Below are 130,567 nucleotides of genomic sequence, written 5' to 3'. Positions count from 1 at the left end.
CGGGCCCGGAGCCTGGACCCCGCGGCTATAGGGGCTGGTGCGGGGGCTCCCCGGCTCCAGGCTGAGTCTGGGAAGGTGGGGGGCTGGGCAGGTCCTGGGAGGTGGGGGAGGAGGGGCGGGGAGAGGTGCCGGGAGGGATGATAAGCTGACCTAACGGCGCCCCCACCGCCCCTCTTGTTCACCCTGCAGGGGGTGAAATACTGGGGTCCTGCCAGCCCAACCCACAAGCTGACCGCAGGCTTTGCCGGGAACAAAGGCGGTGAGGGATGGGGCCGACAGACCCTACGGGCGGGGGTGGGGGGGCCCAGAGCCAGCGCGGGAGGCGGTGGGGAGGGGAGCCCCGGGTACGCGCGGGGCAGGCCTGAGCCGTGGCGCCCCGCAGAGCTGATGCATCACATGGACGAGGTCAACGACGAGCTCATCAAGAAGATCAGCCACATCAAGGCGCAGCCGACGCGGCACTTCCGCGTGGAGCGCAGCCAGCCGGTGCACCTGCCGCTCACCTACGAGTCCGGCCCCCTCGAGGTCCGCGCCTGGCTGGAAGCCAAGGCCTTCAGCGCCCGGTGAGCCGAGGGGCGCACGGGGCGGGCAGGGGGCGGGCGCGGCGGCCGCCACGCCCACGGTCAGGGCCCCGCCCTCACGCCCCCCTCCCGGCCCCCTGCCCCCCGCCCCCAGGATCGTGGAGAACCTGGGCATCCTGACTGGGCCCCAGCTCTTCTCGCTCAACAAGGACGAGCTGCGGAAGGTGTGCGGGGAGGAGGGCGCCCGCGTGTACAGCCAGCTCACCGTGCAGAAGGCCGTCCTGGAGGTGAGCCGCCCCGCCCTTCGCTCCCCGCGCGCCCCGGGAAGGGGGGCTGGCGGGACACTGACCTGCGGGTCCCCCGGCTCCCCCAGAAGCAGCAAGGCGGGTCGGAGCTGGAGGAGCTCATGAGCAAGTTCCACTCCAAGAACCAGAGGCGGGCGGAGGAAGACAGCTAAGGCCCGCGGCAGGGCACACGGCCCGCGGCGGGGCCCGCCTCCGCGGCTGGAGTATTATTTTTGTACGTGTACGTATTTCGGACCGTGGACTCGGACGGAGAGTCGTGCCGGCTGGGGGGGACCGGCTCGCCCGCCTCGTGGCACATGGGGCCTGTCCTCCAGCTCAGCGGTGCCCCGGCCCACACTCCCCACCTGCCCCGATGCCCACCGTAGCCAAACTTGCCACCAGGTGGTGCCAGCCCCTCGTCCGCCCGCCCGCTGAGGCCAGAGCTGTGCCGGTCCCAGACCCGGCCCTGCCCTTCCCCACAGCTCTCCCTGAGGCCACAGAACCCACACACGCACCCTGGGAGGGGGCAAGGGACTTTCCTCTGGCCGCCTCCGTCCACACAGGGGTTTCTCCCAGCGCAGGTGACTCAGGCCCTGCCGCCGTCCCCACGGCCCCCTGCCACCTCTGCATCCTCATACCTCCAGTTGGCCGGCTGCCGGCCACCAGGGCAGCAGACCCCAGCCACCCAGCTGCCCTTGGCTCTGAACTGGGTGGGCTGGGGGACTCCGGCCCCACGGGGGTGGGGGGCATGCCGTTCTCCCTTCACCACCTGGAGGATCAAGGATGGACTGAACACCACTCACCCGAGTTCTGGCCTTGGGCACCCCTCACCCCCACCCCAGCCCTGCCCGCTCCCCCCTCCGCAGAGCCGGAAGGGAACTTTCTCTGAGCAAGTTTCAGGCCAGCCTTGCCTGGCGTGCTGTGTGCTGGGGGGTGGATCTTGGAGCCTTGGACTCTGCGGGTCGCACCCCAGCGAGGAAAGGTGACCACGGCTCAGAATCCATATCATTAAAGCACTTAAGCCTCCCAGCAGCCCTGTGTCTGTCTGTCTGTCTCCTGGAGCCCCCCGGGATTGCGCCTTTGGAAGAGCTCCCGAGCAGAGGCAGGCTGTGGCCAGGCGGGGCTGGGCATGTTCCCAGTGAGCTGCTCACTCCTTGACCCAAGTGGGGGGCCCAGGACACCCTCCCCTCCACACCCTTGCGAGAGGGCCCAGAGGACACTCCTGGGAGCTGGGGGCTGAGAGGGGGGCCCTGCCCACTGATGTCCGTCGGAAGGCCCGAGTGGCAGTAGTGGGGAGCAGGGCTGCCAAGCCTCCAGGGAGGGAGGGGGCGTGAGTCACAGGAGCAAGACGGAAGCTAGATTTAGAGAGCTTAGCCCAAGCTGAGGGAGTTGCCCCAGAAGAGGGCGTGGGCCTGCAGGGCCGGTCAGATGGCCAGCTGGGACGGGGTCCGTGCAGGAGCGGAGGGGTCCCTGAGCACACGGTGGGCAGCTGTCCGCACCACGCAGGCTTCCGGCCACCTGGCCATGAGCGAACTTGGGCCCCACCCTTGGAGGCCTCTGGTGCTCTCTGCTGGCGGCCCTGCCCGCTGTGGTGTGTGACGGCCGGGGCGCCCTAGCACCTGGCTAGCTCAGGGGCGTCTGACCTGCATATCCCCAAAGCAGCCGGTGGACCCACCCTGGATCAGGGTGTCCAGAGGCCTCGGTTCTGGGGTCTCTACCTGATGGGCAACCACAGGAAGCTTGGACCCAGAGGCAGGTTGTACCTTTCACGGTGGGAGATGGTGGGCCGACTGTCCCTCTCTGGGCCAGGCCTCGGAAACCCCGACTCCCAACTGGGACAGGCCGTGCTGGGCCGAGTCTGTCCAGCAGAGCCCAGTCAAGGGCAACTGGGGGTGTCTGGGGCCTTCTGGGCTACACCGAGACTTGACCACCACGGCCCCCTCTCCCCGGGAAAGGAAGGTTCTCCCCACAAGCCCAGGCCACGAGAGGAGGCTCTGTCCTCCCAGGCCTGGGCAGGACTCCACAGACAAGGAGCCAAGATGAAAAGGGAGGGCTGAGGGCATCAGCCTTCCTCCAGAAACCCACAGACCCTGCTGGTCCAGAGCAGCCAGCAGTGGGGAACCCGGACCTGACAGCCTCCCCACACCCTGCCCTGCCCCCTGCTTGGCTGAGCCCCTGCCTCAGAGCGGGGAGGAGCACCTCAGTGCCCTCTCCCCCGGGGCCCCAGGCCAGACTTCACTACCCAGGAGCTGCTCTGAGATGCCCCGGCCCCGCCTCTCTGCTCAGGCCTCTGGGCTCCCAGGAGGGGCTTCCCCACCCTCCCAAGAACAAGGCACAGAGGGGCCAGGTCCCCTGCCTGGAGCCCCAGAGTGGGTCAGGGCCTGGGTTCCAATGCAGTTTGGCCTGATGCGTGTCCCTAACCACTCACGTCCCCACCTCCCACCCTGCCCTGGTCAAGCAGGGCAGAGGGAGGGTTGGATGGCACCAGCCCCAGTGGAGGCTGCGGGGGATCTGACCATGGGTGGAGTGGGGAACGTCACACTGGGGAGCTGCCCGCCCAGCACCCGCTCTGCACCCGGCTGTGCCTCCAGCAAATGTCCCCCACAACAAGGCCGTCTCTGTCTTGGGGACAAGCTCGTCTTTGTGGCCCTCCTCCCACCCGCGTGGCATGGCCCTGTGTCCCCTCCTCTCCTCCCGTACACAGGCCCGGCCAGGAGGCAAGAGCGGCTTCCCATGACATTTTGGGTGGAGCTTCTTCTTTTTCCTTTCTTTTTAACGTTTTCAAAATATTTAATTCACCAAAAGGTTACTGCACAAAATAGCCTAGGGTGTGAGATGTCTTCACACCTACATCAAGCTGCTGGGAACAGAATAGAGGTGAGGGGTACACCTGTCACCTGTGCTCGGCAGGGTCGGCTTCACAGGTGAGGACGGCACGAAAGCATGAAAAGGGTCCCGACCAATCACCCGGCCCCACCGCGATTGACATCCTGAAGTGTCAGGCTAACGCGAGAGGCAAAATTAGAGCTGAGAAGCTCTCGACCTGTTCAGTAGTTAAACCGCACGGTGCGGCGTTCCAGGTGGGGTCCACAGGTCCCTGGGGGGCCCTGGAGGCTACACAAGCTGCATAACAAGACAGTGGTATATTACGGGTTGAATTGTTTCCCCCCAGATTCATATAGGATAGGGTGATGAGGGTGGGTCCTGACCCAACATGGCTAGTATCCTTATAAATAAGGGACATTTGGACATAGACATACACACAGAGAAGTCTAACCCGAACCTGAAGATGGAAGCAGAGGTCAGGCCGCTGCTTCTACAGGATGGGGAGCATCAAAGGTTGCAGCAGGGCTTCCCTGGTGGTACAGTTGTTGAGAGTCCGCCTGCCGATGCGGGGGACACGGGTTCGTGCCCCGGTCCGGGAGGATCCCACATGCCGCGGAGCGGCTGGGCCCGTGAGCCATGGCTGCTGGGCCTGCGCGTCCAGAGCCTGTGCTCCATGGCGGGAGAGGCCACAACAGTGAGAGGTCCGCGTACCACAAAAAAAAAAAAAAAAATTGCAGCAAACCACCAAGGCTGGGGGAGGGGCCTGGACCAGATGCTCCCTCACAGCCCTAGACGAGCTAACCCCGCCAACACCTGACCTTGGACTTCCAGCCTCCAAGACTGGAAGACAGTGAATTCCTGGTGTTTAAGCCGTGCAGGTTATGATACTTTGTTACCGCAGACTCGGAAGCTAACACCAGGTGAGCTGCCGTTTTCACTGGGCTCCCGTGGCACAGATGGCACAAAAGCCCCAGTGGGTGAAGCTGTTGGCTCAGCAAGGATCCCGGGGTGGCCACGGGGCAGGGCCCCCCGTCTTCCCCACACACTCTCCCAGGGAAAGAAGCGCTTTCAGCAAACGCTCCGAATTTAACTGACCTCAGTCTGGGCCGTGGTGCCAGCGTCCCGCTGCGCTGGGCTCGGGTGACGGGCGAGGGGTGAGAACCACTGACCGACGGGCCGTCGTTGTTCACACCGGGGTTCTTGGCAGACGTTTTCTCCAAAATGAGAAAAACAGCAGACAGTCTTTGTTGCCACAGTAAACTCGAGCTCTCTAGTGGGAATGAGAATTTTGGAACGTGCCAGCATCAGCGAGACGGCTTCCCGACCTGAAGGCCTTTCTCCGAGCATGTGATGGTGTGAGTTCCACGTGGACACGGAATGGGAGGCTCTGAACCAGCGTTTTCCAAACGACCGATGCGCCATGTTACAGCATCACGGCGGCCAGAGACCCGTCCACGGAGCGAGACGGACTGAGGGTCCCCGGAGCCCCAGTGAGCGGTGCACGGGGTGGGCTCCTGGTCCAGACTGCAACCACCCCGAGAGACGCCACGTGCTGGGGTTTGGTGTCGGAGCAGAGGAGAAAGTCCGCGAGGATCCCAAAAGGCTGTTCATGTGCTCCTGCCTTTCCAGCTGCAAGTCTGGGCGAGGCCGGCTTTTCTCCGGATGCTTCGACCAAGACGACATTTCCCAACTGACCGAAGACAGACGCGGTGACGACGTCCAGCTGCCGCTGAGAAGCCTGACGTCAGGGAGGTTCGCAGAAACATGTATTCATGCCACGCTTCCTACTGAATTTTCAAAAAACTATTTCTCAGAAATCTATTCTTTATGTGTTGAATGCTGGCTCCCCAAAATGCTACCAAGGGACAGATCGAGAAAGCTACCTTGAGAGTCTTAGCAGGATCTGGGGGGCAAGGGTAAGGGGTGTGTGAGGTTTGGGGTCTGGATTAGAATTAGGCAAATTTCAAGACATAATTCGTTCAGGATTGGTGAGCACTTAGAGGGTTGGAAGTGAGTTTAGAGGATCAGCTGGGGTAAACCATGGTATAGATGGTTTCTACAAGTCTGTCATCATTATTTTAAAAGGAAGAATAAATGCAGGTCTTTAAATTTTCATAGTTTTATTTTCTAATACAGTAAATATGGATGGATAACACACATAAGTAAAAGTTCTTTGGGGGCCTTAGTAATTTTTAAGTGTTTAAAAGTGTCCTGAGGGGGCTTCCCCGGTGGTCCAGTGGATAAGACTCCACACTCCCAATGCAGGGGGCCTGGGTTCGATCCCTGGTTGGGGAACTCGATCCCACATGCATGCTGCAAAGAAGATCCCGTGTACCACAGCTAAGACCCAGTGCAACTAAAATAAATGAATAAATGAATAAATATTTTATAAATAAATAAATTTAAAATAAATAATAAAAGTGTCCTGAGGCCCAAAAGCATAAGAATCATTGATATGGAATCTACTGGGAGACTGACAACCAAGGACAGAGACAGGAACTGGGCAAAGCTGGGGAGGGTGTTCTCTGCGCCTGTCCCTGAGCAGAGACTTGAACTCGGCCCTCAGAAAAGGCACAGAAACCACTTTCACCTCTCAGATGGGCAGAGTGGATGCGGGCTGAGGCCCAGGGTACCACCAGGCCGTGCTGGGATGTCCCCAGAGGACACCCCCAGGGGTGTGGGGAGCGGGAGAGACAGAAGCTGCAGAACCCACAGGAGAGGTGCTCAGAGACAAGAAAGAGAGACCCCACTTCAGCCGCCAATCCAAGGTCACCTGTGCTTCTCACGAACTGACTACAGATCGGAAGTTCCCACGACCCCTTCCTCTGGTTGGATTCACTTGCTAGAGCGGCTCACAGAATTCAGGAAACCAGTTTACTTACTAGATTGTGGGTTTATTATAAGGGATATTAAAGGATATGAATGAACAGCCAGATGGAGAGATATGTATATAAGGCAAGGTTTGGAAGGGTTCCCAACAGAGGAGCTTCTGTCCCTGTGGAATCTGGGGCCTGGCACGTGGAAGGCCCCAACCTGGAAGCTCTCTGAACCCCCATCTTTGGGGTTTTCATGGAGGCTCCAACCCTCTAATCGTGGTTGGTTTCCCTGGCAACCATATCCCCATCCTTAGGGGATTTCCAGTAGTCACCTCTTACCATAAACCCAGTAGTGGTGCAAAGAGGCTTGTTATGAATAACACCCATTTCACTTCGTGGCTCTGAGGGATTACGGGGACTGAGGCCAGAAGACCAAATATTGTAACGAAAGATGTTCCTGTTACTCAGAGCAGGGCTCTGGGAGCTGTCCGCCAGGAAACAGGGACACAAAGTTTGTATTGATTAGAAATCACAATATCGTATACGGTTGTACCATGTGTCTTTTATCCATTCATCCGTCATCAGACACCTGGGTTGATTCCAACTTTTAGCTGTTGTGAATGATGGGTGAACATGGGTGAAGACAGAGCTCGAGGCTCTGCTTTCAAGTCCTTTGGGGATTGTGGAAGGAAAATGAAAGCGGGGTGGGGTTTGCTAAAAGCACACGTGAAAATTGAGCCGGGGAGCCATCGAGGTAGCGAGGCCTACGCACATCTCAGCCTGGATGGAATCGGACCGTTTGACCGCTCGCTGTCCTCATGCAGACATCAGAGCATCTGCCAGAAACTCACGTACTTATTGGACCCTCACCCTAGGATAACTCGTGATTCCTTAAGGACAAATATTCCCTGACTCACGCCAGAGTCAATCAGAATTCTCAGCAGACAACTTCACAACCTGGTGGCTTTTGCCTTTATAAGGCCCTGACTCTCCCTCTTCCCCAGAACACTCTTTCAGTTTTACCCGAGTCTGTATCTCCTGAACTGCAACCTTTAAGACCCACATAAACTCTCTTTTCTAATTTGCAGCTTCCTGCACTGTTTTTTGGTCGACAGGATACTCCCAGAAGTGGGATTGCCGGATCGTGTGGTAGCTCTATCTTTTGTTTTTTAAGGAAACTCCATACTGTTCTCCATAGTGGCTGAACCAGTTTACCTTCCCACCAACAGTGCAAGAGGGTTCCAATTTCTCCACGTCCTCGCCAGCACTTGTTGTTTTCTGTTATTGTGAGAATAGCCGTCCTCCTGGGTGTAGGTAATATCTCTCTGTGGTTGTAGTTTGCGTTTCCCTGGTGATTGGTGACGTCAGACATCTTTTCATGTGTTTATGGCCACCTGTGTGTCTCTGGAGAAATGTCTAGTCAAGTCCTTTGCCCATGTTTGAGTCGGGTTGTTTGGTTTTTGTTGTTGAGTTTTAGGAGTTCTCTATACATTCTGGATACCAATCCCTCATCAGATATAACGATTTGACATTTTTTTCTCCTGTACTCATGAGTTGCCTTTTCTTTTTTTTTTTTTAAACATCTTTATTGGAGTATAATTGCTTTACAATGATGTGTTAGTTTCCGCTGTATAACAAAGTGAATCAGCTATACATATACATACACCCCCATATCTCCTCCCTCTTGCGTCTCCCTCCCTCCCACCCTCCCTATCCCACCCCTCTAGGTGGACACAAAGCACCGAGCTGATCTCCCTGTGTTATGCGACTGCTTCCCACTGGCTATCTATTTTACATTTGGTAGTGTGTATATGTCCATGCCACTCTCTCTGTCTTCGTATGGGTTGCCTTTTCACCCGGTTGATTGTGTCCTTTGATGCGAAGTGTTAAATTTTTTTAAATTAATTAATTAATTTATTTTTGGCTGTATTGGGTCTTCGTTGCTGTGCACGGGCTTTCTCTAGTTGCGGCGAACGGGGGCTACTCTTTGTTGTACGGGCTTCGTTGTACGTACTCTTCGTCGTACGTTGCTGTGCACAGGCTTCCCATTGCAGTGGCTCCTCTTGTTGCGGAGCACAGGCTCTAGGCGCAAAGGCTTCAGTAGTTGTGGCGCACAGGCTTAGTTGCCCTGCGGCATGTGGGATCTTCCCGGCCCAGAGCTCGAACCCGTGTCCCCTGCATTGGCAGGCAGATTCTTTTTTTTTTGCGGTACGCGGGCCTCTCACTGCTGTGGCCTCTCCCTTTGTGAGCACAGGCTCCGGACGCGCAGGCTCAGCGGCCATGGCTCACGGGCCCAGCCGCTCCACAGCATGTGGGATCTTCCCAGGCCGGGGCACAAACCCGTGTCCCCTGCATCGGCAGGCGGACTCCCAACAACTGCGCCACCAGGGAAGCCCGGCAGGCAGATTCTTAACCACTGCGCCACCAGGAAGTCCTGAAGTGCTAAATTTTGATGAGTTCTGAGGCAGGAGGTAGACAGGCCCCCGGCTGAGCAGCTGGAGTCTGTCCCCTGTGGACAGATACTCCAAGATAAAGAGAATGGCTGGAGCGCAGAGGAGCTGAGTCCTGTCCAGATAAGAGATAAAGACCACATATTCCTCATTCTCGAGGTCCAGGAGACCTTCCTGACTCCACACGTGCAGAAAGGCTCCTCAGGGACCAAAAAGGGAGGGGGCGCCACCCCATAATAGGTGATGTCAACCTACCCACATGACTCTGCGCCAGAATCCATCTTGGCTAAGAGATGCGCACACAGGGGAGGAGCCTGAGATAAACCAAATACAGGCTCAGAGCCAGGCAAAGCAAGATGACTGACCAGAGGAAACCCGGAAGAAATGCCCCATATAAGTGATTCAAACCACCACGAGGGCATGACTCTCCCTCTCAGCCCGCCCGTGTGTCTATCCACACGCACTCTTTTTCCTCCTAATAAACACTTTTCTGTACTTTCTGTCTCTTTGTTGAAATTCATTTCTACAAAGCAGACAAGCCAGGGCCTTGTCACTGGCCATTGGCCCTCATGGTCTAGTGGTTAGGATTCCACACTCTCACCGAGATCCCGCTTCAAGCCTCTGCAGGCCGAGGCCACCTGAGATCACCTTTTTTTTTTTTTTTTTTTTTTAATTGCCTGTGCTTTTGGTGTCATATTTAAGAAATCGTGGTGCTCTTGCATTCTTGGCCCGTAGAAACTGAGAAAAAAGAAATGTTTGCTGTTTTAAGCCACTCTGCTCCAGGACAATATCTTAGGCAGCGTAGACAACTGAGCTTTGGTTCCGTCCATCACTGTTACGATTGGCTCACCTTCCACACCCGCCCTTGCTCACCTGACTCAACCCCCCCACCCGACCCCTCCCCCAGGACCTGCCCTTGTCGCCTCATCGCTGTGTCCACACGGCCCTCCTCTCCCCGAGCAGCTCCCTTTCCCCCACTGAACCCCAGAGGTTAGATCCACCTTCCGGCCCGCCCATACCTGCCCAGCAGAGCCGGGAGGCTGCACCCACCAGCCACGCCCAGGTCTGCCCCATCTCACCGGCCCACACCCCGTCCCCTCCCCCAGCGCCCCCACCGTCTTGGCTGATGGACTTGCTTCCTGCAACATCCCTGAGGGTGCAGAGTGGTCTGCAGAGCCACCCCCCACCCCCTGTGCCACAGCCGTCTGCCCACTGCCTGTCTCTGCCCAGATTACTGCCCTTCCTCCCACCACCCCTGACATCCTATCTGGTGACAAAGGCCACGCTTGCATGCATGCCCTGGATCCCAGCGCTCACTAGCCCTGCTCCCTTCACAGCAGACCCCCGAAAGCCTCGAGGGTCCACCCCATCCCTCCTTCTCCCTCCCACCCTCCACTGCAGCTGCCCTGGGCAAGGTCAGCACTGAGGTCCCAACTGGAGGCCACACCCCAGGCCCTAGAGTGCCCCTCCCCCACCCCAGGGCATCCAGTTCTCCAGAAGCTCCTCCCAGGTCCAGGCTCGACCTTGCCCTGGGCCCTGTCCTTCTCCATCTCCTCCCCACCCCACCCTGGGTGGTCCCTCTAGCCTCCAGGCTTCAGATGCCCCACTCAGCTCCCCTCAAACATGTTTCTCCAGCCCAACCCCTGCCCTGAGCTCCAGACCACTAACCCCACTGCTGCTTCGCATTCAGCACCAAGACCCCCTAAACCAGAGACCCCTGCCCCCACCTGATGCCCTCCCTCCCTGACAGCCTGCGGGACTGCGGCAGCTGGCTGTCCTGGTGTTGCAGCGAGGGGGCCCCTTCCAGGGCCCGAGAGTGGGCTCTTGTCTAACACCAGGGAATGGATTGTCTGAGGAGACACACGTGCCAACAAAGCAAGAGACTTTATTGGGAACGGGTGCCCGGGTGGAGAGCAGCGGGGGTAACGGGGTGAGGGAGCCCAGGAGGACTGCTCTGCCACGTGGCTCGCAGTCTCGGGTTTTATGGTGATGGGGTTAGTCTCCGGGTTGTCTCTGGCCAATCACTCTGACTCAGGGTCTTTCCTGGTAGTGTGCCCATCGCTCAGCCAAGACAGATTCCAGCGAGGAGGCTTCTGAGAGGCTGGTAGGACGTGTGGACTGGAGTCTTCTCTCTCCTTTTGTCCTTTCCCGAGGTCTTCCGGTTGGTGGTGGCTTCTTAGTTCTGCATTCCTTACTAGGACTTCCTGTTGTAAGATAACTTGTGCAGGTGGTTACTGTCATGCCTGGCCAGGGTGAACGGGCAGTCAGTGGCTGCCTAGAACATATCCTCTCCCCACCGTGCACCCACTCCATCATGACCAACTTCTGGTCCCTGTCCCTGCCCCCAGGGAGAGCAGTGGCCCCTCACGGCTTCCAGCTTCCACCCTTGCCCCTAAGTCTGCTCCCAACACAGCACCAGAGGGACCTTTAAAACCTGAGTCCTATCCCTCCTCGGCTCCCAGCCCCCCAGGCTCCTGACACGAGTCTTCAGGGAGGACCGGGACCCCCCCACTCCTCCAGACCTCAACCTCGTACACCTCTTATGACAGGGGGCGACTCTGGCCTAGGGCCATTGCACTGGCCGTGTCCCATCCGCAGCGCCCTGCCCGGCTCTCCCCAAGACCCTGGCATCTGCTCAAAGGCCAGCTTCTCAGGGGGGCCTTCCCTGATGCCCCCACCACTCACAGGCCCACGGCCTCTGCCCCATGTGCTCCTCGCTGGCGTCTAGGCAGCCACTTCTCTTGTCCCTGCCACCCTCTCTTTGCCTCCAGGCATCCAACTGGCTTCCCAGTGGACGGTGCCATGGCCCTGGCTGGGCCACAGGACAGTCCTGGTGCTGCTGGAACAGGAGTCCTGGAGCTCTCCCTGTACACGCCGGCCCGTATGGCCGCAGTGAGGCTGGACCTCCCCAGGGCAGCCTCCTGCCCACTGACCCAGCCTGACCCTTGGCCTGTCCCCAGGGATCATTGGGGTGGGCACCTGGGTGGGGACCCCTGGGGGGCACCAAGGCTCTTGGGAGGTTTCCTGCAGCCCATGCAAGAGCACCTTGGGGTTATCCCTACCTTCCACCGCCTGGGAAGGGGCTGAGCCAGGCACCGGGCCCCCTCTGGAGCAGTCAGAGCCGGCCAGCCGGCCCCCCGAGGCCCTTATCCCCAGCCCCCGCTCTCGCTCCACACTTCGCTCCTTCTGTGACCCTGAGGCTTTAGCTGTACCTCGTCTCCCCAAACTGACACCTGCCACTGGCCTCACGCAGCCACCGGCTGGGTTTGCGTTAGAGCGTCCATGTAGTGATACAGCACCTGTGGGTTTTCCAGGCTCCAGAGGCCCCCTTCCTGAGCCACACCAGCACCCTAAGGTCATGGGGTCGGTGGAGGGGGGCGTCAGCCATCACTCCTCACCATCTTCACAGCCACCCCCTTGCTCCTGGCCTCCTGCGGGGCACACTCTCGGTCCAGGCCTGGCACTGCCGGCCTTCCAGCGAGAGTTCGGACCCGCAGAGCAGCCCGAGCCCAACATACGTGGGAAGCGAGGCTCTCAGTGCCCCTGGGATGCATCCCGGTGACTGGCAGTGTTGGTGGTGATTTGGGGGTTTTAATGGCAAAGCCGGTAATCATGGAGGATGAGGGAAGCTGTGGATGGTGTTTCAGGTTTGCACACAGATGCATCCCACCTTCTCTGATTCAGTGCATGGTAAACACCAGCCAGGGTGCAGTTCCCTGGACATCACAGCCCTCCACATTAGTGTCAATGAAAAAATTAATCAATAGTCAATCTAAGAATGACATAGAAAAAGAAACTGTTTGAGCCAATCTGAGGATTATAACCCAGGACACAGTCTTTCAGAAAGCTCTGAGGACTGTTCCGCCCATTAGAGGTCAAAGCACAGTTAGACCTCTTGAAACTTGAAACTTGAAACTTGAAACTTTGGCTCAAGTTTTTGAAAAAAGGGTTACATGATGTGTTGACAGTTTACACAACCCAGATCTGCAAGGATAAAGCGTACGGAGCAAGTAATGGGTCATGGGTGACCCTTTACAGGGTTAAGAAGGAATGTGGTCTCCTGAGGAGGTCTGGTTAATGCAAAGGCACAATGCACCTTAAAGGGGAGGGAGGAGGCCGAGCAGGTGGAGAAGAGTTTTATCTTTAAAGTTTCTTGTCCTGCCATAAAATATAAATTGTATTTCATCACAAGGTTGGAAGGAACTTCTGGTGTTCCCTGAGTCATCACGGTGTCAGGGGCCAGGTTCCTCGGCACCTCCCTCCTGGCCCGGGTCCCGCAGTGCCTGGAAGTGACCATGGCCCCGGGAGCCCCGGCCTGGCCAGACCCCCTCCCCCTGCCTGGCCCAGCTACTCGTCTGCACCTCTGGGAAATGGGCCACCATCAACTGAGATTCAGCCCACAGAGATCTGAATTGTGCTGAGGACCTGGCTGAGGCCGAGGAGTCTCCCCTTTCCCCGCTCCCCTGGGTGGGGCCCATGTGGGAAAAAGGCAGAGAGAGGGACCCCTGGAGAGACGCCCCGCCAGGCAACTGCCCGGCAGACTCTGCCCCACATCTTTGCAACCTTCCACCCCAGGATGTCTTGTATTGGGAACCAGCAGATGCCAGGCAGGTGTTGTTTCCGAGGGTCTGTATTTTGTTGTGTTTTGTTCCTTGTCTACTCTGAGTGACCACTGCCCTTTAAATATACAGAGCTGAGGTTCTCAGACCCTGGCCTGCACCAGCATCAGCAAGGCCTTGCGGGCGGCCGGAAAACAGACTTTTCAGACAGTTCCCAGGGGGAGGTGGTGCTGGTGGCCCTGCCTCACTCCGAAACCTCGACTGGAGAACCCTCGCACCACCCCAGGAAACTCCCTGGTCCCCCTTCTGAAACCAAGCAGGACCCTGCGGGGCCCTCCCGGGTACAAAAGCCCCTCTGTGTCCCTCATTTCTTGTTTGTAGAAAAAGGCTCTAGCCTCCCAAGCCCTTCCTGAGTTCAAAGAGCAGGGATAGGCAGTTACTAATTAGGGAAGTGAGGGAGAAGCAGGTAAACAAGAAAAGTAGAGACAACAGTCAGCTCAAGATAAAACTGAACCTTAGCTCCTCCTCAAGGGATTTTCACCACCATCTGATGGAATTCTTTGAGTTGTTCTTCAGGAACTAAGACTCTCGCAACCCGGGTGGATGGTGACTTACTTGCAGACCACAAGCTTGTAGACCCCAGACTGGTTGGAACCAGAAGGTTGATGACTGAGATTTCTGAAATGTCACCCTGTTACCTCATCACCAACCAATCAGAAGAAAGTCCACGCGCTGATCTGGCCCCCGGAGAGTTGCGGTCTTTGAGCAGGAGCTGCCCGTTCCCCTTGCTAGCCCTGCAATCAACGCTGTACTTTCCTTCACCAGATGATCGGCTTTGCTGCTCAGCAGGAGGGCAGACCCAAGTTCGGCCGGATAACGCTTTTGCTCCTTCTGTTCTGGCCTCCCCTGAGTCAGCCACTGTGGGGACTGGTATTACCATGAGCAGTCAGCCCGTTCTGGAACTTTACAGAAATGGAATCTTTAGTGTCTGGCTCCTTTCACTCACCAGAACACTTGTGGGATTTTTCTGAGTTGCTGCAGGGGTCACTAGCCCATTACTTTTCATGGTCAGGTAGCTCCCCGGCATGGAGCTTCTGCTGATGGACATTTGGGTTGTTTCCAGTTTGGAGCTTTAATCAGTGAAGCTGCTGTGATTATCTGTGTGCAAATCTTTGTGCAAATGTTTTTCACTGAGGAGTGAGAGGACTGGTTCACATGCTTAACTTTTTTTTTTTTTTCCTGACCATGCCGCGAGGCTTGTGGGATCCTAGTTCCCTGACCAGGGATAAAACCCGTGCCCCCTTCAGTGGAAGCGTGGCGTCCTGACCACTGGACTGCCAGGGAATTCCCAGTACATGCTTAACTTTATGAGAAAACACCCAATTGTTCTCCGAACAGTTCTTTTTGTGCCATTTTGCATCCCCAACAGCGGCATGTTCATTCCAGTTGCGCCACATCCTCACCAGCACTTGGTATTGTCAGTTTTTTAATTTTCACTATTTGAGGGAGAGAATGGAGACATCTCATTGTGGTTTTGATTTGCATTTCTCTGATGAATAGAATTTCTCTTCTTCTGTGAATTGTATTTCCCATTTTTGCATTTTAGTGGAGAAACGAAGGTCCTTTCAACGAGTGATAAGACAAGTGGGGAAAAATGACTCTTGACATCTACCTCATAACACAGACAAAACCAATTTGAGATTCATCAAAGACCCTGACATCAAAGCCAAAACTGAAACGTCTCTAGAAGAAACCATAGGGGGACTTCCCTGGTGGCGCAGTAGTTAAGAATCCGCCTGCCAATGCAGGAGACACGGATTCGAGCCCTGGTCCGGGAATATCCCACATGCCGCAGAGCAGCTAAGCCCACGCGCCACAACTATTGAGCCTGTGCTCTAGAGCCCACGTGCCACAACTACTGAAACCTGCGCTCCTAGAGCCACTGCAATGAGAAGCCCATGCACCGCAACGAAAAGTAGCCCGTGCTCACCGCAACTAGGGAAAGCCCACAGGCAGCAACGAAGACCCAACACAGCCATAAATAAATAAATACATAAATAAATTTATTAAAAATAAAGAAACCAGGGGCTTCCCTGGTGGCACAGTGGTTGAGAGTCCGCCTGCTGATGTGGGGGACGTGGGTTCGTGCCCCGGTCCGGGAAGATCCCACATGCCGCGGAGCGGCTGGGCCCGTGAGCCATGGCCGCTGAGCCTGCGCCTCCGGAGCCTGTGCTCCGCAACGGGAGAGGCCACAACAGTGAGAGGCCCGCATACCGCAAAAAATAAATAAACCATAGAACATATTTTTGTCCCTTTGGAGTACACAAAGACTTTTTTTTTTTAAGAGAAAATACCAAAAAAAGCACTAACCATAAAATTAAAAACTGATACATTAAACTTCAGCAACATTAAAATTCATCAAAGACACTGTTAAGAAAATGAAAAGGTAAGCCACAGACTTGGAGGAACACATCTGACAAAAGACTTAATCGAGAATATACAGAGAACTCAATTCAGAGAAAGAAAGACAGCCAATCTCATAACAGCCAGCAGTTACATTTCCTATGACTGATTTTGTACTTAATTCTCTTGGGACACCTTCTGTTGATGAAAAATTAATCAGTTGATCTAAGAAAGAAATGGAAAATTTTATCTGAGCCAAATTGAGGATTATAACCTCAGGAATAGTCCCTCAGAAAGCTCCAAGAACTGTTCCACCCATTAGAAGTCCAGGCACAGTTTTACAAGTGCTTTGAGACAGAGGGCTGTATATTAAATGATGTATTATCGACAGTTTACACGATCCAGACCTAAGTGTCATTGTGGCCCCTTACAAGGTCAAGAAGAAATGTTATCTTTTAAGGAGTTGTCTTGCTGATGCTAGGAGAATGTTGTTCTTTATGGTTGAGCAGGTATTTCTTTCTTTTTTTAAAAAAAATTAAATTTTTGGCTGCGCTGGGTCTTCGTTGCTGCGCACGGGCTTTCTCTAGTTATGGTGAGCAGGGGCTACTCTTCATTTTGCAGTGCACGGGCTTCTCATTGCAGTGGCTTCTCTTGCTGTGGAGCACGGGCTCTAGGCACGTGGGCTTCAGTAGTTGTGGCGCACAGGCTCAGTAGTTGTGGCGCACAGGCTCAGTAGTTGTGGCGCACAGGCTCAGTAGTTGTGGCTCATGGGCTTAGTTGCTCCGCAGCATGTCGGTCTTCCTGGACCAGGGATCGAACCTGGTGTCCCCTGCATTGGCAGGTGGATTCTTTCTTTCTTTATTTATTTTTGGCTGTGTTGAGTCTTCGTTGCTGCACGTGGGCTTTCTCCAGTTGCGGAGAGCAGGGGCTACTCTTTGTTGTGGTGCGCGGGCTTCTCATTGCGGTGGCTTCTTTTTTTTTTTTTTTTTTTGTGGTACGCGGGCCTTTCACCGCTGTGGCCTCTCCCATTGCAGAGCACAGGCTCCGGATGCGCAGGCTCAACGGGCCCAGCCGCTCCGCGGCATGTGGGATTTTCCCTGACCGGGGCACGAACCCGTGTCCCCTGCATTGGCAGGCGGACTCTCAACCACTGCGCCACCAGGGAAGCCCGCGGTGGCTTCTCTTGTTGTGGAGCACGGACTCTAGGCACGCAGGATTCAGTAGTTGTGGCTCGCGGGCTCTAGAGCGCAGGCTCAGTAGTTGTGGTACACAGGCTTAGTTGCTCCGCGGCATGTGGGATCTTCCCAGACCAGGGCTCGAACCCATGTCCCCTGCATTGGCAGGCAGATTCTTAACCACTGCGCCACCAGGGAAGTCCCTGAGCAGGTATTTCTGCCTATGGGGGAGGATGGTCCATGCATAATGCAGATACACAATGCACACTGAGGGGAGAGAGGGGGCCAAAGGGCAGAGAAAATTTTTCTTGTTTTTTTTTTATTGTCTTGCCATAAAACGGGAATTTTATTTCACACTTCTGAAATTAGTACTACTTCTCTGGGGCAGATTCCCAGATGTGGGTTCCCAGAATCAAAGGCCCATCCTGGGGCTCTGGAAAATGAAACCACAGGCCCTGATTTCAGGCCACCTCACCTCTCCCAGCCCCTCCCCAGGCACCAGGCCCACACCCCCAGCGGCCCTCTTCATGGTCCCCGAAGGCCTCGGCCCAGATGCAGGGTCTGGGGCGTCTAGGTCTCCCTGTGACTCTGCTTAACCCTCAGCCTTAACTCCTCGCGGGGGGTGGGGGGCGAGGAGCATCCCTGGGGGTGCTTCGCTCCAGGGGGGGCACCGCTCCGGAGGGGGCGCATCACTCCGGGTATCACTGCCCCGAGGGGAGCATCACTGGAGGGGTGAATCACTGGAAGGGGGCATCACTCCGGGGTCACAGCTGCGGGGGGCCGCATCCCTCCGAGGGAAACCAACGCTCTGAGGGCACCGCCCCGGGAGCGGGGCACCGTCTCCAGGACGCTTCTCCCGGCGGGACTAGTCGCTCCGGGGGCGCCGCCCTGGGGACACATCGCCCCGGGGAGCGTATCGCTCCGGGGTCACCGCCCTAGAGGGGCATCTTCCGGGAGACCTCAGCCGCACAAGTCAGGTACAGCTCCGGGGGGCGGGGGCGCCGTCTCGGGGGCGGGGCCTCGCCCGGGCGCAGGCGCGCAGGCCCGCCCTCCGGCGCCGCGCTCGGATTGGCCGCGCCCGCGGGGAGGGCCCGCGAGGCATTGTGGGCCGTCCGCTCCCGCCACAGCTCGCCATGTCCGGGTCCCCGGTGAAGCGGCAGAGGATGGAGAGCGTGCTAGACCAGCTCAAGCAGTTCACCACCGTGGTGGCCGACACGGGCGACTTCCACGGTGAGGCTGCGCTGGCCCCGAGCTCCGAGAGAGGGGCTTCGTGCGCGCTGAGCGCCGGCCGGCCCCGGGGTGAGGGCAGGCGGGGCGAGGTGCCGGGGGCGCGAGCTTGCAAGTGAGGGGCGGGCCGGGCCACCAGGCCTCCCCGGCCGCGAAGTTGGCCCCGGTTCTCCTCGGCGCCTCTTACCCGGTCCCTCCGCTCCCTTCTCCCTCGCCTCCCGCCCTCTTCACCCCGGCTCCCTCCTTCGCCCCCACTATTCCCGGTACCCCTTCTCTTTCGCCCCCCGCCCCCCTCTTCGCTCTCCCCCCCGTTCCCGGTGCCCCGACCCCTCTTCGCTCTCCCCTCCCCGCGTTTCCCGCCCCCTTTCTCCCTCGCTCCCCGCCCTCGGCACCCGTGCCCGGCTCCCTTTCGCCTTCGGCCCGGGGCCGCCGTCCCCTCCGCGCTGCTGGTAGCTCGCGGGAGCCCGCCGTGAGCCGCCAGTGCGTCAGGGGACAGTGTCCAAATGCTTTGATTTGGGGAGAGACTCCAGGTCCGCCTTGGAGCTGCGGACCGTTTGTGGTTACACGGGGTAGTTTTGTTGCGCGAATGTTGACCGCTGAGCAGGAACATGAGTTAGTTCTGGACCCAGAAAGACCAGAAACTAAGAATGACACCACCTGCTTTTGAAACCTCGCGTTGCACACACTCTCCACCTCTACCCAGGGGACAGCTGTGCACGCTGGTGCCTGCGGCCGCGTGCGGGCCAATTAGACGTTCACCACGTTGGGCCAAGGAGCTGCGGGGATAAAACCCCATGCGCCGAGGAAAGCAAAGCTTGTCCCAGATTCAGATTTTCCTGGCTTTGAATCACGTTCCTTGGAGGCAGCTGGAGGACTTAGCTTTTCCTCCCTCTGCAGTGGAAACCCAGACTAGGTGAACCTCCATTCTGTTAGGCTGTGAACAATTAAGATTTTCAGGAAAATAATGAAATTCTCTGGGTACGAGTGTTGTGGGGCACACAGTACGGAAGGGACTTCCTCTCTTTTCTGCTTTCTCATGGTGACTTGAGAAACAGGCTTTAATTCCTCTTTGGTAAGAGTAAGTCTTTATCTAGCAGAGTCTAGGAGAGTGAGTAAGCATGTTTAGCTGCTTCAGTATAAACGCTGGAAACAGTGATGGGCTTGAGTCCAACCTGTACTTTAAACCATCTGCCAGAAGGTCCCCGCCTGGTCAGAGCTGGGGGCCCTGGAGATTCCAGCTCCTGCCCTGCTCACTGGGAGGCCACGGTCTTCTTTCTATCCCCTCCCTCCCTGATTCAGGCCTCTGGCAATGACATCACTAGGATAGAGCGTGCTGGAAAAGTGGCGGCACGTATTTCTGTACCTTCTTAGCATGGAATATTTCCCATCTTTGTGAGTTGACAAAGCCCTGGTCTATATTGTTTCCTGTCGGGTCTCACCAGGCAGCAGCCGCAGGATGGCTGGTCTTGTTACACCTGTCAGTGTAGGGCCAACAAGGCAGGAGGGACCCTGAGGAATGCTTGCTTTTTTTTTTTCCCCCTCTTTCTTTTTAGAAATATCTAAGCCCAAGTGCTGACATTTAAGATCTCTGAGCGAGGGCTTCCCTGGTGGTGCAGTGGTTAAGAATCCGCCTGCCAGTGCAGGGGACACGGGTTCGAGCCCTGGTCCGGGAAGATTCCACGTGCCTCGGAGCAACTAAGTCCCTACACCACAACTACTGAGCCTGCGCTCTAGAGCCCGTGAGCCACAACTACTGAAGCCCACGCGCCTAGAGCCCGTGCTCCACAACAAGAGAAGCCACCGCAATGAGAAGCCCACACACCGCAACAAAGACCCAACACAGCCAAAAATAAATAAATAAATAAATTTAGAAACAAAGATTTCTAAGTGAATGTAAGAACTTTATTAAAAATACATTTGTTGGTAATGTGTGTCCATAAATCTTACAAAGTTGTGAATCTGTGGTTTTTTTGTTTTATTTTTATTTTTTGGCCGTGTCGCCTGGCATATGGGATCTTAGTTCCCCGACCAGGGATCAAACGCACGGCCTCCTACATTGGAAGTACAGAGTCTTAACCACTGGACCACCAGGGAAGCTCCTGTAAATTCGGTTTGTGGTCACTTTATGAACTGAAGGTTCTTACCTTCGGGGAGTCGTGGGCCTCTTTGAAAATACAGTCAAAGCTGTGGATGCTCTTCCCAGAACGACGCCCCACACCTGGTTGTGCGTTCATTTTAAGGGTCCGTGGAGTCTGAAGTCCATCTGTTGACCCCAGATAGGTCCTGGTTTTGTTTTGTTTTGTTTTTAATAAAATTATTTATTTTTGGCTGAGTTGGGTCTTCGTTGCTGCATGTGGGCTTTCTCTAGTTGTGGCGAGCGGGGGCTACTCTCGGTTGCGGTGCGCGGGCTTCTCATCGCGGTGGCTTCTCTTATTGCAGAGCACGGGCTCTAGGCGTGCAGACTTCAGTAGTTGTGGCACATGGGCTCAGTAGTTGTGGCTCGCAGGCTCTAGAGCGCAGGCTCAGTAGTTGTGGCGCACGGGCTTAGTTGCTCCGTGGCATGTGGGATCTTCCCGGACCAGGGCTGAACCCGTGTCCCCTGCATTGGCAGGCGGATTCTTAACCACTGTGCCACCAGGGAAGCCCCCTTGGTTTTGTTTTTAATTTTGCTAAAAGCTTTATCAAGGTATAATTTTATATGATGAAAGGGACCATTTTCAGTGCATTACTCTGGGTTTTAACACATCTGTGTAAGTTCTGCTCCAGAGTACTTTTTCTTAACTTGTCATTTTGAAATAATTACAGACTTTTAGGAAGTTGCAAAATTACCCCATAGAGTCCCATCGTCCCCCAGTGGTGACATTTTGTGTGGCCGTGGTGACATCAGAACCAGGAACTTAGCACTAGCATGACACCGTGAACAGGCTTCAGGCCGGCTCCACGTCCACCGGTTTCCACCTGCATAGAGGAGGGGGCATCCCCTGTGGCGGTTTTATAGTTCAGAGGTTCTTGTAGCCACCAGGATGGGTAGGACACAGCTGTTCGCCGGCCACAGAGACCTCCCTCGGCCCTGAGAGCCGCCCCACTTCCCTGTTCCTGTTCTCCATCTCTGTAGTTTTGTCATCAGAAGATACTTTGACAATACTAACTTGCCCAATCAACTTACTGAAGCAGCTAATCCTGGAAGCTGAGTTTGGTGAACGTGAACTCTGCTACCCCGAGAGCCTGGGCCACGAGACTCCTTGGACTTCCTGGTTACCAAGAAGGTGCTCGTGTGTTAGAGGAGAATACAGACCTGGGTGCCGACGACGCTGTCCTGTCGGGCAGCCACCGCCCTTCTTGCTCTGGGCCCTCGGCACATCTGCTTCCTGGCTTTAGTCTCTGTTGCTTTCTCATCGTGCACGCAGCTGCCTCTTGGCCAGCCTTCCGTGTGAAGTGCGGCCACACCCTGGCTCAGAAGACATGCTTGACTCTGTTTACACGTTTAGGGCTTACAGGGGTTGGCTCGGGTTGCCGGCTGGAAGCGAGCACTCCACTTACTTCCCTGCTTTCCACAATTATTTCCTTATAGCCATCGATGAGTACAAGCCCCAGGATGCCACCACCAACCCGTCCCTGATCCTAGCCGCGGCGCAGATGCCCACCTACCAGGAGCTGGTGGAGGAGGCCATCGCCCACGGCCGGAGGCTGGGCGGGTGAGTGCGGGTCTGGGCAGCAGCCCTCAGCTGGTCTGGTTGCTTCCTTCCCTCCCTGAGTTTAGTTCTCAGGTGTCTTAGACTCAGGGAGGGAATGCTGTCTGCTTTCCTGGTTTTTTTGTCAGGAAAGAAATAGCCGACATGTTATTTACACGTAGCAGGCAGTACCCATTGTGCGAATACAGTTCACTGAGTTTTGTTTGCAGGAACGTGTAGACACCACCCCAGAAGTCCCTCCCCGCTTCTGCAGTCAGTCTCCCCAGCCCTGGCAACCATGGACCTGCTTTCTGGCTTTTTGTCACGTTTTAGCAGTTCTGCTGGAGTGAGATTCATTAAGCGCCCTGTCCGATTCATTCCGGCCAGTTTATGCAGTGCTGCAGCCACAGTCACGGCCCAGTCCTGGAGCATCTGCACCTCCTAGAAGGTTCCCTGGAGCCTCTGCCAGCGGCCACAGACTGGCTTTCCTCTCCGTAGACTGGCCTTTGCCGGACGTCATTTTAAATTTTCATCTGGGCGATACTGCTCAGATGAGAGTGAGCCGGCAGGGAACAGTGACCTCTGGGAGGAGCCACGCTGGGCTGGCCTGTCCCTTTCTGGTGCTCCTGTGTGCTGAGGTCAGGCGGTGTGCAGGTGTGTGTGTGATGGCTGCTCCTTGCACTGGGCCACCCTGCCCCCGCCATCCTGGCTGCTTCCCTGTCCCTTCTTGGTATTCCTGGAATCGGTGACAAGGTGGTGCCCACCAGCGATCACCAGGCCCTGCTCCCGTGTCCAGCCCGTGACACGCGGGCTGGAGATCTTTCTGGTCCGTTTTGGAACAGCATCAAGTACCTTACTCATCTGCCCAGGCAGCTTCAGAGAGATTGGAAAGACTGTTCCGTTCAAGTTCCCAAAGACGAAGGGGTTCAGTTCGGGAGGATGAAAAGGTGGAGATGGAAGGCAGGGATGGTTGCACCACGATGTGAATGCACTCAGTGCCCCTAACTAGTCACTTAAAAATGGTTCATTAAGCTAGGGCTTCCCTGGTGGCGCAGTGGTTGAGAGTCCGCCTGCCAGTGCAGGGGACACGGGTTCGGGCCCCGGTCCTGGAAGATCCCACATGCCGGGGAGCAACTAAGCCTGTGTGCCACAACTACTGAGCCTGCACTCTAGAGCCCACGAGCCACAACTACTGAGCCCGCACGCCTAGAGCCTGTGCTCCGCAACAAGAGAAGCCACTGCAATGAGAAGCCCACACACCCGGCTCGCCTCAACTAGAGAAAGCCCGCACACAGCAACGGAGACCCAACACAGCCCAAAAATAAATTAGTTAAAAAAAAAACAAAAAACCAACAAACCTCATTAAAAAAAAAAAAAAAGGTTAAGATGGGGGCAGTTTCCTGGTGGCCTAGTGGTTAAGACTCTGCAGTCTCACTGCCGTGGCTCAGGTTCAGTCCCTCGTCAGGAAACTGAGATCCTGCAAGCTGTGTGGCATGGCCAAAGTTAAAAAAAAAAAAGGTTAAGATGGTAAGTTTTATGCTCTGTGTGTTTTACCACAATTTAAAAAAATTATTTTGAGAAAAAAGATGGAGGGAAAAGAATTTGGGAAATGAATAACAGAATTTGTTTTGTAGAACCCTGTGCATTTAAATCTAACAAGCTTCTAACCTAATTTTTTCCCTGGAATTTCAGATCACAAGAGGAACAGATTACAAATGCTACTGATAAACTTTTTGTGCTGTTTGGAGTAGAAATACTGAAGAAAATTCCAGGCCGCGTATCCACAGAAGTGGATGCAAGGTAAGGACGCAGGGCTGACACAGGTGATGTGGGCAGAGGGCAGCAGCTGCTTTCAGTCCGTGGTTCCCCACGTGGCGCCCAGGTGCTGCCGTGGCTGCTGGTCCACGATGAGCTGCTCATGTCCGGCTCCTGCTTGAATATCAGTCCTGCTAAGCTGCTCTGAGCCGGGCACGCCACGCACCCCCTGGCTGGCTGCTGGGCACCCCTGTCACGGCCCTGCCCCCGCAGGCTCTCCTTCGATAAGGATGCTATGGTGGCCCGCGCCCAGCGCCTCATCGACCTGTACAAGGAGGCTGGGATCAGCAAGGACCGGATTCTGATAAAGCTGTCGTCTACCTGGGAAGGAATCCAGGCTGGAAAGTAAGTGTCCCCGTGAGGAGGGAGCTGGTGGGGACCGCCCGTCCCGGGTGGGCCTCGGGGAGCAGGCCCCGTGCGATGCCACACGTTGTCCTCACGTCATCTTCCGTGTACAGAACGTAAGTCGTTTCCCAGCAGCTGTGCTCAGTGCGGAGGAGCTAGAAGCAGGTACAGACAGGGAGCTGCTCTGGCGCCGGCCCCGCAGGGCCATGCACGGCTGTCCTGGAAGTGCCCCTTGTGCACCAGCAGGGTCCCTGTGTTATCTGTTCCCCTCCTGCGACCTTCTGCCTCTGGACACACCTGTCTGGACTCTTCTGCGTGATGGAATCGTGCAGCACGTGGCCTTCGTGTCCGGCTTCCCGTGCTGGGCATGTGTTCAAGGTTCACACATGTGTGCGTGTGTTGGGGCTGCATTCCTCTTACAGCTGTTGCTCGCTCGTGTGTATACGCTGCATCTTCTGAGTCCATCCTTCACGGGACGCGTGGTTGTCCTGCCTTTGGTGCTGTCTCCGGTGGGCGCACACTGGAGGGCGGAGTTGCTGGTGCTGTGGTCATGGTGTCGGCTGTCGAGGCTGCCTTGTGCCCCCCTCAGATGCACTTCTTGACCACCTTTCTGCAGCCAGGCAGCAGAGGTGCCTCTGAAACTGTCCATTGGGACAGGGACTCAGTTGTCACAGTCCACGTCCCGGCATGTTGCAGAGTGGGGCCGGGACCCTGTTCTCACAGTCGACCCCAGGACGTCACGTGGGTGACTGACTTTCTGTAGGGTGACACAGAAGGGCGAGGGGGAGCATTGGGGCTGGGGAGGCCGCGGGCTCTGGGCGGGACTGAGGCAGGATGGCGCTGTGGTCGGAGCTGATTCTGTGACGAGGTGAGGGACCTGGCCTGTGGCTCTCAGGGAACTTCTTGCCTTTGTCCCTGTTTTGAATTGCTGGTTTGATGAAGGAAGTTCTGGTCACCCACAACTCACTAGCCAGAGAGAGCCCTGGTGAATGTTCCAGAGTTTTGTTTTGTTTTGTTTTGTTTTTAGTAAAACGAACTAATTTCAACTCCACACATATTTGTTTTTAAATATCTATTTATTTATTTTTGGCTATGCCGGGTCTTTGTTGAGGCCTGCGGACTTCTTAGTTGAAGCATGTGTGCAGGATCTAGTTTCCCAACCAGGGATCGAACCTGGGCCCCCTGCATTGAGAGCGTGGAGTCTTACCCACTGGACCACCAGGGAAGTTCCTCCAGAGTTTTTTTGGGGGTTTTTTGTTTTGTTTTTTCTTTAAATAAATTTATTTTATTTATTTTTGGCTGAATGGGGTCTTTGTTGCGCGTGGGCTTTCTCTAATCGCGGCAAGTGGGGGCTACCCTTTTTTGCGGTGCGCGGGCTTCTCATTGCGGTGGCTTCTCTTGTAGACGAGCACAGGCTCTAGGCTCATGAGCTTCAGTAGTTGTGGCACACGGGCTCTGTAGTTGTGGCTCGCGGGCTCCAGAGCGCAGGCTCAGTAGTTGTGGCGCACGGGGCTTAGTTGGTCCGCGGCATGTGGGATCTTCCCGGACCAGGGCTCGAACCCGTGTCCCCTCCTTTGGCAGGTGGATTCTTAACCACTGAGCCATCAGGGAAGCCCCAGAGTTGCTCTTGACGAGGATGGGGCGACCCTGTTCCTGCCTTTGCAGTTACTGAATCGCGAGCGTTTCTCGCTGTGTCCCCGCTCTTCACGCCGCCCTCCCCCGCCCACAGGCAGCTGGAGGAGCAGCACGGCATCCACTGCAACATGACGCTGCTCTTCTCCTTCGCCCAGGCCGTGGCCTGCGCTGAGGCGGGGGTGACGCTCATCTCCCCCTTCGTGGGCCGCATCCTCGACTGGCACGTGGCCAACACGGACAAGAAGTCCTTTGAGCCCCTGGAGGACCCCGGTGAGGAGCACTGGGAGGCAGGGGCGGAGGAGTGCTGCGCTGTCTGCTGCTGGCGGCCGGCGTGGCAGCTCCGGGCATGTCCCCCCAGGAGTGAAGAGCGTCACCAAGATCTACAACTATTACAAGAAGTTCGGCTACGAGACCGTCGTCATGGGCGCCTCCTTCCGCAACACGGGCGAGATCAAGGCCCTGGCGGGCTGCGACTTCCTCACCATCTCACCCCAGCTCCTGGGGGAGCTGCTCAAGGACCACAGCAAGCTGGCGCCCACGCTCTCGGTCAAGGCAGGTAAGAAGCCCCCCGCCCCGCTCAAGGCCCCCATGGGGACACCGGTGCCTCCGTCACCTGAGGGTGTGGAGCCTAGAGCCGCAGGGCCAGCCTGCACTCACCTGCTGTCCAGCCCACCTGCCGTGGGGGCCGCGCCAGGCAGGGGCCCTAGGGCGGCTCTGAGCCCAAGGCCCCGGCGCGTGCCCTCCCCCAGCCCAGGCCAGTGACCTGGAGAAGGTCCACCTGGACGAGAAGGCCTTCCGCTGGCTGCACAACGAGGACCGCATGGCCGTGGAGAAGCTCTCGGACGGGATCCGCAGGTTCGCCGCGGACGCTGTGAAGCTGGAGCGGATGCTGACGGTGAGAGCCCGGGGTTACGGTTGGGAGGGGCCGGGGCGGGGCGGGGGGGGGGGCGGACAGCGGAGCAGCTCACACTGCCCGTCTCTAGGAACGAATGTTCAGCGCGGAGAACGGAAAATAGCTTGGCACCTGAGGCTGGACCACAGATATGCCGCCGACTTTGAATTGGGGCCTAATTGCACATATGCCTTGCGACGAATCTTGGATTTTTTTTACTAATCGGAGCGGGGGTTAATCACAGATTTCCAATTTTATGTAAAATTCTGCTCAGCGCATTAAAGGTGTCACTTTTCGTTCCGTGTGTGCGTCCTTTCTCCGTTGGCTGCAGCCTGGCCCGATGGAGGCGGGGTTGGGTCAAGAGCCCCCTGGGGCCCTCCAGGCAGGGGTGACAGCCCCTCACCTGCTTCTGGGAGCCTGGACACACAAGGCAGGGACTGCCTGAGCACTTCCTCTGTGTCTGGAGCCAGACGGCCCCGGGGCTTGTAGGCTGTGCTTGCAGAGCTGGGTGGGAGGGTGCCAGGGGCCCGCTGGAGCTGTGCGGGGGGCCGAGCCCGCAGAGAGGAGCCTCTGCGTCAGAGCTTCCGGCTGTCCGGACCTGTTGGCACGGCCCCCATGCCTCTGAGCCTCTCCTCGCTGCCCTGGGGCGGAGGCACAGGTGGGGCGATGGCGCCACCTTGTGGGGACAGCGTAGCGTGCGCTGAGCAGGGCTTCCAAACCTCAAACCCCGAGCAGAGGCAGGGCACAGCTTGTGAAGAGACACTTTACTTGCACCCTCTGGATTTTTCTGGGAAGGGGTTGGTGGGGGGCGGTGATGGGTGGTCCACAGGGGAGCCCCTTCCTCCACCCTGGGACCAGCCTCTGTTCTTGGAACAGCGAAGCTGGGGGTGCGGGGGGACACAGGGTCTGGGTGAGACTGCCTGGGAGCACAAGGTGGGTGGAAGGGGCCCCGGCGGACCCTCCAGCCCTGCGCCAGTGGAGCCAGGTGTCAGGACAGTCCTGTGAGACGCTGCCCTGGGTCTGGCTGAGGGTCAACGGGGAGACCTTGTGCCCCCCACCCCCGCCCTGGGGGCACCTGCTGGGCTGGGCTTGTTCCCCATGGCTCCCTGCAAGTGAGTGGGGCTCCTGGAACCCCCATCTGCTGGGGTTGGAGCAGGTAGCTGGGACTTGCGGTTCTGGAGCTGCCACCCTCCCCAAACGCAGGGGCACCGCTGAGCAGGCAGGGCTCCGGGGACAGGTGCCACCCTGGGCCACGCCCCTCGGGCCACCTAGCCTGCCCAGGCCGCCCCACCCATCCTGGTGCTGAGGGGGTGGCCTTGGGTTGGGTGCCATAGCACAGGGACCTGCTGAGGTGGGCAGGGCTTCTCGCCCCCAGCCCCCCAGCTGCCTGGCCAGGTCGGGTCAGGGGGCTAAGGCTTCCTGCAGCCCCCTCCCCGAGCTGATCAAAGGGCTGTGTCCTAGGAGGACGTGGAGGTCTCAGCTCCCCATCTTGCCTGGCCTGGGGCCTCAGGATGGAGACCGTGGATGCCAGTGACAGACATGAAGCCCACCTGCTCACGGGTACAACCCTGTGCAGCCAGCACCCTAGAAGATGCTCGTCCCCCGATCTGCCCGTTCCCAGCCACAAGTGACCGATCCACACTGAGGTTTTGGATTTTTCGTATCTGTCTGGTTTCCTTAGCTGAGCACGTTTCCAAGGCTCCACCGCATGGACGTTAATATTGTCCAGCAGTAAGAATGCTCCTTTCACGGAAGCTACAGCTTACCGCGAAAAACACCACAGATGTTCACGCACTGTTTTTGTGGAGTTGTAGGTCTTTCTTGGATAAACCTCAGGGTCCATTTTAAACACCCCGGGAATGTGGGGAACCCCCGGGGGCACAGGCACCCGCACCCACCCAGTGGCCACCCCAGTGCCCTGGACCTGGCATACCCAGGACCAGCCAGTGGGGCAGACTCAGAAAGCATCAGCGACCAGGGAGCAGGGCTGTGGAGGGGCCCCTGCAGAGCCCGCCTGGGTCTTGGTCTGCACAGTCAGAAGGCGTCATCATTTGAAAAAAGCTTTTTGTCCAGAGACGTCCATGACTCCGTGATGTGGCGACTGCAAACACGGGATGAACGATGGGGCTGCCCAGGCCCCATGTGTGCACAGAGCAGGCCAGCAGGTGGCAGGGGCCCTGATGCCGGGAGATGCCGGACAGAAAGGAGCACGTGGGAGCATCGCCTCCGACTCGGGCGCCCTGCTTCCTCCTCCTTTGTTCTGAGGGATTGGATGCGGCAGAGCTAGTCAGGCTGAGACAAGGATGGTGACACACACGGGGCCAGAGCGGCTCCAGGAGGCCCCAGCCAAGGGCCACAGGCCAGGACAGGTGCCCTGGGGAAGCTGGAGAGCCACCAGGCTGCACTGGGACTCGGCTGGCTGGACAGCCACCTGGCATCCCCAGGACTGTCCGCCGCCCCTGCCAACCCAGCCCAGACAGCCCCACTCAAGGCCTCCTTCCAAGTGGAACTCGGCTCCATCAGGTCCACCTTGAAACAGGCAGAGCAGCTGCAAAACCAGGCTCGGCCGTCAGGACCCGAGGCCACCTGGGCAGGGCCGTGTGTTGTATCCACAATTAAGAGTGTTTCTCAACGTCAGAAGGGACGTGGTGACACTGCCACATCCACCCCAAGGTCCATCCTGGCCTTAACACGGGGTCGCCATCACATTTGAAACTGTGCACTGGGCAAGGGTTAGGGTGAGAGCAGGTCCTTCAGCAGCAGCCAGCGGGCCCCTCCCCACCCAGCCCCCAGCAACGCCCAAAGCCCTGGGGAGACCCCAGGGAGGCCTGGGAGGAGCCTCGGCACAGAAGCGGGACCCTGGGATCCCAGCCGGCAGCCACCCAGCTTCCAGGAAGGCTCAGCCTCTGCCCCCCTGCCCCCCCCCCCCCCCCCCCCGCCACCAGGGTGAACAGGGACGGGCAGAGGAGCCAAGACCCCAGCCCGGACCCCACAGCCGACCCTCTGCGGGGCACTCAGAATGCTCCAGGGCCACCCGGCCGCCAGCGGGCCCTCGGCACTCCCCACCCCTCCCTGAGGAGACTCTGCAGGGTGGGGGGGCTCAGCCCCTCCCCCAGAGCCTTCACCCCTCAGGGAGGATCCTCAGAGCCCCCAGCAAGCCAGGATGGGGTGTCGTGCAGACGGGGTTCCCGGAAGCCTGAGAGTCCAGCTGCCTCTGGGGACACCCGGGACATCTGGAGGTGGTGGCATCCGCTGGCGGGCTCAGTTCGGGGCCACCTCACTTCCTGCGGGACGGAGGCCAGGTCAAGGCAAAGGGGCCAGTCACAAGCCAGCGTCCCACCGCCACCCAGGCCAAGGCCCCTCACCGGCTGCCGCAGAGGAAGAGCAGGTTCTGCACAGCCGGGACGGTGGAGCTGGCGTTCTGGCCAGTGACCAGGTGGCGGTCCAGCACCACGTGCACGGCGTCAGGCTCGCTGGCTGCAGGAGACCCCCGGGGGCCCAGGCCTCAGGCCACGTGCTGGGCCAGCTCCCGAGACCCTCCCGCACCTGCCCTCCCGGGCCGGGGACTCGTGGTCAAGGGCTGGCCCCCGAGGTCCTTTGGACACTCAGCCCCTGCAGGCGGGCCTGGCCAGGGCCCCCACTCACCACTGAAGCAGGCCCCCGCGTCCTTCACGAAGTCCTCCACGACCAGGGGCAGGTGGGCGAAGCCGGGCGCCCGGACGAGCTCGTACACGGAAGGCTGCGGGGAAAGAGCACCCAGGCTCAGGGGGCCACGCCCGCCACGTGGGGGCTGCTGAGGGTGGAGGGGCCCGCATCAGGGGTCGGGGCTGAGGCTCTCCCGCCGTGGGGTGGCCTGAGGTGACAAGGCCACCGTAGGGCGGGAGCTGCCTGTCACCACCTCGCCCAGCATCGGGGCACACGGGTGACCAGAATGAGCCAGGCAGGTGACCTCAGGGCGGAGCCCTTCAACGAGCAGAAGGGCTGGGGGTCGAGCACAGAGCCACGCGAGGGGTGGCGACCGAGGTCCCCCAGAGAGGAGAGCCCCTGGCCCTCTCCTCCTGTCCTCTCCCAGCCACCGGCCAGGCCGGCCCCGTGCAGCCCCCACACCTAGGCCTCAGTCCTCGCCCGGCAGATCCCCCCAGACCTGCCCCAGGACGCGGACTCTGGCTCCACGTCCAGCCAGGCCCTCTGCCCAAGTGGCGGCACCGCTTCCTGGACCCGAAAGGAGCGACATACTCAACAGGCATGAAACAAGGCCCCGAAGGGCCCCTGCTCCCCACCCCTGCCCCACGCTGGTAACCAAGAGCCCCAGCTGGGCAATGACTGCTGCCCCCACCGGAGGGGACCCTGGGCCCCCCAGCGGGCCCCCAGCCAGTCCCCCTGCTCTCGGATGCATGTGCACATCTTCCAGCCCAGCACCCCTGCAGCACTCACCCCCGTGACGCTGTAGCCTTGGAACACCCAGGACCTGTCCTCATTGGTGGCACAGCAGAGGGCGGCAACGCCGTGGCCCACAGCACAGATGGGCTCTGGAAGCAGGGCCAAGGCCAGAGTGAGGCACTGGAAGCCGCCCAGGCCCCTGCCAACATTTCCACTTCCCTGGCTCCCCTCCCCAGATACAACTCAGAACTAGGATTTGTTTAGAACCCAGATCCCCTCAAGTCGTTCCCGTGGCCAAGAAACAGGTACAACAAGGAGGAAGTCGGGTGCCAGGCCACCTGTCACACCGGAGCGCCACCACCCTCTGCCCCGCAGAACCACCCGCCTGGCTCCAGGCCCCGACCTGGCCTCTAGGCACCGCGGGGCAGCCCGCCTGGGAGACCCCCCCTCTGAATGCGGCGGGGGGAGGCTCCCGGCCCTCCTCTTGCCCCGCAGGCCCCTGGCTCCGAGGCTCCCTCTCAGGGCAGCCTGGCATGAGTGCGTTCCCACGGCTGAGGCGGCCCAGACAATCACTGCCTGGGGACAGGAGGCCCCGTTCCCACCAGCAGAGGACACGCCCTAACGAGCGTCCCAGCCCCATCGCAGCCACTGGCCCATCACCGCCAATGCCAGGCCAGGGCAGCGCGCCATGTCTCCACAGAACAGAAGTCCTGCCAGCCTTCGAGCCCAAACCCCACCGGGAACAAAGCCAGCATCCTGCCTGCCCATCTGCGGGGGGTAAGCATCCCCAGCCATGAGCCCCCGAGGGAGCCAGGCAGAGGGACCACAAGGGCAGCGGCCTGATGGGCACAAAGTCGGGGAAGGGGGGATGGGGAAGGGAATGCCCCCCCGAATGTGTGTGTGTGTGTGTGTGTGTGTGTGTGTGTGTGTGTGTGTACACATGCCGTCTAAACTTGTCCGCTCACTGGTCAGAATCATGGCTCTTCACACCTACCCTATCTGGCTCCTGAAATGACCGGGCATCTCCAGCAACAAAACCTGAACCCCGCAGTCCATGGCCATCACCTCCCACGCCCCTCACTGGGCATCTCCCCGCCTCTCCTCCCTGTTGGTGGAGCCCCATTTCCCACGAATCTGCATACACACCCCAACCCCAGTCCTGGGGGCCACCTACTGCTGTCGGAGTGGAAGTGCTGCAGGATACGAGCCAGGGACCCGCTGCTGGCCAGGTCAGCCAGGGCCCCAGGACAGCTGGGAATCAGGAGGGCGTGGTACCGGGCACCTGGCGGGAGACCACAGCCCAGTCAGTCACAGACAGCGAGGTCGCCAGCTGGGACCAGGCCCTACACGGCCACCAGCCCAGCTCCTCTCTGCTCCTGCCAGCCACTGTGTCACAAGGATTGTGTCACTTACCCCCACGTGGGCTAGGGCTCCCGAGGCTCACAAACCACCTCTGTGTGCCTGCCAACTCCCTCCCCCAGACCGCGCTGGAGAACTCTGGCCACAGGACGCAGGACTGGACACGGCCCCGGATGGCCACAGTGCTTCGTGACAAGCCCCTGGATGCTCCAGGAACAGAGTGAGCGAGCACTTTGGGGCCATGACCCCAGCTGGAACCACCCCCCACCCAGACCCCCCAGGCCCCGCACCGTCGATGGACTCGAGCTTGGCGGGGCTGGCGTAGGCCTTGAGGCGGAAGTCCTGCACCCAGCGCGCGTTGCTCTCGTTCACGTCCACGAAGTCCATGGTCTTCCCCTGCAGGAGCCCAGCATGAGACGCCCCCGCTATTGGCTCAAGAAAATGCTGACAAGGGCTGGGACTGACAGCAGTGCCTCGGGACAAAGGCACCCGACCACCCAGCCCCTCGGCAAGCCTCGCCACACCCAACCCCCTCCTGCCCCTGAGTGGCCTCAGTCTCCTGCCTATGAAGTGGAAGCAAGTGTCCCACCCACCTCAGGGGTAACCCTTGGTGCAGTGAGAAACACCTGATGGGTCACTTCTGTGACCCTGAGTTCCACACCATCGAGGGCCGAGAAGTCCTCCCAATGGTAGGTCTGTGCCACCCTCACTCACACGTGACCAAAGGTCTCAGAAAATGGGGAACAGAACTAGCTGGTGCCACCGGGGTCCCGGGCCCTCAGCCCAAGCTGGCTCCCGGCTCCTCCCAGGGGGTGGAACACTGTCCTGGAGAAGAGGGTGGCTGGACTTACCCCGGGGGTGGCCACCTGCAGATTGAAGGCGGCGCTGGCCAGTGTGAAGCAGTGGAGGAAGGACTGGGCTGACACGCCTGCGAGGAGATGCAGCCCGGTGGGTGCAGGGCTCCTCCCGGCCCCGGACCACCCTGGGGAGCAGCCCCACACCCCATCTCACCCCGGGGCCCACCCCTCCCGTGGCTGAGGTAGCAGCCCTAGCCCCCTTGGCCCCCCCGAGGGGAGCTGTCTCCCCAGCCTGACCACTAAAGGCCTTTCCAGAAGGCAAACCCGTGCATGAGGTTCCCTGACACTCTGCTTGTCTACACACCGAACCACAGGGGCTGAGCACCAGCCCCACCCCCGATCGCAGCCACAGAGGAGCGGCAGTGAGCGAGGCCTGTGGCCGTGGAGGTGGGCCGCAGCACGTGTCAGCAGGAAGCGCGGTGCACAGGCCGGGGAGACGCTGGCTCCTTTCCTCACCGAGCTCGCGGATCCCGCCTACCGCCCGGGCCCCGGGGCTGCGTGCAGCCTCTTCTGTGCCTGCCCAGTCCGAAGGCTCCCGGCCGCTGGGAGCTGAGGCCCCCCCCACCAGAGACGCCTGCTTCTAAAGGGACTCGATCTGCGTCCCTCCACCTTTATTTAGTCGAGGGACCCAATCCCGAAACCTCGCCTCCACCTTTATTCACTCTTACAAATTAATACACGTTCATCGTAAAGAGTCCACAGATTGGGCAAAGACGGTCTCCCCAGTTCTGCCCAGTTCCTCCAGCCCTCCCACCCCCACCTGCTCCACCCCAGGGTCCCCTGAAGGGACTCTGGAGGGCCCGCTCGTCCTGCCCACGGAGCGCAGGAGCCTTGTGAGAGCCGTGCCCCCCACCCCATGTCCTCAACATCCCTTCCCCGTGGCACAGCCAAGCCAGTGCGACCCCTCCTCACCCTTACTGCACTCCGACCAGCCACCTACGTCTTCAGGACTGAACCCCACTCTCGATGGCTCACCCTTGAACTCCCCATGCGGGGGGGGGCGTCCCTCAGTTCCTCCATCCCTCATTCTGGGGACAGCTCAGGGGCCCTGGGGCTCAGCACACTGTGATCCCATGACCCGCAGTCCTCACTCCCTCGCCCACTTGGGCAGCTACAGAAGTCAAGGCGGCAACAGACTCCAGAGCCGGACCCTGGGTCCCAACCCTGGTTCTCCACCTCCCGCCATTCGACCTTGGGCTCATCACTCCTCTGCGATGCAGGCAGCAAGGGGAGCACCCAGGAAGTGCGCCAGCCACCCTCACCGGCTCGTTCCTCCCCTGCTGCCCCTGAGCACCCGGGGGCCTTGAGCGAGAACCGGGCCCCACCAGCCACGGCGCCCGCGAGCCCACCGGACTCGTCCCTTCCCCACCCTCGTCCTCCGGGCCGTGTGCCGGGCCGGCGGGCAGCGGGGAGGGTGCGGGGAGGAGACACCACTGCCCTCGCCGCCCCGCCTCCCCGGCTCCCCCAGAGCGGCGGCCAGGCGGACTGACCAGACCCGCGGCGGGCCGCCATCCCCGGTCCTCGTCTCCACAGAACCCCGGCCCGGGCGGAAGCACTCGCGGCGGACGGCCCCCGGCCCCGCCCGCCCCGCCCTCTCGAGCCTCACCTTCGGCGGCGCCGCTGGCCACGAGGAGGCAGGCCGGCCGGCTCGGGAGCCGCTCGGACGCCATGGGCCCGGCCACGGCCTGTGCGGCCTGCGCGTGCGCGGAGCGTGCCAGGGGCAAGGTCAAGGGCCGCGGCGGCCTGGGGGCTGGGCTGAGCCGCGCCGGGCGCATGCGCCATCCCGCCTCCCGCCCCGCCTCTCCCTCCCAGCCCTGGTCCGGGTCGGAGTCCAGGTCAAGGTCCGCCCGGGCCAGCCCTCCGACGCCGTCCGCCTCGTGGCCCAGGCGGGCCCGCAGAGAGGTCTGAGCTTGGGCGCGGGGCCGCAGGAGAGGCCTCCGAGGGTCTTCTCGGGCCAGATCCCTCAGCAGCCCTGAGCAGACCCCCTGGCCCGACTCCTAACCGCCGTCAGGAGCACAGTTCATTCCCCTTCCCAAGCCCGGTCCAGGGCCGAGCAGGCCAGCCTGCGAGGGTGCGGGTCCCACGTGGCATGTGGAGTTGGGAGGGGCATCCTGCACAGAGGCAGCGGCGGTGGCATGGGGCCTCACGAGCCAGAAGCCTCGTTCTGGGTCTGGCAGTGGCCTGCCTCTCCGTGTCTGCCCCCGGGTCCAGTGCGGAGGACACACACAAGATGACCTGTCATGGTGACTGGGGTGCCCCCCAGGTGGGGTTGCAGTCTCTCTGCCCCTTCCTGAGTGGGTTCCCATCCCAGGGGGCGGCCCCTGTCCCTCACACCCCACCCCCTGCGGTTGAGGTGGGGCCTGTTACTCAGGCCTGGCCTCAGGGCCCACATCTGGGCCAGGTGGCCGTGCACACCTGGGGGTGATGGCGGCTGCTGCAGGGGAGCGACTGGCAGGTGACTCCTCCTCTCGGAGCAGATGCAGGAGGGCCTGGGGACCCTGCAGCAGCCCAGGCCTGGTGACTGTCTCCTGGGAAGGATCTAGACCTGAGAGGTTGGGACTCCCCCTTCAGAGCCCCCACCCGTCCTGCTGAGCCTCATCCCACAGCTCTTGCCCTGGGTCACACCTGAGGTGTAGGCTCACCCACCTCCCCCCGCCCCCCCCCCCCCCCCCCGCATCATCTACATGCTATTCAGGTACCTCCTTGTCCAATAGCGAGTGCCTGGGTGGGGCAGGTGAAGGTGGGGGAGGCCTGGGGGCTGGGCACAGGGGCTCTGCTGTTGGGGGTTGTGACACCCTTGAACCTGGGCTCTTGTACTTGTTTGGGACCCTGAGGCACAAGGTACGTGGTGATCACAAGGTCCTGTTGTCCTGCACCAGCATTTCATTCCTGTCTCTGGAACTTGCTCACCCTGGAAGCCAAGGCTGGGTGAGGGGGGGGCCATTCCTGGGGGGCTTGCTGACCAGTGCTTCAGGTCACCCCTGCTTTTGCTCCCCTGGCAACTTCCTCTTTTCAGAGCACGCCTGAGCCTTTCCCTGGGGGCCTTTGCACTTCCTATTCCTACCTCTGGAATGCTGGAGTGCCTCTCTGCCCATCAAACTCCTAACCATCCGTCAAAGCCCATGGGCACTAAGGCACTGTCTACCCAGTTCTCCCGTTCTGAGAACACCCCATGCAAGGACTGCCCTGAGTGCCCCTTTGTTAGCTCAGCCTGACTGCCCAGTGGGCCTCCCATACAAGGACTTGGGATTGGGGCTCTCTCAGGGTGGGTGTGTCACGGGCAGGCCAGCTACCCAGGCAGCGGGCAGAGTGGCCCTTGTCCCAGGCCCAGGATGCATCCCTCTTCCCAGCAGGGCTAAGACCCCTCAGTTCCAGGTTCTCTTTTGGCCGAGGCTGGGCAGGGTGGATCCAGAGACTTAGACCTCAAGCACCTGTGGGTTATGCAGACCCTGCACCAGCCCCTAAAGTCTGGGGCGGCTGAGGCCAGGGCAGCGGGCTGGGCACAGGGTCCCTCTGCCTCGGGTGGGACTTCCGCAGTACTGTTGAGAGGACAGATCAGCTGGTTCCACTGTCTGACCCCAGGCTGCCAGGGCCTGGCTGGAGGACATCAGGCAGTTGGACAGGCAGTGGCGATCTGTGGCCTGGAGTGGGATGATGTGACAGGGAGGCGGGTTCTGTCTCAAGCTGGCCCATCCCAATGCCCAGGACATCAGGACAGGAAGCAGCGGTCACCTGGGAGGATCCAGAGGAGGGTCTGCATGGGGTTCCCCTCAGACACACCTCCGGGTACCACTGGGCTGAAGGCGGGGCTGACTTACACCCAGGCTTTTTGTTCCCATGTGCCGGGGTGGATCCCAGGGACGTTCCCTCAGCGCCCTCTGCAACACGCAGGCGTGCACTTCTCTCCCGCCAGGACAGGTGCCTGACGCCGGGGCCGGGGGGCGGGGGCCGTGGCACGTGGAGGTGGTGCGGCTTTCGCTCTGCTCAGCAGCCCTCGGACAGCCAGCACCAGCTCCGGGGGCCGAAGGCACCAGACGGGAAGCCCAGGCACGGCGGGACCAGTCTCTGGGGCGCAGGGAGTCTCTGCCTGCCCGGCCCTGGGACCTCCCTGAGGTCAGGGAGCCTCGGGGCCAGGGGTGCGCTAAAGGCCCAGGAATCAGAGAGGCCCGATGCAGCAGCCAGTGGGAGGGTCCGCAGCAGCGAGCCGCCCGCACCTCTGCCCTCCCCAGGCCTCGGTTGTTCTGCCCTGCTGGAGGAAGAGCATTTCCAGAGGCCCCTACCTGGCCATGCCCATGTCTGCGGAGGGCAGGATCCTGAGGCATTGGCATCCCCACCTCCGGGCACACCGAGGATGCGTGCCATGGTGGGGTCCCCAAAGGGAAGTTACTCTCGGGAGAGGAGAGGGTGCTAGAGAGGAAAGCAAACTGGACCCCTACACCTTTTGCGTCCCTATACGGTGACCCCACGTGTGACACAGCTTATCCTAGCAGCCCCTCCCTCAGTGCCCAGCCCACCGGGGCCTCCGTCCCTGGAGACGCTGCTGCCATCTGAGTTCTCCTGGTTTTCAGGTGTCCTTGTAAGTTCGAGTGGGATTTACAGTGTGTACTCTTTATACACTAAATACTTTTTATAGCTGGTATTTTGTTTAGATCTTAAAAGTAGTTCTGGGATTTCCCTGGTGGTCCAGTGGTTAAGCATCTGCCTTCCAATGCAGGGGATTCGGGTTCGATCCCTCGTCAGGGAACTAAGATCCCACGTGCCGCGGGGCAACTAAGCCCGCACATCACAACCACCGAGCCCGTGGCCTCTGGAGCCTGCACGCTGCAACTAAGACCTGATGCAGCCAAATAAACAAACAAATAAATAAACAAATATAAAAGCAGTTCTGTAACAAAAGTAACTTAAGTTAGCCTGGGCATCCCCAAGAGGTTGTTTTTGTTTGTTTGTTTGTTTTGTTTTGTTTTTCTCATTTTGGAAGCATGCCTACATTCCTCAAGCTTAGCGATGCTATGAACAAGAAGCTGAGCCTCAGAAGAAACAGGAGATGGTTACAAAGTGATATCACAAAGCTACAGTGCGGCCTTGTGGCAGGTGCAGGCAGACCCAGGCTCAGGATAGGCCCTGGCTGTGTGGGAAGTGACAGCCGGAGACAGTCACCGTGGGGCTAGGGGGACCGTCCACTGCCTGTTGCTGGCTCATCACACCTGCTGGGGAGAAAGAAAGACCACAAGCTCTCCAGCTTACTCCACACAAAACCTAAGGTCCAGATGCATTAAAGGCCTAAACGTGAGTAAATGCCAAGAGTATTAGACTACAGCAAGGGAGAACATCCTTCTAACCGAGATTCCAAAAGCTTGCATGGTAAAGACAGCAACAGTTCCGTGTGGTAAACTGAGATTTTGGAACTTCTAGATGCAGGAAACAGAGTGAGGTGTAAGCCAGCCACTGAATGCAGGTACTGCCATTTGATGAAGGCTTGCAGTATAAAACACATGAAGAGGACTTCCCTGGTGGCGCAGTGGTTAAGAATCCGCCTGCCAATGCAGGGGACACGGGTTCGAGCCCTGGTCCGGAAAGATCCCACATGTCACAGAGCAGCTAAGCCCGTGAGCCACAACTACTGAATCTGAGAGCCACAACTACCGAGCCCGCATGCCTAGAGCCCGTGCTCCACAACAAAGAGAAGCCACTGCAATGAGAAGCCCGCGCACCACAGCGAAGAGTAGCCCCTGCTCGCCGCAACTAGAGGAAGCCCGCGCGCAGCAACCAAGACCCAATACAGCCAAAAATAAATAGATAAAATAAAAATCTTAAAAAAAAAAAAAGTCAGAAAAGGCAAGGCCCAGATGGCCAAGAACCTGGTGAAAAGTAGCAGTTGGATCAGTGCAAACAGAAACAACCAGAAGTGGCCAGCTTCCCCTGTTCAGACGGACTTTATTTTTATTTATTTATTTAATTTATTTATATTTGGCCGTGTTGGGTCTTTGTTGCTGCGCGCGGACTTTCTCTAGTTGCAGCGAGGGGTGGCTACTCTTCGTTGCGGTGCGCGGGCTTCTCACTGCGGTGGCTTCTTGTGTTGCAGAGCGTGGGCTCTAGACGCATGGGCTTCAGTAGTTGTGGCACGCGGGCTCAGTAGTTGTGGCTCGCGGGCTTAGTTGCTCCGCGGCATGTGGGATCTTCCCGGACCAGGGCGCGAACCCGTGTCCCCTGCACTGGCAGGCAGATAATTAACCACTGCGCCACCAGGGAAGTCCCCAGATGGGCTTTAAAACCTTGAGTGCTTCACCTGCTCCTGTGTCACCAAGGGAGGGGAGCTCTGCTCTCGTGGCCGACCCATGGGCACGAGACAGGGCAGCCGAGTTTAAGGTGCATACACAATGTGGCCTACCTCTGGGCGAGTCCCAGGAGAACCGCAGGGAGGGCCTCAGGTGTGCACACACCCGTGTTCACAGCAGCCTTACAGGAAGAGGCAGCCCAGTGCCCATCAGCGAATGACGGACACGCAAACGGTGGTCCATGCATATAATGGGATAGTCAGCCTTAAAAGGAAGGAGATCCTGACACAGGCTACAACATGGATGAAGCTTGGGGACATTATGCTCAGTGAATAAGCCAGACACAGAAGGACAAATCCTGTCTGATTCCACTCACATGACGTCCCCAGAGTCGTCATTCATAGAGACAGAAGGTAGATGGTGGGGGGGGGGGGGGAGGGGATGAGGAGTGAGTGTTTAATGGGGGCAGACTGTCAGTTTGGGACGATGAATGATTTCCAGAGGCGGATGGTGTGATGCTAGCACAGCAGTGTGGGTGGGATTAATGCTAAAGTCCTGTGCACCGAAAAGTTTAAGATAAAATGGTAAATTTTATATAATGTACATTTTACCACAATAAAATAAAGGTCAGATGTGCACGCAGGATGCCCAGAGACACAGGGCACCGGGGCAGGACAAGGATTTCCATTACTGCTTTGTCTAAAGTTGCAAAAATTCTGAAACAATCTAAATATCCTTTAATAGAGAATGGAGAGGGCTTCCCTGATGGTGCAGTGGTTGAGAGTCCGCCTGCCGATGCAGGGGACACGGGTTCGTGCCCCGGTCCGGGAGGATCCCACATGCCACGGAGCGGCTGGGCCCGTGAGCCATGGCCGCTGAGCCTGCGCGTCCGGAGCCTGTGCTCCGCAACGGGAGAGGCCACAACGGTGAGAGGCCCGCGTACCGCAAAAAACAAACAAACAAACAGAGAATGGAGAAGTAAAATGAGGCAGCAACACGGGGAGAACATCACCGCATCGGGAGGACCGAGCCCTGGGTGTCCAGCTGAAGGTGACAGATCTCACCTTCACAGGCACCTCCGTCCCGCCCCAAGTCCCCTAAAATGGCAGAAGGATTTTCGTTTGTTTGCATTTTAGGTGCAAGCAGAACACAGAGAAGGGGAGAGGGGGCTAGCTGGCCGGAGAAGGTAGGCAAGTGGCAGCCCCGGCGCCTGTGGGGCCGGCGGGCTGGAGGCTGCGGGTGTGGGCACCGTCCGCCTGCTCTCTGTGGCCAAGCTCAGGCCAGATGGCTCAGGGCAAGGGTGTTAGGTCTGTTTGGAGTGTGTTCACTCCAAGGAAGGGCTCTGGACTTGTCTGGGCCTGAGGTATGGGTGCACCAATGGGGGATGAGTACCTGGAAAAGAAGGGAGAGACGTGCCCCCAACCAGCTTGAGGAAGTCCGTGGGGCCCAGGGTGACAAAGCCCGCAGAGCACTTCTGGGGCCCGGGGGGCCTTCCTCCCCACGAGCCCACGCCCACGCGACTCCCCCAGTTGGACACCCGGCCAGGGTGGGCAGCGAGCTGCGGGTGGAAGGTGATGAGAGGAGGGACCCCCCTCCCTGCAGCGACCTCCCCACCCCCCTGGAGCGGTGAGCTCACTGCAGAGAGGGGTCGAGAAAGCGTCCCCAGCTGGAGAGGACGACTGAGGGCCAAGGTCCCCATTCCCCTCCCAACGTGGCTCCAGTACAGCTCGACCCCATGCTGTGGCCGGCAGCCTGGGCCTGGCGGTGGGTCCTGCAGCCCCTGGGTGTCCATCTAGCGTCAGGGCCTGCAGGAAGGCCTGGCTGTGGCTGTCTGGGAGGGGCCAGGCCCTGGGCGGGGCTGTGGGTAGAGCTCACCAGGATCAAGGGCACGGAGGTGGCAGGAAGGGCTGGTGAGGGGCACCTGGGGGTCCCTGTCCCTCCCTGGAAGGCCCTCGGTGTGGATACATGACACCCCACACACCCGGACAGGCAGCCCCAGCCTGTCCCGGCCGCATGCAGGTGAGGACGCCAGCCCAGCCTTTAGATAATTAGAGTTTATTTCAGACTCGGCCTCCACTCAGGCCTGGGGTTCCAGTGGCCAGCTGGCCAGGCAAGGGCACATCGGGCTCCCACAGTGCCCACTGCCACCGTGCCATGGGCCCAGCAACGCATGGTCTCCCTGCAGGCACAATGAGGCAGCGGACGTGGGTGATGGTCACCCGCCAAGCGGTTCTACTCTACCTGTGTTATTGCATGTATACGCTTGTTAGACCCCGAGGACGCTGGGTGAGGCAGGAGGCGCCGTCTGTGGGGGGCTAGGCCGGCACAGCTGCCTCCCTGCCAAGCTGTCAGCTGCCCGCAGGACAACTGCCGCACGGTGGGATGGGGGTCAGGGCAGGAAATGTGGGGGCCCAGCTAGAAGGTAAACTTGGGGAACCCCCTCCTGACACCAGCCTTCGGGCTGTCTGTCCACCCAGCCAGGGCTCAGGTGACCGGGCAAGTGGCTCGGAAACTCCGCCCTGTGGCCGCCCGCCTGAGGTCAGCCCCCCGGAGTCAGCCCACCCAGATGAACGTCCCACCCCAAGTTGCAAGCAAAGAGCAGAAATGGGGAGAGTGAAACAGCCACACCCTTTAATGTCCCCACGCGGGCTGGACCCAGGTCAGAACCCATCCCAGACCCCTGCCCAGCCCTGGGGGCACCCACCCTGGGGGCTCATTGGGAAGTTGCTGCCAGGAAGCCCACGGAACCACTGGGGCCCTTGGGACAGGCTGGCACGCTTGGGCAGGCGGGCCACACTCAGCCCACTCCTTCCTCCGCCCTCAGGTGCCCTGGTCCAGCCTAAGCCGCCACCCTGTCAGGGCTCCACCCGTGCTGCTCTGTAACCCACAGAGCCGGGGCTCCTTCTGCCCCCAGGTTCAGAGGGGAAAGTGCTGGGGACTGACCGACCGAGGGGGCTTGGTTTCCACTGCTGGCAGGGGGCCTGTCCCTCTCTCTCTTCCTCTGCGTGTATATGGGGGGTACACAAGTATATGTATTACGTATGTATAGATAGCTGTGTGTGAGCTTGGCATGCACTAGATTCCCGAGGTCTGTACAGGAAGTGGCTGTGCCCCCACCTGGGCACCAGCCATCATTTTTTTCGGACCAGGAAGGCCACACCAAGAATCAGGGCTGTAGCTGCCACAGCCATGCCCCCAGCCACAAACAGGGGGGTCAAGTTCTCGAAAGGGCAGGGGCCTTGGCCCCGTGGGCCCCCGTCGGGGGCCTCGCCCTCCTCAGCCCCATCCCCAGGGCCCTTGGGCTCGGGGGCTGCATCGGGGCTGCTGGGGGCTGCGGGGGTCGGCTTCAGGTTGCTGTGGTTGTTGAGGAGGGCAGGGTCTGCCTTGGCCGGGGTCTTCTTGGCAGGCGGCAGGGTGGGGGCCGCTGGAGGCTCCTGCTTCTCCACTTGGGCCTCCTTCTTCCCTGGCTTAGCCGAGGGGGCTTTCCCGTCCGCGGCGGTGGGTGCTCGGGCCTCAGCAGCAGCCTTGGTGTCGGCCTTGGGGCTGCTGGTCGACTTCCCTCTGGACTCCATGGTGGGTGTGCTGGCGGGCTGCACGGGGCGTGCGTGGACAGGCAGGTGTCTAGACCGCAGCAGCTCAGGACAGCTCACCTCTGGGCATCCTATGAGCCTGGGGGGTGGGGGAGACCCAACGAGGCTGGGACAAGAGACTTGGCGTCCTGTCCAGCTCCCAGCTCCTTGTCCCTATAGAGACCCTGCTCAGTTCTCTGGACCCTCTTCTTCCAGGGCTCAGCCTCCTTCCGGCTTCACCCACCTTCTGAGAAGCCCCTCCAAGCACACAAGCAGGGGCTGTGGGCCCCCTCTGGGCTGGGTTGTTGGGATGAGACCAGCCAGAGGCTTCAGTTTCCTCATCTGTGACACAGTCTTGCCCACACGTGTGCCGTGTCCATCACGCTCACCCAGGGTGGGAAAGAGAGCCCACCCAGGCCTGAGAAGGGTTTGCAGTCACGGGAGGTGGACAGCAGCCCCGTGGGCCTGGGCAGAACTGACTGCATACCCTTCTCAGGGCTGGGTGGGCTGGGGGGAAGGCAGGGCAGGGTGGGAGCCCAGAGTCTGGGCTCTCGGGCCTTGGTGGGGTAGGAATGGGCCCCAGGCCGCCAGGACCTGGATGTGACAAAACCAGGGTGTCTTCTCAGAAGGCTGGAGAAGGCAGGGTGGCAGTGACAGGCCTGTGCCTCCCAGCCAGCCATCTACTCCCCCCAGCGCCGGGCACCCCCCCCCACCCCATGACCGGCCTTGCCTGCTCCGGCCTAAGAGCAGGGAGTCCTCCGTGACCCTGAGGCCACGCCTGCCTCTGGGAGTGGAGGGAATCCCTGGTGTGAGTCTGGGGTCGGCAGGCGCCCTGTCATCAGCCTCAGCACCCCCGAATCTGGGCCAGGCAGAGGACGGGGGCTCTGGGCTGTAGGGAAGGCCTGGCCCAGATCCTCAGTGTTTGGGGAGGGCAGGGGGACTGGGGCCCTTGTCACTCTGGACCTGAGTCTTCCCTCCCCGGACACCGGCGGTCCGCCGCTTCTCCAGGAGGTTGAGAACTCCCACCTCAACCCTCAGGGAGAGGGAGCCTGCGTTGGGGGTGGCAGCCCCGGGTCCCCACCCTGGTAATGCACACTAACTACAGTGAAGGTCGCCTGAAGGTCACGGCGTGATGTGGGTGTCCTGATGAAAGGCCCAGCTGCTGTCCTACTTCCCGGGGAACCCCAGCAGCCCCTCACCCCTGCCACTCTGGAGGGGGACCCAGCTGCTGGGTATCAAGTTTGCAAAGGGCAGGGGGTCCACTCTCCACCTCCCCCAGACCCTTGGTTATTTCTGGCTCATACTAACGTCACCCGGCTACCCCTCCCCCTCCAGGCCGCTGTGCCCAAGAGAGCAAGGGCCTCGGAGGGCCCCCGGTGACCTTCATAGCGGAGAACCGCTGCTGCTTCCTGCGGGGCCCAACGCCCCCACCCCACCCCAGACCCCAGGCCGTGCAGTCGCCGCCGCCTTACGCTGCTGCTCCCGGCGCTCCCACCTCGGCGCAGCGCGCTCTCCGCGGGACCTCGGCGGGCGGCGGGCGGCGGGCGGCGGGCGGCGGGCGGCGGCTGCGGAGGAAGGACTGGGAGTTTCCCACAATGCACTGCTTCCGGCGCAAGAAGCGGAGCGGGACCGCATCAGCGCTGGCCCCGCCCACCTGCTCTCGGCCGCCACAGCGCCCCGAGCTGGCTGAGACCTCTGGGTCCCCCAAACCCAGCTCCGCTTTTGATCCCAAGGGCAGCTTAGAGTCAGGGAGGTGAGGGGCTGAGGCTGGCTTTTCCGCAACCCCATCCCAGACTGTGAGGGAGTCAGGAGGCCACTCCACCCAGGACCCCCTCCAGCCAGTGTGCCCGTCAGTGGGTGGGCAGACGGACCCAGGACTGCCAGGTGAGGGGAGCCAGTTACCAGAAAAGGAGGGCGCCCTTCCCCTTCTCACCGCTACCAGAGTCTCACAGAAGAGGCATCTACTTAGAATATTTATTTATCTTCTTACATGACAAGACACAAAAAGTTACAACTTCTTAAAACTCTTGAATTCGAAAGAAAAAATATATAATTCTGTAAGCAGCAGCAGCAGCAGCAGCTTCCAAGGTACAGATGTGACGGGAGAGGGCAGCTCCCAGGAGCAACCGCAAACTGCGGGGCCCAGGCCTGAGCCCCAGGTAGTGTCACTGGGAGGGGCCTCCGGAGAGGGGGCCCGGGGGGTGGGGGAACACAGCACCGGCACGTCAGACCAATCACCAACACGATCACGTGGCTGGGGACGGGGCAGGGCAGGTGAGCCTCTGCCGCAATTCACATCAGTGGGGCGGGGGTGGGGGTGGGGACGCTGGGAGGGCGGAGCTTCACTAATTGTTGCGGGGCCGTACGCAGAGGCCCAGAGAGCAGTGTGGGCACTGGGAAGGCTGGAGGGGCAGCTCCTGGCACCCCTGCAAGAGGAGCACACGCTCCCAGGCTCCAGACTGGTCCTCGTGCCTGCCCTCCCCTATGGCCAATCCTGCACCAGGGTGGTGGTCTCAGAAGAGGGGTCTACTAAAGGTGCAGCAGGAGGGGGCAGGCCGGAGAAATGAATTTCTGGACGGGGGCAGTGGGGAGTCTAGGGCACACACAGCACACGTGCGCGCACGCACGCACACGCACGCGCCTGGCCATGTGGGGAAAGGCAGCAGTCTCCCCAGCAGCCCCATCCCTGAGGGGCCAGGCCAGCAAAGGGCTGCCACTAGCTACTCCCCACAACATTCGTACATGCGCCCCGAGTTCACACCCCTGGGCCCCCAGCCTGGGCTGGAGGCCAAGGGGCCTACCAGGAGGGAGGCTGGGTCCCACGGTGGGGGCGGGGAACCTGTCCTGGGAGTCAGAGCGCAGGGTGACCCCCAGCCTAGGATTCCTGGCTCGATATGGGGGGCAGGAGAGCCCAATCCTCCCGCAAGGCTGGCCAAGGCGAGAACAGCGGCAGGGGAGGCTGGACGGACAGACGGAGGGACGGACAAAGCCACTTGTACTCAGCAAGTTAATAAATAGGTTTGTGCAGGGTCCCCTCCGTGGGCCAGGGGCCGGGCCTCGGGGACGGGGGCCGGTAGACCGGAGGGGAGGGTCCGGCTGCCCAGCCCAGGCCTGGGGCCCAGTCCAGAGGCCAGCTCTGTCCCTGGGGGTGTTCAGAGGGGGCCAAGGTGGGCAGGGCTGGCTCCAGGAATGTAAAGATTTCTGAGTTTTCTACATAAGACATTGATCCCAGCGCTTGTGCAGGCAGAACCCCACCAGGCCCACGTGCGCACACTGTGTGGACCCTGCACCCCGTCCTCTCCCCCCACCCCCACGTCCATGTGGGGAGAGATTCTCGCATCATCCGGGTGCGTTGCCTGGCTCTGGCCCCACTCTGGTCCCGCTCAGCTGGAGGGCGTGGGGTGGCTGCCGGGCTCGGGGCTGGACTCACGGCAGCCCCAGCAGGGTCTCGGCGATGCCCAGGAAGTAGACCACCTGAGCAATGCCGAACAGCGGGGCGATGACCAGGGCGCGGCAGTAAGCACCCTTCAGGAAGGCTGTGGGGCCCTCGTTCCGCAGGATCTTCCTGTCGGGGGAGGGGAGTCAGAGCTGCAGGGCTGGGGCCGCCCTACCCCCGCCCCGCACCCCCCGGGGGCTCACCAACCTGGCGCAGTCCAGGAACCCCGAGTAGGTGTCCTCGTTGACGCCGCGCTGGAGCGTCTGGAGCCGGGTCTTCACCACTGCAGGGGGCGTGTGGGTCAGTGTGGGCCCCTTACCGCCGACCCCACTCCTCAGCCCCGTCCCCAACCCGGGCCCAGGCCTGGGCACTGACCATCACAGGGGTTGACAGCCACGGCAGCCGCGCTCCCAGCCACACAGCCGGCCAGGAAGGACACGTAGAAAGGAGACTTCTCCCCAGATGCCGGCCGGCCCAGCTGGTTCAGGTTGGCAAAGAGGGGGAAGTAGACGATGGAGAAGGGGACATCCCTGCGGAGGGAGGGAGGTGGTGACTGGCTGGGAGGTGAGGGGCAGGTGGGCGGGCCGCCCCCAACCCTCCCTGCCCCCCTACCTGAGCAGCGTGGCCCCCAGTCCCTTGTAGAGGCCGGCGATGCCGTGGCTCCGCAGCAGGTCCCGGGTCAGCTGAGTGGCTGTGGGCCGGGGTGCAGCTGGAGGCTCCACGGGGGGCTGGGCACCCCCCCGGCCGGAAAGCTGGGCCTGGCCAGATAGGGTCTTCCTCTGGGCGGCTGGGGAGAAAGGGGACGGCCTGCTGGTCTCCCTCTCGGCACGAGGCACGCGGTGGCGGCAGGGCAGGGGCCCGGCTAGTTCCCCCGCCCAGCTGCCCTGCCGCCCCGCGCCCTCACCAATGCGGCCTGCGTCCTGGAGCTGGATCTTCAGCATCTCCATGGGCGTGGTCACGATCACCTGGCAGGTGCCGGCCCCGCAGCCCGCCAGCATCTCCTTGAACAGGGTCAACTTCTGCCTGCAGTAAAGAGGGTGGGGCTGCAAGGAAGAGTCAGAGGCCCCGGGGGGCCTCCCAGTGCACCCAGGAGTGAGGGGGCGTGGGAGGGGTGGAGGCGGAGGCAGCCCTGTGGGGTACAGACCTCCGCAGCCTCAGACACCCTCCAGGCTCTCCAGCAACAGGCGCTGAGCCCAGTTGACAGATGGCTCCTGGCAGGGCCAGGGAAGGGCCAAGGGGCCGTTGTAGAGCAAAGAGAAATGCAGTGGGGGGGGCGGCTCAAGTGCTCCAAGGGACTACTGGCCTTTCAGCCCCACCCTTGGGTGATGGGGAAAACTGGTCAGTGCCCCCGAAATCCCAACCTACAAGGGGCAGCAGGCAGTGGCTGGGGGCCAAGGACCCCTGGGGCCTGGGCACCACTGACTCAGCATCTGGGGACAGAGGAGGAGGAGGAGGAGGAGGGGGAGGAGGGGGAGGGGAGGGGGAGGGGAGGAGGGGGAGGAGGGAAAGGAGGAGGAGGGGAGGAGGAGGGGGAGGATGAGGAGGGGAGGGGAAGGATGAGGAGGGGAGGGGAAGGAGGAGGAGAGGGAGGAGGCGGATGAGGGGGAGGAGGAGGAGGGGGAGGAGAGGGAGGGGAAGGAGGAGGAGGGGGCCCTGCAAGGTCAGGGTGAGGGGCCCCCAGGAGGACAGAGCCTTCGTCCTTTGTCTGGAAGCACAGACTCCTCCCCCTCACGACCCTGGCCCCCAGCAGCCGGCCGAGCCCCTCACCCGTCCTTGGAGAGCTGGTATCGGAAGAAGTCATTGGCTGCCAGCTTGATGGCCTTCTCGGGGGTGACGAGGGTCAGGTTCACGGCAGCTCCTGTGTGGCACACGGGGGAGCACAGACAGGTCAGTGGCCTGGGCTGGGGAGGCTCTCCGCCAGCACTCGCCTCCCAGCTGACAAAGCCCGCCCCCGGTCCCTCCTGGGCTGCGTCCTGCCCTCTCGCCCACATCTGTGCCTGGCAGGGGCGGGACCGGCGGGCCAGGCAGTGCCTTCTCCAGGCTTTCTGCTCAGCCTCCCCCGTAACCCTCCCAGTCCAGTGGGCGGCCTCCCTGAGGGACACCTCCCCTGGGCTACAGACGTGCTCGCGTTGGGGTTCTGGGTAAGGCCACAGTCCGGCCTGGCGCGGGTCAGAGATGGGGAGGCAGTGGCGAGCGCCTCTCGGCGGCGAGGACTCAGGGCCGCACAGCATCTGGGCAAATCCAGGCTTGGAGATTGTCTCCCAAGCTGCTTTGCAGTAACAACCCCATCCCTCCCAATCTCCTGGCACACACAGGGTCCCACCCGTCCCGGGAGGCAGGGGAAGGGCTGCGGCCACTGTGGTAGAGACAGTGTCCTGCCATGCTGCGCACTGGTAGTGAGTGGGGGACGGGGCTGAGAACTGCCGTGCCCCAGAGGTCCCACCCCCCGTCCCCCCAGCACCCAGGGCCCGGCTGATGACCCCCGGTGCAAGTGCAGCCAGCCCCCACGGGACAGGTCCACACCGTCACACCCGGCACAGGCACGCCGCCCTGCTCTGGCTTCCCACCTGCCGCCCCGCCGCTACGGTAGGGCCCCTCTGGGGCTGCAGGAGGCTGCCAGGCCCGCCCCGTCCCCAGCCTCACCGCGGTACATCCCGAAGTAGCCCTCTGAGCGGATGGTCTTGATGAGGCAGTCAGACCTACAGCCCAGGGGGTGGGAGCGAGCAGGGGATCAGTCTGGCATCCAGCAACGGCCCCAGCCCTGACCCAGGGAGGCGCTCCCCCAGGCCTGCCCCCCCTCAGTTTCCCCTTTGGTTTAACGGGATGGGGGGGACCCAGGAGCCGAGCGCAGAAGTCTGCCCCACACCCATGGCTCCACGCCTGCTACCCGCCCCCCTGCAGGCTCACATGCTGGTGTACAGGCGCTGGCCATTCTGCTGGTTCTGCAGCCTCGTCTTGGCCAGGTCGATGGGGAACACGCAGGTGACCCCGATCAGCCCAGCGATGCCGCCATTGATGAGCTTGGCTGGCAGACTGTGTGGGCAGAGGGAGTGTCAGGACGACCTCCTGGGCCATAGGTCGGCGGGGAGGGGAGGGCAGGGGTGGGGTGGGGCTGGGTGGGGTTCTGACCTGATCTGCTTATCGGCCATTTAACTCGGGAGCACTCAGGTAGGAGGCGCAGAGGTGGATGCCAGACAGCGGAGGTGGTGCTGGGGGAGGGGGAGGGGCGGTCCTCTACTTCCAGGGGAGCTTGAAAACCAACACTTCTGTCCTAGAAGAAAGAGGGAACTGGGATCAGCGGGGGTGGGCAGACCCGCGGCTCAGAGGCACCCCAGAGGAGTAAGCCTCCCCAGCCTCCCTCTCAGGTCTCCTGAAGGGGCACCGAGCCCTCCCCCCAGCGCCCCCTCCCAGGCTGGGGCCCTCCGCACGTCCTGGGCGCGCAGTGTGCGGCGAAGCGTTGCCCCTTGGCCCCATCCCTGGGCCACCCGGCTTCCCCTCAAGGCGCCCCCACCGGCTGCGTGCTCCCAGCTGGCCTCGCTCGCTCACGTGCGCGGAGCCCTTTAAAGGGCCAGGCGCCTCTGAGGAGGCAGCAGCAGGGGACGGGGCCAACACGCCGGTCAGGGCGCCCCTGGACTGGGCTGTGACGGCCCCCATCCTTGAGCAGAGGCAGCAGGCACCTGCCCTCTTCAGGAGGGGGGTGAGAGTGCCCCAGGATCCACACTAGGGCTCAGCTCACAGCTGCCCGGTAGATGCTGCCCCCACTCCCGTGGCAACTCCACGCTGGACCCCCAGACCATCCGCTCCCCTGGTGACCGGAGAAGCGCCAACACAGCCACAGCCAGCCCTGTGCCCACACTCCCAGGAATTTCACCCCCAGACTCACACCCAACACACCCACACACACGGAGGAACCCAGCGACCAGGACCTCTGGGAGGGGGATGGCTGACCTTCCGAGGCTCCCTGGGGCCAGTCCCCCAGCTGCTCCAGGGGTGCAGAGACAAGAGGCCCCTCTCTCTAGGGGCAGGGTTGGGGAGCCAGAGCCAGCCTCGGGGGCCTCCTATGCAGGGGTACAGCCATAAAAACTGGGCTGTGGGGTCCTCCCCCCGCACTGTGGTCCCCTCAGAGGCCAGCTGTCACAGGCTCCCACCCGAAGCGCTGCCACCCAGGGTCACACGGCTGGCTCACACCTGTCGCCCCCCGAGAACTGGTGACCTTCACCTCAGCTTTCCTGGGCCGGGATGTCCCCTGCCTCCTCATCAGCCCCTCCGCCCCCCGCCGCGGTCCCGCTCACCCCAAGGTGCACCGGACCGGCTCCTCCTCCGCGACTACAGCCCGCGGGCGGGCGGAGGAGATCCAGCGGCCGAGGGCGGTGCCGGCTGCGGGGATTGGCTGCGGGGCGGGGCGGGGCGGGGCGGGCCTGAGGGGGGTGGTGACTTTCTCTTTCACTTTGGGCGGGATGAGGCTCCCTGCCCCTGTGGGAGAATGGACGAGAAGGGGGTGTGACAGCTTCTGGGAGGCAGGGACTGGCCTCGGAGCCCCCGCCAGCCCGTGGGGCAGTGGGTCAGACTCGGGCTGACCCGGCCAAGCCACGCAACCGGTTCACAGGGACCCCAGCCCCCGACCACCGTGCCCCCAGCTGCCCCATGGGTTTCTGTTTGCAGCCTGCAGGCTGGATCTGCCTAGGGCCCTGGGACCCCAAGGATAGGGCTCTCTCTGTGCCCAGGCATGGGGGATCTGGTGCCACGGGGTGGAGATGGGTCTGTGTCCACTCGTGCCTGTGGGACTTGTGGGTCTTTTGGGGGAAGGTGAACTTCAGGGAAAACTCACGCTGGAGCAGAGAAAGACATGCTTGTCTGCTAGAAAGGGCCAGGGAGGGGGTGGCTGGGCCTCAGAGGCTACTGGTTGCCACCCATAGGCCTGTTCACCTGGCAGGTCCAGAGGGCATGGGAACCAGTACTCCCAGAGCCCTCTGCCCTGCCAAGCTGCACCCCCCGACTCGCCCAGGGCCTCAGTGCCAGGACCTGCTTCTCCGTGCCCCAGCCTGCAGAGAGGAGTCTGACCTCTGCACTTCAACCTGACCCTCTCTTCCCACCCCCACCCTCCCCCACCCTCCAGGTGTAGACTGGCCACAGCCGTCTCTCTCCGCTGTCCCAGACCCTTGGGGGCAAGGTCCACATCCTGCCCTATGGGGACTGAATGAGCCCTGCCTCCCGTCTGGGGTAAGGGACATCTGGGTGATGGGGGCCCCGGAAGTCAGACTATCCAAGGTGGGGAGGGGAGCAGCTGCCCCAGGAAGACAGGCAGCCCTGGGGTCCCCCATCACACCCTGCCAGCTGGAGTGGGGAAGACGGGTGCAGAACTGAGAACAGTGGGGGCGGTGGGCTCTGCCGGGAGACGACTGGCAAGGGGTCCTCCGGACCCTGGATGCTCCTTTTTCTGTCCTCACTCAGTGTTCCCACACCCTGCTCATGAGACAGCTTGGAGGGCCCTCCCCTTGCGCCCCCATGTTGCCATAGAAACCTGGCAGCCCCAGCCAGGCCTGAGGCCCCAGGGCTGTCAGCCCTCCCTGTACCCCCTCCGGTTCCCCGCAGCCTGGTAAACTGGGATTGCAGGCAAGGCTGTGGACACCGCAGCTCACAGAGACCACCCACAGGACGATGCTGCTGCTTCCAGGCCCTCCAGAGGTAAAATCTCCCACAAATGAAGCCGCTGAGCTCCCCACCCCCAAAAAAGGCAATGGGGGTGAGGCTCAGAGCCCGGGACCGGCCATTTGCTCCCCATTCAATCTTCCCCAGCGCCTTCCCCCCGGGGAGGTGCTTTCTGTCCAGCCGTCTGGAGGGGCGCCAAGCCGGTGACAAAGGAGGCGCGGGGTGGGAGTTCAGAGCTCCGCTTGGAGGCTGGCTCAACTCCCCGTCTAGCTGGAGGGGGTCCGGACGGGGCCCGGACCGCCACGCTGTCCCCCTCCAGGCGATGGCGACTCCAGCCAAGCACGTGTCCCCATACGTCCAGCAGGGCCCCACGTGTGTCCCCCCTGCGGCCGGGCTTCCGTTCCTTGGCCACCGGCCCCCGTCTCCTACCCCGCGGGGACACGTGTGCGCGGGGAGCGCGCCCGGCACCGCCCGGGGCCGAGCACGGCCTCCCACACTCCAGCGGCAGCGGGTCGCAGCATCCGCCGGCGCGGGCCCCGCAGGAGCCGCCTCGTCCGGGCAGATGTCACCTCCCACAGCCGTCGTGGTGCCCCTCGCCCCCGCAGCCGGGCTGCACTCGGGCGGGCGCCGCGGATGGGAGCCGCCCCGCGGGCACTCACCGCGCGCTCTGCCGCCGCCGCCGCCGCCGCTCTCGCCTCCCCGCCGCGCCGCGCGCCCGGCTTCACCTAAGCGCGGGGGCGCGTCCGCTCGGCGCCGCGCGCGCTCCGCCCCCGGTCCTCGGCCCGCTCGCGGCCTCCGGCTCCCTCTCCTGGCCGCCGCGGCCACTGCGCCCGGCGGGCCACAGCCCAGCGCCAAGCCCTCACCCTAGGTCCCCAAGGGTCTTCCCTGCGTGTCCGGCCTCGCGCCCGTGCATGGGCCGGTGACCAGGGTCTACTCCCGTCGGGCCAGCGGATGGCGAGGTGCGCTGGGACGAGGTGTCCTAGGGGAGGAGCGGTGCTGGGAGGGGACTGAACTGGCCAAGCCCCCGCCCCTCACTGCCACCAAAGGGCAGATATGCAATCCCGCACAGGGTGACTTTGTATCCATCGGGGCTGCGGCCCTTACTTTGTAGCTGGGGCCCCCTGTCTCCCAGAGATCAGGACCAAGAGGAGGCGCTGGGCCGGAGACAGGCAGGAGCGAGGGCTGTGGGGAAGCCTGTGCACAGGCCCCCTCGCAGCAGGGGCCAGGCCTCTGATCTGGCCTCCCCGTGCCTTCCACCTGCCTCTCCACCCAGCAAATAAACTGAGCTCTGAGACAGCAGCCAGGATGGTGCACGTTTGTTACACAAGGAGGAGAGGGTCACTGGCCCCATACCCAGGGAAAGTTTGAAAGTGGGAGCCTCTAACCATTGGCCAGAGGATGTCAGGGACCAGCCCAAAGTCGGTAGGTTCTAGGTCTGGGCAGGCTCGGGGGATTGTGATGCTGAAGAGCCAGGTGGGCCGAGGTCCCCGGGGGCCAGGCTTGTGCGCTGGATGCCCTCCTGGTACTTGCGGCGGCCAAGCTCCAAGACAGCCCGCACCTCTTCGGCCACGTCCCGCCGGTCACTCTGCTCCAGGGCCTCCACAAGGAGCCCCACAGCCCCTGGCTGCCCGGCCTGGCGCTCAGCCCAGGAGAAGAGCATATGGCGGATCTGCCCATCCAGGTCGTCCCTGGGGGGACAGGGAACGGTGAGGGAGGGGCCCGGCCCAGGACCACCCTGGGAAGATGGGTTCCTTCCTCCCTGGGCCAGGGGCGGTCAGACCCTCCCTTTCCTGACTGTTTGCCCTGCCCCCACCTCCCCTGGACAGAACTTCAGCCAGCCTCCAGTAGGCAGGCCAGCAGCGGGAAGGGAGGCTCAAAAGAACTCACCGGAACTCATGCCGGATGCGCTGCAGCTCCCGGTAGGGCAAACCCAGGTGCAGGGCCACGGCTGGCCAGTCAGGGCCCAGGCGCCCAGCCACATTTAGCAGGTTGCTCTGTGTCAGGAACCCAGTCTCGGCGTCGCCCAGGTTCAGAGGTGCCAGAGAGAGGCCAGCCCCCTGCCCTGGGCCCTTGGATCCCCGCAGTCTCTGTGGGGAGGACGCAGTGGCAGTGAGCCCTGGCCCCGCCCCCGGCTCCAGCCCATACCCCTGGCCACCCCCTTCCCCCTCCACACACGGTCCCCCCGCCAGGCCGCACCGGCAGCTTGAGGGGCAGAGTGGCCATCCACGGGGCGTCTGCACCCCTCTTCTGCCGAGCAGCCTCCGCCTCCTCAGGCACCTCCTCTGGCACCTCTCCTCGGTAGAAGGACACCTGTGGGTGGGATGAGGCGGGCTTCAGTGCTCTGGCCGCGGCCCAGGCGGCCCGGGGGGCCCTACCCCGTTGGCCCACCTGGCCCCTCACGGCCTGAGCCCGCCGGTCCAGCGCTGTGGTCACGTACACCTCCTTCAGGTTCTTCAGGTGTGAGTAGAAGACGAAGCACACCCTGCCCTCCACACAGTCTGGACGGTCTGGGGGCAGGGGGTGGGCTCAGCAGGGACTGTAGGGGCAGACCCCAGGGTCCCTTCTCTGGGTGCAGGCGGCCTACCGGCATCCACGTTGATGCCCCTCTCGAAGGCAGCGAAGAATTTCTCCCCCTCAAACATCTCCACGGTGTCTGAGGGCTCCGGGCCACGGTAGCGCTCCAGCAGCCGCCGCAGGGTGCTGTCCACCTGCAGGGGCGACCCACTGGCTGGGAGCCCAATGCCCTGCCCTGGCCCTCTGGCCCCCACCCCGCCCTCCCAGCCCTCTGCCCCCGCCCCCACCTTGTTGCGGGGCAGGCACTGCAGCAGGACCTGCTCGGGGTCCCGGCGCCTCTGCAGCGCGATGAGCCTCACGCGGTGCAGCCGCAGTCGCTCCCAGGCCTTCCGCGCCAGGCCCCCCACGCAGGTCTTGGTGGTGTACCAGAGCCAGTACCTGGGAAGGCTGGGGGTGAGCGGGGTGCACAGGCCGGGGCAGGGGTGGGGGACCGAAGAGGCGGAGGGAGGGGCCACTGACCAGGAGAAGCGCGTGACCTGGAAGCGAGCATACAGGTGGGTGAGCTCCAGCGCCACCTGCGCCGTGATGTCGTCCCAGGTGGCCGCGGGAGGGGCCCGGTACAGCAGGTGCAGGTGCGAGTGGTCCAGACTCAGGCCTGTGGGTGGCAGGGGGCCACAGGCTGAGGCCTCCCTGCCCGGGGCCCCCCTTCTGAGCACTGTCCCCCCCACCCCGTGGCTGCAAGTCCAGGAGGCCACACAGCCGTCTCTCACCTGTGACGCCGGGGGGCAGAGGCAGTTGCACGGTGACTGGCCGAAGGAAGCTTGGGGGGCCGCTCTGGGAGAGGTAGAGCAGGGGGCTGGCGGCCGCCTCAGGCTCTCCCAGCAGGGCCGGCAGTTCTCTGCTGCCCACGCGCACCACCTGGAGCAGAGGGCACCCGAGCGATCACCTCTGTGCCCAGGCACCACCCGCCACCCGTGGCAGCTGCCCTGCCCGTACCTGCATGCGGGCATGACGGGGCTCCTCAGTGGCCCCAGGGGGGAATGTGACCTTGACCCCAGGATGTCCTGAGGAGCACAGCAACGTCCCCTCTGGTGGCACCAGGCAGGCGTCAGACACAGGGCGCGAAACCACGAAGAACCAGGAGAAGTGAGGCACCTGGCAGCGAGCCCAGAGCCGCTGGGCGTGTGGGGGGCAGAGGGACAGGGTCAGGGGCCTCGCCGGGCATGGGGGGGGCAGAGGGACACGGTCAGGGGCCTCGCCGGGCATGGGGGGGCAGAGGGACAGGGTCGGGGGCCTCGCCGGGCATGGGGGGGGCAGAGGGACAGGGTCGGGGGCCTCGCCGGGCATGGGGGGGCAGAGGGACAGGGTCGGGGGCCTCGCCGGGCATGGGGGGGCAGAGGGACACGGTCGGGGGCCTCGCCGGGCATGGGGGGGGCAGAGGGACAGGGTCGGGGGCCTCGCCGGGCATGGGGGGGGCAGAGGGACAGGGTCGGGGGCCTCGCCGGGCATGGGGGGGCAGAGGGACAGGGTCGGGGGCCTCGCCGGGCATGGGGGGCGCAGAGGGACAGGGTCGGGGGCCTCGCCGGGCATGGGGGGCGCAGAGGGACAGGGTCGGGGGCCTCGCCGGGCATGGGGGGGGCAGAGGGACAGGGTCGGGGGCCTCGCCGGGCATGGGGGGGGCAGAGGGACAGGGTCGGGGGCCTCGCCGGGCATGGGGGGGCAGAGGGACACGGTCAGGGGCCTCGCCGGGCATGGGGGGGCAGAGGGACAGGGTCGGGGGCCTCGCCGGGCATGGGGGGGCAGAGGGACACGGTCGGGGGCCTCGCCGGGCATGGGGGGGCAGAGGGACAGGGTCGGGGGCCTCGCCGGGCATGGGGGGGGCAGAGGGACAGGGTCGGGGGCCTCGCCGGGCATGCGGGGGGCAGAGGGACACGGTCAGGGGCCTCGCCGGGCATGGGGGGGCAGAGGGACAGGGTCGGGGGCCTCGCCGGGCATGGGGGGGGGCAGTGGGACAGGGTCGGGGGCCTTGCCGGGCATGGGGGGGGCAGAGGGACAGGGTCGGGGCTTCGCCGGGCATTGGGGGGGGACAGTTGGGCAAGGGCAGAGATGCTCCCTTCCCAGATGGGCCTGGACAGCCCTCACCTTGGGCGTCTCTTCCTCCAGGTGGGTCTCCAGGTCACTCCAGCTATTGTCACTCAGGGTCCTGACCACCACCTCACGGCAACGCCGGGCCCGTGGGGGCACAAAGAGCAGCCACAGGCCCACGTCCTGCCAGGCAAGGGTGCTGTGAGTGCCAGGGCCACGGTGGGGCCCTCCTCACCTGCCCCGACCCGCCCCGGCCGTACCTTCTGGAAGGCCACCCCGTGGGGCTGCAGCTCCAGGACACCACTGAGCAGAGAGTCATGGGGACCCAGAGGGACGAGGCGGGGCTCTGGCAGCCACAGTCGATAGCGGATGGTAACAGGGGTAGCAGTGGCTCCCACAGGGAACTGCAGGCGGACACCGCAGGCCAGGGTCACAGAGCAGCCTAGGGAGGTCACGGCGAAGCTGAGGGAGACAGGGTGGACCTCGGGTCAGACGCAGCAGGGTCCCACATGTCTGAGTCTGGCGCCCTGGGCAACTCTAGGAGACCCCCAAGGCACAGGCAGGTGGACAGGGTGACAGGGTGGACAGACGCTTTTGCAGCCCGGCCCCTCCTCCACACCATACCTGTCCAGATCTGAAGTCAGCAACAGTCTGGGCATTTCTGGGACCACGGGTGTCCCTGTGGAAGGACAGATGGGCTGTTAGGATGGTGACGACACCTGCGTCCTGTCTGTGGTCTGCCCCCGTCCCCACCAGTGAGCCTACCTGGAGGACTGTGGGGGTCGGGGCTAGGCCCACCCAGGGGGTTTCCTTGCAGTCGCACGAAGGGGGCATCCAGTAGCTCGGGGGGGACGTCCCGGAGCTGGTTGTCCCTCAGGTCGAGCCGGGTGAGCAGCGGGAGACGGGCCAGGCCGGCAGGTACCGAAGCCAGAAGGTTGCTGTGCAGAACGAGGAACCGTAGGGACCGCAGGCCCGCTGCAGGGGCGCCAGCTTAGGGCCCGCGGAGGCCACACAGGGCCACCCCAGCCCTGCAGCGCCAGGCCAGGCCGCTCACGCTGGGGCCTCCCAGAGAAGCCCTTTCAGTCTCCGCCCTTTGGCTGGACGAGAAAGCTCGGGCAGGCCTGCACAGGGAGCCTCAACAGCCAGGGAAGTGGGGGGCAAGCAAGGGCTGCCGAGGAGGGCGAAGGCTCGAGGTGGGCCAGCCTGTGCGCGCGAGGCCCTGCACAGGAGAGAGGGCTGTGGGACAGGGCAGGCTGGGCAGTGGCCGACGGCCCATCAGGCCCATCAGGCCCGGGGAGCCAAGGCTGCGACTCACCAAGGGAGGCAGGGAGGCCCTGCAGCCGGTTGGAGGCGAGGTTGAGCTCGGCCAGGCTGCTCAGGCCTCCGATCTCAGGGGGCAGAGCATCCAGAAGGTTCTCAGAGAGATCGAGGCGCTGCAGGCTGGACAAGGACCCCAGGGCTGCGGGCAGCGTTCGCAGGCAGTTGTGGGTGGCAGCGAGGAAGGTGAGGGCGGCGAGGGCCCCCAGGGCCTCAGGCAGCTCTGAGAGGCAGTTATGAGAGAGCAGGAGAGCATCCAGGCCACACAACTGTGGGACACAGGCTGGCAATGTCTCCAGGCTGTTGAAGCTCAGGTCCAGGTGGGCCAAGTGGGCTAGGCCACTCAGGCTGGCGGGCAGCGTGGCGAGGGATCCCCGGAGGCAGGCACCCAGAGCGTCCCGATGTTGCCCACCTGGGTGGGGGAAAGGCAGACATGGCTCTCAGAGCCAGAGTCCCAGGTCCCAGCTCAGCCCTGCCAGCCAGGGAAATAGGTGCATGGAAACACAGACCTCCACCCCAACCCCACTTAGACAGCGAGAGATAGACACAGATACTGGAGAGTCACCAGCAAATGAAAGAGGCAGCGACAGACAACACAGCCTCGTCTCGGCTGACAGTCACCACCCGTGACCCACCCCAGGAGAAATACCCACACTGGGGTCTGCTGGAGACCCCACTGGCAGCTGCCAGGTCCAGGAGCCCAGGCTCAGCCAGCTTCCTCTCGGGGTAAAAGGGGTCGGGTAGTGCTGTGCAGAGAACAGCGATGAGGCTGGGGCCGGGGTTTGCCTTTCAGGACCAAGAAGCAGAGGCAGGAGCCAGCGATGCGGCTGGGACCAGGTGGGGCTCACCTTTGAGGACCAGGGAGCGGAGGCGTGGCAGGCTCGAGGGCAGACGGGCCAGGGTGGCCTGCAGCAGCTGAGGGTCCTCGTGGCCACTCAGCTGCAGGAACTCCACCTCCAGCAACTGACGGACCTGCTTGGCACACAGGTGCAGCAGCCGATGGCAGCCCCTGGGGTGTAGGTCCAGGCTCAGCCGGTTCCCAGACAGGAGAGGGGGCGCCCCCAGCCTCGCATCCACAGCATCTGTAACGGCTCCTGCCGCATCTTCTACAGCCGCTGTCTCGGGCTCCAGCCCCTCCGCCACTGCAGCCATCGCCCACCGGCTGTCCTCGGGGGCCAGACATGTCCCAGCTCGCCAGGCAGGCCTGCTCAGGCAGGGCCCAGGGAGGCTGCAGAGTCAGGGGGAGGAGCGGGTAAGAGGGGGCTGGGCGTCCTCTAGCCAGAGGAAGGGGGACTCTGGCTGGGGAGAGCTCTTGAGCCAGGCCAGCTGGTCCAGAGCCCAAAGCCTAGGCTGCTGGGCAGATAATCGCTGAAATGGGGCCGGGGAATAGGACTCCCCAAGGCTGGGAAGGCAGCAGGCAGGGAGACCTCTGTGTGCAGAGGGGCTTGGGGACATGCTTGAGGGAGAGGGGAAAAGTGAGGCTTCACGTCCCAAATCTGGAAACTTGACAAGGGACTCCTAGAGGTGTCAGGTCCTATTCCACCCCCCACCCCCTCTGGGTCCAGCCCCACCTCCAACCTTCACATTCCTCGGCTTTGACCAGAGGTCCCGGCTCTCATCTACCACGTGGGGCCGGTGTTCCAGGCAAGGGCCGGGTGATCGTGCCTGCGTATGTCAGAGCAGCGAGTGTGAGGGGGTTCCTAAGGACCGGACCCCACTTCCTGGCGCCTGGAGGTGGGCTCCCCGCCACTTCCAGCTCGCACCTCGGTCCGCGGAGAAGGTCGGTGCACCGCGCAGTCGCGGCCCCCACCGCTCGGGTAGGGTCCTGGGCGGAAGAGCGCGCCCTCCCCGAGCCACCCTCCCCACGGCGCGCCCGCGGCCCGCGCGTCACCTGCTCCCGGCGGCGCGTTTCCGGGTCCCGCCGCATCGGAAGCTCGCCTCACGTCCGGCGAGGGTCCGCAGGCCGGGATCTCAGTGTCCCTCCCGCCCCGCCCGCCCGCCCTCCGCCGGTCGCCGCCCTGCTGCACTCAGCTTCCTGTAGGCCTGCGTGCCTCTGCCGTCCAGCCTTCCGTGGGAGGGCCCGCGTTGCGCGCCACCAAACCCAACCTTTCAGAGGTTCTCTCGGGCCCTGGGCCCGCTCAGCTCTAGGGCTGTGCATTCCCGGCCCCATGCTGAAATGAGCTAGTGCGATCTCTGGCTGCAGGGGGTATTGGGTGCTGATCAAAGCTGCTGCCCCACACCACCTCCTGCCAGAGGACAGCTCTGAGAATGTCCCCAGCCAGCCCCAAAAGCCTCCTCTCAAGCCCTGCAGAGCCTGGGCCCCAGCTGCAATGGCCCTCCTTTTAGGGTGATCACTGTGGGTCACATGCCCCCAGCAGTGGACTTCCTCACATGCTGCCTCCTATCTTTCCGCATCTCACAAGGAAAAGGCGGCTCCGAGAGATCAGATGTTGCCCAAGGCCACTAGCTGGTGAGTGCCAAAGCCAAGGACCTCAAACCAGGTCTGTCTGACTCTCAAGAGAACCTTCCCCACTCCCGCTTCCTCACCCCGCACAGTCGGTGCCTATAAACGGACACATGAACGCATCTGCTTCTGCCTGTTCTGCCCCAAATGATACCGTGTGCACCCTCTTTCCTCCACCCTCGCCAGCTACCGCCATCCCTCCTACCCGGATGGGCAGTTCCCACCAGGCCTCCATTCTCCCCAGCTCCTATGCCCCCTTCAGTTTCCACATAGCTGCCAGAAGAATTTAAAACAAACAAACAAAAAACCAATCACAGGAACATTATTCAGTCTTAAAAAGAAATGAAATCCTGACACATGCTATAATGTGGATGAACCTTGAGAGCATTACTCTAAAGAAACAAGCCAGACACAAAAGGACAAATGCTGTATGACTCCACTTCTGTAAAGTCTCTAGAGCAGTCAAATACATAGAAACGGAATGTAAAATAGTGGGGGCCAGGGGCTGGGGGAGGGGAATGGGGAGCTATTGTTTAATGTGTATGGAGTTCAGTTTGAGAAGTTCTGGAGCTAGATGGGGGTGATGATTGCACAACAATGTCAATGCACCTAGTGCCCCTAAATTGCATGGTTAAAATGGTAAGTTTTACGTTATGTATTATTTTACCATTTAAAAATTTAAATAAAAACAATCACAACACTTGCTTGTGTGATTGCAGTAAAGTCCCATCCTTCCCAAATGGTTTCCCCACTTTACCGCAGCTGTGTGACCCTGAGCAAGAAAACCTTTCTACGCCTGACTTCATCTATACGATAAGGGTACCGTGTGGCTTGCGTTAACAAACCAGTGCTTGGCGCTAACATGCGGGTTCACCTGCTGTCAGAGCCCGCATGGGCTGGCTGCTGCCTCTGAACCCATCTCCGGCCACCTTAGTTGGGCCTTTGCATCTGACCCCTGGGGGCTGATGCTCGCCCCACGTCTTCGCAGGGCCGGCTCCTACTCATCCTTCAGCCCCGTGACAGTGTCAGCCTGGGACTACCTCGTTTATTTACTTTGTGTGTCCGCGCACTAGAACCTGAGTTCTGCGGAGGCAGAACCGGGCCTGTTCCCTCTCAGGACTGACGCCAGCCTGCAGCAGGGTTCCTGACACGGAGAGTGAATGAGTGACGTGTGCTACGTGTGCTACGTCCGTGTGGACCCTGAGGTCTGTCCCGAGCCGACAAGGCCAGGGCGGGGGGGGTGGGGGGGGGGAGTCACGTGGGCTTCGGCACTCTTGGCTCCGCTCCTCGGGGCGGCGGTGACAGGGCCTCCCAGCTTCGGCCGGAGCTCCCACCAAGGCGCTGGGGGGAAGCAGCAGCTCAGGTCGGCGGTGTGAGCGCGCGGAGCAGCTCGCCCACCCCACTGGGCGGGCCGGACAGCGAACTCCTGTTCCCGCGGCTGGGGACCACCTGAGACCCGAAAGGGCAGCGGTCTGGACCAGTGCAATAGCGCCCGGGCCACGTGCGGCCCGCGCAGGCAGCAGCGTAACCGCGCTTCCGGTAGCCATGCACCATGGGACTTGTAGTTTGCCGGCCGCGTCAGCCTCTCCCGCAGAGATGCGTCCTGGGCGTGAAGGCTGCGCTGCATGGTGGGAGCTGTAGGCGCCGCGTGGCATCCTGGGAGCCCTAAAGGGAAAAACGCTGCACTTCGGACTCGCGTCTCGCTCTGCCCCGCTTCCCCCAGGGATCTCGGGGGCACTCACCCCACTGTATACAAGAAGGCGTCCCGGAACTGCCTTTCGCCTTTGCGGCGGTGGCTGCGGGACAAGACGGGATAATGGCGTCACCTACGTCCTCCTGGGCTAGGCACCGTCTGACATCACTAGGAGGCGCCCTCAAGGGGCGCTGCGCGCTGGTTCCGGAGGCTTCTGGGTAGCGAATTATCCCCGCCCCCCGCACCGGCGCCTTCCTTTCCGTGCCTAACGCCGCCGAAGTCGCACGCGCGAGGCTTCTCCGCCGCCGCCAAGTTAGTGGGGCGGGCAGGCCGGGGCGCGGGCCGGGCCGGGAGTGCCGCAGAGGGAGGGCGGGCGGGGCAGGGCGCGAGCCGAGCCTCTGCGGGGTCCCCGGACCGAGCCACGCGCGGCCGCGCACGGGCCGGGGTGGGGGCGGGAGGCCTCCCCATAACGCCGCCGCCCTCTCCTCGCGCCGCAGGATGCGCTACGTTGCCTCCTACCTGCTGGCCGCCCTCGGGGGCAATTCCTCCCCCAACGCCAAGGACATCAAGAAGATCCTGGACAGCGTGGGCATCGAGGCGGACGACGACCGGCTCAACAAGGTAGCCGCCTCGCTGGGGCCCGAAGCCCCCGGTCTGCTCTGTACTCCGTACAGGGGGACCCCTCCCTTACCCGACCCGGCGTTTCCCTTTGGGAAAGTGTAGGTTCCTGCTGATTTCTGCCAGCCCATATGGTTTTGGGGTTGCTTTGATGTACTGGTATAGCCCGAAGGAAGAAAAAGTGGGGGTGAAACCAGATCTCAGCTCAGAAACACAAGTCACGTGTAATTGAAGGTTTCTTAGTAATTTTTTTTTTTAATGAGAGCGGTGATGTTCATCTTGATCTGGTTTTCTTTCACCCAACTTGGTGAAAGTTACTTTGACACGTGTTGAGTGTAAAGTGAGATATTTTGCATCCTTTCTCAGCAGTAAGTTTTGGTGTTAGTTTTTACACGCAGGGCGTCTCAGTTCACCTGTCCTGCGTCGGTTGTGACGGCTGTGCTGGGTCCAGGGGTGTGATGGTAGGCCTCGTAAACTAGGCCACTCCTCTCTTTTAGGTCATCAGTGAGCTGAACGGAAAGAACATCGAGGACGTCATTGCCCAGGGTGAGGTTCTGTCCGGGGCTTTCGTTTTCACGGTCCATTCTAATTCCTGCCGGTCAGCCTGTGACCTGCCAGGTTTCGCTTGTGGACCAGAGCACCTTAGAAGCCTTACCCAGAGGAGTGAGCAGGGTTTCAGTGGGCTCAAGCTGCGGGCGCTTCTAGACAGTTCCGGGACAGGGCGCCCGTGCTCTCACTGGGCTTTTGTAAACAAGTCTTTCCACCCCTTCTTGGGGTGCTAGGGCTGACCACAGGCCCCTGCCCTGTGGTATCAGACTGGAGTATGTGGGACTTGTCTGGAAGTTGAGCTCTTGGGGAGCTGTTTCTGTCCTTGGGTCCGTGACGGGGCAAAACCAGTTCAGCAAACAGTCTGGTCTGTGAGCTCGCTGCTGGACACTGGAGCAGCGGACTTTACCTGCCTGATTGTAAACATGTTTGTCTAGCTTACCTCCAGGGTAGGGCGCTGTGGTCTTGTAGCCCTGCTGGAGGGACTCCTAGAAGCCAGTTTCTGGCAGTGGCAACAGACTCTCCTGTGTTGGAGAACAGGAATCTATGACGTGGATCCTAATACGTTGGGCTAAGTGTCTGGTTACTTTTTTTTTTTTTTTTTTTTTTTTTGCGGTACGCGGGCCTCTCACTGTTGTGGCCTCTCCCGTTGCGGAGCACAGGCTCCGGACGCGCAGGCTCAGCGGCCATGGCTCACGGGCCCAGCCGCTCTGCGGCATGTGGGATGTTCCCGGACCAGGGCACGAACCCGTGTCCCCTGCATCTGCAGGCCGACTCTCAGCCACTGCGCCACCAGGGAAGCCCTCGTTACTCTTGAGTAACATTGAGGCCGGGCTCCTGCTGTGGTTTCACCTCTCCCTTCTGATTTCTGTAGGTATTGGCAAGCTGGCCAGCGTGCCAGCTGGCGGGGCTGTGGCCGTCTCTGCTGCCCCAGGAGCTGCAGCTCCTGCTGTGGGTTCTGCCCCAGCTGCAGGTAAGTGGAGGCTCAGGCAGCTGTCTCTGCAGACACACTGGGGTCTTTGCTGGGAGTGTGGCCTGCACCGCGGGCATTTCTCACCACGCTCTTTCTCCCTGCAGCAGAGGAGAAGAAGGAGGAGAAGAAGGAGGAGTCAGAAGAGTCAGATGACGACATGGGGTTTGGCTTGTTTGACTAGAGCCCACTCCCCTGCAAATAAAAATCTGTTGACGTATTTCTTGAGCTGCCTGTGAGCCCTTCGTCAGAGTGTGGTGTCTGCATCCTAGTCTCATCCCGGGATGAACCAAGGCCCTTGCGCGATGAGGTGGAGCGGGTTGCCTGAAGAGCCAGGAGTGGAGTGCCTGGACGGGGAGCACTTTCTGTGTGTCTCGAGTGTGGCCAAGCCTTGAGTCCCCTTCTTGGGCATGGTCCTGGCTCCTGGACTGCCAGGGCCTTCCTAGGAAATGAGGCCTTCAGGGGGACGCCCACGAACACTTGAAAAGCAGGGGTGGGTGGTCTCTGCCCTGTGAGGTGGGTCAGGCTAGTTGAGGTCAGCAGCTCCCGCAAGGCTGAGAGAGCCTCAGTTACGCACAGGAGATGTGCTGGTGGGTGTGTGGTCCCCAGATGTCAGTGTGGGGGTCAGTGCCCCGGCTCTACCTCTCCCCTGAGCAACTTGGACTTACCTCCTCTGAGCCTGTGTCCCCAGCTGTCTGGTGGGCCAGTACCTTGGCTGGGTAGATCCAGAAGTGGTTTGTGGGCAGCAGTGTTGGGCTGCGTGCTTGCTTGTCGGGCCCGCCCATGCTCTTCCTGCCAGGCTCTGGCCTAGAATGTGGGGCATAGGGGAGAGGCCCTCCCACTGCCCACCCAAGCACCATCCTGGCCCTGCAGTGCAGCTACTGGCAGTCGCCCAGCAGTGCCAGGCCACCCAGTAGATGCTCAGCTTTGCTTTCTGAAGGCTATGGTGTGCCAGTGGTAGGCCAGTGTGAAGGACTTGCTTCTATGGGCTTGTAGTTCTGGAGGAGAGTAATGAGTGTGGCACAAGACAGCAGGGCTGGGTGCGTGGGGGGCCCTCCCTCAGGAAGAGGCCCCAGGGCAGGGGTGTTCATGGGTGGAGGGAGAGGGCTGAGGGCCTTTTTGCTACCCAGAGAAGTGGGGATTAGAAGAGGGCCTCGGGGGAGGGGGTGTGGGACATGGGGCTAAGGGGGAATGAGGAGTCCTAGCGGTGTGGGGTGCAAGGGGAAAGTATGAGTGGGGTGAGAGGTGGGGCTGTGGATACCCAGAGACACAGGTGGCAAGGGGCCGTGGTCCAAGGTTAGGGTAGAGACGGCCCACCAGAGGAGTGACGCAGGGTCCAGGAGCAGAGCTCACAATCCCAGCCTTGGAGGCTGAGGAGAAGGGCCTTATGTGGGCCAGAGGACACCGTGGGAGTGGGGGCATGACACCTCCCTGGCAGTCAGCAGATACCAGGGCTTCTCCTCTGTGCAGACGGGGAGAGGGGCAGGTCCACTCCCACCCCAAGCCAGGATTCTAGGAAGATCCACCCTGTTCCTGGCTGCAGAGCTCCTGGGGCCTGGTGGGAGGGAGGGATATGTACCCAAAACAAGTCAGACAGGGTGTGGAAATGGGAGCAGAGGTCTCCCGGCACTGGGGTAGTGCCACCCTCCAAGCCCCACAGTCCCTTGGAAACGGGGAGGGCATGGGCTCTGGCCTCTCCTTGGAGCAGGTTGCAGGGATGGCCTGCTTAGGTTCCTGGCTCAGCTTGCACCGTCCCGGTCCTCTTTGGCACCCTGGTGAACCCCTGAACTTCGCAGGCTGGCCCTGGGGGTCTGTTCCATCCCCACTGTGTCACACCCCTTGTCCCCTGCTGCATCCAGCAGCATCCCCAAGGGCTCAGCCACCCTTATGGGGCCACATCCTCTGCCCTGCCTCCATCCCACCCAAGCATTTGGGGTTCTAAGTCAAATTCCCTCATCCCCCTGCCTTCCCCATTCCCAGCACCCACCTGCCTTCCCCATTCCCAGCACCCACAGCACCCAGACCTGGGCTCCCCTCTCCTAATTCCCCCACCCAGGGCCTTTGAACGTCCTGTAGGTGGGTGGCCCTTTGCTTTCCCATGTTAATAGTATCCACACACCTCTTCGCCCTTCTCAGTCCTTATCTGAACTTAATAGAAACCATCTCTCCCACTCCCTCCCCCAAGTGGGGCAGGGTTTGTGTAGACTTTGCTCACTGCTCACGGGCACCCGTGCTGGCCCCCATGCCAGGCGCACATGGTGCTAAGCATGGGTGGCTTGGAGCACAGAGGCTGAGGACTGGGTGGCATGACGCCAGAAGGCCCTGTCCTGGGGAGGCTCTGCTCTGGCTTCATCTGGGCCTCGGGGCTGGGGGTCGTGCAGCCCCAAGCTGGGTCCTGAGCCAAGCTCCAGCCAGAGGAGCTAGTGTTCCTGGGGAGACGGATGCACATTGGCTGCCCACTGCCCAGCACAGACAAGCCCCTCGTTTGGGAGGTGTGGTGAGGTGCAGGGCTGGCCCCTGGATCCAAGCCAGTTTAGGCCTGCCCTACAGTCCAGGAGAAAAATGCGGAAGCTGGCAGGAGGTGACATCACCAGGAACGTTCCACCTGTTGGGGCAATTAGTGAGGCGGGACAGGGCTTGAGTCATACCCACGTAGACCCCACAGCCTGAGGAGCTGGGGCAGGACGCAGGTCGAACCTAGGTTAGTGCCAAGGTGGAGCTGGGCGCGTGGCGGGCAGGGCTGGGTCGGGATGTGCGGTGTGGGTCTGCCACGCCGGTGTTATCTCTAGAAGTCTATGTGTGATTCGCGTGCGCCCTGTATGTTCATGGGTAAGTCTGTGGATAAGTCGGTGGGTCCTTCAGGTCCCTGACCCTCGGCGAGCTCCGCAGTGTCCCGGGTTGGTGTTGTAGGCCGACCCCCGAGGGAGGGGGCGGATGCTGCCCAGACAGCAGGGCCCTCCCCTCGTGGGTATCCAGCTCAGACTGCGGTCGTCCCGGACCTGAGCTCGACCATCTCCACACCTCTGGGCCACTTGGTGTCCCCTCCCGCCGTCGACGATGGCGGGGTGGGGAGGTGGGGAGGCAGCGGGAGGTCAAGGTTGTGGACTCTCGTCCGGGCCTGGCCAGTGTCTTTGGCGGGGCCGCAGGTGTCGCGTCTCAGGGCCCAGTGGCCTGGACAGCGGGCGGCGAGGTGGTGGTGGTGGGGCGGCGGGGACGGGGTCTCAGAGCCTGGGCCGGGGCTCCAGGCGGGGTCTCTGGGTCGAGACGGGCTTCCGGAGAGGGGCGTGGTCTCGGGGACGGGCTTCGGCCTGGGTGGGCCCTCGGGGCCAGAGACGGGGCTCCAGGGCCCGCCCCGAGGGCGCGGCCGTTCCCCGCGCGTCCCAATTGGGCCGCGCGTGCCGGCTCCGCCCCGCCCCCCGCTAAAATCACCGCCTCCGCCTCCTCCCCCGGCAGCTTCTCCAACTCCGCCGGCTGAGACCGCGAGCCACAGCGACTGCGGGGCCGGCCGGCCGGCTCTGGCCCCGGCTCCAGAGCGAGCGGCGAGCGCGCGGCGCACAGCGAGGCCGGCCGCCCGCGGAGCCCGGAAGCCCGGCGGGCCGCCGCGATGTTCCCCAGGGAGACGACATGGAACATCTCGTTCGCAGGCTGCGGCTTCCTCGGTGTCTACCACATCGGCGTGGCCTCCTGCCTCCGCGAGCACGCGTCCTTCCTGGTGGCCAACGCCACGCACATCTACGGCGCCTCGGCCGGGGCGCTCACGGCCACGGCGCTGGTCACCGGGGCCTGCCTGGGTGAGCGGGCCGGCGGGGGCTGGCGTGCGGTCTTCGTGAGCGCGGAGCGCCCCGCTCCGTCCGCACAGAGCAGCGGGCCGGGCCGCGGGGACCGTGGAGGCCTTGGGGTCTCTGCCCGAGACCCCGACCGAGGCTCCAATGCCGGACGCCGACGAGGGGCGGGGCCTGCCTTGTTTTCTTCCGAGGGTGCCCGGGGATTGGGGTAGGGCCCTGCGCGCCTCTGAGCGGAGGCTGCCGCCTAGGGCCCGCCCCTCGGGCGCAAAGGTTGGGGGGCGGGCAGGTGCAGCACGAGCTCTTTCGTTGGAAAGAGAAAGTAGTTCGTGGGCGGGACCGCGAGAGTCGGGGGAGAGGCCTAGGCCGTCCTCCTGCCCCGGGTACCCGGCCGGGTGGCAGCGGTCACTGTCTCCTGGGGCTACGGCATTCCGGACTGCCATGGCCCCGGGGCTGGGAAAGGGTTGGCCTCTGAGGAGCGCGTCCGGGCACTGTGGCCTGGTGCCTCCCGAGAGCGCCTAGAGGAGGAGCCGGCAGGTCAGACCTGGGCCCGGCCAGCGCAAGCTCTCTGCCGCCTTCGCCTTCCTGGCGCACGGCCCACTGGGGGCCTGGGGCCCACTGTGGGCCTGGGGCCCTCTGTGGACTGCGGCCAGACGTTTTTGCCCACCCCGTGGGGTGAGAGGTGCTTTAGGACTCTGCAGCCCCGGAGTCGGCTTCCTCCACCCACACGCTTCCGGCGGCCAGCGCGAGTGATGTTTACAGCACACGGAGTCCTCGGAGTGCTGCCCGGCCCCCAGCCGACTAGGGCAGCCAAAGTAACAGAGGGGTCATGAGCTTCTGGAATGCCCTGCCCATCAGGAGCCTGTCCAGTGTTCTCCTCTGCACCCTGCCGGTGGCCTTTCCCCTGAGGAGGGTGGGGTGGAGGGAGCACAGCTCTACATTCTTGGGACCTGGGAATTCACCACTGTGGCCCTGCCCCTCCTCCTCACGGAGGCTTTCAGGCCAGTGCTTCCCAGACCGCCGTGCTGGTCTCAGGTCCGTGGTACCTCGTAGAGGACATGGTCCCATGGCGCCTCCCCCTCCCCACTCCCAAGAATCCTCTTTCTCACGGGTGGGAGTGATCTTGGGCAGCTGGAGTCCCCACAACTTGGCGGGTGTTGGCTCCACGCTGCCCCCCTTCCTGACCTGGGGGATGGTCCTCAGCTCCTCCCCGAGGCCTTGCTACTCCCTGACTAGCCCTGGGCCTGCTCCCACCCTGGCTTTGTCCCAGGCCAGTGCCCATGGGCCCCCAGGAGGAATGTCGGGGGGTTGCTTGCTCTTGGCTGCAGTGGGATGCGAGTGTGCTTCCCCAGGAGTGATGCGGCCCCGCTACGTCCCACCTCAGGCCCCTGGGCCTGTGGGGCCCCTGGGCTGCGCTGGGGTCGGTGCATCTGGATCCGGCCCAGCGGGTGAAGGCTGAGCCTGGTCAGAGCTGAGCCTCTGCCTTCTACCCTTCCCCGGGGTGGGGGCTGGGTGCCATGTCATGCCAGGCCCAGTGACTCACAGATCAGGGTGGGCAGTTGGGAAATACGGGCAGAGGGTAAGTCGTGGCCCCAGCTGTCTGCTCTCCCAGCAGCCCCTCTCTCCCCAGGAGCAGGTGGCAGAAGCCCCAGCTGTGGGCCAGGCTCCACGGTGGACACTGAGACTCCTCTAGGGTAGAAAGGGGTGCCGAGAGTCTGTGCCGTAGACCCTGGGTCTGGAGCCCTGGGGAGTGTGCGAAGCCCAGGAGTGCTGGCCCCTGACCCTTGCCCCTGCTGCTCCAGGGGAGGCTGGTGCCAACATCATTGAGGTGTCGAAAGAGGCCCGGAAGCGGTTCTTGGGCCCACTGCACCCCTCCTTCAACCTGGTGAAGATCATTCGAGGCTGCCTGCTAAAGACCCTGCCTGCTGACGGCCACGAGCGCGCCAGCGGCCGCCTGGGCATCTCCCTGACCCGCGTCTCCGATGGCGAGAACGTCATTATAACCCACTTCAACTCCAAGGAGGAGCTCATCCAGGTGGGCCCTGGGGGCCACACTGGGGGTTCAGTAGGGACCCCAAGGCCCCTGCTCACTGTCTCCCTCTGTCTCTGCCCCACAGGCCAACGTCTGCAGCACTTTCATCCCTGTGTACTGTGGCCTCATTCCTCCTTCCCTCCAGGGGGTGGTGAGTATCTCCTGGGCACCTTCCCTGGGTGACAAGAGCCGGCTCCTCTGTGGGCTGTGGGACAGGGAGGCGGGGAGGAAGCCATCTGTGCCTCCCCACGCCGGCCCCTCACTCCTGCCTCTGCCCGTTGCCTCACTTCCCCCAGAGTTACTCAAGAGCCAGGCCAGCCCTGCGCAGATGCACCCCCCACCGTCTGGCCATCTGCTCGGTGGCCAGTGCCCAGTGGGTGAAACGCCCAAATGAAATAGCCACGGGGGGGCAGCCCAGCTGTCCCCGTGTGACCCCGTGTCCCTGCCACAGCGCTACGTGGATGGCGGCATCTCAGACAACCTGCCGCTCTACGAGCTCAAGAACACCATCACAGTGTCCCCGTTCTCGGGCGAGAGTGACATCTGCCCACAGGACAGCTCTACCAACATCCACGAGCTGCGCGTCACCAACACCAGCATCCAGTTCAACCTGCGCAACCTCTACCGTCTCTCCAAGGCCCTGTTCCCGCCCGAGCCCCTGGTGAGGCCAGACCTCCCCGCCGGGCACCGGGGGCGCCGGCTACGGCCCGCACAGCCTCTCCACTGGGGCAACCCGTCCAGCCTCTGTCCACCCTGGACCTGGTCCTGAATCCAAGTTAGCTTGCAGTGGGGCAGGGTGGGGTGGTGGTTCAGGGACACCGGGGACTCTATCAGGCATGTCTGGCTCCCCTGCCCCAGGTTATGCATCCCTCTGCCTCAGGTGCTTCGAGAGATGTGCAAGCAGGGCTACAGGGATGGCCTGCGCTTCCTGCGGCGGAATGGTGCGTGGGGGTTGCCTGGGCAGCCGGGTGGGCTCTGCGTGGCTGTCCTCTGTGGGCTAGCCAGCCTCAGCCGTGCTGATGGCCTATCGCCCCCCCCCGCCCCACCCCAGGCCTCCTGAACCGGCCCAACCCCTTGCTGGCGCTGCCTCCCGCCCGCCCTCCTGCCCCTGAGGATGAGGACGCACAGGAGGCCGAGGTGGCCACGGAGAGGACCGGAGTGAAGGACCACTTGCAGCCACCTGGGGAGGATCACATCCTCGAGCACCTGCCCTCGAGGCTCAACGAGGGCATGTGGGGTTGGCGGGAGCGGGGGGACCTGGGGGGATGGGGGGCAGAGGGGTCCTGGGCTCCACCTCCCTCCCCTACCGACCTCGCACCAACCTCCCTCCTGCACCCACAGCCCTGCTGGACGCCTGCATGGAACCCACGGACCTGCTGACCACGCTCTCCAACATGCTGCCCGTGCGTCTGGCCACGGCCATGATGGTGCCCTACACTCTGCCGCTGGAGAGCGCCGTGTCCTTTACCATCCGGTGCGGGGCAGGGGGAAGGGGTGCAGGGACGAACTCTGGATCATCCCCGGGTGGTGGGCACTCGAGGGAAGAAAAAGGCGGCCGGTTTAAGGGGCTGCAGAGATGCCACGTCGGGGTCCCAGAAGCCAGGCACAGACGGAGGTGGGGTGGGGCGGGTGTGAGGTTTGGGCCACAGCCCCTGAGGCTATGCCTTGTGCCCCGCGCCAGCTTGCTGGAGTGGCTGCCCGACGTTCCCGAGGACATCCGCTGGATGAAGGAGCAGACGGGCAGCATCTGTCAGTACCTGGTGATGCGCGCCAAGAGGAAGCTGGGCAGCCACCTGCCCTCCAGGTGAGCTCCTTGCTGCCCTGTCCACCCCGCCTGCAGCTTCAGGGGCCCCCACGAAAGCCCTCCTCCCTCCCTCGGTCCTTTCCCCGCCCGCAGGCTGTCGGAGCAGGTGGAGCTGCGCCGCACCCGGTCGCTGCCCTCCGTGCCGCTGTCCTGTGCCGTCTACAGCGAGGCGCTGCCCAGCTGGATGCGCAACAGCCTGTCGCTGGGGGACGTGCTGGCGAAGTGGGAGGAGTGCCAGCGGCAGCTGCTGCTGGGCCTCTTCTGCACCAACGTGGCCTTCCCGCAGGACGCCCTGCGCATGCGCACCCCTGCCGGCGCGGCCCTCGTGCCCCCGCAGCACCCGCCCGGCTCGCCCCCTTGCTGAGAGCCGCCCGCTCCGGCCTTCCCCGCCCCCGGTGCCGAGGGCCGGGCCCCCCGGCTTCCCTGCCCCGTGAGGCGGGGCCCCGGGGCCAGCAGAGAGAGGAGATGGGGGTCCCTCACGCTGCCCGAGGGGGCTTTGCTGTCAACCAACCACTAACTCGCTACACTGAGGAGGGAGGGGAGTGGAGTAGCCCTCCCCTCGCAGAGGGCCCCCTGTCTGTGCCTTAACCTCCCCTTCCAGGCCCCGCCCTGGGGCTGGGGACTCCTGCACCTGCGGCCCCTGCCCAACACCCACACCCGCGAGTGCAGTATTACTCCTGAGAACTTTGCACCTGTTCCTCCCTCTACATTTTTCTCATTTGGCTGAAGAATGTGTGTGAATTATTTATTTTTGCCAAAGCAGATGTAATAAATGCCGCCGCTCAGCCTTACCTCCTTCACTCGTTGGTGACGCCTCCCCACCCCCGCCGCCCCCAGCTGACCCCCACAGCGTCCAGCCTCAGGCCAGTACTTCCTGGGCTCCCGCTCTCCTGGAGCCTGGCACTCCGGCCCTGCCAGCCGGGCCTGGGGCTTCCCCCTCAAAGCACTGCGGGCTTCCTAGGCTTCAGCCTGCTCCTCTGGCTGGGACCCTTGGGCACAGCTTTCTAAGGGCCAGTGGAAGTATTGGGGACCAAGATCCTTGCAAGATACAAACAGAACTGTTCAGTTTCTTACCGAGGTGGTGTCTGCACCTCTGCTCCATGGTGCCCTGGGGGCGTGGCGCTGATTTCCCAAACTGAGCTCTGGGGGCCTGCTCCACTGGGGGTGTTTGGCCCAAGGCTCTGTGGGTGGTGCGGGTCTTGCCCGTGTCACCCATGAGCCTCACTGCGAGGTGCACACACCTCGTTCCCCTGTTCCCCCCCCCCCCCCCCCGCTGTGTCCCCAGTCTCCTGCTGGTATACAGGAGGGATCTGGAATGTTGGGCGGGGCGAGGTCTGTGCCAAAGGGGGCTGGATCCTGTTCTGGGGGGGGATGAGGTTTTCTGAAGGCCTCTGCCCTGCCTGGGCAGTCTGAGGGGATGTAACCAGCCCTCCTTGGTGATCACAAGGGCCCATGGGGTGACGGGCGCCTGAGCAGAGCTGGGCACTTGGCTGGGGGTCCAGAGCGCTTAGTCCTGCCAGGTTCAGCCGGCACCTGCCCTCCTGCCCTTTCTCCTCGAGGCACGGGGCAGCGGCAGTAGCCCCCAGCCAACAATAACGGTCGGTAGCGCGACTGCAGGACTGGGAGAGCCGGCTCAGCAAGTCCCCGTGCACCTGTGCCAGGGGCCACCCCCACCTTGGTCTCAAGGTCCTGTCCTATAGGCCCAACCTGTTCTAGTTCAGCAGGATCCCAGGCCCCTGAAGAGGCAGAGGCCTCCAGCCCCCCAGCGCTGTCCGGACAGCTCTGCGAGGCCAGCCCCTCCAGGTGGGTGCCAGGCTGGGGCCGGGGAGGAGGACCCCTGGGAAGATGACGGGATTTTTCTCCCCCCCACCTCAGGAAGGTCACACACAGGCCCCACCCAGAACCTTCTGGCAGCCCTCCCCCAACAGGAACCTGAGTCAGGGCTATGCCCCCAAAGGAGTGCTTGGGGCGCCTGCTGAGACGAGGACCTCCCTCTGCTTCCCCCACCCCCAGCCACTCACCCTCACACGCACAGGCATCTATGCCGCTGATTTAAGTACCATTTTCTTGTATAGTACGTGTTTATTGTTTAAAAATGGAAAAAGAAAATTGGAGAAGTATAGGGAAGAAAGGAAAGTCACCCCACTTCTAGAGAAAAGCGTTGAAAATATTTTGGTCTATTTCCTGCCTTCTTCGTGCACACACTTTGGCGCCTTAAATCGGGATCCTGAGGACTGCCCCCCCAACTTTGGCCCTGTGCAGGAAGGGTCCCCAGGGTCATCCCCCCACTATGCGCTCGGACTCTGCCAGGACAGACACTCGGGGTTCGGGCCGTATGCAGGGGCGGGGAGGGCTATGAGGCGAGCGCTGGGCCACCCGGGCAATGCCGAGAGGCGGGGACACGGTGGGGACGCGGCGGTGGCTCCGCCAGGGCCGTCGCTGCCGGGGTCCCGGTGGCCGCAGGAGAACAGCCTGGTGTGCAGCAGGTGCGGTGACAAAGCTCGCAGGTAGCCGCCCGGCCCGTCCCCCCGCCCGCGTTGGCCCCGCACCCCCCGTCACCGCCAGGCGCGCCGATCCCCGCGTGTCGAGATCAGGGGCTCCGGGGCCCCTTGGGACACGCACTGCGGGGGCAGAGTGGGCTAGGCCCCAGGGTGCGGGCGCTCAGGCAGCCCTTCCCCCCCGCTCCCCGGCCCGGCCACAGCGCAGCTTCCGGCTGGGATGGTCCCCCGGTCCCGTGGAGCCCGCCCGGGGAAGGCGACGGCGTGAGGCGGAGACGTCTCCGCCCCTGTGTCCCCTCCTCTCCGCCTTTCTCAGCCCTGCCCTCTTTGGAGGTCGCCTCCCGCATCCCCCAGGAATGGGTGGGGAGAGAGAATCACAGTCCTGGGCTGGGGGGCGAGGACCAGAGGGTCCCAGGTGGGGGGCTGTCGCCACGCTGGGGGTTAGCTTTGGGAACTCTGGGGTCCAGGTGTCGTGGGAATGACAGGTGGTCTGATTAGGGGGCAGGGCGCCTCCATGGGGAGGGAGGCCAGTCTGGTGGAGAGCATAGTGCCAGCAGGAGAGCCTGTTAAGCTAGACTCTGAGCTTGTTCCTGACAAGGGCCACAGAAGGCATCGTGGCCCAGGCTGGACCCTGCACCTGCACCCCTTGGGGCCTGGTGCCGGTGGGCGGAGCTGCAGGCAGGGAGGGAGGAGCTTCCCCGCCTGCCAGCTGGCTGGAAGCAAGGCCCAGAGGCCCAGACTCAGAGGCTAAGGACTCTATCAGCCGGGATAGGCTGACACTCCAACTGGCCCAGCCCGGCCCGCCCGGTCTCCAGGCCCCGACTCCAGGACCTGTTCAGCTTCTCTGCAGCTGACCATTCTCTCACCCAAGCCCCCACCTCCTCATTTTCCATCACAAGATCTATAGCTGCCCCCCCCCCCCCACCCCCGCCCCCCAGCACATCCTCTCGTGCACCGGCTGGCTCCCCGGGTGGCCCTGAGCCTGCAGGCTCCACCCATGCCACCTTGCGCCAGCCCCACCACCTGCAATTGGGCCACACCTCCCCCAGCTGCCCCTCCTCTCTGGGCCTCCACCTTCCCATCCCCACCGCTCCAGCTTAGCCCTCAGCCACCTTTGCCCCTCACCCTCTCTGCCTCCACTTCTCCTCTCCCCTCATTTCTCAGCTCTGCTCAGGCCCTGACTTCCCCTTGGCTTCACAGCGCCCAAGGCTGAGACCCCCACCATGGCCAGCCCCGGGAAGCCTGGGGCTGGGGAGAACCAGGAGGAGGAGGGGTGGGACAAGGGGCACGCCCCAGGGCCACTGGCAGCGACACTGGAGCAGGCCCAGGAGCTGTTTCTGCTGTGCGACAAGGAGGCCAAGGGCTTCATCACCCGGCACGACCTGCAGGTGAGCCCCCAGCTCCAAGAGGCCTCCCACCCCAGGGCTGACCTTGGCTACTCAGCCTTGCCATCCTTGCCCGGCCAGGGCCTGCAGAGCGACCTGCCCCTCACGCCCGAACAGCTGGAGGCTGTGTTCGAAAGTCTGGACCAGGCGCACACCGGCTTCCTCACCGCTCGGGAGTTCTGCCTTGGCCTAGGTGAGCCCGGCCCCTGAGCCCCACCCCCTACCCCGCTGCTCAGACACCCTCCGCTGGCATATATGGGACTCTCTGGGGCCCACAGCCCACATGGGTGGCAGGCCGTGCTTCTCCCTGGCCTCCCTCCGGAGCACAGGCTGGTGTCTGTACACTCAGGCACCACGGGAAGCCCCCCAGATGCTGTGGCATATGTGGAGATGACCTGCTCCCTGACCCAAACCCAGGTGGGACTGGGAGCCAGGCATGCCTCATTTTGGCCCGAGCCCAGCTGTCACCTCCCATTCCCAGGACAAGAATCGGACCAGAATAAGGAAGAAAAACAGGAAACTGGGCTCAGAGAAAGGGCAGGATATGCGGGGGGCGGGGGTGGGCTGGGCTGGGGGTGGTGACCCAAAGCCGGGTGATCTCTCCCTCCCATGCCCGCAGGGAAGTTGGTGGGGGTGGAGCCTGCCCCGGGTGCTCTGCCCTCCCAGGCTCCAGAGGAAACCTTCGAGGCGGGCTGGTCGGATGTGCGAGGCCCTGGGGGCTCCCTGGAGGAGGAGGACGAGGAGAGATTCTGCTCTGCGCTGGAGCAGCTGGGGGTGGCCCGGGTCCTGGGCGAGTGAGTCGGCACTGGCCCGGCTCCCGTCACCCTCACCTGCTCTCTGTCCGCCTGCATGCTGCCTCTCCGCGTCGCCTGCATGTCTGTTCCCAGGCAGGGTCCCTAGACCCGGTCTGGGCCGCTCCTTCTCTCCCAGCTGCAACTACTCAGTGCCGGGCCTGATTTCCCACAGAATTTGCATTTCAGGAGGCAGCAGCCAGGGCTGCGCCCAGCACAGGCACAGCCCTGTGTACACAAGGACACAACCCCACGCACACACTCCTCCTGGCCACACAAGCCCCGCACAGGCACAGACCCCCACAGGGGTGAAAGCACCCAGGAGAGGGATGCCCAGCTTGTGCAAGACTACGAGTGCCTCTGGGGGCTTCTTACCCTGCAGGGTGGGGTGGGGAGTCCCCGCTTCAGCTTCAGCCTCTGCCCTCCCACCCCCCACCCCCACGCCCACCTCCACCCCCACCCCCAGGCAGCGGGCAATTCGGACGCTCTGGACCCAGCTGCAGCGTGAGCGACCCGAACTGCTGGGCTCCTTCGAGGACGTTCTGATGCAGGCGTCGGCCTGCCTGGAGGAAGCGGCCCGAGAGCGGGAGGGCCTGGTGCAGGCACTGCGGCGGTGAGGGCTGGGGGGCTGGGGGCGGCCTGAGGGCCAGGCGGAGGGGCTCTGCGAGGTGGTAGGGGCGGGGCCGAGGGCTGTACCGCTAGCAGGTTCTAAGCAGCTGTCTTAACCCTGGTTTCCCGAAGGCGGGAGAGCGAGCACGAGAGGACGGTGCGATGTCTGTACGAAGATATGGAGCGGCAGCTTGGCGAGCAGCGCCGGCGCCTGCGGAGTCAGGTGGGCCCGCAGCGCCGCCCCGCGCCCAGCCCAACCCCGGACGCGCGGGTCTCCCCGGCCCCGCCTTCTCCGAAGTGGTCCCACCCGCGCCCCTGCCGCTCCGCCGCCGCGGGGGCTCAGGTGTCCCCGCGCGTCCTAGGACGTCCCCCGGGAGGAGCGGAGAGGCCGCCTAGAGCTGGAGCTGCAGAGTCGCGAGCAGGAGCTGGAACGCGCGGGGCTGCGGCAGCGAGAGGTGAGCGGCTGCCCGGCGGTCCCGGCCGGGAGGCGTGCACAGCGGTCCAGCCCAGGCCTCATCCTCATCGTCCCCCATGCTACTCCCCGGCGTCCTTGAGGCCCTTGGGCCTCTGTTCCCAGCCCCGGAATTGTTGGGAGTCAGGGGCAAACGCAGCATCCCGGGGACGTGCGGGGGTTCTCTCCAGCCTCGATCCCCCCACACCCCAGTTGGAACAGCAGCTGCAGGCCCGGACCACCGAGCAGCTGGAGGCGCAGGCGCAGAACGCCCAGCTGTGGCTGGCCAACGAGGCGCTGCGGGCGCAACTGGAAGGGGTGCAAGAGCAGCTCCGCAGACTAGAGAGCGACTTGCTGGGCCGTCGGGAGCAAACCCAACGGTGCTGGGGGGCGGGGATGGGGTTGGGCCCTCAGGGGCGGACTCCGAGAAGGGTCGCGAGAAGGGTCGCGTTTGGAGCCCAGGGCTCCCATCCCACCCGGTCCCAACCCCACCTCCAGGGTCTCCGTGGGGCAGGGTCCTCCAGGGGGTCGTGGGGCACCCCGAGGAGCCTCCCTGCACCCAAATCACCACCTCCGTCCTGCAGAGACGTGGTCGCGGTCTCGAGGAACATGCAGAAAGAGAAGCTCAGCCTCCTGCGGCAACTGGAACTGCTCAGGTGCGTCAGGAAGGGGTCAGCCCAGCTCCTAGCTCCCAAACAGTCCCTCTCACTGCCCCATCCCACTGCAAGGAAGTCCTTCCTTGTGTCTGCCCTCCATCCATCATGCTGCAGCTCCAGGCAGACACCTCTCTTCTGGTCTGAGGGAGCGCCAGAGCCCGTGCCTGCATTCCCCACCTAGGAATGCTGCCTCTTGAGACCTCTCAGAACCCCTGGACTCCTATTCCCCAGGGAGCTGAACACGAGGCTACGAGACGAGAGGGACGTCTGTGAGACCGAGCAGCTGGTCAGTGGCCACAGGAAGGCTCTGACCACGGCCCCCCTGCTGGGGCCCCCCCGCTGCTGCTCCTGCTGTTGTAGTAGCTGGGCTCGCCCCCCCAGACGCGGCTCTGGCCACCTTCCCAGTGCTCGCTGACCAGCCCGAGTGACTCACTGGGCGTTACTTGGTTACTCGGAGAAGCTGCCCCTTGAAGGCCACTCCTCGTGGTTGGGGGCTGCCCATCCTGGCTGGGGGTTCTACCCAGTAGGCTGCCTGGCCTGCCTGACTTGCTGACGTGAAGGAACTAATCCTGGGTGGGCAGGGTCTCACCGTGCCTCCCTGCCGGTCCTCACCCTACCCCCATCCCACCAAAACCAGCAGAAAACTCCCTCTTCCAAATAAAGTCCACTGACTTCAACCTCCTCGGCCTCCTGTGTGTGTGTGTGGGAGCCACAACATTTGAGAGGTACACGCATGAGATTTCCATCGTCTACGCGTGTCCCTGGTCATGTCCCCAAGCCCTCACTGTCCGTCATAGCTGTAGGAACCAAGGGACTGAGGCCGCTGACTCCCAGGAAGCAGCAGGCGGGGTTCCGTGCCCACCCCCAGCCTCAGTCAGCCACCCCCTCCCCAAGCCAGTCCTCACACAGTCCTGGGTGGGCTAGCTCAGCCCACTGGAGTCCTGAGTGGAGGCGCCGGGGGTAGGCCTGAGCTGTCCCCCTGCCCCTCCGCCCTGCCAGCGCGAGCCTCGGGCAGGGAGCTGGGGATGAGTGCTGCCACCGTCCACGCAGAGCGGCTCCCAGCGACTGTGCCGCCTCAGGGCCCACCTGGGACTCCCCTTCCCCTTCTACTCCCGCTCTCAGCTCCCCAGCGCAGCGGGTGGGCAGCCTCTGCCCTCTCTCCTTCACCTCCCCCCACCACTCCCAGGCGATGCCCTCCAAACTGGACTCTCACACTGACCCCAGGCCTCCCCTCCAGGCCGTCCTCCCAACGGCGCCCAGAGAGGCTCCGGTCTGCATCTGACCGCACCTCCAGAGACTCCCCCCAGGCCCGCATCTGTTCCGTCGACTCCTGCAGCCTCCCGCCCCTCCCCCAGCGCAGCTCCTCCCGAAGGCATGGGCCGGCGGGGCTGTGGGCGCCCCCGGGCCGCAGCCCGCCCGGCCCCCGCCGCCTCGGGCGGACCCCCGGGGCCCGGCCCCGCTGGTGTTCCGCCCGCTCGCGCCGAGCGCTGTTCGGACCTGCCCGGCATCGCGGCCGTGGGCGGGGCCTCCGGGCCCGGGGCGGGACCTGAGCGGTCCGGCGCGTCGCGCTCGCCAGCCCCCGGTCGGCCGCACATTCTCCGCGCTCCGAACCGCCGCCGCCTGCGCCGCCGCCACCGCCGCCGCCGCCGCCGCCGGCCCGACTCGGACGCGTGGCCGGTGAGTGCACCGCCCGGCCCGGGCGGCCGGGAGAAGCCGCGCGCCTGGCGGCCGTGCAGGCCGCTTCCGGAGGGAGACGGGCGCCCGGAGGCCGGGCGGAAAGAGGGTCCGCCGGGCGGCGAGGGCGAGGCGCCTCCCGGGTCTCCGGACGGGCCTGGCGGCCCCTTCCGGCCAGGGGCTCCTCCCGAGCACCCCGCTCACTGTGCGCAGACACCGGTGCCCTCCCCTCCGCCCGGTGCGAGTGGGCGGGCCGTTCGCCTCGCCCCGGCGTGGGGGAGGCGGCGGCGGTGACTTCATCGCGAATTCCTCACCCGGCCTGGCTGGAGCCGAGTCGGGGTCCCCCACCTTGCGGGGCGGGGCGCCGAAGGGCTGGTTGGGCCGCGGGGGACGTGGGTGGGGCGGCTCTGTCCCGGGCCGCGGGAGCTATTTCTGGCCGGCCCTTTCCCTTGGGGATCATCTCCGCCAGGCACTCCCGGAAAGAGGGGCCCCTCCTCAGCCGGTCGCCCGCGGGCGGGCCGTGGGGGCCGGATCTGTGTCTGGAAGCAGCCTCCCCGGGACCCCAGGGCAGGCCCAGGTCTGCGGCACGTGGGGCTTCCACACCCCGGCTGTGCTAGTGGTCTGCGCCTTTTTCTTTCCAGGCTGCAGCTACTGCTGCTTGGTGGGGCAAGGGGCAGTGACAGGTCTGGTACCAAGGCTCAGAGTGGGGGCCTGGAGAAGGCGTGCGGTCCCTCCCTGGATCGGACTGTCCAGAAATGTCCTCTGCCCTGCCCCGCCCTGGCCCAGACCAAAATACCGGGCCTGGCCGCTCCCCTCTCAGCCACGGGCAGGGGGTGGACGCTGCCTGCTCTGGAAGGCCAGCTCGGGTCCAGTGCCTGGGTCGGCCAGAAAAAGGGGTGGCGGGATCCTGACCATCCAGGTTGAGCCAGGCCTGTGACCTGTCCCTGCCCTTCTAGCGGAGGCTCCTCGGGCGGGAACTTCCGTCCGCCTGCCTTACAGACGAGAGAGACATCCCCACCAGCCAGGTGAGTGCTGGGCGGGGTAGATATAAATTTGGCTGTGGGCGCTGCGTCTGTCTGGAAACATGGCCCCGGGCGCTCAGCTGCCATCTGTGTCCCACAGCCACTCCCCGCCAGTGCGGACACCCCAGAACAGAGTGGGTGGGGTGGCCCTGGGGTGCCTCTGGGGAGGAGCACAGCCGGTAGCTCCACTTCTCCCTGGGGTCGGTGTGGCTGTCCCCATTCCAGCAATGAGGACCGGCACAGGAAGAACCCCCCAGGTCTGGGCGGGTGTGTGTCTGCCAGCTCCACTTGCCCCCGCCGGGAAGAAGGCAGGCCTGTCCTTTCACAGAGCCCTGAGGGGCTTTCCTAAGTCCGTGGGACTAGGCTAGTGAGGGCCAGGTCGGTCTGTCTTGGAGCGGCCTCCTCCCCCCAGCAGCTGGTGGGTTCCTGCCAACCTGTGGCGTGGGGCCCGGGGAATGCTTGGGACGGGGTGGGGAGCCTGCATGAGCTCACCCCGAGGTGCCTGCTGGGGCTTCCTACCCTGGCTGCCAGAGGGGTGAGTCAGCCCGTGATGGCTGGGGGTCCTCCAGGCCCCCTCTCACCGTGCCCTGGGCTCTGGTCAGGGAAGCCTGGCCCCCCCGCCTTCAGCTAGGCTGTGGGCACCCCCTCTGCCCTCGCTGCCACGGGGGTGGAGGCTCCTGGGCGGCCTTCGCAGGAAGCATCCTGGTTGCCATGGACATTCTCCCAGAGCCTTCACCCTGGCAGGCAGTTGGCTTGGCCCCCAGCCTGGGGCTGGTCTGGACATCTGTGTCCCCTCCTCCTGTCCCCACTGGTGTCTGGCCATCCTCCCAGTCAGGCCCTCCCCTGCCTCCCTGCCGCAGGATGGGCGAGTTTGGCGAGAAGACGACGACGTGTGGCACCGTCTGCCTCAAGTACTTGCTCTTCACCTTCAACTGCTGCTTCTGGGTGAGGCACCCCCTTCCCCAGCCTTGAAAGGAGCCTGGCCTGGGGCTCAGACCTGAGGCCAGGTGTGGTGACCGGTGTGCACTGCCCACAGCTGGCTGGTCTGGCCGTCATGGCCGTGGGCATCTGGACACTGGCTCTCAAGAGCGACTACATCAGCCTGCTGGCCTCGGGCACTTACCTGGCCACAGCCTACATCCTGGTGGTGGCGGGCGCTGTCGTCATGGTGACCGGGGTTCTGGGCTGCTGCGCCACCTTCAAGGAGCGGAGGGACCTGCTGCGTCTGGTCAGCAGGGTGTGGCTGTCACTGGGGGCGGGGGTGGGGCTGCGGGTACCTGCCAGGGCTCCCTGCCAGGCTGCGGGGGGCTGGCTCTGGGTCCTTGCGGGAGTTAGAAGGGACTGACGGGGGTCGAGTGGGACACCGCAGGATGGACTCTGCTGTGCTCATCTGGGGGGGTGTCCCTCCCCACCTGCCCAGTCCTGTGAGTGCCCACATCCCAGCTGGGCCTACAGAGGGAAGACACCTGGGAGTGAGCACTGGGGGTCCTGGCGGCCCCCCAGCGCTCGCCTGCTGCCTGGAGCCCTCACCGTGTGGCTGCTTGGGAGCTGAGGGCAGTGGCTGTGCTCTGTTGTGCCTGGGCCTGGGGAGTCCTCACGGACTGGGAGTGTCCGTGTCCCGCCCCGTCTCACGGAGCCCCTGCACCGCCCCCCAGTACTTCACCCTGCTCCTCGTCATCTTCCTGCTGGAGATCATCGCGGGAGCCCTGGCCTACGTCTACTACCAGCAGGTGAGGGGCACAGACAGGCCGTGGGCGACGTGGACGGGCACGGGCACACACGGGGACACACACGTGCGAGATGGATGCGCACACGCAGGCGACGTGTACATACACACTGGGACACACACGTACACAGGCAGGGCGCGCACACGCACACAGGACCCCACGGGCTCCAGCGCTGAGCATCGTGGCATCAGGCCCAGGAGGTGGGGACTGGGTCCCAGGGGGAGGGTGGATCACGGGGATGGACAGCCTGCCTGCAGCACCCAAGTTGCCTGCTTGGGGGCCCTGGCGGGGGAGGCAGGTGTCCGCAGGATCTGGAGCGCCCTCCCTGCCCGCGGCCCTCCCCGTGGCCATCTGAGCCATGCGTCTGACCCCAGCCCTGACCCTGCGCCTCTCTCCCGCCTGTGCCCATTGCCATTCTGCCCCACCTTGGAGAGTCTTAGATTTTGTGGCTGAAGCTGTCACCCCCTCACCCCAGCTGAACGCAGAGCTCAAGGAGAACCTGAAGGACACCATGACCAAGCGGTACCATCAGCTGGGCCACGAGGGCGTGACCAGCGCTGTGGACAAGCTGCAGCAGGAGGTGCGTGGGTGGCGCAGGGAGGCACCTCCCCAGACTCGTGCGGGAGCCCCAGCCGCAGGGGTGGGCGGTCAGGGCTCAGCCTGGGCCGTGTCCTCGCTGCAGTTCCACTGCTGTGGCAGCAACAACTCGCAGGACTGGCGGGACAGCGAGTGGATCCGCTCGGGCGAGGCAGGCGGCCGCGTGGTCCCCGACAGCTGCTGCAAGACCGTGGTGGCCGGCTGCGGGCAGCGCGACCACGCCTCCAACATCTACAAGGTGGAGGTAGGCCGGCTGGGGCTTGCTGAGACGCCCAGGGCCCTGAGGGCAGTGGCTCTGCTCCGTCGTGCCTGGGCCCGGGGAGTCCCGGGATGCTGGGGGCTGGTGCGGCCTGACACCCGAGGGGGCCCACGCCTCGCTGCCTTCAGCGCGCACCCCTGGCCCGCTCCTGCAGGGCGGCTGCATCACTAAGCTGGAGACGTTCATCCAGGAGCACCTGAGGATCATCGGGGCCGTGGGCCTCGGCATCGCCTGCGTGCAGGTGCGGGCACGGCGGGGCGGGCCGGCGGGTGCTGGGACGCAGGGGCCGGCGGCCACGTCGGCTCACGCTGGCCCCGTGCTCAGGTGTTTGGCATGATCTTCACGTGCTGCCTCTACAAGAGCCTGAAGCTGGAGCACTACTGATCCCGCCCGCGGGCCGGCCCTCCGTGTGCACTGCAGCTTCTTGCCACGCGTTGACTACTGACGGCCAGGGAGCTGCGGTCCAGCACGGGGCCCCGCCCTTTGCCTGCCAGGGTCTGCCCCTGGTGTTCTCATGCCTGGCCCCCCGCCCCCCGCACCGTGCCATCACGTGACCTCTGGGGAGCCCCGAGCCCCGGAGGCGGCTTCAAGTGCCTTCAGCTGCACCCCGAAGTCCCAAGGCCTGGGGTCGGCCCGCCCGTCTGCCTGTCTGCTGGGCTGGGTGGGTGGGTGGGGGCCGGGGCTGTGGCCTCGGGTTGCTCCCTGAGGCCTGGGTTCAGTCAGAGGGGCCGCGTTGGGCAGCAATGGGCTGGCCCAGCGGGGAGCCGGGCGGCAGCAGGTGAGGAGCCCCGTGTGCCTGCCCTCAGGCCCCTCACGTACTGGGGGCTTCTCCTTAAGCAAGCCACCTCCAGCCCCTGGGGAAAACCAAGCAAGAGTTCTCCCAGGGCCAAGCCTCTGCCGCTCCCCCCGCTGTGTTCCCGCTGCTCTCACCACCACCTAGAGGCCTTGCGTCACTAGTTCACTGCTGTCACCTCTTCCCTGGAGACAGGCGTCCTGCAGGGTTTATTCACTGCCGCCTGACGATGCCTAGGACTGCTCCTGCTGTGTGGTAGGTGCTCAATAAACGTCTGTGGAGTGGATGGCTGAACTTTCTATGTTGGTGACACGGACAGTCCTGGTCCCCGGGGCCGTCACGACCAGCAGAGTGGACAGATCCCCCCCACCCAGGGCCACAACAGAGGACGGGGCCGGCTGTGGGCCAAGGGGACTCGAGGGAGAGGTGGCTGGGGACGGGCCCTGATGCAGCGCCTCAGCCGTTCTCTGACGCAAAGCTGGTGGTGTGGCCAGAGCCCCAGAGGAAGTGAGGCTAGACCTTGGGGAGTAGGCGGGACTGCCTGTGCTTTCCAGGGGCCCTTCTGGCCACGGCGCAGGAATCAGGAACGGGAGAAGGTGCTGGGGCTGGTGTCTCAGGAGCGAGTCCGGGGCGTGTCTGGAAGGATGTGTGCTGGCAGCGGGAGCTGGGGCTGGAAGGGGTGCTGGGCCTGGAGGGGCAGCCAGGGCGTGGCCATCGTGCCCTGTCGCCCAGGGGCCGCCCAGCTCCTCACACCGCTGCACAGACCCCATCTCCCTCCCGTGGTCCCCTCACGTGCGTTCAGGGAACCCCGCTTGAGGCGTCCGGGCAGCCGGGCCAGCCCTGAGGAAGGTGCCCGGGGAAGGGTGCCTCCCTCGCTAACTGCACGGCCCTGCCCTCTGCCTGCTGCAGGGCACCAGGGCCCGCCTGACCCCGGCCAAGGTGGCAGCTTCCCGTTCTGAGCCTCAGCCTGAGCCACACAGGACAGAGGCCTCCGAGAGGCAGCTCTCCGGCTGGTTCACAGGGTGGCATGTCAGTGCCTGGGGCACCGAGAACCCATCCGGCCCAGACAGCCGGCAGGGCCCCTCCCGCCCACCGTGGGGATCTCAGAGTTGTCTGTGGAGGGGAGCGGGCTGCTGGCCTTGGGTGCAGCCTGGAAGCTGCTGGCAGCAGTACTGTCAAGACGGGCATCTTTAACCACAGCGGGCACTACTGAGGGCTCAGAAAACCTCGAGGTTCTTTAGACACCGGGGAGGAAGAAGTAAGGGCGTCTGTCCTGAGCCTAAAGGGCGCCCGGAACACCGCTGTGGGGACACCAGCGCCCCCGTGCCCCCAACCCAAGCACTCCCGACATCTGTGCCTTGTGTGGAGCCGAGTGCAAGCCCTGGAGGAAAGCAGCCCCAGGCCGAGCGCTTCCCTGGGGTGGCCCTCCCTCCTCCCAGGCCGTGAGGGCCGCACCCACCCCCAAGCGGCCTCATGCTCGAGGCAGGACACAGGAGCGGGCAGCGGGGAGCCTCACGGAGCCAGGCCGACTGTCAGGACCTCCTCGTGGTCCTCAAAAACATTTACTGAACGGTTCTTTCCAGACAGGGAGACCCATGCCGACAGGGCCGCGGGTGCGCGGGCCTTGCTTCCGGCTCCCCACACCTCCCGGAACGAGCCGTGGGCGAGGCGCGGCCTGCCGGGCAGGGCTCACTTCTCCAGGGGTGCGTAGTTGAGGAGCTTCTCGATCAGGTCCACGTGGGCCAGCAGCATGCGGCGGCAGCAGTAGCGCTTCAGGCCCAGCGCGTCCAGAGCGTCCCTGAGGGCGAGGAGAAAGCTGGCTGCGGCCCGTTCGTCCTGGCAGATGGAGGGCCTTGCCCCGGCTGGAGCAAGCCCTGCTCAGCTGCCACGGGCTCTGCTCCCCATGTCGGGGAGGGAGACACCTCTCTCGTTTCCCAGAGACGCCGCCCGTCACCCTCAAGGCCTCTGGTGTGCAGACAATGCGGTGGCTTGGGAAAGGGGAGGCCAGGTCGGGTGGCCCCTGCTTGGGGCATCCTGGGGAGGGGTCCCGTGCAGGCTGCCAGCATTCACTTGCACTGCGGTCATCTCAGCGGCCTCCTTGGAACTTGGCGCAGATACTAAGGCCATCTATCGCTTCCCCGTTCATCCGACACACTTGCACTAAGAGCCTACGCCTCCCTGGCACATCCCGGGACCCAGAGATTCAAATGTGATGAGGATGGGGCTGTCCACACAGGGGCCCAAGGTCAGGCTCTAGTCCAGGGTAGAGACTCCGACAGGCACGGTGGTAACTGCAGCGCTAAGGGGTAAGCAAGCACAGAAGAGGGACCCCCACGATACCCTGATGATGAGGCCTATGTGGTCAGGAAGCTTGTCCTATGTCCTAAAAAAGCCAGTGAGTCTGCAGTACACGGGGGTGGGCCTAACAGCGGGGAGAAGTTAGGGAGCAGGTGGACAGAGGCGGCTGAGGGCTTATTTGCCGTGGAGGTGGCGAGACTCGCCAGGACACCTAGGAGTCCCCAGACGGCAGCAGCTTGACGCCCGACTCCCTCCCCTCCCCAAACTAAGAGGTCGGGGGTGGGGGCGCTTTCCTGAGAGCGGGTCCGGAGAACAGGGATGGAAAAGACTCCGAGACTGAAAGCTCCCCCGCCCAGGGTCACCTGGAATCTGATGTGAGTAGCCCCCGCCCGGCAGACTGGGACCTCCCGACACCGGCCCGACACACCGACCCCGCGGGCCGGGACCAGGCCCCTCAGGCCGGGACCCACCCCCCATGCCCCGCAGGCTGGCGGCCCGGGGAGCGCTTCCCGACCACGCTGGAGGCCCTCCCAGGCCGGCCCGGCGCCTCACCCCTCGGTGTACTCGGCCTGCAGCAGCCCGAGGTAGGCCTCCCACTTGTTACCGACGATCTTGCCGCACGTGAAGCAGCGCACAGGGATGATCATGGCGGCACCGGAGCAGCCAGCTGCCAAACTCCTTGATCCTGCGGCGCTTCCGCCCTCGGCTCCGGCCCCGCCCTGGGCGCGCCCATGGCGCGGGGGGTGCCCGGCCGTCCGCCCGCCCTGGTGCCGTTGCCGTCCGCTTCCCTCCGCGACGAGTTTCCGAGGCCCGTGCGGCCGCTGCAGGAGCAGGCGGCGCCCCCCGCCTGCCACTTTGGTACATCCCGGCCTACGGCGTCCGGGCGGGGCCGTAAGGGCCCGGCGGCGGCGTTCGCGTTTCTCGTGTCCGCATGACTGACAGCTGCGCGACGAGCTGACTGCCCGCAGGTATAGCGCCCCCGGCGGGGATGCAGTCCGGGTCCCGCGGCCCGCGCGCCCGAGCCGGGCCCAGGCCCAAGCCGAGCCGGCGCGAATTTCAGGCCCCGAGCGCAGAGCACGAGCCGAGTCTCAGCAACAAGTTGCGGGCCGGGCCGGGGCGCGGCGACCCCGCTGCGGGCGAGGAGAGCGGCTGACCGGCGGCCAGTGGGGACCAGGAAGGGGGGAGGGTCTCTCCACCTGGAGCCGCTGCCCGTGGACACCCGGGGGTCTTTGCGCTGAGTTTGGAGGACCCTCGGAGTCGCCGCCCAGCCCGATCGCCCGCACAGTAACGGTCCCGGCCCGGTAGTTGCCCGTATCCCTGACGGCGGGAGGGCGCGGTGCGAGTGACCCGGCGGGTGGCGGGCCCAGCCGGCCGCTCCAACCCCCAGTGCCGCTTCGGTCCGCTTCGTCCCTGTCCCTCCTGCCTTCTTCCCGGGGGAGGGGCTGCGAGGGGGTGCGGGATGGGGCTGGCTGCACCCGTCCCAGGCCAGGCTCTGATGAGTCGGGCGCCTGCGATCTGGGAGCGTCGGATCTCTGAGGACCGGAGGGTGGTCAGGGGGTCGTCGTGGAAGTGGTGTCCTTTGAGCTGAGCCTTGACAAGGGATCCCGAGTGTGTGTGAGGGAGCAAGACAGATACCGGCAAAGGGGACCCATGGGCTGAGGCCTGGAGGCTGTACCTGTGGGACAGAGTAGGTGTCGGAGCTGGAGGTGATGGAGCAGGGACCATGAAGGATTTAAAGGGAGGGGAGGCTGTGTCTCTGGAGATGGCCTGGGGTGAGCCCCCTGATCCTGTGGCTGTGTGCCGTGAGAAGCAGGGAAGTCTCCCTGGAGGAGGTGAGCTTTGGGCTGAGGAAGGTGGATGTGTCTCACAGTGGCCCCTGTAACTTAGGCACCTATGCAGAGTCTGGGCACATTTGCTGGTCTGGGGCGTCTGGATTTCTGGTTGGGGTGGGTGGGGCCTGACAGTCCTCTCAGGGTGGGTGACGGAGTCTGGATTTAGTTGAGGGGCAGGGAGATGGGGGTCCCCGGTGTCCTGAAGAGGTTGATCAGAGCTTCTGCCCGCCTGAAGTCTGGGCCCTGACAGCCTCCCCAGTGACGTTTGCCATCCCCCACCCTGCCACGTGCGGAGCCACGAGCAGAGGCCACCTCCCTGCCCAATGCCCCCCCTTCCCAGGCTGACAGGACACATCCTGTCCCCGGCGGGGGCAGGGGCCTTGAGTCACAGTGGCCTGGGGTTGGAGCTGGGCTCAGCTGTAGAGGCTGCCGCACCTGTGGAGGTGAGGGAAACAGGGGAGGGATCTGGGATGCCATCTGGGTAGCTCTTCAGGAACGGGAGCGGGTGTGGGCAGAAGGCTTCCTGGAGGAGGGGCCCATGGTCCGCCTCATCCTGCTCTGGCCCCAGAAGTTGTTTACTCCCAGAGACTGAGGGGCCCGAGAGCCAAGTTGACATTCCTGGAATTCTGAGAGCTGTGTGTAGATTGGGGGAGTCTCCTCCCTCCAGCTCCCTGATTTCCCAGGAGAGGCCGTGGGGAGCAGTGTGGCTGCCTGTGTGCAGGTACCCTACACACGTGTGCACAGAGGCCCCTTGGGGCACTTGACCCTCTGTCTCCACTCTGCCCTGGCTCAGGCCTGCAAAGGGGCCTGCAAAGGAGGCGAGGTCAGCCCTGCCCCCTGCTCAGCTGGCCCCCTCGTGTGTGTGTTGGGGGGGCAGGCTGGGGCGTGGGCCTGGCTCTCTTCAGGGTGGGCAGGGGCAGGAGGGGGCCCCGGGAGCCCACCACACAGGGTCAGGGGGAGCAGGGCCAGGCCTGCCTGCAGGGGCAGTGGGGTGTGAGCACAGATGTGGCCCAGACCTTTGGGAAGGGCTGGAGGTGGGGCAGGGAGAGTGAGGCGCTGGTTTTCCGAGAATGGGGTGTCCTGCCCCCGGGGGCGGGGGCACAGGGAGGGAGGGCTGTGCTCACATGTGGTTTGGAACCCAAGAGCCCTGTTTCCTGCTAGAGGAGGGTCACTTCAGGGCAGGCAGGGGACAAGGGGAAATCAGCGATTGAAGTTTTAGCTGCAGACAGCCTCTGGCCCTGAGTGTTGTCCTGGAAACAGGCTGGGAGTCAGCTGACCCTGGCCCCTGGTCCTGGATCACAGCCTCCGCTTCCCCATCTGTGAAGCGTGGGTGGAACCAGACGCTGCCCAGCTGGAGGGTCCCCATACTGGCTGTGTGGGCCTGGGGGTCCCAGGCTCAGCCCGGAGCCCCGGCTGCGGTGGGGTGAGTGGGGTGCTCGGACACTTCCCCAGGGCCCGGCGAGGTCGCCCGCCTGCAGCATCTACGGTAACCCTCTGGGCCCCAGCCCCCGGGGTGGTATTCGAGAGTGGTGGTATTTGCAGGCATGCTTGAGGCTGAGCTGGCCCAGCCTAATGACCCTGTGGACAGGCCGGGCCCGTGGCCTTTGGGAACGTGGTCATGTGATTTTCTGCCAGCCTGGCCCCACATGGGGCTCCCCGAGGGCACCGCTCAGGAGGGGGCGGGTGGGGTGTCGGTGCTGAGGTGGGGCACGTACACTGTGGGCACCGGAGAAGGGTGCTCCCGGGGCCTGGGGGCGGTGGGAGCAGCAGGCTGGCAGGGGAGGGCCCTGAGCTTGGGGTTGGCCTCGGTGGGCCCAGGGAAAGCCTGGTGCCCCTCCGCGGCCTCTTCCTCGGGGACCCCTCCCCTGGAGGGTGTGTCTCCCAGCCCCAGGGGCTGCAGCTTGGGTCGGGGGAGGCGGGAGGGGGTGCGGGCCTGGGTGGGCTCTGGGGCCTGCGGGGGTCGGAGTGGCAGCAGGAAGGCCGACACCGCACGGCTTGTGCTGCCCGCTGGGGTGTGTGCTCCGGGCCGGGCCCTGCTGCCGTCCACCCCCGGCCTCCAAGGCCTCGGGGGCAAGCTCTGTTTTGGCGTTCAGGGAGGTCCTTCTCTGAGTTAGACCCTGGTCTGGCCAGATAGGCACCACGACCTCTGTGTGGCTCGCGCTCCCCCAGGTCCCTGCCTGTCCCCGCCCTGGGGCCCCGGGGAATTCAGAAGGCCCAGCCTAGGGCTGGACGGCTGCGGGAGTGTCTGTCACGGGCTTCTCATTCAGCCCGCATCCTGACTGCCGGCTGCACGTGCCATTCCGGGGGACGCAGGCATGCCGGAACCTGTGCTCAAAGGAAGCCCAGAGCAGGGTGTGGGGCAAGGAGGCTTCCTGGAGGAGGAGGCTGGGCCTGGGTGAGGGAGAGGGCCAGCCCGGTGCTGTCGGGCCCTGCACCCATACCCTGACCACAGGCTTGTGGCTGGGCTGCCCAGGATGGGGCTGGGGGCCCCGGACGCGTGGAGGGGCATTGTGGGGGCCAGGAGGTGGGGAGGTTATTCATGGAGGGTCCAGGGGTGCCTCTGGGGTGGGGGCCAGTGGGGGTGCTGGTGGAGCTGCCCAGTAGGGCCTGACGCCCGGGTCTGGGGGTGCGGGGTGTGCAGACGCAGCCTTAGGCCTGGAGGGGTGGTGGTCTGTAATGCATGGTCTTTTGCTTCTGCGGTGTGGCTATGGGCTTTGGGCCCCTCAGCTCCTGGGCAGGGGGTTCATCAAAGAACACGGGAGGGGCGCGTCCCTCCCACTCATTGCCCTCGATGTGTCACTGGGCCTGAAACCCCTCCACGGACGCGTCTTCCCCGGGCACAGCGGTTGCTGGGGGGGTGGTCCCGGGCCCTGGGCCCACGTGCCTCCTCGCCCCACCGTGGTGGGTGCTGTTCGTCCCCGTAAATGAAGGGACAGGTCTCACGTTGCCGGGGCCTCCATCCGCTCAGTGGCTTCATGTCTGCCCCAGGTGTGGGTTTGAGTGGACCGGCTGGCAGTGGGCTGCCCACGAGGACATGGCTGTGACGGGGTGGGCATATGCCAGTGTGGCTGTCCCCTCCTGCCCCTGGGCCGCTGGAAAGACATCTGCTCCACCCTCAGGCTGCAAGGAGCCTCTGGTCTGACGGGTGAGGTGTGATGGGCGGGGCGTGTGAGCTTGCCCCCCCCACCCCCCCACCCCTGCGCCGCAATCCCTGGCTGGTAGGGGAGGACAGAATCCCCCTTCGAGAGCCAACCGCAGATTCACAGCCCCGTGTGAGTCATCGCCTGTTGGCTCCCTGGGGAGAGCGTAAGGCTGGTGGCTCATGGCATCTGTCTGCTGGGAACCCAGGAGGGCGTGGGGTGCAGGGCACCTCAGAATGAGTGGACAATGCCAGCGGGTCTCAGGGCTCCAGGACCGCTGGGGGCTGGACGGCCCTCAGTCCGTGTGTGTGTCCCCAACTCTGAACATGTGTCTTCTCTGTGTGCATGTCCGCGTGTGGGTACTCTTGTGTCTGCCAGGGCATCTCAGAAGACTGAGTGACCAGAGGGTGGGGATGCAGCCCCCTGGTCTGGGCCACTGGTTGGTGCTCTGGCCCCCTGAGTCTGAGTGCACCACCACCCCGCCCCCAGCTGCCCCTGCAGGGACCCGGTCCTGAGTGGAGAGCCCCACAGAGGCTGGGAATGAGGTGCAGCATGGCCTCCATTCTGCCCGTCTTCCTTCCACAGAGCTCCGGCTTTGGCCTTGCTGACTGCTCACCTGCCGCCTGGCCAGCCTTCAGGGGCGCCGGGCACCGCCTACCTTCTTCCCTGCCACAAGCCCAGGTACGTCGCGGCCCGTGGGGCAGCGGGGACAGCGCTGGGTGGCCTCTTGGTCTCCCCCACGCCTGGCCCAAGGGCCTTGCTGGCTGGATACTCTCCTGGTCCCGGGACAGACCGAGGCTGAGCCAGCCAGCTGTCACCCTCTCAGCATGTCTCACCGGGGTCCCCTTGCTGGAGGAACGGCTGGACTTTGAGGACAGGGTCCCTGGGAGCTGGGAAGCACCCCACTGGTGGCCTTGATGTGCTCACGTCCTCACTGCCATTTTCCCTGGCATCCTTGGTGGTTTTCTGGTTTAATCTCAGCTCAGACTCACAGGCTCACCTGGGGTGATGGGTGCAGGTTTTAGAAACAGGAGAGGGCTTGGCAGGAGTTCTGGGGGCGTTGGCATGGTGTTGGCTGAGTGAGGCTGGGGAGAGGGCAGCCTGGGTGCTGGGCCCCATCGTGGGAACCCAGGCCACCCTTCCACCCGCGCCCTGAGCTGCAGTGTGATGAAGTGGAGGACGGGCAACGGGGGGAGGACCCCACCCTTGTCCTCAGAGGCCCTGCCCTGTGACCAGGCTGGGGAGACAGACGTGTCCTTCAGCCCACGTCAGCTCTGTGTCCAGTGTGCATAGTGACGCAGGCCCTCTCATGCGTTGCGACTCTCAGGGCCCTGAGTGTCCATCCCTGGCTTGGGTGTGTGGGGCTGGCTGAGCTGGGCCAAGGGAAAGATAGCAAGAGGCTGCTGGAGTTCCCCAGGATCTCCAGGGGTCACCGGCTGCCACTTGCTCTCTGGGCAGAGCTGTGGCCAGTGGTCTCTACAGGGCCCAGATGGGGGCCCTGCAAGGCTCACTTCTCCCCTGGGCCCCTGGTGCGTGGTCACTGTTGTATCCCTTTCCAGGGGTCCAGACACGCCAAAGAATCCTTGGCGGAGGACAGGGTGGAGGGACTGTGGGAAGCCCCAGGCTGACTGGCACGTGGGCAGGGCAGGGATGCTGGGGCTCTCCTGTCCCCACTCCCTACCAGGGCCAGCTGGGCTCAGGGAGGATCTTGCAAGGACACTGCCCTGGGGGCTTGAGCTGCAGCTCTCCTCAGAGCCCGCCAGGGCAGCGCAGGGCTGGTGCAGTGGTCCTCAGGGCCCCGCAGGGCTGCCAGACCTCACTGGGCCCCCAGCCCAGCAGACGTCCCCCAGACATGCTACCTCGGGCACCTCTCACTCTCTCAGTCTGTCACTTTGTCACTGACGGGCCTCCCCCCACCCCCACCTTCCTCCTCCTTCTTATTCCCCGACTTCTTTTCCTCTCTTCTCCCATCTGAGTTCTGCTGACCTTGGGCGAGTCCTTCCCTCTTTGGACTTTAGTTTTTGGGACCATCCGATGGTGTGGATGCCACCAGTGGGCGGCCTCAGTGACTGGCAAGACCCAGTCCAGGGTGCGGGCTGCATCCAGGCCTGTGGCCACTCTCCCCCAAGCCTGGCTCCCCTGCTGAGCTGAGAGGCCCAGGGCAGATGGGGAGGAGGCATCTGGGCCCCATGCTGAGGTCCTCCCCACACAGCCCGGGGCCTCCACCAATGGGTGGGCTGTGGAGGCACAGCTGAGGGGAGTCTCCCCACCTCTGACTTCTAGGCTGTGCCTGGTGTGTGTCTGTCTAAACGGCAGCACGTGTGCACACCACACCGCCGGTGCAAGGGGCCTTGGAGCATCATGGCTTGTGTGGATGTGTCTGGGAGGGCCTGGTGCCAAATGAAGTTCAGGGCCTCTTGGTCAGAAATCACGGAGAGGGCTTCCCTGGTGGCGCAGTGGTTGAGGGTCTGCCTGCCGATGCAGGGGACACGGGTTCATGCCCCGGTCCGGGAAGATCCCACGTGCCACGGAGCGGCTGGGCCCGTGGGCCATGGCCGCTGAGCCTGCGCATCCGGAACCTGTGCTCCGCAACGGGAGAGGCCACGACAGTAAGAAGCTCCCGTACCACAAAAAAAAAAAAACAAAAAAAAACATGGAGAATTTCGACAGTGGCAGCAGAGCGTCCAACCAGAGAGGGGTCCTGTGTGACATGTGTCACGGACACATGTCACATGCCGGTGAGGCCAGGCCTGCTCCCTGCCCAGGGAGATGGGACCATGGCAGGACAGGGGGCCCTGCGGGAGCTCTGGGCCTGGAGTGGGCCGCCAGCCTTGCATGCGGCCTGTCTCTGGGTGCCCAGTGATGACTCCTGCACTCCTGTGTGTCCGGCCCCTCCCTTTAAGTCTGAAAACCTCCCCTCATGCCTTACAGAGTGACCTACCCTCTGGGCACCCAGGGTGCCCCAGAGCACCCTCCCCACTTGTTCTCCCTCGCCCTGGCCCCTCTGAGGGGCTTGTCCTTCAAACCGCAACTCTGCTCCCTCTCCCAGGACCGCCCACCAGGTTGGATCCCCCAGGCTGACCCCTGTCCTATGTGAGCTGCGGGAGCTTTGGGGTCCCCGCGCAGCGCTCAGCCCAGGGTGGGCCGCTGGAGAGTGTGCACCCGCGGTGGGTTCCAGCTGCATTCCCCGCGCTACTTCGATCTGGGCCAGGGGCCCGGGCCGGAGATGCCGCTAGTCGCCACCAGACAGCAACTGGGTCACCCCTCATTTGTATAGCGCTTTGCGTTTCGCTTGCGGTCGGAGGCCTCAGAGCCCGGCCGGCATTGGGGTCCTGGCGCGCTGCGGCTTCTGGGCAAGGCCCGGGCCGTCGCACCCGGGACTGAGAGCTGCTTGGACGCCCGCCCCCAGTTCCCTACCGCGCTTCCCGGGCCGGACGGGGAAGGGGAGGGGAGCGAGGGACGCAGGCGCGGGCCGAGGGCCGAGGGCGGCGCGGGGGCACCGTCCCGGGGCTGCGATTGGCCGGCGCGGGGCGGAGCGGTCGGACCTGAGGGGCGGGGCGGCGAGGCGGGGAGGGGGCTGGTGGTGGTCCGCGCGGGGGCGGGGCCTTCGAGGATTGGCGGGCAGGCGGGCGGGCGGGCGAACGCGGGGCGGGGCCGGGGCCGGGGCTGCGGCGGGCCGGCCGGTGTCCCGGGCCCGCCGCGGGTCCGAGCGGAGCGGCGCGCCCGGTGCCACCGCGGGCCGGGGCGCGGAGCGTGGGGCGGCCCCGGCGGCTCCGCGCGATGCGCCGCTCGAGCACGGACGAGTCCACGTACCGGCGCAGCCCGTCGCCGCCGGGCAAGGAGCCGGGCTTCGCGCGCGGCGGCCCCTTCTTTGGCCTGCACGCCAACCCTGGCCCCAAGGCGGCCCAGGCGCGCTACACGTCGCCCAAGGGCAGCAAGTACGTGGTCTTCTACTTGGACCTGTCCTTCATCTTCCTCCTAGAGCTGAAGCGCTGCAGCATGGCGCGCGGCTGCCTGCAGGGCGTCAAGTACCTCATGTTCGCCTTCAACCTGCTCTTCTGGGTGAGTGGCGGCGGGGCCCCGGGGTCGCTGCTCGCGCTGGAATGGGGGGGGGACACCCGCGACGCGGACTGGGGGGTGTGCCTGGGGTCGCCGGGGGCCAGGGCTGGACCGGCCCCTGGGGAGTGTTTCCGGTGCCGCTGGGGTCCGCCGGGCCTCTGCCCTGTGGGCGGCCGCCCCGCGTCCTCTCCCCTCTCTGTCTTCCTGAGACCGGCCGTGTCCCGCACCTGCCGCAGGTCGGCGTGGGGCCCTGCGCCTGGCCTCTACCGGGTGTGAGCTCCTGTCCATGCGCTGAGCCGCTGGTGCCTTCCCCTCCCGCCCCTTCCCTCCCTCTTCGTGGGCGCAGACCATGTCCTTTCTGCACTCGCCTCCCCTGCAGACCGGCCTTCCTGGCTCCAGGGACCGCACTTGGGGAGGGGGGAGGGGAGACGGTCCCCAGCCTCCCGAAGCAGGGAAGGGAGAGGGTGTATGTGGGTGAGCCCTCCGGCTGGACCAGATCCTGGGCGGGGTGAGGAGTCGGCGGGAGACCGGGGCTTTCATAACTTTCGCTGAGGTGGGTTGGGTTTGCTCAGAGGAGGTGCCTGTGTCCAGGGTAGAGGTATTGGTGCTACAGGGTGGCCCCCGTCCCCCCAAACTGGAGGACGCAGTTGCCACACAGACCCGAAGGGCAGGGAGGGTGTTGGGCTCGGGCTGTGGCAGGTGTCACACCTGAGCAACTAGAGCATGCCTGACCAGGCCTGGGCCCCACTGGCTGGGTTGGGGGAGGGTTGGTGGAGAGCTGATGCCAAGGTCACTTTCTGCTCCCACCCTTCTGCCACAACTGGGAATGAGGGGGCGTGGCTTTCTCTCCTGCCTGGGCTCTGGACCCCAGAAGGAGGCTGTCAATTGTAAGCCCATTTGCATGAGGTCCAGTTAAGGCGAAATGCTCAGAAACCGGGGCTGCATTTCTGCACATCCCTTCTCTCCTGGACTCTGGCCTGGGAAGTGGGAGGGTTGCTGGGAGGCGTGGCCAGCCTGGGGGGCTCCTGCCCCAGTTGCCCCCTCCCGAGGCAGTCACCCGAAGAGTTGTTCTCTGCAAGGGGCTCCTGGGAGGGGCAAGGCCCCGGTCCAGAGCGGAGGAGCCCCCTGAGAGACCAGGAGCCAGAGGCAGAGGTGGGTACAGCTGGAGCTGTGTCCAGGCATGTGCAGAGGTGACTGTTTTCTCTTGGCGGGGGACATTGACCAGATGCAGTGGGCACAGGCGTAGTGAGCAGTGAGCTGCTGGCAGGGTCAGTGTGCCTTAGGCAGTGTGACAGAAGGCTGCAGGTGACAGTGGGACCAGAGCTGGCAGCCGTAGGTGTGATGGTGGTGAGCAGTGAGGGTGGTGGACTGACTGGGGGATGGGCAGTGGGTGTGGGGGATGGTCCCAGGTGGTGGGCAGGACCTGCTTCTCCCCTTCCCTGACCTCCCCAGTGACCCGGGTACCTGTTTGCCCGGTAAACGAGAGGGGGCCCCTCGAGGGGGCCTGTGCTCTGAGAGCAGCCCACCCTTATGGGCCCCCAGGCTGAACTCTATCTGCCCTGTGTGAACCCTGAAGGAGCCTCTGTACCAGCTGCAGGGCGGACACACTCCACTGATTCCTGCCGTGGATGAACGTCCTCATCGTGGATGAACGTCCTCATCGCAGGAAAGAACAATTCAGGAACCCCCTGGGATCCCCTCCTGGGCTAGAAAATCCAGTTCCCTTTTATTATCCAATTACACTCCCCAGCCAAGCAAACTGGGCCCCTGCCAGCGTGCTGTCTTGGCCTCTCCACACCCCACCTTGGTGCCCAGAGGGGTTCGAGGCCTGGGGGTCAGAGAGGGGGCCCATGGGAAACACGCCGAGGCCGGGGTGGTGAGCATGGTCAGGGGGCTGGCGGGACATCCATCCTCCGGGCCCTGCGCAGCTGTCAACTAGGCCCTTGCTGCTGGTGACAGAGGCTGCAGGTGGGTGGGGTGGGGCTAGAGCACCCCTTCCCCCAGAGCCTGGCTCGTTTGCTGTCTGAGGGTGCAGAGTCCCCACAGGAGGGGTAGGTTTCCCGCCCCCCCCATTTCCCACTTGGGAGGAACTAAGGGGAAGTGGGAGTGAGGATTGCGGCCCATGGACCTGCTTGGAGGTCAAGATGCAGTGACCTCCCCGTGGCTTCCTCCTGCCCCCCAGCCCGTGCTGGGCACCCCTTTCTTTCAGGAGTCACCTCAGAGCCCCCATTGTCCATAGGCAGGTCCCCCGCAAGGCCCTGTCACCCACACCTGGCCCCATTGGGCACCTGCGCGCCTGGCAGGTCTCTCTTCCCAGGCCTAAGCTCGCCTCCTCCAGCAATGCCAGCCCGCCCCTCCCCCTCCGTCCCCAGTGCGGGGCAGCGCCCCCGGCTGAGGATGGGGGAGGGGCGAGCTCTGAAGTTAGTTGACTCTGTGCGCCCTGTTTGCGGGGTTTTCCCTGGGGGCTTCTGGATGGGGACTGGAAGGGCAGGGTTGAGGCCTCCAGCCTCAGGTACCACTGGCGCTGTAAAGCATCACCTATCTGTACTGGGGTGGATCGGCCTGGTCCTGCGTGGCCTGTGGGTCATTGGCCCATCTCGGGAGAGGAAACACGCCTGCCCGTTGTCACCAGGGATTGCAGCTCGGGTGCCCTGAGACAGGGAGCCAAGAAGGTGCCGGTGGGCAGTAGGGGGCGCCCAGGGGAGGAGAGGACCCGGTGCCGACGGACCCCCAGACCTCCACGTGCCCTCCTGCGGCATCCAGGCCCTCCCAGGGCAGGGACAGCTCCACTGGGGACACAGCTGCCCTCCTGCAGGCATGCACAGGTGGAGGGCAGCTTAGGGCCAGGGTCCTTGAGTCAGGGGTGTCTCCTGGTGAGTAGGGCTGTGTGCGGGGGTGGGGGCTGAGCAGCCCCCTGGGGCGCTCTCCCTCCCCGTCTCCAGCTCTGGGTGGGTGCTCAGGGCTCCCCCAGGGGCAGTTTCTGTGGCCCCGGGGCGGTCTTGTTGGTCTGGGGGCGGTCCCGGGCAGAGGCAGGACTGGCTCTGAAAGGGGAAGGTGCTTCTGGGCCCCCCTGGCCGGGGGGCCGCACCCAGGCCTCAGCCATGCAGCCCAACCCGCACCTGCCCAACTGAGGGCCCGGCTCCCTGCTTCCCTGGCAGGCGCGCCTCCTGCTCTTGCATCTGGGCCCCTCCCTGCTCCGCCTCCCCCTGCAGTGTGGCCAGGGTCTGTCTATGTGGCTGGGCTGGGGGTTGAGCCCTGCCTGCCGCCCAGGCTTCTGGGCAAGTCCTGCCCTCCTGGGGTCCTCCGTTTCCCCAGCAGCACCACAGGGGTCCTTGGTTTCCCCCTTTGATGAGCTACAGACCGAGGCCTGGTCTGCTGTCGCTGGCCTCTGGGCAAGACGCCCCGAGACTGGTGGAAGATGCTGGCAAAGGGCTGTGCAGGGCTGTGGGAACACCTCCCCCAGCCCCGCCGCAGTCGGAGAAACAGGCACGTGCAGGGTGCCCTGCCGGAGGTCCCGGCGCAGGGCCGGGGGCCTGCAGACCTCAGACCCGTGACTCCCTTGGCCCCAGCCTTCTGGAGGTGCTGAGGGCGTCTGTGTGTTCTGGCTCCGGTTTCTTCCTACAAGAGGCTGGGGCAGGGCAGTGGGGGTCCTGCTGCCTGGGGACCCCGAGCCAGGGTGGGTGGGCAGCCCGAAGCGGGGGTCCTTGGCCGTCCTGGTCAAGTCAGGGGTTAGTACGCCACAAGATGTCGGTCCTGCGTGAGCATCTGCTTCTGAATCGTCCCGCTCCCATTAGGGAGTTGGTGGCAGCAGGCGGTCGGGGGCCCTGGGAGTTCTGTCTGGGGCAGAGAGGTGTGGCCTCAGCCACTAAGCAGGGCCGGGGGCAGGGGAGAGGCCTGGGGGCCCGGTCGCACCTCGCCATCGTAGGCCCTGCCCCCTGTCTGCTCCCCGGCTGCCCTGAGGCACTGCTCCTCCTCCTTGGACACCAGCCTCAGGGGGTCCCCGGTCCGTGGGGCCACCTCCCTGATGGGCTGGAGCCTGGGGGGATGTGGGGCTTGCTGGAGCTTAAGGAAACTGATGACAGTCAGTTGCATAGATGTCAGTGGGCAGCTTGAGGAGATGTCACCTGGGGAATGGCATCCAGCCAGGATGGTGCCTGAGCCCTTGCATTCAGTCCCCCCAGCCCCGGCCTTGGGCACTTGCAGACCTCACTTCTGGCACAGGGGATACATTTTGCCATTCTTGAACTTCGTAGAGAGGTGTTCTCCCCGTCTCCTGTGGCTGTTCTTGGCTGGGAGGGGCGTGTCACCCCACCATGCCCGGCCCCCACCCCAAGATTGTGCAGGCTGCCGGGGGAGGGGCTTCTGGACACAGGCTTGGCCCCTGTGGGCACCCAGCCCTCCACCCCGTTCCAAGGACCTGGCCAGCTGCCCGGCCATCTGCCACCCTGAGCCATGTGGCTGGAGGGGCAGCAGTGGAGGGCCGGCTGGCACCCTCCCCACATGGGCCTCACCAAGTGGCCCCACCTGTCAAGACCTAGGCCAGCCCCCAGAATGTGTGGACAAGAAGAGAGACAGCAGGAAGTGGGGAGGATATGCCAGGCAATGGGCTGGGTTCCAGTGGGGACAGGTGGGCAGGGTGTGCGCCCCAGGTGTGTGCGAGGGAGACAGGGAGGCCCCGGCGACCGCAGGGCTGGGACGGGGGACCCCGGTGGGCGGGCTGGGCTCGTCTCCCAGGCTGTCGTGGGCTTGGGGTCTGCTCCTGGGCCCCGCCTGGGCCTCTGTCTGGCCCAGGCAGCGATGAGCGGGGCTGGGGATGTGCAGCGTGGGACACGGGGAGGGTGGGGGTGGCCCCACTGCTGACGTCCTGGCCACCGTGTCCTGGGAGGGACCTGGAGCGCCCAGCCTTCCCGGGACTTCAGCCCCACTTGTCCTGAGTTTGATGTCCTGTCTGGGTCCAACAGGGCCCATCTTCTCCTGTACTTGGAGGCTGTAATCTTCCTGCCAAAATGTTTTAAAAGCTGCCTACGCAGATTTCAAAATTACAGGTAGTTTTATTAGCCACGTGCATGCGTCTCGTGAGTGCTGGGCTTCTGGTGACTGTGGATGTACTGGAACAAGGGGGCGCCTGGGGCTTCGGGGCAGCGTGTCGGTGATGTGTGTGCGTGTTGTGGGTGAAACTGTGTGATGGTGAGGGACGTGGGCTGTGTGTCCACGTCACAGTGCGTGTGACAGCAGCACCTGGGTGACAGCCGGCGGGTGTCTCTCCTGCCACCTCGGAGCTGGAGGTGAGGATGCTTTGTGGAGTCTTAATTGAAGAAATCTTGTTTCCACCAAGGCTGGGGGCAGCGCCCAGCCCCTCCAGGATACCCGCGACCCGGATGCCCCCCCCACCTCCACAGCAACTTTGCTGTGGTATCCTCCCCGTGCCCTTCCACGCGTCCCCACGGGACCAGGGAGCTCGGAGGGGCTCATTTTCCTGCTGACAGGAGCCATCCGCGCTGCCCTTGAAGGCAGAGCCAGCTGGGCAGCCCTTTGGTTTTAAATAACAATTCTCCTCTCTGCTCAGAGGCAGCCCCACCCACCCCGCTGGGGCCCTGGCCTGGGGGCTCAGCCCGGAGACGTAACCCTCCCAGGGGGGCGCTGCTCGGCTCTGCAGGGGACGGACGTGTGTGGGCTGGGCGAGGGCCCAGGACAGCCTGGCCGGTCGCTGTTTCCTGCAGCCAGAGTGGCCCGACTTCAGCTCCCTCCAAGGGGAGGCTGCCCCCACGCTCGCCCTCCCTGGCCTCTGCCCCAGGGTCCCTCCCCTGCCCCAGTCCCGGCCAGAGGCCAGGGGAGCCCTCTGCCTGCGCAGGTCTGCAAGGGCCCCGCTGGCTGCTCCCAGCTCAGCCTTCCCCCCAGCGTCCTTGGAGAGCTCCCCGTTCCTCACCTGCAGGTCGGGTGGGAGGGTTGAGGGAGCCAGCACGTGTCCTAGCCTCTCTGTGTCCCATCACGGCACCCCCTGGGCAGGTGTGGGTGCCCAGAGGCGCTGGTGGCCAGCCTTGCTCCCTCATGGTGGCCTTGCCAGCGGTCAGCACCGTGGACAGCTCTGTCCCCGCACCGCTGGCCGGGGCCTGCCACACGGGGGTCATCCCCATCCCACAGGTGGGGGCACACACATCTCCGAACAGCCAGCAGACCCCACCATACCTGGGGCTGTGCCCAGGCCCAGCTCTGCCGTGAGGCTGGATCCTCTGGGCCGTCCCCCGCTGCCAGTGCCCCCAGCCCGGCTGCTGGCCCCCCCAACGCCCCCCCCACCCTCAGGCACACGCCTGGAGCTGCAGCCCCCACCCCACCCCGAGGAGGGCTCAGATGGGATGCAGGCCAGGGCACGAGAGCCCGTCCTGTCTGGGATGCTTAGGGCTGCCACCCAGGCCCCACCCTCAGCCAGGAGCATTCAGAGTGGGTGGTTTATAATTTTTAGACAGAAGCTCTTGTTTTTGGTGGAAGGTGCAAAGAGGGATGGGGTGGGGGTCAGAGAGGAGCCCTGTGTTTGCCCTAAGCTGACCGGACCCCCACTGGGGCTCTCCTGGCCTGCTTAGCCAGCTCCGGGCGAGGCCCAGAGGGACCTTAGACGCCAGCGGGAGGCCTGGGCCAGAGCCCCGGGTGCGCCCACCCCTCGGGGACCCCGCGGCTGCTGCTGCTATTGGGCTGGGAGCTGCACCACCGTCCCCCGCCCCATAATTGCGGTCTCTTGCCAGCCCGGCTTCACGCACGGTGTGTGCTCCCCGGTGGGTGAGAGTGGAGCAGTGTCCCCCATCCCCACCCCTGTAGCCAGGGCTGCCTGCTGGTGGGGGTGGGGTGAGTACACGAGGGGAGGCCCACGGGGAGGCGGAAGCCTCCTCAGGCAGGGGTCTCAGGGCTCATCCGGCCTGAGTCTGGGGTGGGGGGTCCCTGCCAGGGTCCAGGCCAGATGTCGAGGAGGCTTCTGGGCCCGGGGGGTGCGGGGCCCCATGTGATGCCCAGTTTTGAGTGGGGCAGGGCCCCCAGGGCTGCCAGCCCGTAGGCATCAGTCCCCAGGTGGTCTCCCAAAGCCCGGGTTGCTGTAGGACCAGGGGTTGGTCAGCCATGTGTGGGGGCCGCCCGCCCGCGGCCCAGCCCTGGACACGTGCTCCCGTTTCATCTGGAGACGACCCAGAGGCTCAAGAGTCCCGGGGGCTGGAGCCACAGCGCCCTCGGCGGCTGCGCTGGCTCGCCCCTGCGCCCCCCCCCGCCCCCAGGCCAAGAGCCGTCCCCGGATTCATCACCACCTGCCCTTCTCTGCCTCTTCCTCCTGTCTCAATCGATTTTTGTAATAATGAGCAATTACAGAGTTCAATAAAAGCGCCAGTGGTCGAGGGGAGGGGGCCAGGGAGCGGGCCGGCAGGAGCTCCAGGGACTGCATCTCCTAGGGAAGAGCTGGGGCCGAGGGTGTGTGTGGGGGGGATCCAGCCCCTGTAACAGGACGAGACTGGGAGGTCAGCAGGGCAGCAAGGGTGCCGGGGCTCGGCCACAGGAATCTGGTGGGCTGCTCACCTCCTGTCCCCCTGTCCCTCTCGCCCTGTCCTGGGCCCAGCTGGGAGGCTGCGGCATCCTCGGCGTCGGCATCTGGCTGGCGGCCACGCAGGGGAACTTCGCCACCCTGTCCTCCTCCTTCCCGTCCCTGTCAGCCGCCAACCTGCTTATTGTCACCGGCACCTTTGTGATGGCCATCGGCTTTGTGGGCTGCATCGGGGCCATCAAGGAGAACAAATGCCTTCTGCTCACTGTGAGTCCGGGGGGAGGGGCATGCCGGGAGGGACGCGGTGGGGGCGGGGGGCGGTGCTCAGGGGAGGTCTCCCCTGAGGGACACAGACACAGTCACACACACACACACAGACACGTGTGCCGGGCAGGGTCCCTCCAGCTGATACTGGGCCTGTTTCCTCCAAGATCCCCTCTCCCACGACTCCCTCTCCAGCTCCTGTCCCAGCCCTCTTGGCCCCCCAGGACCCTCAGCTTTGGAGATGGATTTAGAGGCGGGAATGTTAATCACAGATAATGGAGGAAAATGATCCCTGGGCCGGGCTCCCTACCTATCAGTGTACCCAGCACAGAGGCCTCTGGCTGCCACCCAGGTCCTAAATCACCTGCTTCAAATGGGGCTTTCGTCACGGGTGGGGCCTCCAGAGGGTCTCAGAGGGCACGTCCCCCATCTGTGCAGCTTCCGCAAGTGTCCAGCACGTGCCAGATGTTCCCGTTGGGGCTTGGACCCCTCGGAGCAGTGGGTAGGGTGTGGCTTAGGCCCCTTGGATGGAGGAGGAAGCTGGGGCGCGGGCGGGGCCCTGACCCTGGCCTTTCCCACGGGGTGACTTGGAGTTCGGAGGCTAGTGCCTGCTGGGGCAGCGTGGGCCCAGGTGGAGGGGGGACAAGATCGGGCACCCCAGGAGAGGACCGGGCCCGCTCCCCTGGCCCTGTCCTTTCTCCCCACTCTGTCCAGGGGCCCCATGGGGCCAGTGGGGCTTCAAAGAGCGGTGTGGCCCACTTATCCTGGCTTCTGGCCCTGCCCCCCGCCCTCCTTTCTGGGGGAGCAACGTGGCGGGAAAGGAGGTGCCGGCAGGCTCCACTGCTCAGCCTGGTTGTGGCGTCAGGGCTGTGCCTGTGGGTGCCCGAGTGGAGTCTGCCACTCTGAGCGGTCTGAGCAGTCAGGGGTCGTGGCTCCTCCAGCTTGGTCCTCCCTGAGTGGGCACTGCCCCCCCGACTGCCCTTGGGGACGTGACCTGGGGGCTGGGGGGGGTCACTGCAGTTGGACCCACTCCCTGGATGGGGCCTCCCGGGGAGTCCCTCCACCCGGCTGCCCATCACAAGGACACAGACGCGGGCCACACACGTGTGCTTCAAGGTCGAGCGAGAGACGACGGCCCCTGGGATGGAGACGGGAGGGTTCCGAGGGAGGTGGGGCAGGCGCCAGGGGCCTGGCGGTCCCCAGGCTGCAGACCCGGCTGGGGGCGCCTGTCTCAGGTTGGGGGCTGGCCCGTTGAGGCTGTGGTCTCCCAACCCTCAGTTCTTCGTGCTGCTGCTGCTGGTGTTCCTGCTGGAGGCCTCCCTCGCCATCCTCTTCTTCGCCTACACCGACAAGGTACGGCTGTCTCCGCTTCGGGTGTGGGTGTGGGTGCTCCCCCCACCTCCCCCAGCGAGGCCCAGGCGCCGTGGGCGGCAAGGAGGCAGGAGGGGCTGAGAACCCACGCCAGGGACGCCCAGCTCTGCGTGGACAGACACTGGGAGCCGGGCCGTGGGTTTGCTTCTAACTGCAGCCCCAGGAGGCCGGGCCTGGAGGCTCCAGAAAGGTGTCTGAGCTCCCAGGAGGCCCAGGCTGGGTCCCCCACTGTCTCAGCTGCGTGTCAGCTGGAGGGGAAAAAGCTCCCATCCCCCACTCCCCTTCAGTTGCTCACTTACACAAGTGAGGGCTCATTTACGTGTGTTTTATCCTCTGGGTTATACTCCAAGACTGTTATTTTTTGCTCATCCGGTTTGGCTTTGGCGGCTGGAGCTCTCTGTCGGCTCCCGCGTCCCTTACGTGCCTCTCAGAGCACCTCCCTTCTTTCTGGTGCTAGAAGACGCTCCAGGCCCATCTTGGGGATTCCCCGCCCCAGCCCTGGAATCGGCCGTTTCTCCAGGGAGCCTGGTTCCTTTATTGGAGAACGAATGCTCTTAGGAACCAAGATCTGGGCCCTCTCGGCTGGCGCACGGAGCCGTGTGGGTTGTAACCGGTGTGCGTAGACACAGCCCCGAGGGTTTCTGTGTCCGTCCGTCTCCATCTGTACGTTAACTAACGTGTCTGACTTGGATCCCGTGCTCGGCACCACGGGAGGCCCAGGGAGACCTTGGGGCAAAGGCCAGAGCCTGGTGGCACTTCTGGGAGGAGGTGACCGCAGGGAGGGGGACAAAAGGCACAGGGGGCCGGGGCGGGCCGGGGTCTGGACGAGGCAGGTGGAGCTGGCCACAGGGTGGCCCTGCTGTCCTGCAGATCGACAGGTATGCACAGCGGGACCTGAAAAAGGGCCTACACCTGTATGGCACCCCGGGTAACGTGGGCCTCACCAACGCCTGGAGCATCATCCAGACAGACGTGAGTCAGGGTGTGGCCGGGCGTGTAGGCGGGGGGCGTGGCCGGGGCAGGGACGTGTCCCCCTCCGGCGCACAGTCCCTGCTCACCTCTCCCACAGTTCCGCTGCTGCGGGGTCTCCAACTACACTGACTGGTTCGAGGTCTACAACGCCACGCGCGTGCCTGACTCCTGCTGCCTGGAGTTCAGCGAGAGCTGCGGGTTGCACGCGCCCGGCACCTGGTGGAAGGCGGTGAGCCTGGCCCCGGGGCTGGGGGTGGAGGGCCGGCCTCGCGCCCCCGTGACGCCTGCTCTTCCCGCAGCCGTGTTACGAGACGGTGAAGGTGTGGCTCCAAGAGAACCTGCTGGCCGTGGGTGTCTTCGGGCTGTGCACAGCACTGGTTCAGGTGTGCGGGGACCCGCCCGGCCCGGGCCCCGGCCCCCCAGCATGTGTGTGAAGGCCCTGAGCCCAGGGGACAAAGCAGCAGAGTGTGGGTCCCCAGGCAGAGGTGGGGCTCACAGGGGGACAGTCAGGGACGACGTCCACGGGGAGGTGACCTTGGACGCCTCAGAGGACAGGCTGCCCCGGACTCCTGAGCAGAGGGCCCTGCCGTCTCCGCGTGGACGGAAGCACAGACCGGACGCCTCTACTAAGGGCCCACGTGCCAGCCCCATTCCTGCAGGCCCTACCCAGTGGCCGTGGTGGGTGGTGGTCACAGGACTGCCCAGTGCAGAGTGAAGTGGGCAGCCCAGGCCCTGGTGTGAAGTCTGGCCAGCCCGCCTCTGCTCCCCAACCCCCATGCAAGACCCGAGTGCCAGGACCCTGGGGGAGCTCCTGTTTGTGGGGTGCAGACAGGGGTCCCAGACAGACACTCCCTAAGGGGTGAGGGGCAGAGGGCAGCTGCGGGGGGCTTAGCCTGGAACCCGTAGGCCCTGAGACCACCAGCGGAGCCCAGGGTGGCCAAGCCCAACCCAAAGGGAAGGCGGGTCCGGGGCTGAGCCCAAGGGGCCCGTGGGCCCGTGGGGGGCAGGCTCTACCCGAGGCTTCCCCAGGGAAGGGGGCTCCAGGCCACCTGGGAAGCTGTGGTTTGGGGTTGGGGTGCCTGCCACGGGCTGTCGTCCCTGGAGCAGCCCTGCCCAGCCCCTGCCTCTCCCCACAGATCTTGGGCCTGACCTTTGCCATGACGATGTACTGCCAGGTGGTGAAGGCTGACACCTACTGTGCGTAGGCTGCCAGCTGCCCGCCACCCCTGCTTCGCTGCCGAAGGACGTCGCCCCTGGGGAGATGACCGTGTCCCCACCTGCGTCTCCCGTTACAGGACCTCTCACCAGCCCAGGCATGGGGGTGGGAGGACCGGGCAGCCAGAGCCCCCAGGGCTGCCAGCCAGGCCTGTGAGCGCCGCCGCACGGCCGGGGCTGCAGTCGGGAGGGGCTTCTGGCGCTTCTTACACCCAGGTACCCTCCAGAGCAGTGTGCTCCCCCGCAGCCCTGTGCAGGGCGGGGGGCTGGGGTGGGAGGTGAGGGACTGACCACTGGTCCTGGTGCTCGAGGCGGGTCTGCAGCCCCGTCCACCCACATTCCACAGCGGGGCCGCGGCCGGCTCTGCGTGCGTCTTAATAAAGTGTGTGGGCAGCAGCCCCCGAGCCGTGTCTCTCACTGCCCTGACCCCGGGGGGGCCACACCAGACAGGCCCTGTGTGGCCGTGTATCCTCCGGCCACCGATACCGGCCTGGTGCCTGGAGTGGGGCTCCAGGATGTGCATGGGCCCAGCGGGGGGAGCTCCCTGGCCAGGCAGACGGTGGCCCCTGCGCCCGCAGAGGATGGCAAGAGAACCTCAGTGAGGCTGGCTCCAAGCCGTGGCAGAGAACAGCCCTGAGCCTCACTGACCTGCCCACGGCCTGTGCTGTGGACACCCCTCTCCCAACGTGGGGTGGCCCCCATCCAGCCTCAGGGCCTTCCCCCCCCCCCCCCCCCAGGGGTGTCCTCCCAAAATGGAGCTCAGCTCCATCTTTCCTGTTCTCTTTCTATTCCTGTTTCGTTCCTGGGAACTTTGTCCCTTAAGTATCACTCACGGATTTTGCAAGTAAGTAGGCTGTTGGCAGTGAAGCAGTTGTCATAAGACCCAGAATCAGAGAAACGGTCAAACTGTGTCAAATCACCTCAAAGGTGGGGTGGGGCTTCCTGAGGACAGAACTGACGGGGAGTGAGGAGGGTGGTGGGTCTGGGGGTCCAGGCTGGGGGGTGGTCCCCTCCCAAGGGCCTCACAAGCTGTGGGGCATCTGACCCACCAAATGGCACCCCATACTCTCAGTTTCCAGCCCATACTCCTGCCGGCCCCGCGGCCCCACCCCCTCTGCATCCTTGCTGTGTGGCAGACCTGCCTGGTGATGCCTAGCCAGGCACTGACCCCGGCACAACCCAGACCACCAGGGTGCCCGGCCCCTCCTGGCCCTTGGACCCCCACCCCACGCCCCACCGGCCTCCCCTGTCCTCACTCAGAACGCCGGGGACCGTTCCAGCAGAAGTAACAGAGTTAGTGGTTCACGCACCAAAACCAAACTGTCCTCAGGCACCACAGCAAACAAGCAGAAGGAAGTGAGCACAGTCCAGCCAAGCTGTCCCCCAAGCCCTGCCAGCGCCCTCTGCCCAGGTCCCCGTTCGCACCTCTCCAGCTCTGCTCGGTGAAAGCCGCTGCTCGCCTGTGCCCGGTCATCCCCGCGCGTCTCAGGCGCAGCCTTGCAGGCACCAGACCCTCACGCCCAGCCCTGGCTCAGCTTCTCTCATGGCCCCCAAGCTGCCTTGGCAGCCCCGGCTCCACTGAGGTCCCACTGGGACACGCGGGGCCAGCCCTGCCTGCTGCCACGTGCTGGCCTGTGCGTCCGTGGGGTTTCCAGGCGCCCCCCCCCCCCCCTCGCTGGTTTCCCCGTCCTCCAAGCTTAGGCCGAGGAGCCTCCCAGGCACCCGGCATCCGGTCACCCAGCTGGCTCCACATCCGCAGACACCGAGCACGCTGCGGGCCCACAACTGGCCTTGCCCCCTTATGCCCCAACTCCTGCAGACCGCCCCGCACCACAGCCCAGCGCCCACTCCCAGTGCGACGGCCTCCTGCTCCCCTCCCGACCAGGCCTTTGAAGCAGTGGGGACCGGCCTACAGCCCCGCCCTTGGGACCACAGCCAGGGGTGCGGCAGGCAGCGTGGGGCTGAGGGCCTTGGGGAGATGGTCTGGCACAGGCAGGTGGGGGGCGTCTGACCTACCATCCCAAGTGCGCACCTGAAGCCCACGCTGGTATAAGTGGGGTGTCCAGGTGGGCTGCCGCCAGCCAGCCTAGTTTCTGCTAGGGGGCCACGGGGCCAGACCTCCAGCCCCACCACGAGCAGCAGGGTTCTTCCTTGGGACAGGTGCCGAGGGCCCAGCCAGACCCTGACCCCGAGGACAGATACATGTCCCTTAGGAGCCTCCCCCAGTCACGTCCCACAGCCGCCGCACCCTGGGCTCACGCACAGTGTCTGGCCGGCGGGTCCAGCCAGCAGCACCACCACGTGTAGATTCATCTGCTTGGAGCCAGCGGCCCACCGAAGGGGCGAGGGCTGGGGGTCCGCTGTCCTTCAACGCCTGGCAACTCAGGGCTTCTCCCACTGCTCCCTCCTGGGAGCATGGCCGTTCCCAGCGGGCAGTGGGCCTGCGGCAAGCTGTCGTTCCACAGTGACCACACAGCCCACGGCACCACTGTGGGACACGGCCAGCCTCTCGGAGCCCCAGTCTCCGCCGTGGTGCCCCCACCCTCGCTGTGTGGTGCCCATCGGGCTCCCAGGCAGGCAAGCTGAGCCAGCACCTGCAGGGGGAGGCCCGGGCCCCTCTGCACGGCCCTGCGGTGACGCCCGCCTGAGTGTCCAAGTGTCGGGGAGCCTGGGGCTGTCCCGGAGCCTCCAAACCCACAGCGATCTGCAGGCCGTGCAGGACTCCCTGCCAGCCTGTGGGGTGGGGACTGTGGGTCTCGCCGTCACCGGCCACCAGCGGGCAGACAGCCAGGGCTGGGCCAGAGGGGCCTGCATCCTCAGAGCCTGCTGCCCCCCACCCCCCGGACTGCCCGCCCCATCACTGATGAGGAGCCTGGGGTCCCAGGCCGCCCTGACCCCGCCCGAGGCCGCAGCGCACACAGCACGGAAAATGGAAGAGTCTGTATTTTGCCTGTCACTCCCTCTGTCTCTTGGAAAAGCTTAGGCCGGCTCCAGGCCAGGCCTACAGCAGGTCGTAGAAGTAGTCCAGGCCCTGGCCCAGCTCCCAGATGGACAGCCCGACGCCCAGCTCCCTGGCCAGCTCTAGCCGCACCTGCAAGGACTGAAGCAGTGGGAGTGTCGGCCCCGCCCTGCCCGCCTGCCCCACCGTGGGCCACCTGCCGACCCCTGCCCACCACAACCAAGCTGAGGGCCAGGGTTGCTCGGGAAGGGCTTGTGTCTGCTGCCCCCATGACCAGCGTCAGGACCCACACGCACCTTCAGCGTCGGGTAGAAGACGACGTGCCTCCCACCGCGGCTTCTGCAAGACAGCAGAACCCTCAGTCCGCCAGCCCGACTCCCACCCGCCTCTGCTCCTCCCAGCCCCACCCCGCTCCAGCCAAAGCCTCAGGTGCCCCTCCTCAGGCCAGGCCGGCCCTCAGGGGCAGAGGCCAAGCTCGAGGCCCGCATCACCTGGGGCTGCCCCCGGACACTCACTTCTTGTACTCGAAGAAGTGCTCTGCGGCCTGGCTGTCCCACACCATCTGGGGCCGGTGGTCCTTCAGCGTCTGGATGTACCTGGGGGAGGCCGGGTGTGGGTGCGGGGGCCCTCCCCTGCCCACCCGAGCACCTGGACAGGGTGGAGGTGGCCTCTGCCATCACGGAAGGGGTGAGGCCACCAGAGGGCAGCAGGATGCGGGGTGTCATCCCATCCCCCGATGGTCTGCGGAGTGCCTGCAGCACACTGGGCCAGGTGGGAGGGCCACGCGTGTGGCCCAGACACGAAGAAAAGTCAGGAAGCAGGACCATGGGACGGGGTCTGGAACACTCGGGCCAGGGCTGCAGCAGCCGGGTCCTCACTGGGGGTAGGAGGGGGACAGAGACCCCGAGAGGCTGCTGAGATGTGAGCAGAGGCCGTGGCCGTGCTTCAGAGCTCACGCCGCGCCCTGAGCTGGCGGCATGGTGTGCGGGTGGAGCGCGGGCGCCCGCGCTGTGGGCGCAGCGACTGCTGGGCCGGTGGTGCAGGCAGGCGCTCCCGGGGTCGGCCTGAGGGAGACTGCACCTGCTGCAGAAGAAGCAGCAACTTCTGCAGTTGCGGGGGAGGTTTGGGGCCAGCTGCAGGCCTGAGGATGAACGAGAACTGGGGGCAGCCTCGGCACTGCCCCCCCTGCCCCCGGGGGTGGGCGGACAACAGTCCAGGGCAGTGGTTTCCGGGCCCTTTCAGAGGCCAAGTTGTCCTCGGCCTGCCTCCTTGCTGTGGACACAGCTGCCCTAAGCCCACAGCAGGCCCCACCTCACTGCCAGGAGCAGGGCTTGAGAACCCCTCCCCGCCCAACAGAGGACACACAGAGGACAGGCCGGTGCCTAAGGTGCCGCATGGCCAGGACAACTGGGGTCTCCAGCTCACCCCGTGTCTTCCTGGCACGCAGCCGATGCCCAGACAGGCCGGAGACCTGCAGCCTGGGCCCAGGAAGGGGGCTGCGGTGCTCCAGGCTGCACCTTGCACGTCGGCAGTGGGTCGGGGCTGGACAGAGCCCCCCATTAACCAGCTCGAATCGTCCAAGATTATTGCGTCATACTTCATTAGCGCAACGCTCTTGGGATGCTTGATGTCATCTGCAGCTTCTGATCCAGCGTCGGCCACGTGGCTGAGACAGGTGTGGGATGTGCGGGGATGGGATGTGTGGGGAAGGGTGAGGCATCCCGACCCAGCCTGTCCCTGAGCCCCCGAGGCCCAGGGCAGATGCTGGCGGGCAGGTGGCTCTGGGCCCTCACGTCTGGGGAGCTCTGGCTGTGCACTCCTCCTCCGGGGCTTCACCTCAAAATCTGCTACCTGCTGGAGGTGGTGAGGCTGCGGGGGCGGCTGAGGCTGGGGGTTCAGCCAGACCCCTGAGAGCACCTGGTCCCTCCCCTCTGAAGGCCAAGGCTTGGCAGTGCCAGGGCGGGGACCACACAGGCCCTCACACTCGCCTGGATGCAGCCCCGGGAACGTGGAGCAGCAGAGCGGGGTGTGAGCCAGGGTGGGGGCGGAGGGACAGCTGTGCAGGCGGCTCCCAGGCAGGCGGTCCAGGAGGAAGAGCAGGGCCATGGGGGCTGAGGGTCGGGGTGGCAGGGGCCTGTCTGGGAGGAGGAGGAAGCCGGGGCGGGGTGGGGATGAACGGAGGGAATCGGTACCAATGGGCCCTGAGCGTTTCCCTGAACTAAAGCGGAAGGCCTTGGCCACACGCCGGGTGACTCTGTTTCCACGAAATGTCCGGACGAGACGAGTCCACAGGCAACGCAGATTAGTGCCCCAGGGGTGGGGTGGGGTGGGGGGCTGCTACCAAGCGTTCTGGAATTGGAGGTGGCGGCTGCACAACCCTGAGAACGGACTAAATGCCGCACAGGTGTGCGCTTTGCAGTGGGGGGTGTACGGCGCGCGACTCACACCGCCCCCACTCAAAAAAGTTCTCGGGCTTTGGAGTGAAGGGTTCAAGGAATGGCAGACAGAATTGTAGACGAAGACACACCAAACGGGTGGGTGGAGGATTCAGGGCACCGAGACGAGGTGCACGTCCCCCAGTTTCCAGAGGAGCGAGCAGAGACCAGCCGAAGAGAGGTGATCAGGCTGTGTGGGTGAGGTGTGGGTGATGGGGAAGAAGGGAGATGGGGGGGCGGAGGAGGAAGGGGACACCCCACCCCAGGAAGAAAGCCTAGCGAGGCCTCTGCCTTGGCTGGCGGGGCCTGCGGTGCCCTGTGCTCTCCGCTGTGACCCCACGAGAACTGAAGGGCCTGACCTCATCTGGCCAAGTCTAAGCCACCTGTGTGCCCTGGGTGGAGAGGCCGCTGGCACTGTGACCCACGGCTGGAACCTGCCCCGGATGGCACCGCTTCCAAGCCGGCCTGAGGACCTGGGTTGGGCATGCCCCGGGGGGGCACCTGACTTGCTGGCCCACCTTTTGGGCAGGTGACCTTCCTGGGCACCGAGAAGGGCCGTCCGCCCTGACCCGGTTTCCCCTGCAGCCCCTGCAGCATGCGGCCAGGACTCCACGGCCCCTGGTGATGGCCTTCCCGGGCTGGGCCGGAAAGGGGCGCTTGGAAGGGGTAGGGCCCCCCGCCGGAGGCCCACACGGGGGTCCAGTGGGCGCCGCTGCGGGTGACGTAAGAAGGTGCCCCCCGCCCCTGCCCCTGGGTCCCAGGCCCCCACCTGCAGGCAGTGGGACCGTTCCCAGCTGTGCCTCCGACGCAAGGGCTGGCAGATACCCTGAGCAGAGGCACTGTGAAAGCGGGCAGGGTCAAAAGAGCGTGGGGAGACCCCGGCTGGGAAGCAGGAGCAGGATGCTTGGAGAGGACCAGGACAGGCTCCGAGATCACACAAGCCAGGGGAGAAGCCAAGGATCTCAGCAAAGAGCGCGGCGCAGGGGCGGAGAAGGCCCAGAGCCACGGGGGAGTGGCGACAGGCAGCCCTGGGACCAGGCACCACCAGTCGCCCCTAGGCAGAGCAAGACCCCGGCGCAGGACACACAGGGAGAGCTTCCCCGAGCCTCTGTGCCCTTGACCTCTGGTGCCCTGGCCCAAAAAGAGGCCTCTAAGCAGGGGCAGGGGTTCTGCCAGACATGGCCTGCCCTCGGGGATCCATCTGGCCGTGTTCTGCTGGGGTTGGCTCTTCTTGAGGTCCCTGGGAGGCAGGGGCAGGAGAGACTAGGCAGGGTGGGGCTGTAGGTCCCAAAGATGCAGGAGTATGGGTGCCCACTTGGCTTGAGGGCGCTCACGGGACTAGCCGGGCACCCTGGCCGCCAGGGCAGTGGGAGGGCCTCCCAGAATGGGGGCTCGGCAGCCGTTGGGACCCACGGATCAGCATGCAGAACTGCACGTGGGGTGACGTGAGCCTGCAGGCGGGGGAGCCCTGGCCCCTCCTGGGGTGTTTCACAGTTGCCCAGACTCCTCAAAGTTGGGGAGTGACGAGGCCACGCACACAAGAGCCCGGCCGTGGTCGTGATGGGGTCTGCTGTCACCCAGGGAAGGCCGACAGAGGCTTGGGGGTCAGTGGAGAACCCAGAACCTGCACACACAGCCTGCCCTCCGCCCCTCCCCCTGCGGCAGGCACAGAAGGCGGGCCTGGCTGATGGAGGCCAGAAGGCCAAGCCCCCGCCTGACAGAGCTGCCGGCCTCCCGCCCCTGCTCCGCGGGCGAGGGAGCAGATGGTACGGCTGCTAATCCCCCACTGCCTGAGGGGGCCAGGGACACCTGCCACAGAAGGCCAGGGTCTCAGCACTGGAGACGCTGAGACGGGAGGGCAGATAATCCTGGGCCAGGCTGGCCTGAGCTTCTGTCAGCGCAAGAGATGGAGAGACTCCGGCAGCCATGGGACTCACCTGCCCCTCACACCTGGCCTGTCATCTGCTCAGGGAACAGAGGCTGTTGTAGTGAGCTCCAGGGTGGAGACCGGCTGGGGGGCGCATGCTGGTGAGCTGTGTTTCTGGGGGGGCCGGACCCGGGTGAACACGCTCACCCCCTGCAGAGGCAGCCCTCCCCTCTCCTCCCTCCCCTGAACAGGCATTCACCCGCAGGCGGCCTCGTTAAGCCTGCCCATCTGGTTCCCCAGATCCGAACTACCTGGCCCTGGGAGGGGGAGGGCTGCTGACCAGCCCTGGGAGAGGCCTCTCCCCATGACCCCCAGAGCCCCAAGGCCCTGAGCCCAGGGGTCAACCCTGCCCTGCCCACCGGGAAAGGGCTGGAAGAAATCAGGCTGTGGACAAAGGAGGTCAAGTGCAACCCCAGGGGCCAGCTGGGGGCCCCACCCCCTGTCCAAGGCTCACCCAGGGTGCGGGCAGCAGGCGGCAGATGGCCGGCCAGGGCCCTGGGAGGGAGGAGGAAGCGGTGGGGTGGGGGCACTCGGGTCGCGGGAGGGTGAAGCCTCGGTACGGGCGCCGGGTGTGGGGGGTCCTGCAGGCCCACCCACCATGGGATGAGGAGCGTCCGGGAGCCGCCAGACCTGGTCTCACTGCACCCGCCCGACCTTGGCCCCATCCCGTGGGAGGGCTGAGGCCTGGGGAAGGAGAGGAGCTCGGCGACGTGCCAGTTCCCCAGCTCAGGCGGGGAGCAGCCCCACCACCCACGCATGGGGGGGACTCCGGGCATCCCCACACCACGGCACCCCCCAGACGCCGACGCGACCCCCGGAGACAGCAGTCAGCCCTTCACAGGCCTGTCGACTCCACCCGGGCCCCCCTCAGCCCCTCCACAGGACAAATTCACCGGGTAGGACCCAAGCAGGCGCCACTGCCTGACCTCCATGTGCCCCTGAAGGGGGGAGCTGCAGCCCTGCTGCCCGGCACTCAGCCTGCTTGGCCCCTTGGGCGGCCCTGCTGAGCCGGCACCTGCTTGGTCCAGGTGAGGTGGGTGGCGGCCTCCAGGAGGTCTGGGCTGGGCGGTCCCTGACACACAGCCCAGCCATGCCCCCGGGCCTGGGGGAAGCCTCTCCACCGCCCCGGCACAGGCCCACCTCCCTCCTCTGCCTCCAGGCCTGGCCGTCATCAGTGGGGGCACGTCTGGTGGGGGGACACGCCCAGCTGGGGTGGGGCCCGGATGGGGCGATGCAGCCTTCCATCCCTGGCTGGGGGCAGCCTGTATGCGTGTGTGTACGTGCGCACCTGTGCTCTCGCTAAACACACACCTTCGTAACCAGACTCCCCCCTCTGCCTCCCAGCCCCTCCTCAGAACTGGCAAGGGCCGCGTGGTGCCTTTGTCGCCGGGCCCCACGAGCTGGGTTAATGGCTGCAAAAACTCCACCTCGTGAGCTACACATTTAGTAAGGAAATTACAGCTCTTCACTCCTCAGGCGGTGTTAGAGATGAACCGTGTCCCCCCAATTCATATGTTGCGTCCTAACCCCCAGAACCTCAGAATGTGACTATAATTGGAGGTAGGGCCTTTAAAGAAATGTTTAATGTAAGATGACTGAGGTACCCTGGGGTGGCCCTAACCCCACAGGACTGTGTGCTTATAAGAGGAAGTCAGGAGACAGACATACACAGAGCAACGACCCCGTGAGGACACAGGGAGGAGACGGCCGTCTACACGCCGAGGAGAGAGGCCTCAGGAGCACCAGCCCTGCCCACACCTGGGTCTGAGACTCCAGCCTCCAGGGCTGGAGACGACACTTCTGTGGCTCAAGCCCGGCCGTGGTACCTGTGTGGCGGCCTGAGCAGAGGTGGGTGGCACCTCCTGCCCTGCCTGTAGGCCCCAACACCTCCTGCCCTGCCCGTAGGCCCGGGCCAGCAAAGCCGGGGGCTGGAGCAGAGGTGGGGCGCCGGGTCCCTCTGGCTCTGCCTCACGTGGGCGACCCTGGCTACTGACCCCACCTCTGCAGCAGGAGAAAATGCCCTCCTACTCCAGCTCCTGAAGCCCTAGGGCCTGGTGCTGGGAGCCCGAGCTCCAGACGCAGCTCTGCCCGATGCCCCCCGAGCCGGGCACCCTGTCAGGGACGCTGCCAGGAGCCCCACGTCTGGAAAGGCTGTGGTGGGGACGGGGCAGCACACAAGGAACAGACAGCAGCAATGACAGGGAGGACAGATGGGCGGAGCAGATCCAAGGCACAGGCGCCGGGGGCCGAGAGCCCCTCTGCTGCGGGGACGTGGGGTAGGCTTGGGCTGCTCCAGGGCAGCGCCCGCCAGCCCGGCTCCTGCCGTCCACAGGGCTCCCCCAGCAGAGGGGCAGGCCCCAGGGAGGAGGGGCTCCCAGGCCTGCGCTGGAGCCCAGGCCCTAGCACCAGCTGTGCGCACCGGGCAGGGTCGGGGAGGCACGGCTGACTCCGACGTCCCACCCCTGGAGGGGCCCAATCCGCTTCTCCTCGTCCTGGAGGCCCTGCCTCCAGCACAAAAGGGACCCAGGAAACGGGAGCCCCGCCCCACTGCGGGGGCAGGCCGGGAGCAGCCCTCCAAGACCCACGAGTCCAGGCACGGGCCGACCCAGCAGCCTCTGTCTCTCCCCCAGGGCAGACCTGAGGGAGTCACTGTGGACGACGGGCGCGGACAGCCCGGCGGGCAGCTGGCATTCGGCGCCTGACCCCTGCCTGGGCTGACACGTGTGTCCCTGCGGCAAGCAAGCCTGCAGGTGACCCTGCAAACAGTGGGGAGCAGTGGGCACACGCGCTCAGGTCACAGCCTCGGGACCATCTCCGCTGACGGAACCAGGTCCCTCAGAGAAGCGTACAACTCTTGGTGTCCAGGGGACGTGACGGCACCCAGAGTGAAGAGGGTCAGGAACCCCAGATGCCCAACACCTAGCCAAGGGAACGAAACTCACAGCGTCCAGCCCGGGGCAGAGGCCCACGGAGAGCTGGCTCGACGGGACCACGGGAAGGGGACAGTGCTGACTGGACCCCAGGCGGACCCAACGCCAGGCAACCGTCCTCACGCAGTGCTGAGAGGACACGCAAAGGCTAAGCCCCAAACGCACTGCCTGACAAGAGAGCTACTACGACACGTGGGAAGGAAAAGCCCCGGACGAGACGCGACCAAGAAACGGTCTGTGGGCTTGAAGACAGCAAGGAAAACTGAACAGAAGAAAACAGAGGCCAAAAAAATAAAATGAGTGTCAGCGGATGGGGGGGACAAACGGACTGGCCTAACACACGAGTACTCATGGGCCCGGAAGAAGAGAAGAGAAAGGGAGGGACAAGAAATATACTAGAAAAAATAGACTATAACCTTCCCACGTATGATGAAAAGGATAAATACACAAATCTAAAAAGTCAACGGAAACCAGGTGGAAAAAATGTAAAGAAGCCTACGTGGAGGCACCTGGTAATCAGAGCGCAGGGGTGCTTGGTGGTGATAAGTGTGGAGTAACCGGGTGACGCGTGTCTCGTGGGACAGAATGCACGGGAAGATGGCGAAGCAACACCACCGAGGTCCTGGAACAAGCTGGCAACCCAGAACCCCACATCCGGCACAAACATCTCCCCAAAACCCAGCAAGATAAAACGGAAGAGGATTCAACACTGGTAGAAATGCATAGCAAGCAACACAAAGGGCGTCCTTCAGGCTGACGGAGAGGAGGCCGGGGGGCCGTGTGCTGCTCGGGCCAGGTGGGGGCCACACCCCCGCCGACCCAGGGGAAGAGAGGGCACTGGGACAGCACCCTGCAGGCGCCTGGTACGTGGTCAGACCCTGCCAGGCTCTCTCCTCACCGCACCCCCACTTCTGGGAGACACACACCTGACACGAGGGTGCCGTGGCAGACAGCGCAGGAAGCCACCTGGCATGGGGCAGCCGCCGGCTCACCTGGCCCCGATGACAGGCTCGCGGATGTCCTTGGAGGCCGAGTAGTCCATGCCGTAGAAGTTGAGTCCCAGCAGGATCTTGCTCCGCCACTTGGACTTGGGGTCCAGGACCTGGACGCAGGCTCGCACCCAGGACAGCGGTGCGCTGGGGCCGGCCCTGCGGGGCCAAGGAGAAGTGGGTTCAGCGGCAGGCAGAGGCCTCAGGGCGCCCCAGGTTGGGGTGGGGCCCACACACGGAGTGGGAAGGACGGCAGCAGACAGGCGGGCCCCTGCAGTCAGCTGAGAGGCTCAGGTGAAGCCTGAGTTGGACAGAGGCAGCAGCACGGCGCCCCGGCCACGGGAGCACCTTCTGGGCAGCGAGGCAGGCCCGGCACCACAGCCACCACGTGGCGGCCAGGACCGCACAGGCGTGGATGGACACCCGGGGTGGCACTCCCATGGGGGTACCCGCTGCCCTGTGTCACGTGGCTCCAAAAAGGAGAAGGTCGCCCAATGCAAGGCCAATCGCGGGCTTTGGGACGACGAGACCGGGCCCTTCATGTGCCTGGAACCGAGAGCTGACAAAGCGTGGCCCTGAGCAGGCTCGTGGGAAGCTGGACTTTGCCTGAGCGTCCAGGCCCCCGGTCGTGGGAGCATCTCTGCGCCAAGCCAGAGCGCACGGGGCCCCGGGGTGCCCCCACTCACTGCTGTGCCGTGGAGTAGTCATAGGTCATGAGGCTGAAGCCATCCAGCACGGGGGCCAGCTGCTCAAGCTCCTTGTGTGTGAACATGCCCAGCTTGTTGGTCCTGCAGTGAGACGGCGCGGTCACCACACCCAGCTCGCACAGCCCGTCCAGCCCCGCCCCAGCTGACACCTGGGCTCAGCAGACGGCACGGCAAGCCGGCCGTGTGGGCTCCCAGCTCACGCGCCTTCCTCCCCCACGCCAGGAAGACACCTCAGGTCACTTTCCCTGCAGAGTGGCCCAGCGCTCGGTTACAGGGGACGGCCCGCAGCTGGGTCCTGACGGGCAGAGCCTGCTGCTGGAGGTCCAGCAGAGACCCGGCTCCCCTCCTGCCCAGTGCACTGGAGACTGCGATTAGCCCAGCCCCGGGAGGGCCCATCCATACGTGGGCACAGGTGCCCCAGGCCCGCCCCACTTCATCTCAGCTGCGAGCACGGTGCTATGAGCAGAGCGCCCTCCCTCCCAAGGCCTCAGGCCTGGGGCAGGCGGGAGCCCAGGTGGCCTGTCTGCTGGACACACCTGGTCTGCTAGCCCACCCGCTGTGCCTGCAGCAGCCCCTAGGACTGCAGCCTTGTCCCAGGGGGTCGGGGCCCTCTGCTCCCCCCAACATGTGAGCAGAGAGAGAATCCCTCTTCTCAGCCAGCACCTCCAATCCCTGGGCAGGGGCAGGGGTGGCCCACCGTGTAGACCTCAGCCATGGTCACTGGTTCCACAGGGTCCAGGCAGCCCGGCCCAGGCCCCCCCAAGACATGAGGCACCTGTGGGACCTGAGGACCAGCAGCACCAGCCAACGACCCCAGGACCCCAAAGCGACACTCAGTGGTGGGCACCTGCCGCGGCAGGGAGCTCGGGGACACACCTGGGGCGCAGATGCTCCACCGGGCGGTGACAGCCATGCTCCCTGTGGCCACACTCCAGACCGGCCCTCTAAAGTCAGCTAGAAGACGCCAGGCCCGGCAGGCGGCGTTTTCCTCCCGGCTCAGCCCCAGAGATGGAGACGGGCCTGTGTGAGGAGGGCCTGGGACCTCGGGGCCTGGCGCACCCCACAAAGAGCGGATGCCATCAGCTCCAGGAAGATGCTTCCACAATTCAAAAGCTCACCCGTCCCCAGGTGGACGTTCGCTCAGGAACCCACGGACACCCAGCCCTACCGTTTCTGGATTCGATGGCTCACAAGGGGAGGCAGGGTTGCGAGCGGAGCAGTTCAGTGGCCCAGCAGGGAGTATGCCCCTGTGTCTCACGTCCTGGTCACTGCAGCACCGGGGCCTTCCAGGAGACATTCCCTGCTCAACTGGGAGAGGGGATCCCACCCCCAGGGGTCCTGGAAGCGCTGGTACCAGGTGTGAAGGGGAGGCCGGCGAGGGACAGGACTAAGGCAGGCAGAGGAGCAGAAGCAACGAACTCAGCGGGGGGGGTGGGCACCAGGAGGCCTGCTACCCTGTTGGCCTCACTCACCCCATAAAAAGAAACCCTTCTGCTCAAACCTGCTCAGCACAGCAAACAGCCTCACTTTCACTGGCTGATTATTTCTTAGACAAACACTCTCAACAACGGCCACGGGGGTCAGGGAGAATGGAGTTTTCCAAGCCCCTTCTCCCGGTCACACTGTTCCAAGAAGTCCGCTGCTCGGGGAGGAGCCTGGTGCAGGCTCCCATCCCACGACTCCCCGAGCCGTCACCTTTGCTGGTTTCAGCTGCAGCCCCGTCAGAGGCAGGCTCTGCTCTGTGCAGCCTGCGCCCACTGTGCTGGGGGCCGCGGCTCCTGCCGACATCAAGTGCGCGGTCCAAAGGGCTGCAGGGGCCGCCCTGGCCCACCAGCTCCTCTGCTTCCCAAGGCTCTGACCACCTCATGGCCTCTGGCCACGCCTCGTGTCTGGGCACCCGGGGCTGCCAGGTGCTTCTCGCTGAGTTACTACCCGTCTGACTGCAGGCACCCCTCCCCTCCAGAAGGCCCGCCTGCCCCACGGGATCCTGTCCCCCGAGACCCTGAAGCTGCCAGAGGCGGGGCTAGGGCAGCACCCGTGTCTCCTCGGGGCGTTGCAGGATGAGGTGGCCCTGGTAGACGTCGTGTGGCCTGGCCTCCCCTCTCCACGTGGTCACGGACAATGGACACGGCGTGGCCTATAGACCAGGGGGCCTCAACCCCCGGTCCTCGGAGTGCCACTGGTCCGCGGCCTGTCAGGATCGGGCCACACAGCAGGAGGCGAGCAGTGGGCAAGTAAGCGGAGCTTCATCCGCCACTCCCCGTCGCTCCCACTACCGCCTGAGCCACCCCCCGCCCCCTGCCCGTGCAAAAACTGTCTTCCACGAAACCGGTTCCTGGTTCCAAGAAGGTTGGGGACCGCTGCTCTAGACAGTTTCCCCCCAGACACGAGGAGGCTCGCCCAGAGAAGGACCCCACCCATCTCCTTCCTGACTGTGGGGAGATGGCCTGCCCGAAACCATGGGAAACTACGGGGGTGGCTGCAGCACCCGTCAAGGTGGGCACCTGCCTGTGGGGATGCGAGCTCACTGCAGGGCAGGTCCTGGGAAGGAAGCCAGCCCTCCATGCCTGAGGCCAGTACTTTCCTGAGGGTTCCAGGAGTGCTGGATTCTCAGAACATACAGCCTGAGAAGCCGGGGTGAGAACTAACTCAGAGCCCCCTCCAGAGCGAGGACGGCCCAGGGCTCTGATTAAACCAGCTGACTGGTGCTGGAACGTCAATAGGGGCCGAGCCGCGACCTCGGGAGCAGGGCTCAAGGTCAGAATGGCCGCTGTGCCAGCAGCCCCTGGAGGGAGGCCCCAGACCAAGGCGCACAGCAGCAAAGGCACGCCGGCCCTGGCGCCGCACACAGAGCCCCTCCTGGGGCGGCTGTTCCCGTGGGGGCAGCGCAGCCTTTGTGAGGCGACTGATGCTGCAGAAAACCCCAGAAAGACTGTTTACGGCTCCCAGGCTCCTCTGCTGGGGCTGCTATCCAGAAGCATGGCAGAACAAGTCAACGATGAGACAAATTCCGAGGCCGCCAGAGCCTCTGGAGAGAGCAGGGCTTGCTCGTCAGCTGGGGGCATGCAGCCCACGCCCGAGCCCCCCCAGACACACCCCTGGCTGCCAGCAGGGGCAGGCCGGACTAGGCCACAGCTCAGCGGCAGTGCCCAGGACCCAGGCCTCCAGCCCTGGCCACGGTCTCCTCCCTCCGGTCACCTCCTCGGCTGCCAGGTGGAGGGCACTTCCTCTCCTGGTCACCGCAGGGTGAGAGAGCGGCCCTGGCTCACACCATCTACTTCCTGCCTAGGGGACAGGCGCTCAGGCTAGACGCCTGGGCAGAGAGGGCGCCAGTCGGAAAGCTGCTCCCCACCCTGCCCCAAGCCCTCCCGCCCTTCCAGGCCAAGCCCAGAGACCAGCCCCTCCATGGGCGTCTGGCCCAGTCACCCCCCTCAACACACACACACACTCTCCATCCAGCACATGGTCTGGGAGTCTGCTCTCTGCACCCGTCAGAAGCTGCGAGGCCCGAGGCTCTGGGGAGTGGCGGGGTGTCAGCAGGGAGGGGCTGCAAGCAAGGCCCCTGGGTCCCACCCCCAGCCAGGCAACCAACCTCTCCCCAGCCGAGACTGAAGGGCTGCCCCAGCTTCCGAGGAGCTTGTCTCTGCCGACGGCCCCTGACTACAAAGGGCAACCGGGGCTCCACCGGCCACAGCACCCCACCCCGAACCATCACAGAAACCAGCAGACCCCGGAAACGGGTGCCCACACCTGCAGCCGAGCCCACAGGCTCTGTGAGTGTCTGCCACCCCTGGCTCTTCCAGAACGGGGCCCCCATCCTAGGAGGACCGGCGGCCCCTGCTGCCGCCAGCCTATCACACGCGCGTGTTGCACACGGGAGCACACACGAGGCTGAGGGCCCCGGAAAGATGGGGAGAAGAGTCGGGAGGGAGGCCGAGGCCCTTGGGCTTGGGTGGGACCACCGCCCAGGCCTCTGGGGGCACGAGGGCCAAGCAAAGGGCGGGCAGCCAACCTGGGAGCGGCAGGTGCCTGCTGTGGTGGCCGCGGCCTTGGCCTTGGCGTGCCCACAGGCTCCTGTGTGGGGCTATCGGCCTGTGAGCGTCAGGGTCGCCAGGTAGCTCGGGCCCCAGAGCTGCCTACCTGCTCCTGTTAACCGGCCTGCGCTGCAGAGCGAGCCGACAGCCGGGGTGACAAGATGCACGGACAGCGGTCCTTCCAGAGCAGCGCACTGAGGGCCCAGGCTGCCCTGGGAGCCAGCGGAGACCAGGCAGAGCGCAGGCAGCACCCCTGCGCCTCTGTGCGCCATCGATCTGCCACTTGGCTCTGAGCTGCCCTCAGTCCTCACTGTGCGATCTGGCCTCCTCCGCGCCCAGCACAGGCTGGACGTGGGAGCCAGGCCACCTGACTTGGCACTCGGGCCCCGCACCTCCCTGTCCCGGGGGTTCTGGAAGAGCTGCCTCACCGGGCTCTGCGTCCCCGTGTGTGCAGGGCCGGGGGTGCCTGTGCGAGGGGGCCGGGCCGGCTGCCGCCCTGGGGTGGGAGGTCAGGGCCCCCTGGGCACAAGGCCTCATCGGTGGAGCCGCCCCCAAGCCCTCATCTCAAGGCAGGATATGAGCAGCTGGGCTCAGCGGTGGGAGCCGTGACCTCCTGGGGCCTAAAGCGGCACAGGCCCTGCACCGCAGTGCCCGGGGCCTCGCCAGGGACCAGCAGGGGCGGGGAGCGAGTCTAAACGACACGGTTTCAGGCGCTCAGGTGTAAGGATGCAGCCTTGACCCGCTGACATGAGGGCGCTGAGGCCACCGAGGTGTCCGAGTGTACTGAGGGTCCCTGTCCGCACATGCGGTGGCCAGCGTGTACCTGGACGGGGCTGGGCAGTGACCAGGAAGGGCCTCCCCTGGCCAAGCAAGCACGGCACTTACCCAGGGGCAACAGCCGGCGGGATGACCAAGAAGGCTAGCAGCCGGGCCTGGTGCAGTGCCTCGGCCATGTGGGTGAGCAGGTGAATGAGGCCCCTGCAAAGAAAGAGGACAGGTCAGGGGCAGCTGGGCCAAGACCCGCTGCAGGCAGACGCCCCTCATGGCCACGTTCTGCCTTGGAGATACGGGCTCCTGGGTGGATGCACCGGGGGGCCTGGAAGACACCTCGGGGATCGCCCTCCACCTAAACTGCCTGCCCAGCCCCCATCCTTCCTCACACTCAAGCCCCCTCCGTCCCCACAAGAGTAGGGTGGAGAGCAGAGAGGGATCGGTGTGGTACCCCATCACCTCTGGACCCTCCCAGACACACAGCCGGGCAGGGAGTCAGGAAGGACCCATGTGGACCTGGCATGCTAGCCTGCTGGTGGCCAGGTCAGCCTGGGCCACGAAACGCCTCAGGCCGTGCTGAGAGCCCTGCTGCACCCGGGAGGTGCCTTGAGATGAGGACTTTGGGGCGGCTCCACCGATGAGGCCTTGTGCCCAGGGGGCCCTGACCTCCCACCCCAGGGTGGTGGCTGGCCCAGCCCCCTCGTACAGCCCCCCCCGGCCCTGCACACACCGGGATGCAGAACTCTGTGTGCCTTGGCCCCAGGGGGAAATAAGGAGGGGGCGCTGGCGTGTGCTCGACCGGGAGTGCCTGGAGGTGGGGGAGCATCTATGCGGGCAGCGGGCCACCAGGCAGGGGGCAGAGGAGACAGCAGTGTCACGGGGTCGCCTGGACCCTAGGCGTGTGGTAGGTGGCAGTATCTCAGAGCTGGCGGGCAGCATGTCCGGCAGGACAGTGGCTCTGGCACAGCCTGGGAGCACTTGTCAGGACACCCCAGTCCCGGAGGCCACCGTCACCGTGCCTGGGAGGCTGTGGGTCCAGTGACCGACCTGGGTCCTTCGCTGCAGCCCCTCAGGAGCCACCTCCGTCTGGAGAACAGGCAGCAAGTGCCCCCCGCCACCAGCAAGTGCAGGAAGGTCAGAGGGGCTGCCCCGGCCCCCAGCCCCAGAGCAAGTCTGCAAAGAGCAAGGGGGGTGGGGCAAGCACAGCTGCCGGTCATGCTGCCAAGGCTGCCATGGGGCCTGGTGCGCACTGACCACTGGACTGTGGCAGCCTCTCAGAGCCTCCCAGGTGGCCCCTACTCAGCGGGAGCGATCCCGGTCACTCCACCCTGGCTTTGACTGTAGGTGGTCAGGGTCGCCCTCGGGGGAGCACACGGGCTGGAGGGGGCCGGCACCTCCCTGAGGCCAGAAGCTGTCAGCACCTGTCACTGCTGGGTGCCTTCCTGGCTTCTGGGACCACCCAGGGGATTGCCTCTCTGTGAGAGGCGGGAGGTGGCTTCATGGCCCAGGGGAAGCACCTGCTCGGCGGGGACCGGGGGCAGTCTGCTGGGACAGAGTCCCTGGGGTTTCCCCTCGGCTGCCCGCCCGCCCGCTCGCCGGGTGTGAATGCAGGAGACGGGCCTCTCGCCAGCGCCGGGCAGCCCTGCACGCTCCTCCCCGGGAGGCTTTCACGGGAGGGCCTGGGGGACCCGCAGCCCAGGGTGGCACGTGGACAAGGTGCCATTGCCTCGCATCACACCAAACAGGCCTTCCCAGGGTGACCTGGCGCTTTGGGTAGGAAACAGAAGCCTAAAGAGGGTGACAGGTGGGCACAGGAGCATGGACGTCCCTGTCATGCCCGCCACGGCCAGGCCTGTCCTCGGAAGCAGCTCCCAGGCAGCAGTGTCCAAAGCCATCTACCAGGCTGGCCAGCCTCCGCCCTCCTCCGGGCCCCCCGCCAGGAGCCCCCCGGGTACGGAGGCGCTGCTGGCTGCTCCGGCACCTCCTTGCCCAGCTGCACCCCCTCCTCAGAAGGCGCCGTAAGGCCTCCTCAGCAGGGCCACCACCCAGCAAGGACGGAGGCAGAGCCGAGGGGGTGGGGGGATTGTCTCTCGGCCAAAAGCCAGGGCCCCCAACGTGCAGGTGCCGCGTCGGCTCCCAACAGACGTGGGTATCCCCCATGCTCTCAGCCTGGCTGTCTCCACCCATCCACCTCCTGAGCTCCAGCCTTGGGGCCCTCCCAGGGCAGAAGTGGACAGAGAGGGAGCCTTTCAGAAGCACCCACCGGGGCGGGGGTCTGAGCACCGAGAAGCAGGCACCGTGGCCGGGGGCCTGGGTCCAGGCCACCCCCGTTCCCGAGGCCAATAGTGGAGTCTCCCTACCCCCACCCAGGCAGAGAGGCCCCGGCACGCCTGGCTCCACGTGCAGCTTCCTCTGGGCCTCGGGCAGGAGGCCTGTCCCCCTGCACAGACCCCTTGACAATGCGCCTCCCCCTGCACTGAGAGACAGGAGACCCCACGGACGCCGTCCTCGAGCAGAGCACCGCCTGCAGCTGCGGGAGGGCAGAAGAGGAGCCCTGCCCAGGGCTACCCCCGGGGCTCGGCACACGTACAGAACCAGGGGCAGCGGCTCCTGCAGGGGACCTGCCCCTCTCCTGCCCTGCCGGGTCACTCCGGCCGTGAGCCTCATGCGCAGGGTGGATGCTGCTTCGAGGGGACCACGCGGCATCCTCCCAGGCCGGCTGAGGCAAAGCCTGTGGGCCTGGGCGGCAGGTCCCTTTCCCAGAGGACTCTGTGGCCACCTGCTCCAAGGGCCCCTGGCCCTGCACGGCCACCTCTTCTCAAAGTCCCCTGGAGGCTCCATCAGGCCAACCTTATGTGGGTGTCTCAGCTGGCCACCTGCCCGCAGCTGCCCCCGGGCCTCTTGGAGCCACTGTCCGACTTTCTCGGGGTGCCATCCCCACCCCCAGGTGCAGACTGTGGGAAGCAGGCCCTCCTCCCACACGAGGTCCCCCCACATCCTTCCTCCAGCCTCTTCCTGACACCCGGGGGCCCGCACGCTGCCCACAGCCCACTCACGCGTGCTTCTGGATCAGCAGCTGGTCCCAGACCTCCACCACCAGGCCGTCAAAGTGCTGGCTCTGAGAGGAATGGGGGCTGGTGAGGAGGGCCCCAGGAGGAAGGGTTGGGAGGGAGGCGCAGAGCCATCCCCGCTTCCTCCCACCCAACCAGGCCTCAGCCCGAGGGCCAGCTGCAGGCCTGGAAGCCCCTCTTTGAAGGTGGCGGTGTGGGCGTCCCCAGAGGAGCCAGGAGCAGAGGAGCTGGGGCTCTCGTGTGCCCTGTCCACTGGCGTGCCTCCCCCAAACCTGACCCCAGGGTCCTGAAGGGTTCTCCCCTCCCCGCAGCCCAGCACCAGCTACCAGGATGGGTTCCCTCCCAGGAGGGTAGCCAGCAGCTGGGCATTGCCCAGGGGAAGCCCCTGCCCCCGAGATGCACGGTGGCCAGAGGGAGCCCACGGCAGCCGGTGGTGGCTGTGCAGGCACCGGGCGTCACCTTGGCCACCTGGACGACGGTCCTGCTGAGCTCCTCTATCTCGTCCTCGCTGTCCAGGACATTCTGAAAGTCCTCGTATGTCCAGTCCTCGAACCGGAGCCGAGGCACTGGGGACAGACCCGCAGAGACTGTGACCCTCTGTGCCGGCCCTGCCCACAGGCTGGCCCTTGGCCTCCAGAGCGGAGTGACCACAGCCAGGCACCCAGTGAGGTCATCCCAGTGCAAGGTGGCTGGGTGAGGGAGGGGCACCAGGGGGCGCTGGGGAAGGACGGAGGTGCGCACCCTCTCCTCCCGGCACACCAGGCCCCCGAGTACCCGGATGCTGGCCCGCCCGCCGCCTCCTGCCTGCCTCCGGCTGGACCAGCCTCCGCTGGCTCCCCGCTGGCCCAGCTGCAGGCCCCCTTCCTCCTGCTCAGCTGTTATGTGCCCCTAGACCCCCAAGCCTCCCTCCCCAGCCCCACTGCACTTTGCGATGGGTCCCTTCCTCGCCAGCCACGAGCTCCAGGACGGGCAGGGCAGGGTGAGCGTCACCCTTGGGCGCAGCCCCCAGGTGCCCTCGATAAACACTCCTGGGTGAATGAAGCGATGGGAGGGCAGGACCAGAGGCGAAGGCGGGCTGGCCTTGGCAGGCTGAGCTGGGTGGGCGGGAGGGCCACAGGGCTCTGGCCGGACTGAGGGCCATGAATGCCGGGCTGAGGCGGCCTCACTTCTGAGCCGTCAGGAGAGTGACCGACGTGCCAGGCAGCTCAGCCTGGGTTACCAGGCAGGCAGGTGTGAAGACCCCGGGGCCACTGACCCACCCACAGGGGGTTCCAGGACCTCCACCCGTGGTGTATGGCCTAAGGGCCCACAGCCCTGACCCCGCAGGCCCACTGGACTCACCCACACGCAGGCCCCTGGCCTGCTTCCTGACTGCCCGCATCCACCCTGTGGGACGTGGAGAAGCCAGTCAGTGTGGGGACACAGCCGCCTGCCCACATGAAGACTTGCCCTACCCTCCAGGAGGAGAACAAAGGGAGGGGGGCAGGGGAGAGTCTGCGGGCCCTGCACTGCCCCTCCTCCCCCTGCAGGACCGCCAGGGCCAGGGGCAAGTGGCTGCTCCGGGGGCAACGACTCCGAGGTGCCTGGGACCATCTCTCAGAGCCGAGGGGAATCCAGGGGCCAGGCACCGACGCTGCCCGGCCGTGTCCTCCAACACACTGCCCTCCCAGCTCGGGGAGCCCCCCCCACCAGCTAACACCTCCTCCCTCTGAACCCAAAAGGGAGGACATCTGTGCAAACACAGGTGCAAAACAGGGCTGTCAGGACAGCCAGGCCTCGCGCCCTCCTGGACACTGTCTTGGACGCCTCCTCCCTGGACGCTGTGTACAAACCCCCAAGGGCAACAGGGATGTGGGTCGATGCCAGGTAGTCACCACGCTCGCACACTCACACCCTCCCAGACCCCTGGGGTGAGCGCAGACGAGCAGCGGGGCGAGCACCTTGGTCCACGTCGTCAAGGCCCGTGACCTCAAACATCTCACGGCCGTGCCTCTTCAGCTGCAGCCACACGGGCGCGACGTGGGTGAACTTGCCCCCGAAGATCTTGGCGACATCGTAGCCGTGCCTGTTCCACTGGCAGAGAACGGAGAATGGGTGAGCCTGCTTGCAGCTGGGGCAGAGGGCCTGAGAGCCACCTTGGGATGGGGGCACCGCAAGGCTGCCCGCACCACGGGGAACAGGACGCTTGGCGCGATCCCGGCCATGTCTCTGGGAGGCATGGCTCCCGCCACACCCCTGTGGCGGCAGCGGCCAGGGGAGGTGAGAACGCAGACAGACCTGAGCAGCCACCTCGCCCTTGGGACCTCCCTGCCCACCCCAGGGCCCGGCTTACTGGCGTGACGTAGCCCAGGATGTCCCCAGCAAAATGCCTTCTGTGGGCCCTTGCTGGGCAGTAGCTGCGATGCTCGAGAACCACATCCTCGGCTCTGAGGTCTGTCACCACCAGACCCCGCTCGTGGACGGGCTTGCTGGAAAACTGAGTCTGAAACAGAAGGAGCAGGGAGAAAGCTGTGAGAGTTCGTCCCCAGGCAGAAGCCCAGGGACAGCAGCGGTCCTCTTGTTCAGCAGGGGTGTGTCCCAGGATCAACACGGAGCTGCTGAGGAGACCGCAGGGAAAGGCCTGCCTCGAGGAGCTGACAGGCCCCGAAGACTCATTCTGCCTCCCCAGGGCTGCCCCAGAAAAAAGACACAGCCAAACGCGGCGTGGCTCCTGTCTGATCTGCTCAGTGAAGCAGGGAAGAGCGCAGGGGTCGAGGCAGGGTGAGGGCGGAAACGTGGCACGTCACAGAAGGTCGGCCCAGCGGGGGCAGGCGCACCCTCGGGCCCCAGCACCAGAAGCTGCTCCCGCCAAGGCCAGCCGGCCAGAGCCCTGGGGCAGCACAGCGCAGGCTGCCCAGAGGCCAAGCTCTCGGCTCACAGCCCCAGCGGGCAAGGAGGTGCGATGGCTCAGCCCTCTGGCCCATCTCCAGACTGCCCTTACCTTCTCCAGCAGCGTCTTCGAGGCAGCCTTTTTGGCATCTGACTTCGACAGGGTGGCGTGAACAGAGCCGCAGGCCAGGGCAAGCCAGAGTGTGCCGAGGAGCACCTGCATGGTGGGCGTGTCACAGCAGGGTCCAACCTCGGGGTCCAGGGGGCTGCAGAGAGAGCAGAGCCCGTGGAGACCCCCAGCAGGAAGGGTGTCCCCTCTGCCTACTGCAGCAATGGTCCTAATGGTGCCTGGGGCCTCCCAGCCCTAAGCTGGGCACTGAGCCAGCCCCAATGGCCAGAGTCCACCGCTGGGCCCTGGCATCCCTCAGACACCCAGGAAGGGCCTTCCTTGCTGCAGGCCGGTGAGCCCTGCCCCACTGCCTCGGGGCCGCCCTAACCACAGCCGGCCAACTAGGAAAAGATTGGCTCTCCACCCTCCTCAAACCCAAAAATATTCTGGCTACGAGCTACTGGCTTAAGTGCAAAATAACAGAGCTATGGAAAGGACTAGAAGAAAACTTGGGAGCCTGTGTACGTAGACTCAGGGACAGGGGCTGGAGAGGGGAGGCTTTTCCACCTAGGTCAGCAACAGTAAAGGTTATGATAGGAAACATCAAGAGTTTACTACGTAAAAACGTGAAGCTTTCACTTAGGAAACAAAAAGCAAATTTATTTATTT

General features: G+C 64.2%; 13 protein-coding genes and 1 non-coding gene across 17 annotated transcripts in view; 8 read left to right on the top strand and 6 right to left on the bottom strand.

Moving 5' to 3' along the window:
• Positions 1–978, top strand: part of EPS8L2 (EPS8 signaling adaptor L2) — a 14,299-nt gene extending 13,321 nt beyond the window's left edge. Inside the window, exons 17-20 of the mRNA XM_065882497.1 lie at positions 190–259; positions 383–563; positions 676–808; positions 895–978. Of these exons, the coding sequence (XP_065738569.1) occupies positions 190–259; positions 383–563; positions 676–808; positions 895–978 (468 nt within the window). The remainder of the gene's footprint in view (positions 1–189; positions 260–382; positions 564–675; positions 809–894) is intronic.
• A 17,144-nt stretch (positions 979–18,122) lies between these two features.
• On the top strand, positions 18,123–26,914 carry TALDO1 (transaldolase 1). Its single transcript, XM_065882070.1, has 8 exons — positions 18,123–18,264; positions 21,833–21,956; positions 23,625–23,732; positions 23,961–24,092; positions 25,822–25,997; positions 26,086–26,283; positions 26,477–26,622; positions 26,711–26,914. The coding sequence occupies exons 1-8, from the start codon at positions 18,168–18,170 to the stop codon at positions 26,741–26,743; spliced, it is 1,014 nt and encodes a 337-aa protein (XP_065738142.1). The 5' UTR covers positions 18,123–18,167; the 3' UTR covers positions 26,744–26,914.
• A 2,917-nt stretch (positions 26,915–29,831) lies between these two features.
• On the bottom strand, positions 29,832–34,886 carry GATD1 (glutamine amidotransferase class 1 domain containing 1). 3 transcript variants are annotated; one of them, XM_065882123.1, is made up of 8 exons: positions 34,822–34,886; positions 33,210–33,286; positions 32,649–32,754; positions 32,174–32,281; positions 31,054–31,148; positions 30,265–30,358; positions 29,985–30,096; positions 29,832–29,903 (listed from the first exon to the last, which is right to left on the bottom strand). In XM_065882123.1, the coding sequence occupies exons 1-8, from the start codon at positions 34,883–34,885 to the stop codon at positions 29,897–29,899; spliced, it is 663 nt and encodes a 220-aa protein (XP_065738195.1). In that variant the 5' UTR covers position 34,886; the 3' UTR covers positions 29,832–29,896. The 3 variants fall into 3 exon arrangements, with proteins under 3 accessions (XP_065738195.1, XP_065738196.1, XP_065738197.1); XM_065882124.1 differs by lacking the exon at positions 29,832–29,903 and having other exon boundaries at positions 29,981–30,096; positions 34,822–34,885; XM_065882125.1 differs by lacking the exons at positions 29,832–29,903; positions 32,174–32,281 and having other exon boundaries at positions 29,981–30,096; positions 34,822–34,885.
• Positions 34,887–42,621: 7,735 nt separating this feature from the next.
• Positions 42,622–43,062, bottom strand: CEND1 (cell cycle exit and neuronal differentiation 1). Its single transcript, XM_065883188.1, has one exon. The coding sequence runs from the start codon at positions 43,060–43,062 to the stop codon at positions 42,622–42,624; it is 441 nt and encodes a 146-aa protein (XP_065739260.1).
• A 3,423-nt stretch (positions 43,063–46,485) lies between these two features.
• Positions 46,486–49,644, bottom strand: SLC25A22 (solute carrier family 25 member 22). 2 transcript variants are annotated; one of them, XM_065882168.1, is made up of 9 exons: positions 49,625–49,644; positions 49,403–49,528; positions 49,139–49,194; positions 48,263–48,353; positions 47,400–47,518; positions 47,108–47,282; positions 46,871–47,025; positions 46,703–46,778; positions 46,486–46,624 (listed from the first exon to the last, which is right to left on the bottom strand). In XM_065882168.1, exons 1-9 carry the CDS (start codon positions 49,642–49,644, stop codon positions 46,486–46,488), a joined length of 957 nt encoding a protein of 318 aa, XP_065738240.1. The 2 variants fall into 2 exon arrangements, with proteins under 2 accessions (XP_065738240.1, XP_065738241.1); XM_065882169.1 differs by having other exon boundaries at positions 46,587–46,620.
• Positions 49,645–53,191: 3,547 nt separating this feature from the next.
• PIDD1 (p53-induced death domain protein 1) lies at positions 53,192–59,212 on the bottom strand. Its single transcript, XM_065882114.1, has 15 exons — positions 58,909–59,212; positions 58,059–58,472; positions 57,509–57,718; positions 57,368–57,422; positions 57,004–57,205; positions 56,801–56,926; positions 55,655–55,834; positions 55,429–55,576; positions 55,178–55,313; positions 54,946–55,096; positions 54,729–54,852; positions 54,533–54,651; positions 54,341–54,454; positions 54,032–54,231; positions 53,192–53,832 (listed from the first exon to the last, which is right to left on the bottom strand). Exons 1-15 carry the CDS (start codon positions 59,210–59,212, stop codon positions 53,574–53,576), a joined length of 2,742 nt encoding a protein of 913 aa, XP_065738186.1. The 3' UTR covers positions 53,192–53,573.
• Positions 59,213–62,466: 3,254 nt separating this feature from the next.
• Positions 62,467–64,571, top strand: RPLP2 (ribosomal protein lateral stalk subunit P2). Its single transcript, XM_065882040.1, has 5 exons — positions 62,467–62,529; positions 62,715–62,838; positions 63,333–63,381; positions 64,256–64,354; positions 64,459–64,571. The coding sequence occupies exons 2-5, from the start codon at positions 62,716–62,718 to the stop codon at positions 64,533–64,535; spliced, it is 348 nt and encodes a 115-aa protein (XP_065738112.1). The 5' UTR covers positions 62,467–62,529; position 62,715; the 3' UTR covers positions 64,536–64,571.
• LOC136127683 (small nucleolar RNA SNORA52) lies at positions 63,412–63,546 on the top strand. The gene has a single exon (XR_010656142.1). It is a non-coding gene; the product is annotated as a small nucleolar RNA SNORA52 (small nucleolar RNA).
• A 3,259-nt stretch (positions 64,572–67,830) lies between the features above and the next one.
• PNPLA2 (patatin like phospholipase domain containing 2) lies at positions 67,831–72,428 on the top strand. The gene is made up of 9 exons (XM_065883206.1): positions 67,831–68,142; positions 69,936–70,168; positions 70,251–70,316; positions 70,617–70,826; positions 71,046–71,106; positions 71,217–71,393; positions 71,507–71,639; positions 71,847–71,969; positions 72,063–72,428. Exons 1-9 carry the CDS (start codon positions 67,956–67,958, stop codon positions 72,331–72,333), a joined length of 1,461 nt encoding a protein of 486 aa, XP_065739278.1. The 5' UTR covers positions 67,831–67,955; the 3' UTR covers positions 72,334–72,428.
• A 3,262-nt stretch (positions 72,429–75,690) lies between these two features.
• CRACR2B (calcium release activated channel regulator 2B) lies at positions 75,691–78,774 on the top strand. The gene is made up of 9 exons (XM_065882963.1): positions 75,691–75,855; positions 75,934–76,045; positions 76,472–76,646; positions 77,110–77,256; positions 77,385–77,475; positions 77,615–77,707; positions 77,917–78,083; positions 78,288–78,359; positions 78,591–78,774. The coding sequence occupies exons 1-9, from the start codon at positions 75,691–75,693 to the stop codon at positions 78,772–78,774; spliced, it is 1,206 nt and encodes a 401-aa protein (XP_065739035.1).
• A 2,969-nt stretch (positions 78,775–81,743) lies between these two features.
• CD151 (CD151 molecule (Raph blood group)) lies at positions 81,744–84,304 on the top strand. The gene is made up of 7 exons (XM_065881563.1): positions 81,744–82,000; positions 82,092–82,283; positions 82,711–82,785; positions 83,258–83,362; positions 83,465–83,623; positions 83,793–83,879; positions 83,963–84,304. Exons 1-7 carry the CDS (start codon positions 81,767–81,769, stop codon positions 84,020–84,022), a joined length of 912 nt encoding a protein of 303 aa, XP_065737635.1. The 5' UTR covers positions 81,744–81,766; the 3' UTR covers positions 84,023–84,304.
• A 1,675-nt stretch (positions 84,305–85,979) lies between these two features.
• Positions 85,980–87,390, bottom strand: POLR2L (RNA polymerase II, I and III subunit L). The gene is made up of 2 exons (XM_065882883.1): positions 87,282–87,390; positions 85,980–86,229 (listed from the first exon to the last, which is right to left on the bottom strand). The coding sequence occupies exons 1-2, from the start codon at positions 87,374–87,376 to the stop codon at positions 86,121–86,123; spliced, it is 204 nt and encodes a 67-aa protein (XP_065738955.1). The 5' UTR covers positions 87,377–87,390; the 3' UTR covers positions 85,980–86,120.
• Positions 87,391–95,373: 7,983 nt separating this feature from the next.
• On the top strand, positions 95,374–107,088 carry TSPAN4 (tetraspanin 4). Its single transcript, XM_065882117.1, has 7 exons — positions 95,374–95,763; positions 103,352–103,543; positions 104,819–104,893; positions 105,782–105,883; positions 105,981–106,112; positions 106,183–106,266; positions 107,020–107,088. The coding sequence occupies exons 1-7, from the start codon at positions 95,482–95,484 to the stop codon at positions 107,086–107,088; spliced, it is 936 nt and encodes a 311-aa protein (XP_065738189.1). The 5' UTR covers positions 95,374–95,481.
• A 2,943-nt stretch (positions 107,089–110,031) lies between these two features.
• On the bottom strand, positions 110,032–130,048 carry CHID1 (chitinase domain containing 1). The gene is made up of 12 exons (XM_065881261.1): positions 129,902–130,048; positions 129,254–129,403; positions 128,862–128,994; positions 128,263–128,307; positions 127,381–127,487; positions 126,907–126,968; positions 123,965–124,057; positions 119,025–119,126; positions 118,342–118,497; positions 110,573–110,653; positions 110,354–110,396; positions 110,032–110,198 (listed from the first exon to the last, which is right to left on the bottom strand). Exons 1-12 carry the CDS (start codon positions 130,010–130,012, stop codon positions 110,100–110,102), a joined length of 1,182 nt encoding a protein of 393 aa, XP_065737333.1. The 5' UTR covers positions 130,013–130,048; the 3' UTR covers positions 110,032–110,099.
• Between the last annotated feature and the right edge of the window lie 519 nt (positions 130,049–130,567).

This window comes from Phocoena phocoena, chromosome 8, assembly GCF_963924675.1.
Source record: "Phocoena phocoena chromosome 8, mPhoPho1.1, whole genome shotgun sequence".
Taxonomy (NCBI): Eukaryota; Metazoa; Chordata; class Mammalia; order Artiodactyla; family Phocoenidae; genus Phocoena; species Phocoena phocoena.
Note: the sequence above shows the minus strand (reverse complement) of the source record. Positions and strands in the feature narration are given on the sequence as shown.

What these genes read in the sequence shown, in the direction of transcription:
- CRACR2B (XM_065882963.1), top strand. Translation starts at nt 75,691, where the DNA reads ATGGCCAGCCCCGGGAAGCCTGGGGCTGGGGAGAACCAGGAGGAGGAG. An exon ending in GTGGCCCGGGTCCTGGGCGA is followed by an intron (nt 76,647 to 77,109) that starts GTGAGTCGGCAC and finishes CCCCACCCCCAG; the next exon opens with GCAGCGGGCAATTCGGACGC. An exon ending in CGTCGGGAGCAAACCCAACG is followed by an intron (nt 78,084 to 78,287) that starts GTGCTGGGGGGC and finishes TCCGTCCTGCAG; the next exon opens with AGACGTGGTCGCGGTCTCGA.
- SLC25A22 (XM_065882168.1), bottom strand. Translation starts at nt 49,644, where the DNA reads ATGGCCGATAAGCAGATCAG. An exon ending in ATGGCCGATAAGCAGATCAG is followed by an intron (nt 49,529 to 49,624) that starts GTCAGAACCCCA and finishes CTGCCCACACAG; the next exon opens with TCTGCCAGCCAAGCTCATCA. An exon ending in CTACTTCGGGATGTACCGCG is followed by an intron (nt 48,354 to 49,138) that starts GTGAGGCTGGGG and finishes TGTGCCACACAG; the next exon opens with GAGCTGCCGTGAACCTGACC.
- TALDO1 (XM_065882070.1), top strand. Translation starts at nt 18,168, where the DNA reads ATGTCCGGGTCCCCGGTGAAGCGGCAGAGGATGGAGAGCGTGCTAGAC. An exon ending in GAAGGAATCCAGGCTGGAAA is followed by an intron (nt 24,093 to 25,821) that starts GTAAGTGTCCCC and finishes CCCCGCCCACAG; the next exon opens with GCAGCTGGAGGAGCAGCACG. An exon ending in AGCTGGAGCGGATGCTGACG is followed by an intron (nt 26,623 to 26,710) that starts GTGAGAGCCCGG and finishes GCCCGTCTCTAG; the next exon opens with GAACGAATGTTCAGCGCGGA.
- GATD1 (XM_065882123.1), bottom strand. Translation starts at nt 34,885, where the DNA reads ATGGCGTCCGAGCGGCTCCCGAGCCGGCCGGCCTGCCTCCTCGTGGCC. An exon ending in GGCCAGCGGCGCCGCCGAAG is followed by an intron (nt 33,287 to 34,821) that starts GTGAGGCTCGAG and finishes ATCTCCTCGCAG; the next exon opens with GCGTGTCAGCCCAGTCCTTC. An exon ending in CGCGGGGGCCTGCTTCAGTG is followed by an intron (nt 30,097 to 30,264) that starts GTGAGTGGGGGC and finishes GGTCTCCTGCAG; the next exon opens with CCAGCGAGCCTGACGCCGTG.
- CEND1 (XM_065883188.1), bottom strand. Translation starts at nt 43,062, where the DNA reads ATGGAGTCCAGAGGGAAGTCGACCAGCAGCCCCAAGGCCGACACCAAG.
- CD151 (XM_065881563.1), top strand. Translation starts at nt 81,767, where the DNA reads ATGGACATTCTCCCAGAGCCTTCACCCTGGCAGGCAGTTGGCTTGGCC. An exon ending in GGAGGGACCTGCTGCGTCTG is followed by an intron (nt 82,284 to 82,710) that starts GTCAGCAGGGTG and finishes ACCGCCCCCCAG; the next exon opens with TACTTCACCCTGCTCCTCGT. An exon ending in TCGGCATCGCCTGCGTGCAG is followed by an intron (nt 83,880 to 83,962) that starts GTGCGGGCACGG and finishes CCCCGTGCTCAG; the next exon opens with GTGTTTGGCATGATCTTCAC.
- PIDD1 (XM_065882114.1), bottom strand. Translation starts at nt 59,212, where the DNA reads ATGGCTGCAGTGGCGGAGGGGCTGGAGCCCGAGACAGCGGCTGTAGAA. An exon ending in TGGAGGAAGAGACGCCCAAG is followed by an intron (nt 55,835 to 56,800) that starts GTGAGGGCTGTC and finishes CCACACGCCCAG; the next exon opens with CGGCTCTGGGCTCGCTGCCA. An exon ending in CCCGTCATGCCCGCATGCAG is followed by an intron (nt 55,577 to 55,654) that starts GTACGGGCAGGG and finishes CCTCTGCTCCAG; the next exon opens with GTGGTGCGCGTGGGCAGCAG.
- CHID1 (XM_065881261.1), bottom strand. Translation starts at nt 130,012, where the DNA reads ATGCAGGTGCTCCTCGGCACACTCTGGCTTGCCCTGGCCTGCGGCTCT. An exon ending in CCGTCGTCCAGGTGGCCAAG is followed by an intron (nt 126,969 to 127,380) that starts GTGACGCCCGGT and finishes CATTCCTCTCAG; the next exon opens with AGCCAGCACTTTGACGGCCT. An exon ending in CTGCTGATCCAGAAGCACGC is followed by an intron (nt 124,058 to 126,906) that starts GTGAGTGGGCTG and finishes CTTTCTTTGCAG; the next exon opens with GGGCCTCATTCACCTGCTCA.
- RPLP2 (XM_065882040.1), top strand. Translation starts at nt 62,716, where the DNA reads ATGCGCTACGTTGCCTCCTACCTGCTGGCCGCCCTCGGGGGCAATTCC. An exon ending in ACGACGACCGGCTCAACAAG is followed by an intron (nt 62,839 to 63,332) that starts GTAGCCGCCTCG and finishes CCTCTCTTTTAG; the next exon opens with GTCATCAGTGAGCTGAACGG. An exon ending in CGAGGACGTCATTGCCCAGG is followed by an intron (nt 63,382 to 64,255) that starts GTGAGGTTCTGT and finishes TGATTTCTGTAG; the next exon opens with GTATTGGCAAGCTGGCCAGC.
- TSPAN4 (XM_065882117.1), top strand. Translation starts at nt 95,482, where the DNA reads ATGCGCCGCTCGAGCACGGACGAGTCCACGTACCGGCGCAGCCCGTCG. An exon ending in CCTTCAACCTGCTCTTCTGG is followed by an intron (nt 95,764 to 103,351) that starts GTGAGTGGCGGC and finishes TCCTGGGCCCAG; the next exon opens with CTGGGAGGCTGCGGCATCCT. An exon ending in CCGGCACCTGGTGGAAGGCG is followed by an intron (nt 106,113 to 106,182) that starts GTGAGCCTGGCC and finishes CTCTTCCCGCAG; the next exon opens with CCGTGTTACGAGACGGTGAA.
- POLR2L (XM_065882883.1), bottom strand. Translation starts at nt 87,376, where the DNA reads ATGATCATCCCTGTGCGCTGCTTCACGTGCGGCAAGATCGTCGGTAAC. An exon ending in CAGGCCGAGTACACCGAGGG is followed by an intron (nt 86,230 to 87,281) that starts GTGAGGCGCCGG and finishes CCTCGCCCTCAG; the next exon opens with GGACGCTCTGGACGCGCTGG.
- PNPLA2 (XM_065883206.1), top strand. Translation starts at nt 67,956, where the DNA reads ATGTTCCCCAGGGAGACGACATGGAACATCTCGTTCGCAGGCTGCGGC. An exon ending in GCCCTCGAGGCTCAACGAGG is followed by an intron (nt 71,394 to 71,506) that starts GCATGTGGGGTT and finishes CTGCACCCACAG; the next exon opens with CCCTGCTGGACGCCTGCATG. An exon ending in GCCGTGTCCTTTACCATCCG is followed by an intron (nt 71,640 to 71,846) that starts GTGCGGGGCAGG and finishes GCCCCGCGCCAG; the next exon opens with CTTGCTGGAGTGGCTGCCCG.